General features: G+C 42.0%; 6 protein-coding genes and 1 non-coding gene across 13 annotated transcripts; 3 read left to right on the plus strand and 4 right to left on the minus strand.

Moving 5' to 3' along the window:
* Positions 1–42,906: 42,906 nt before the first annotated feature.
* Positions 42,907–51,094, minus strand: SOD2 (superoxide dismutase 2). Of its 3 annotated transcripts, none has more exons than XM_088052823.1 (5): positions 51,012–51,094; positions 49,265–49,467; positions 45,564–45,680; positions 44,793–44,972; positions 42,907–43,420 (listed from the first exon to the last, which is right to left on the minus strand). In XM_088052823.1, exons 1-5 carry the CDS (start codon positions 51,041–51,043, stop codon positions 43,275–43,277), a joined length of 678 nt encoding a protein of 225 aa, XP_087908949.1. In that variant the 5' UTR covers positions 51,044–51,094; the 3' UTR covers positions 42,907–43,274. The 3 variants fall into 3 exon arrangements, with proteins under 3 accessions (XP_087908949.1, XP_005518446.1, XP_087908950.1); XM_005518389.3 differs by lacking the exon at positions 51,012–51,094 and adding an exon at positions 50,614–50,700; XM_088052824.1 differs by lacking the exon at positions 51,012–51,094 and adding an exon at positions 50,614–50,680 and having other exon boundaries at positions 49,265–49,464.
* Positions 51,095–53,814: 2,720 nt separating this feature from the next.
* Positions 53,815–79,347, minus strand: WTAP (WT1 associated protein). Its single transcript, XM_005518387.3, has 8 exons — positions 79,204–79,347; positions 74,994–75,031; positions 74,851–74,906; positions 70,051–70,109; positions 68,187–68,314; positions 61,770–61,948; positions 56,859–57,013; positions 53,815–55,040 (listed from the first exon to the last, which is right to left on the minus strand). The coding sequence occupies exons 2-8, from the start codon at positions 75,021–75,023 to the stop codon at positions 54,457–54,459; spliced, it is 1,191 nt and encodes a 396-aa protein (XP_005518444.1). The 5' UTR covers positions 75,024–75,031; positions 79,204–79,347; the 3' UTR covers positions 53,815–54,456.
* Positions 79,348–86,788: 7,441 nt separating this feature from the next.
* On the plus strand, positions 86,789–95,318 carry ACAT2 (acetyl-CoA acetyltransferase 2). Its single transcript, XM_005518386.3, has 9 exons — positions 86,789–86,932; positions 87,034–87,168; positions 88,321–88,502; positions 89,352–89,469; positions 90,237–90,380; positions 91,417–91,539; positions 92,195–92,349; positions 94,405–94,515; positions 95,077–95,318. Exons 1-9 carry the CDS (start codon positions 86,884–86,886, stop codon positions 95,242–95,244), a joined length of 1,185 nt encoding a protein of 394 aa, XP_005518443.1. The 5' UTR covers positions 86,789–86,883; the 3' UTR covers positions 95,245–95,318.
* A 200-nt stretch (positions 95,319–95,518) lies between these two features.
* TCP1 (t-complex 1) lies at positions 95,519–104,142 on the minus strand. Of its 2 annotated transcripts, none has more exons than XM_005518384.3 (12): positions 103,955–104,142; positions 102,383–102,468; positions 101,512–101,640; positions 101,027–101,124; positions 100,615–100,725; positions 99,738–99,919; positions 99,015–99,141; positions 98,507–98,682; positions 97,659–97,782; positions 96,528–96,720; positions 96,050–96,213; positions 95,519–95,812 (listed from the first exon to the last, which is right to left on the minus strand). In XM_005518384.3, exons 1-12 carry the CDS (start codon positions 104,025–104,027, stop codon positions 95,596–95,598), a joined length of 1,680 nt encoding a protein of 559 aa, XP_005518441.1. In that variant the 5' UTR covers positions 104,028–104,142; the 3' UTR covers positions 95,519–95,595. The 2 variants fall into 2 exon arrangements, with proteins under 2 accessions (XP_005518441.1, XP_087908719.1); XM_088052593.1 differs by lacking the exon at positions 103,955–104,142 and adding an exon at positions 103,655–103,847.
* On the minus strand, positions 103,008–103,143 carry LOC148184656 (small nucleolar RNA SNORA29). The gene has a single exon (XR_015772347.1). It is a non-coding gene; the product is annotated as a small nucleolar RNA SNORA29 (small nucleolar RNA).
* A 485-nt stretch (positions 104,143–104,627) lies between the features above and the next one.
* MRPL18 (mitochondrial ribosomal protein L18) lies at positions 104,628–108,444 on the plus strand. Its single transcript, XM_088053274.1, has 4 exons — positions 104,628–104,688; positions 106,117–106,297; positions 107,713–107,947; positions 108,237–108,444. The coding sequence occupies exons 1-4, from the start codon at positions 104,643–104,645 to the stop codon at positions 108,306–108,308; spliced, it is 534 nt and encodes a 177-aa protein (XP_087909400.1). The 5' UTR covers positions 104,628–104,642; the 3' UTR covers positions 108,309–108,444.
* A 997-nt stretch (positions 108,445–109,441) lies between these two features.
* On the plus strand, positions 109,442–120,728 carry PNLDC1 (PARN like ribonuclease domain containing exonuclease 1). 4 transcript variants are annotated; one of them, XR_015772166.1, is made up of 19 exons: positions 109,442–109,547; positions 110,011–110,062; positions 110,184–110,257; positions 111,179–111,212; positions 111,337–111,460; positions 112,063–112,151; positions 112,428–112,534; positions 113,886–113,965; positions 114,911–115,048; positions 115,615–115,684; positions 115,937–116,022; positions 116,250–116,305; positions 117,335–117,402; positions 118,237–118,290; positions 118,505–118,547; positions 119,074–119,173; positions 119,621–119,796; positions 119,962–120,197; positions 120,651–120,728. XR_015772166.1 is itself a non-coding variant. In XM_005518383.3 (19 exons), exons 1-19 carry the CDS (start codon positions 109,472–109,474, stop codon positions 120,715–120,717), a joined length of 1,593 nt encoding a protein of 530 aa, XP_005518440.2. In that variant the 5' UTR covers positions 109,442–109,471; the 3' UTR covers positions 120,718–120,726. The 4 variants fall into 4 exon arrangements, 3 of the variants coding, with proteins under 3 accessions (XP_005518440.2, XP_014118867.1, XP_087909128.1); XM_005518383.3 differs by having other exon boundaries at positions 119,962–120,060; positions 120,651–120,726; XM_014263392.2 differs by having other exon boundaries at positions 117,338–117,402; positions 119,962–120,060; positions 120,651–120,726.
* Positions 120,729–132,216: the final 11,488 nt, after the last annotated feature.

The raw sequence follows: 132,216 nt of genomic DNA on the forward strand, positions 1-132,216 counted from the left end.
AAAATCTTTGTCGTTTATTAAGCTAATCCTGCACTTGCTCGCCAAAGGTTGGACAGGGAATGTCCCTTCCAGTCAATCACCAAAATTAGCAGTTCTCCCCATCATCCCTTTGCCACACCCTGCGTCAGTGGAGACATCTCCACCCCACTGAGAAACGATCCATCTCCTCCAGACAGCAACATGATGTATGCTAGGGAAATCAGCTGGTCTTTGGCAACTGCAAATTTTCTGGGCACATCAATCACAATGCAACACGCTCTTGGTGTAAGTGGGGGGGTGGTGATAATTCCTCCTTATCTGACAGGATTATCATGGAATTACTCTATTTATGTTTGTAAGAAAGTCTGATGTTATGTGCAGTCTGAAGGAGAAGAAACTGACAAAAACCAGGGATGTAGGTCTGCGGAGGATGCAGGGAACTGCCTGGGAAGGGGGATGAATTGGTCCAGCAGAAAGGACATACCAGTGGGATACGAGGGTTCAGGAGAAAGTCAACATTCCATGGACTAATTTTTCTGCGAGCTGATGGAAAACTAACAAAAAACCCCCTCCAACCCCTCACCAAACCACCTCCCCCAGCCAACAAACAAACCAAAACCAACAACGACCACAAAACCAAACAAAAAACACAAGTAAAAAAACCCCGAACCCCCAAACCAACAAAAACCAACTTGTTCATCCTGTTACTACAGGAGAACACCAACTAATAGTGACAAACTGACTGATTGGACTGGCCAACACTGTAACATCATATTTTCCAAGGAGGTTATGTCAGAAAACAAATGTGCACACCGGGGGCAGTCTTCTGGGATTGTCTGTACCGGCACAGCGCCTTTGAAGAGAAACCACAAGTGTCACACAGCTCCAGGACCTCTTTGGCATGTGACAAACATAAATGGGCAGAAAAAGGGCTCTTCCTGCTCCTTCCCTTCAGAGAGGCCTTTCCAGGTTTCTCTGTCCCTGAAGGAGAAATAATGCAGTATAGCTTTGGTGGAAAGCATGTAAACAGATGTAATATCAAATACTCATTTAGCCAAGAACTGAATTTTCCCTGGCACACATTACTACACAGTTGCAAAATTTCTTAGGAGTCTGTTGAAGAGATTCCTGTACTGCATGATCAGAGACAAAATTCCCACCCACTTCAGCAGGGCTGGAGTATAACTCAGTCTCTCATTCCCTCATGCCTTTTTCTGTCTGGAGGGGAAAGCTTGCACTAATCTTTCATATCATGGGCTGATTAACATATACACTGAGTTACACCAAGCCACAGCTTGGCTGTGCACCATCCTTCCAGTGCAGCTCCCACCTTTATGCCCTTACACAGAACAGCAGCCAGAGCTGAAGGAGAATCCTATTGCTTTCAATAAAAACACTCCTGTAGCCTTTGGATTTTTCAGTTTTGTTATTCCAAGTGAGTCACTTTAATTTTGTGTTACTCAGCCTGTATTTCAAAGTACTTTGTCTACTGTGGGATCAGAAGTAAATTAAAAGTTATCATAAGCTAGAGGACTTATAAAAGAAAAAGTACATGCATTCTCTGAGCAAATATGCAGAAATCAAGTCAATTTGTGGGATTCTTACCTTACAGAAATCCCATCTCTGATGTGCAATAGATAACAAGGTTGCCTGCCAGACATTTATTCTTCTTTCTCCTCACCATGCACAGAAGAAATCAGGGGTTAAACCACAGTGATGCAAGATAAGGATAAAAGTGACAATTCAAACTACTGTAGCCAAAAGCTGGCAAGAGTGCCCATGATTTCCCACATCAAGGCAGTCTGGTGGAAGTCCTGTGACACCAGATCCCCCCTCTGCTGCCCAGCACAGGGAGTTGAATGAGCTAGAGAAGAGCCCTGCTGGATGCAGGCCCTACAGTGGGGCAGCCCATGGGACTGCTGCATCTCATTCCACTGCTGGGAATGGGAGGGAGTGCCCGTTCCCACAGATGCTGGCTGGGGTGCCACTGAGGCCAGCCAGCAGGGAAAACCACCAGTAAAGCTGCTGCAACATCCCAGAGAGCAGGAGGAGTTCCCCTTCCAGCCCAAAGCACCCTATGGTCACAGTGAGGCACCCAGCCCCTCCAAAGTGCTGACACCAGCAAAGCCTTTTGCTGCTGGAGGTCTGATCCAGGTGTGCCCACCACTACTGCAGAGCATGTTCCTGGCGGAGTCACATCCTCCTGCCTGTGGGAACCATCACCCTGCACCCCTGCTCAGAACCCCCTCCTGGTCCTGGGCCCACCTCCTCAATACCATCCCAGAGATGTGCCAGAGAGGGTTCTGCCTCCACTCACACCGGCCACTGAAGCTGCTCACCAGACTTGACAAGGGCGTGAAGTCCAGAATGAATGCATCTTTAATATGTTTTCCTTAGGAGGGAAAAAAATACCACAGCAAGAGAGAAGTTGTGTGAAAATTGAACAGACACATGCAATGGTTTGCAAAGGAGGTTTGACTTTAAGATTAGATCATTTTAATAAGCAGCAATAGCAGTGTCTGCCAAAATACTTGCCGTGTTAAGTCTCTATCAAAGGACCCAGCAGTGAAACCTGCATGCTGTATGGCAACCCTAATTACCTTCTATAAAATCACATTTATCTCCATACTTTACTTATAAATGGTCAGCTGATCAATTCAATTAAGCTGCACTTAACTGATGTTTATTGCATTTTCATGTCAGTATTACTCTAAGAAACCAGCCAAAACTGGTGTGAAGAACAGTGAAAACCTCAAACCACAAAAAAGGGTGAAGACTAGTTTTTACAAAATGAAGTAAAATGAAAAATATTCTAGGCATAAGTTTAAAAGTTTTTTGACACAGGTACAAAAACTACTCTCACACTGTGTTTTAAATAAAAAAATATTATATAGAAAAACTGCGTATCTAACTGAATAAAATGCTAGCACAAAAATTAGTATTACCATAAAAAAGGTAAGTACAAACAAGCACATTCTGTAGAGCATGGGAAAGATTAATTAGTCAGTAGATAAGCTTATGGTTTAAAGTTCAGGAAGTATAAGCATAGAAATTAAAAAGGCAAGTAGTTGTCAAGAAATTAAATATTTTTTTCTGCAATGTATAGAAGATAGGAGGACTGAAAAATGTGGCTGATGTGCAAAATGGAGAAGGCTGAAATGAGGGATAATCTAGACAAGTCCTACAACCTGTGTTTTGAAAAAAGATGCTGATCTTGAACACAGGAACAAAGATGTAGTGGTTGGCACTAGCTGGAGAGAGCGGGTTCCCAAAACTAGTATGTAAGTAAATTTGAAAGAAGATAATGCATGAAACGTCAATGGCACATACATTCCCCATAAGCCTGGAGAACCTACAACTGGAAAAGGGTGAAGCCATGGTAACTAATAACACTGTGACAAGCAGAAAAGGCAATGATTTTTGGGGTACAGGACAACTGCTTTCTGGAAGAAGAAAATGCAAAAGACCTGTTCTTTTTGACCTTAAGTAAAACATTTCCCACTGCATTTCTTGTGGGGATAGCAGACTAAAAGCAGAGAACAGACTGTGTTGGAAGGGATGGGTGAAGTTCATCCAGTGGGAAGTATTGGATCTCACAGCAACACTCTCAGAAATGACCCAAATGACCTGTTACAGTTTTTCATGTGTTAATGAAATTTTTGCTAATGCAACATAGAAAGGAACTGCCAAGAGGCAAGGACTGCCATGTCATTCGGGAAAAAACTGGATGACCTTGAAGTCTGGAACAGTAGAAATTAAATTAAAAGTACAAAGTCACATACTTAATGTCTAGTAGGAAGGATCTCTGCTATATCCCAGGAGTTTGTTTGTGAGAGATGATGGAGGAGACAGACTGAAGTGTGTTACGGTGATGTCAAGCCAAAAATGTGGTGCATCCATAAGAACAGCAGATGTGATCACAAGATGAAAACAGATATTTTGAATATGAGGACTCATGAGTCAGTGAGATTACACAAAGTTCTTGTGACACCTAATTTGTACTGCTGTGCACAATTTTTTTGTAAAGAGTAAATTAAATTGTAGTAGTGCTAAGTACCCAGTAAGGTTACTGGGGGGATCAACTGATCAGAGAAGTTATTCTACACCAGAAGAACAGAAAAACAAGGTTGAATATGTGCAATTGGTCTCTAAAGCTGTATCAGATAAAACACACCAGGGATGGAAAATAGCTTTTTTTAAAAGAAAGGTTAATGACTGCACAAAACCCCAGGTCAGTAAAAATGGTCTTTGAGTGAAAGGACTGCCTTCCATCACCTCTGAAAAAAGGTTTGGGACATGTATGTAGGCTTAAAGCAAAACCTGATCCACTTATTCTACTTATTCAGTAGGCGTAGATGGAGAGGAGAGGGAGAGGGAGAGGGAGAGGGAGAGGAGATTAAGATGCAGTAGGAAAAAAGTTACCTCTGAACTGCAGCTCTTACTTCACTGTAAGGGTCATTGGGTTCCAACCCCACCCAAGGCAGCTGTGCTCGAGTTTTTCAAACCAAGCCCAAAGCCTGTGACTTTGTTTTTGGCTGAAAGAGAGAAGATTGCTTGAAAAGAATTCTTGGAAGGAAGAGGGAGGGTGGAAGAAGAAAGCTGCACATGATGTGCTGGTCAGGGAGGATGCAAAGGGGCATCTCAGAGGTGGAATAATGGAGATCCAGCAGTGGCTAGAAATACCTGAAAATCAAATGGATAAATTAAGGGTAGCCAATATGCAGCATAAGGGCATGCAACAAGTGTGTCTGACACAAATAGCAGAGGCAGCCCTGAATACCTCTTCAAAGGCTTTCTAATAGAAATGAAATTTATGATTCATCTGGGATTCATTTCAATTTTATTTTATTTTGTAAGGAAATGCTCTACATTTCATCTAATCATTTGCAAATGGATGGAAAAGGTAGGATGTGTTTAGGAATCCCCAATACATGTTTTACAAACAATCCTGCAACTCACTTCCATCATCATTCCTCTGCTCCGGGTGAGTCGCCAGCAGACATAAAAAACAAGGAAGGAAGCACTGGGGTTAATGAAAAACAGCCTGCTTGCAGACTTAATTCTTATGTTAACAATCAAAGAAAACAGAAGATACAGTATTCCTCCCATAGCAAAAACACTCCCTTTGTTCAAAGCAAGCCAAAACCGAAACAGGAATAATCTATTCCTCACGGTGTTGCATACGAAGAAAAATATAGAATGAATACACTATGCATAGGAAAAGCCCTGAAATTTCTGTAGCACTGTCAGTGGTAGCAGGAGCTGTATATGTGGGTAAGGGAAGCAGCTCCCAGCCATGGTTAGTCGTTGAGTGGGTCTCCATATGCACAAGCCATGGTCACTGGGTGGCCTTGCAGATTTTCTCAATATCCAGCAGTGATGGTGAGTGTCCCACACAGAGGATATTCATTGGATACTGCTATCAGCATTCCCATTTGAGCTGCCCTTTTAATTTATTAGGGTACTTCATTTCAGAGACCTTTTTTTCCTAGTTTGCCTACATCTTGTCACCCAGTAATTGTGGGCATACTGGGAAACACAGAAGCTGGAAAAAGGAGACCCTACAGAGGCAAAGGCAATGAAGCCTGACCAGTTAACAAGAGCTACCACATCCTGTGGCCCATATTCTCATCACAGTATGTAAATCAGTACTTGTATCCTTTCCTCTGAACTCCTCCTCAGAAGACTTATTTAGTCAGAGGGTCCTAGATAATTTCAGCAGCATAAAGAATTGCCTGTTCCAAATAGACCTGCCCTGGGAATGTATGCCACTGCAAGGATGTCAGGTGCTGCTGATGCAAGTACAATGCTACCAGTTGTTGGGACAGCTGGACCCTGCTCCCTGGATGGAGCACTGGGCTGCCTTGGTGGCACTCTACTGGCATGGTCAGCACTGCTGCCTTAAACTATTGCTGCATGGTGTGCTCTTTCCTCAGAATCCCCAGAAGTGGCTGTGCAGGCAGAGCTCTTCTGTGCAGAAACCTGAGCTTAACATCCCATCCTGTCACATTCCCTACACCAGTCAGAACAGGATTTCATGCAGAAGAATAGGTCCAATATCCTGGGGCATCTCTTTCTAAATAAATCCACAGATCCTGTCTGCAAACAATATCTTGTGTATCTATAGCAAGATAAAGAAGTCAATGAATCAATCAAGCAAGCAAGCAATCAGCACCTCCCATCCTTTATCAGCTGCTCAAATGATCAAATATTCACCTGCAGACAGGTCATTAAAGTTCTCTACTTCAAGCCTACATCAGACTCACACCTCTGGATCTACCACCACTATTGTGCTTCTACCACATCTGGCCAAGTGTGACTATTCTGTCAGAAAACATTGCTGCTAACTAGGAAAGAGGCTCCTTCAGATGAAAGACAGGAATTCAGCTGCCAAAGGAATGATGCCTAGAGAAATTTCCCCAGAAAGTGTATTTCTTAGCCCTCATGACATATTATTTGAAAACTTGAAATTTATATAATCTTCAGAAATGGATAAAAGTGTGTCCTTTCCTAAATGGCAAGTTACTTCAGGGACAAGTAGAGAGTTAACTTTCTGTGGTGCAAGTTGCTTCTACTCCTAAAGTCCTCAAACATGGGGTTTTGCACCCAGTATCTATTTCATTTACTGGCTCAAAGGTCTTCATTGTCTTTTAGAAAGACCTGCAGCTTGCTGAAATTATACTGCCTCATTGTTGCTAGTAAATTCCTTGTGCCTTCCTTTGGCAATCAGTCAAATAAGGAAATGTGGGAATAAAAACCTTTTCCTTCTTAACAAGAAATCTTATAAACAATAGAAAAACAAATTACGTCTTTACAAGTACCAGATACATAAAACTAAATCTAAAAAAACCTGTACTGTCTGTAGGAAATGTTATGAGCTGTTTACCCTGATAGACAATTGAGAGCATTGACTCGTAAGTGTTTCAATTAGAGTAGCAGCATGGAAAAAAGTTGCAGCAGTGGAAACTATTTCAAGACACTTCTGCAATGTGCATCAGGCTCGTTTAAGCATAACCCACCCTAGAGATTAATACAAAAATCCAGGCAATGAACATCTCTGCCCATTCTGCTCTGTGTCTGTCCATAGGACAGAGCAGGTTCTCTCCTGTGAACAAAGTTTTTAAGTGAGATGAAACCACTAAGCCTTTAGACAATGATTAGTTCTCTTTTCTTTCACACATAACTGTGACCAAGCATCCACACCATGGCTGGTGATGCTGTTTGGATCTGGTGATTCTCCAATCTTTAAGTCCCTTTTCTGAAGGAATATGAGGCTTGGAAACAGTATGGGATGGGCAAACCTTCCTCTACAGAGGTGGCTGCAACCCTGGTAGGGCAGGACATGTTCTGTCCTGACCTTCCTCTCTCACACCAGCTTCCACTCCATTATGCTCAGGCATCCTGGGATGGAGAAGTGGTGCCAGCCATTGGTGTGGGAATGGGAGCAAAGCCACCCCTGCAAAGGAGGGCAGGTGTACAGGTGCCACCACCACAGCTGCAGAGAGGTGGACCAGGTGAGGATACATTTGTGATGAGTGAGGTTCACCAAGTCATTTCCATAAGGTGGAAGAAGAAACACTTCTAGAAGAAACACCTGAGAAGGTGCTGTGAGACATGGTACAGCTCACCCCCTGACATACCTCCACTAAGATCCCAGCAGCTCTGTGATGCTCATAGAGAAGATGCTGAAAGTGATGCTGTGATGCTGAAAGGCTGGCACTTTTGTTTTGTCTCTGAAGCAACTCTAAATCAGAGTGATCAAAAACATTGACAGACAAAGCCTGCATGTCCTTTTTTAGGGTAATGTTGATATTTTTGATATGTCACGCTGATATATCAATATCTGACTGGAGACTTCTCATCTAGCCCTGTTGATATTATAAATGTTCTGCAAGAGGACAAAGTTCACCACTTTTGCCTCAAAAAGATAAAAGCAGACATAAATACATAGCAGAGAAGGGATCCACCCTGAAGTCTGTTTCCTTTATAAGTGCTAAAAATATTTGAATAGGTCTTGATGCAGTGTCACAGATTTAAGTCATTATATTCTATTGACTTTGATGTAATAAATTTACCATTATCTACTGACACGTGTTATGATAGTTTCATACCCTGATTGACATAAACCACTACAAAACCTCATATCTGAACTCAGATCAAAAGAGATTGTGCACTAGCTCAGACAGATGCTTTTTATTCAGTTCTCTCAGAAATGCCTGGAATTTCTATGGCAAGCCTTCTTGGGACTTTCTGCAGATAGCTGGTCATCCACCGAGCAGTCTGCAGATTTACAAAGGTTGCTGCAGAACTTATGAGAGCTGGAAGGAAACTCATTTTCCATAGCTCAGGCCACATTTTTCTCTTGGAGAGCCCTGCATTCCATGGGTTTCACTGTCTGAGTTTAATATATATGACATTCAAGTTTCTAAATGTGTTCTCTGTGAGACTTTTTTTTTTTTCCCTTCTACCACAAATATTTTAAAGCAGGCATCATGATAGGAAAAACACTGAAAGAGGAGAAGTGTTAGATGATAGAAGAGTGAAGTAACAGTATCATCATTTCCCAAAGGCTGATACACTCAAAGAAATCTGCACAAGCTGGCCATTAATTTAGAAAGGAGGGTTAATAGGAGCTGACTGGCAATTTTTTTTTTGCTGGAGCCTGAAAGTCCCAATCCCTAGTGACCACCAGCTACCCCTGGTTTCAAGGCTTCTCGAGGTGGACAAGCTTTGTGTGTCACCAGAAACACCCTCTGTCAGGAGAGCAGACATGGAGTTTCTGAGCATATTGACAGTTTTTACATTTTCTGACAATATTAACAGTGACAGGAGGAGTTTCTTGTGAGCACAAGCAACAATTGCTCTATGTCATAAGCCTGTCACACAGAATTATTTAGATCAAAATATGATCTTGACACACATCCCCCACTACATACCAGTAGAGCTGGGGCTGAGAGCTGGGACTCTGCAGTGACTCGCTTGACTTGTGCTCCACAATCTCTATGGTTGCTTGTAAAAGCCTATTACTACCTGCTTATCAGTGCAAGTGTTAGTGAGATCTGGCAGGAAGAAACTGATAAATGCACAATGACAGTGCAAGACAAGGACTTGTTTCCTGTGCAATGCATGCCACTAAGTTGATGCCACCCTTGGCGACAGGGGCCCTGCTATGGCAGTTCTGTGTGCAAAGCTTTGTGGCCTTGCTGTGCCCCTGCAAAGCCTTGCTGCGAGCTCCAAGAGCAGCAGAAGAGCCTTTCTTCTCCCTCCTCCTCCTTCACACCTTGGTCACCTTGACCCTCTCAGCCAGCCAAAGGCAAACTCACAATCCTGGAGAGATCCCAGTGCTACTCACTGTGTTCACAAACACCCTTAAGTCACTGGCCACATCAGCAAAGCTGGAAGGCGAAGCCCAGCTGTAGGAAGATTTACTAGAACTTGGCAAGTACTAGGTGACAGCTATCTCAGCAAACCTGAGCTCCTTCCCAAACACTGTCAGCTTATAGATGGAGGAGTGGCCATCCAGGATGTCCCCTACCAGCATGGAGGGAAAAGCTGTGCACTGGGGGAATAAGGTGATCCAAGGCTTGGATTTGGTTGTGATCCATCCTCTCCTTTGATGCAGGCAAGGGCACTGAAATAGGCAGAAGAGCAGTTCTTCCTAAAACACACTTCTTTACAAAGAGCAGTGACATGGAGAGCAGTCCAGAAGCATGATGTCATCCTTTTTATCATCCATAAATCTCCTGCTTTCTGTACTCCTAGCCAACTCTACGATGTGGGTCAAAGTTTTCTGGAGAAGGAATAGGAGCCCACTTGTTATTTCTTATGAAATACCCTGTGGATCTGCTACAAAGGGATATCAAACACTGTTTATCCAAATCTATAAATCTTGTAAGACTTAACATAGGGGTTAGGATGTAGTTTCAGTGCAACTCCATTACATATGCTGTAAGAGAAATAACATTACCCTGAAGGGATGGCGCTTGCAAATTTTGAGAAACCAGTGCCATAGAACATCTCCTTTGCTTCACACAAATACTCTCTGTGAGACTAAAGTCTTGAGCCTTTAGCTATGATGAAACCATCAGACAGATAAGAGCCCCTTTTATCCATGGGGGAGGAAGTGTTGCCCTGAATTTTAGGACTGGTTTCATGTAAATGCAACACTGTAGATCAGATTGAAATAGAATGATTCAGGAGACATGTAGGAAGATAAGGTATGTCCCCAAATAAGTATATTTTTATATAAGTATCTTTTTATCTAAGATACTGCTGTCAGTATATAAGTCTATAAGTCTATAAGTATATAAGTATATAAGTATATAAGTATATATGTATATAAGTATATAAGTATATAAGTATTTAAATCTCATAGGACATAGCAAAAATCCATGTTTAGCCAATGTCAAAGAGCAGGTGACCACTACATGAAAAAGGAACACTCAAGAACATGTTCATCACTGTTGCAATATATTACCTCAGTTTGCTTGGCAAATTAAAAGAAACATTCTACTTGCAATGTGAGTGCAAAAATGTTGGTGAGCTGAGAACCCACAAATGCTCCACAGCAAATGTGACAACCCCTGTCAGCAGTCCTAGCATAATGCATCCAGCCCAAGGGGACTGTCCTAGGGAGAAGATGCTTATTTGAGGCAGAGCCTGGATCTATAGTCTCCAGCAATCTCTAAATTATCTTCATATAGAAAAACCACTGTGGGGACCCAATGTTAGTGCCCCAATCCCACCTCTATTCCTGTGGTACCTTGTGTTTGTGACTTTGGCACATTTACAAAGAGTTTGTTAAAAGCAGTTTGCTGGGCAGTTGTAGCTGTGGGTGTGATGTGAGGTTGATGTCTGCCAAGTGTGGGGCAGGAGGAATGAGTGTTCTACAGCCCATTCCAGACTGAAGCTTGATCCCTACTGCTGGTCTTGTGGCCTGGGCTCACCCCACCACATTTACACCTGCACTCACCAAATAAAGAATAAATTCAGGTTTATCATTCTTCTTCACAGTATATCTGAACTCAGCCTAACAGAAAGGTGACAAAGGACCTGAGCCTCAAGGTGCTTTTGTGTGTTTCAGAAATCCTTGAAGAACTGATCATATTTATAAAACTTAATACCCTTAAGGGGCTGCCAAAGTTATGGTTATCAACAAAATAAATGGCAGATGGATAAAAGAAATGTGACTTTGCACAGACTGGCTGCCAGAACTAACTCCTGAAAGCATTTTCTGACTCATTGGGTAGCCTCACCCTTGCCTGTCACTGTTGACAGGCACAGCACATAACCAGCTTTCCACCCTGCAAAATCAGCAACGTAACAAGAGCACAGATGAGGCAAACATTGGAAAGAACAGGTGTATTGTTTGGCTCTTGCTGGGTTGCTGACATCCATCCTCAGCTGGACTCTCATATACATAAACATGATTGCCTTTGAGCCAAGAGATCTGTACTTTGGTATGGACTGACTAAGTTCAGCTTAGTCATCTTGCCTTCATTCAGACACAGATAGCTTTGATTCCTGTTGTGTTTAAAATCAGCAGGAAAATCTATAGTGTTCATTCAGTCTTTGCAGGAAAGGCATTTAGGTATTTTTTTTTCTGAAGATCTGTGCAGAACATTTTGCAATAAAACAAAGGCAAAGATTATCCTCCAGTTCCCCACATGATCTCACAGCAGTTCTGCCTCTTGAACACTAAAACCAGGCTTTTCTTTGAAAAGTAACATACCATGAACAACTCAGTCCTCAACAGGATGTGTGTATCAACCTTTCTTTTCCTGCAGAAAGGATGGAATAGGAGATACCTGTGTTGTTGCATGAAAAGGAAAATTCCATTTCCCTGCAGGGAAAACACCTAAGATTAAACCTGAGTATTCTGTGATCCACCAGCATGCCCATTCCTGATGTATCCTGCCTGCACACAGTCCTTACCAGTATGTGTAAAGTAATTCTAAAGGGAGACTATTTTGTGGAGGAAGAGCTACAGCACTGTGCCACCACGGGCAGGACATGAATCTGGTCAGAGCTCAGTGAGCATGTTACAAAGGTGCTGTCTTGTGGGGACGTGGAGCAGGAGATGCCTTGTGTCCTGCAGCCACTAGCACAAAAATTAGTATTACCATAAAAAAGGGTAAGCACAAACAAGCACATTCTGTAGAGCATGGGAAAGATGAATTAGTCAGTAGAGAAGCTTATGGTTTAAAGTTCAGGAAATATAAGTATAGAAATTAAAAAGGCAATAATTAAATACAGCACTGATGTAAGAGAAGGGCACAACCATGCAGGTTGGATGCAGGTGCTGACACTGCTTGGACCTTTACTTGTGTTTGGTCACAGCACCCTCTTCCCCTGTACCTCACCCTTTATCTCACCTAGCATCAGGGGCTATCCAGAGCCGTGTTCTCAGTAAGCAAATGTCATTTAAAATCTGCATCACAGAAGCTGTAACCATTTAGGGTGTTACTTGTTGATATTTCTTAAACAGTGTATCTGGCTAATTCTCACAGCTTGGGAGGCTGGAACTCTTCTGTTTCTTACTTAGGCTGTTTACAGGAACATCAAACTTACTTTTTGAGAAGTATAGATTATTCATATTTATTTATATCAAGGAAGTGCCTAGAAATTCTAGGCATGGACCAATGCACAGCTTTAGGGAGTTATTCAAACATAGAACAAAATGATTCTCCACCCCACTTCAAGCCCATGATCAAAACAAAAGAGAAAAACAGAGCAGGCACACATGGAGCATAAGGAAGGAACATCTGTTTATGACAAATGTTTATTGTACAACTTGTTTGGTTTGATTGATTAAAGACTGTGAATGTAATTTTGACTGAAACATCAGAATTAAGAATGGTTGTGCTGGGTCAATGTAGGCTGATGAGCTCCTTCTCAGTTCCCTTCTCACCATTATGCATGATCTCCTTGCTTTTCCAAGTCCAGGGCTGACACTTTTGCTGCACTTCTCTGTGGCAATGGCTGTTCATGCAAGAATGACAGCACATCTCCATCTATCTTCCTTGCCTAGAGCTCCACATGCAGAAAAAGTGCATTGGGACTTACACACAAATCCCAGAGGTAGTTCAGATCTATACACAGCTCCCAGCTCAGGAATTTCCTCTGACCTAGGTGACTGCAACAAAGCCCATGTTTGGCCAGTGTACTTTATATAAGCTGTACATCACAGTCAGGTGATGATGGCTTAAAACACTCTCAGAGGAATGCAGAGCTATAATGATTTACACAGCTGCTCTGAAGAAAAATCCTTCCTTCCTTCCTTCCTTCCTTCCTTCCTTCCTTCCTTCCTTCCTTCCTTCCTTCCTTCCTTCCTTCCTTCCTTCCTTCCTTCCTTCCTTCCTTCCTTCCTTCCTTCCTTCCTTCCTTCCTTCCTTCCTTCCTTCCTTCCTTCCTTCCTTCCTTCCTTCCTTCCTTCCTTCCTTCCTCCCTCCCTCCCTCCCTCCCTCCCTCTTTTGGCTCATTAACTTCAATGAGAATATTTAAATGTAGTAGAAGAAAAGCAATTTCTGTAACACTGCTTCACCTCCAGAAAGATACTCATGAAAATGAGATGCAGGTGTGCATTTCTGATGTGCCTACACATCAGCTACTCTTTCAAAGATGAATCCAACCTTTATTCTTAGTTTTCCATTACTATTTCTTGCCCTCCCAAGGGGTTTCAAAAGTTAATAGAGCTTCTTCAAAACGACGATAGTGTTCCCTTTTCTTGAATAACAGGAAAATCTGATACTCACAGTAATGATTTATTTGAAAAATCTTTCCACTCACCTGCAGTTTTGAGTAATACTAAAACATACTGTAGGATCATCAGTCTGAGACATCTGAGTGAAAATGTTCTTCTTTCTATGATATTTCACAATCCAACTAATGAGGCTAATGGGATTTAATAAAGACATTTATACAAAGTGAGCAGTATTGTAGGAGAGTGTAAGAGCACTTTACAGGTGCAAAATATCTGTCACCTGGTCACCCTTTCAGCAGATGCAGGTGGGTGGCTCCAGGGATGGAAATGCTTGTGAATACAGCACTCTCATTTCCTGAGAGTCAGAAAAAAGTAGGGGTCCTTTGCCTTCCTCTCAGGCATTTTTCTTGTAGTTGTTAATTTCCTTTTTTTTCTTGCGAGTTATTGAAATAACACATTTAATCTGGAGTCAGAAGGGGTATTTCCTGCCAAACTATGGAGGCTTAGTTTGATTCTGCTTCACTGGGTGAGAAACCAGACTTCCTTTTTCACACTAATTCAGTCCAAAGCCAAATCATTTTTTCCCTTCATCTGGGAAATCTTGACATAGCCTCATGAAGAACAAAAAGCCCAGCCATGTCCCACACCACCAACAGTTCAAGTGCAAGGGGAGAGGCAGGAGATGAGCACAACCCTCTTGACTCCTCCTGTCTTTGAAGAAGTGACAAGAGTAGACAAGTCTGTCCTAGTCCCCAAATTTATGGCAAGGGCTGCTGTTCCAAATGCTGCTTGCCTTGGGCTTATCTCATCCTTTATTCTATGATGAACCTTTGTGTAGTGTCTGACATCTCACGGGCACCTGGGATGAGACCATTCCTTTTCAGATATGCCAGAGACCAAAACAAAACTGGAATACTGACTGAAATAAAGAGGAGCTTGGTAGTAGTTACCAAGTTTCTTACATCTCAGATAGCTGTCCTCCATCATCACAGTGGCAGCATCCTCCTGCCAACCCCGTTCTTCATTCCAATTAGCTTGTGGATGTGTCTGCCCTGGCACAGGTACCCTGGTGTGGGCAGAAAGGAGAGAAACTTCCCCCCAGGGGTAAAACAGCAGCTTCCTCTCTTGTGCTGCACATCTGGAAGCATCACTACAACCACCCCAGCTGGCACTGCAATCTCCTCCAGGCTGCTCAGGAGCAACATAGCCTTGTAGCCTGTGCTTAACTGCAGGCATATCATATAGGGCAAAAACAATTTCCATGACAGTAGCCAGTCTTTTCTCTCCAGGGGAAATCTCCCCAAAATGCCTGTCTCAGGGTCTGAGTGCTTGGGATTTTGGTAGAGGGTGTGTAATTGATACTGAAGAGGTACAGCCAGTGAATCAAACGCTTGTGGCTAGAAGGGCAAATGGTTTGGCTGAGGCAATCCCCAGTAATTATAGAGATCACTGTAATTAGGAGGTTAATTCTGTCCCTGGAGCCTGGAAAGGGAGCTGTCTTCCTGTAAGGATCAGCAAAGAATTTCCCCTGCCATTCCTCACCATGCAGCATTGCTTTGTTCAGGGTATGTCCTGACAGACATCCTAGCCTCCAGTCTGGGAATCTGGAAATTCACAAATTTCACATGAAATTCACAATTTTCACATGAAAAACAGCAAATGACCAGTGCTGAGCTCCAGCCCTCAATGGGAGCACCACAAACTTGAGACATTTCCATGGAAATGAGCCATGGAAAACATTTGTCTTACACTAGAAACCACAGCCATGCCATTACAGAGCATTATCTGGGCTGTTCCAGCAGTGACCATCCCAGCATCCTGCTGTGGCTGCCACATGGATCAGCATTGCTTGGCTTGTGGTGCATCAGTGCCCCAATCCTCTTTGCAAAGTCACTCTGATTTACCCAAACAGCAATTCCAAAATCCTCCTCTCCTTCTCTTCCTCTGGCCCTGCAGCAAGGCAGCATTTGGGGAAAGTGCAGCTGAGGCAGGAGATGTTTGTCCTACAGCTGCACAGGTTGGACTCAATGATCTTGAAGGTTTCTTCCAAGCTGGTCATTCTGTGATTCTGTGACAGGCTCAGGCAACAAAGACAGACCTGAAGACACAGGTCTTGTTCATGGCTCTCCAGCTTACCAAGAGCTGTTTTTGGGGTGGGAGATGACAGTGAGAAGGATAGCATGAGTTATCTGCAGGACTTCCTAGTCAAGTATAGAGCTATAAGCATGGGCAGATATGCTTGCTTATACAGAAATCATATATGTGTATATATAAATATATCTATATGTAAGTAAATATATCCGTGTGTATGTAGAAGACATCTCTATACATGGCAAATCCATCAGTGAGAACTTCCACTGTTTGAGCATGCTAAGACCTTGGCTCAGATCACATTATCTATAAAGAAGTAGAACATTATTTTTCCAACCTGTAGGCTGAGGTGACAGGCTGGGTTTTCCTCCTTCAGTTGAAAAATACTGAAATATTCACCCTTCACGTGAAGGGTAAATGTGCTGATTCCATTAACTTCCTCAATCATTGTCACAGCATCACCATGAAAAGACATTTGTTCAGAGGTGAATTTTTCCCTAATGGGATAAACAGAAGTGTCTGTAAGAAGTATTGTGCCCCTTGCTCCCCACACAGAAAGCTACCTGAGAGACCAGCAAGGATGGGAATATAATGAATCCAAAAGAGCCCAGTAACGAAAGCAAAAGTGGTGCTGGTGGCCCGGACCCAGTCAAAACCTTCCAGCTGTTCAGTTTATTTTCAGCAAGCACAAAACTGGCAGGTAAAAACAGAGAAACGTCTTGGGAGTTGTTGCTTCGAGTTCAGGTCTTCCCTTCCTCATGCACCACATTCCTTGGGGGGCACACCAACAGAGCTTTTGCTTTTTCCTTTTGCTTTTTCTTGCTTTCTGCAAGCCACCATCAGGCTCCATGGATAGGAGACAGCAGCCAGCTCTCTGATTTAAAATGACAGGGCAGAGGCTTCCAACCATGCTCCTAAATGCCCTTTTTTCAGTGCAATTCCTTCAATTCCTCTTATTAAATTATCTGTCTGTTGCAGCTAATCAAACAGAATAATGTTTTCTCTGTGAGTCAGGGAAGAGTTTGGTTTTGGTAACAATGGAAGATAACAAACCCACATTTTGCCTTTGGTAATTCAAGATGATACAGCCCAGAGCACCAGTGAAATTTTTAACCTGCCTGACAGTTACAGTCCAAATCTTCAACTGGGACTCTTAAAAAATGTGGGGACAAAATTCCCTTCAGAAAACATCATCCCACACTGTGAGATTGCTGCAGTATAACTCTCTAAACAGAAAATGAAAAAAAAAACCCCACAAGCTGAAGTTGCTGAGAACCAATGGACACATGGTGAGATTTTACCAGAAAAGATCTGAGGGATAAATACAGAGGGATGAAGAGAACCTGCTTCAGGAGTAGCAGACGTACCACAGAGGCGCATGTTAAATGAAAATAAGTTGCAGGGTGAACAGCAGTGGAAAAGACAGCACACAGTCTCCAAGGGGAGGCAGGTGGAACAGGACTTCAAAATATCCATATCAGGGCTTAATGATATTCGTATTTCTGAATTCCTGTTTCAGACACTGAGCATAGTTGTAAAATGTCTGTCAGCACATGCTCTAAGTCAAAAATTACATCTCATTCCAACACTTTGGCAGCACCTTACAAACAAGTTTGTTGTGTCAATGACACACATTCATGTTCAAATGTTTTATTTAATCTAAAGTTCACTTTTTACCCTCAAACAGGGATTAGAGTTTGAGCACTTTTAAACCTCTATAATAAAACCTTTTCCTAGAAACATATAAGTCCGTTGCCCGACTGAACTTTCAGCTAAGCCTCAGCCAACCCAAAAAAAGAAGTTATTGGCCAGTCACTAACGTTGATAGGAAATGTTTCAGGCAAAGCAGGTACCATTGATGATTTTGCAAAGAGAAAGCCCTAGAAATCCAATTGCTTGCTGAGGTGTTCTCACCCCCATGCTGCTGTGTCTCCAAAGAGGACATCGTCTCTGCAGAAGTGCCACGTTTTCAGAAATACAGCTAAGAAACTTCTTGGGCTTTCCTAAGTCTCTTATGTTTTGAACCAACAGGAATAATTTTTCTTGGCAAGCATTCTGTCCAAAATGTGCAGATAGTTCCTATACAGTAAAAATGAAAGATAAAATTGCACTGTACAAGAGGAAAACTTATAAAACAGACTTTCCTGAGAGAAGCCAAACTAAATGTATCTAGCAGTCTTCAGGAACCTGCTCTGCTTCAGCTCCTGTTGCCCAAACCACAGGGCTTGGCAAGTGCTGGGCTTGGCAAAACCCCAAATGCTTATGCTGTTTACCTGGGGATCCTAGGAGTCTGCACTCCCTCCAGATGCACTTGGAAGCCAGCACCATCCTCTTTTCTGTGACAGGACCAGAGGCTGCCCCCATCACACAGATTTGCTTGTAGAGCAGCACTTCTGTACATCTCCAGGCTCATAATCTTTGTTTATTTCTAAAGTATCTCATGTCCTTTCTCTGAACAATTTATTCTCTTCCCTATCGTCCTTAGGGGTCTTCAGATAAAAAAAAAAAATCTTCAAGCTTATCCTCCTTCCTGCTTCTCCAGTGAGTCTATGCCTTGTCTCTTTCCTTCTTTCACAGGCCTCCTGCCCACTGTGCCTGTGACTGTATGAGCTCAAACACTGCCCAGGTCTTAGCTGCTCCATCAAAAAACTTCATTATGCACAATCCCTTGTCTGGCTACTGGCAAGCTTATTCCTGTTCTTTTAACTGTGTGGCACATGTCAAATCTGCCAAGGTGCATCTGCTTTCATGAACCAGCTGAAACTGCAAGTTTTTCATCATTTTCTCATGCAACCAGCATCAATTTCTCTCACAACAAGGCTTAAATTTATCCTAGGTATTCAAAGCAGAGCCTTTTAAAGAGTGAAGAGTGTGAGGTCACATCAAAAGAAGTGTGACCACCAGAGCAAGGGACAGCATTCTTCACCTGTACTCTGCTCTAGTCAGACCCCATCTGCAGTGTTGTATCCAGCTCTGGAGTCTCCACCACTGGAAGGAGATGGATCTATTGGAATGAGTCCAGAGGAGGGCCATGAAGATGATTAGAGGCCTGGACCACCTCTCCTTTGAAGACAGGCTGACAGATTTGAGATTGTTCATTCTGGAGAAGAAAAGGCTCTAGGGTGACTCTTGAGCAGCCTTCCTGTACTTGAAGGGGGCTTACAGGAGAGCTGGAGAGGGACTGTTTACAAGGGTGTGTAGTGACAGGACAAGGGGAATAGCTTTGAACTGAAAACAGGCAGGTTTACATCTGATATAGGCAAGAAATTCTCTCCTGTGAGGGTGGTGAGGCACTGGGTTAGGTTGCCCAGTGGAGTTGCAGATGGTCTATTCCTTGAAGTCTTGGGGAGGTCAGGCTGGATAGGACTTCAAGCAACCTGGACTAGAGAAAGGGGTCCCTGCCCATGGCAGGGGATTGGAACCAGATGATCCTTAAGGTTCTTTCCAACCCAAACCGTTCTATGATTCTGTGAGTCCCATGGCCAGATGTTTCCACTGTTGTAAAGAGGATGGAGGATACACAGCTTGTTGCACAGCTGCAGCTCCATTGAGGCCTGACCCACCTGCTGCTGCACTTTGTGTTAGCAGTCATTGCTGAGTTAATTTGAACCATCTGGCTGCTGCCATCCTCAAACAGCCACACATTTTCTGCATATTTTCTTGTCATTGCACTGCTGTGTTCCGGTGTCTTGAACAAAACATCTGCCCTGAGGATTCCCCTTTTATAATATCTTTAAAATATGTCACCATCTGCTCACTCTTAAAATCTCTTCCTTTATCCCCCCACAAGTAACTGGCCCCTCAGTGACCTCCCATTTCATAGCAAGGTGCTTGTGCAGGAACATTCATTTCTTTTATTCACAACGTGCAATACTCTCTGTCAGGTTTTGATCCATTGGTTTGTTCAGTGTATAGCACAGAAATCACTCTGCCTTAGCAAACATAGCTTCTCTTGACTGTTGTAGGCGTCTCTGCTTCTTGGCATTGGTGCAATGTCAGAAAGAAGACCTCCACCCCATCTCCCCCTGAAGCGGTCCAACTCCAGGCAGAAATTCCTTTGGTTCTTGTGTTGTAACAAGCCATTTTTTCCACTGCCCCAAAACCCATCTGCACCACACAGCAGATACAACCACTCCAGAATCTTCACTGCTTGTTCTTCCCTTTGTCACCTTGTTTCCCCTCTGCTGTGTAGATACCACAACCTTGCTGCTCTCTCTAACAGCCCACCATGTGCTGTGTCCATTTGCTTTACCTGTTTTCATTTTTCTCAAAGAGTAAAATCCAAAATGCACTGCATGTCATGTCCTCTGGACACATAACAGAATGGCTGATTCTTTACACACCCCAGCTGAGTGAGCAGAGTAATTCTTCAATTTCCAATTCTGAAGAGAAAAAAATTATGAAAATTGATTATGATGGCCCAAAAGCTGTTTTCTCATGCCCAGTGGGCTTGGTTCCCCATGTAACTGCTATTTTACAGCCAGTTCCTGATAAAAGCAGCTAATATCTGCTTTAAGATGAAAAAATTATCCCCAGGTCTTCTCCACAGTTCAGCTTTTAGCTGGAATTTTGTAATATTGCACAAAGCAAGCCACCAGGATGGTCACAACTGCTAGGCAAATTGCTAGTATTTTAGCTCCAGACTATCCGTATAAAGAAACACAACCTCTTTTTCCATAGATTTGAGAGGCATGAAAATCTATCTTGCTAATCTGTCTTGAAACAGAGAATAAGGAGTAAACCTTCCCTTGCATCTGTCAAAACACATACTTTAAAAAGTGCTAAATGATATGGTTTGCATGAAAATACAGGAAGATCAGAAAAACAGACTTTGATTTCCTCAAGCAAGTTTATATACTAAAGGCAATTGACTTAGCTAATTTGAAAATGTGAAGTATGGAAAGGGTAAAACAGTTCTGTAAGAACATATCCTGGGCAAAAAACAGGGAAGAAGAACTGCCCAAAGAGAAGGATGTCATTGACACCAGCAAAAGGGTGTCAAACTGGATTTAGTACAATTAGCTTGCAAACTGGGAGAAATCCCTGGACTGGAGTCCAATGAGGTTGAAGGACAGCCCCTAGACCCTGCTGGGACAAGCAGCTGAAACGCAGAGAAGAATCTCCCCGGCTCCCCAAAGGGGTCTGCTCTGGCAGCTGTGACTACACAGCCTCTCTGGCACCCCTCAGCAGAACCTGCAGCTAATTTGTGGCAGGTGCTGTCTTTCTGCATCTGAGAGCTGAGCCCTACCCCAGCAATCCAGCTGGTCCCGGTTAACCAGAACACTGCAGAATGTGAGACAGAAATTCTAGCATCTCAGAGACCCAGAGGACGTCACTGCTGTCATTGGACATTATTTTTGTTTGTTTGAATGCAGCAATCTCGACCATTATCTGTGTTACTGTGAGGATCTGAAACTGGAATCTTTGAGATGAAAAGAAGAAATTGGTTGATTCTTTTCCTTCCCTTTTTTTTTTTTTTTCCATTTGCTTTTAATTTATTAAAATACTTGTGAATTTTCCTGGAGATTCACCAGGAATAATTCCAGAGGGACTAATACTCATCATAATTCTGGATCCAATTAAATCTAACATCCACTGCCCTCATCACTAACATATGTTCAACAGAGCTAAATATTTCATCCTATTGTAAATAGCATATAATTTGGCTTCTTTGTTTTTCTTTTGTGGGCACTGATAGCTGTTTTCTGCTCTGAATTTGTCATCAGTAAACCAGAACTCATCCAGAGAGAGCAGTTTACTGCTTGTGTAAAGTAATCTATCAGAGGTTCCCAAAGAATGTTTGTAATGGACATTACAGAGAGCTACAACCATTTCTAAAATGGGGAAAATTTTGCAGTTCCTGCCACTGTTCATTGCACAACTTGTCTTCTAAAAACACTGGCAAACAGAAATACAACACTGCCAACTTTTGCAATTGTATCATAGTTCCTAATACTGAACTTTTTTATGAAATCCCTTCCTCTGAAAGCATCTGGATTAGATGAAAATCTAAACTTTCATTTGTTACAAACACACTGTCTTTCTAAAACACACGGTTAGAAAAGCTTGGCAAAACATGGGTGTCATCTCATCTGGATATACTGTCTGTAACTTAAGACACCTCCTCCACTCTACAGTCCGTGAAAGAGGCTGGTACCTGCACAGATCATCCTGCCCTCTCTACTCACTGACAGCTCAAAGTGAGCCTGAGCTCAAGGAGGTGGAAAGCACAGGGCTGCTGCCCCTCCCCTGTGCTCACTGCCCTGCACTGACCCCCCAGCAACATGATTCAGCCCCCAGTAACTTGATTTCAAAGGAAATGCAGCAGTGGAAACAAGAAACAAATCCAGGTGGCTGTGTGGCCCCACCATCGCCAGCATTCCCTCTCCAAATGGTGGTCTTGGCCTGAACCTGAGAATGGTGCTGGGTGTTGCCTGAGCCACAAAAACTATCAGCTGCCCTGGCAGAAAACTGAAAGAAAATAGAGGCGATGGAGCTGTGAGCCAAACTGGTCCCATGGGTGCCAAGTCATATAGAAGACAAGAACCACAGAAGGTGACTTGGGAGATTTTTCATAATATTAGGAAAAATGTTTTCCTCAGGAGGCAGCGCTGTGCTGGAGCAAGTCCCAGGTACACAGTGTGCTTCCCTACCTTGGGGGTTTCACAAGGACTATCCTAGTCTGCTGTTAGTACAGAGTCGGGCTGAACTAGCGATCTTTAGGGTTTCTCTCCTGCCTGGGTCAGGAGATGTCATGATATCCTCACCCTGAAAGAAGTGGATTTCCTGGGAGTGATTATGCCAGCCCTCCCTAGAGAGAACTTCTGACACACTCCTCAGGTGCTGCTGGGAGTCAGCAGAGAGCCCGTTTTGAGATGCATGAATTGTGCTCCATGTGCTGGAACATGCTCTCTTTTAATTTTTAATGCTCTCCTTTCATCTTCACTTTCTTAGAACAGCTGGGAAATGAGACATAATGTTTTAAGAGCTCCCTTCAAAAGATGGTTGTGGCACTCTCCTCTCCTCCCCTCTCCTCCCCTCCTGAATGTTTTATAGCCCCAGAAGGCTTGTTTGAGAGTTGGGGATGTTTGATGATGACTGGAAATATTGTGTTAATAGAAGAAAATGCAAGTTCTGTGATGAAAAGTATCATGTGCTATGCAAATTTAGTAAAAGACTATTTGAAAGACAGTTTATCATAGGTAAAAATTATTTTGAAAGAAGTGATGTTTAAGAAAACCTAGCACTTGCTCTCACTTTCTAAGGAAGATTCAAAATTTTTAAAAAGCCCACCAGACAAGCTGGAAAACAAGATGTTTTTCTATGTAAGATATAGCTAGACATGGAAGTTCCTTAAGTATGCTACTGAAAGAGCAGGAAATGCCATGGGAGGAAGAACAGAGTAATTTCACAGTAATTTGAGTTTGAAGTTCAAAAGCTTGTCAGCATGGGGAATGCCTCCCCATAGACCAAAAAAATCACTGTATTTCTGCTTCATGAAAATCCTAGATGCTCAAAATACTGTATTTAAAGAAAACCTTGGGAACAAGAAAAATGTCATCACAACACAAGTAGCAGGCATGTCTGGACCCCAGAAGTAGAAAGCAAACCAAGTTCTTTTGGGGGTTGGAAGACCAGCTGCACTGGTTTTGGGGTGCAGCATCTGAAACACCATTAACGATCTGCTGCAGAAACCGTGCAAGGCTAGGAATACAAGGAAGACTTTTTTTTCCAAGTCAAAAATTGGTACCAAAAAAGCAAACACAACCCTGCCCCAGTGGAGCAACAGCCTATCATTGTATGGTCTTACCTCTCACTTGGCATCTCACAGCAGCATTACCTCATCTTGGCTACTTTGGCTGTAGAAGAGCAGAGGCAGAAACATGCTCCTAAGGTCACATGCAGACTTAGAGGTTACATTACAGAGTACCTGCATTGCAGCCAGCAGTAAACAATCTCTGTCCATGTAAGCTTGCTTTCAAGTTGCCATGTGTCCAGCACATGGGGAATGCCCTGGGGGAATCAACACACTTATTGGCAGAATGTGCAGGAACACACACAAGGGAGAAGTGTCAAGAGCAGTGAAAAATTCCCCCTTAATCATCTGTGGTTTTTCCACAGGCTTGAAACAGGGTTTGTGAACCCAGAGCTCCAACACCCCAGCTGTAGCAGGGTCTTGGTGGGACATCCTCCCTCTGAAGGACAGCTTCAGAGTGCTGCTGACTTCCTCCCTGCCCACGTCTGTTTGGCCTTGACTAAAATGGCTGGCTCAGTGTTAGCCCATGCTGCCCTGCATGACCAGGCTTTTCCATCTGTGGAAAGGTCACGAACCAAAATGATGACAGGACTTTTCCACTCCCAGGTTCCTTACAACACTGCTAACTACAAGACCTGAACTCAGCAGAGAGCAGCACAGGGCAAACACATCCTGGGGCAGCAGGGGATGGTGCCCAGGTTGATGGCTGGGCAGGAAATTAGTTCAGCCTTTCATTCCTGAAGCCACAGCATTCACATTTGCTCAGGAAAAATTGCCAATGGGATCCAAAAGCCCTTCAGTGGTTCTCATGGTCAGCCAGGACTTGTGACTAGGAAACAGTAATGCTATCCATCTTCAACCACAAAAGAGAGAGCTGCTGCAGCTTTGGGGGTTATTCTCCCCTTCTCAGAGGGATGGGGCAGAGACACCCTCAGGATACTCACATGGATTTTCAGTGAGGAGCAAAGAGGAGGTCAAGCCACTGCTGGACAATGAGCAAAGTGAAGACCGCTTTGAAGGGTAGCTTTGTAATGTTTTTTGCATTACTTTGCTGGCTGGACAGCAGCATGGAGCATCTGTTTCCAGCTACAGAACTGCTCATGGAAAATACTCTGGTGATGGCAAAGACTCCCTTCCCTCTCCCCAGAGTCTCCCCCCAAACCGCACAGGGCTGGATTGCAGGCCTCAGCACTCAGGGCATTTTGCCTGTAATCACTGGCAGTAGATTTAGACATGTAGTCCAATTACGTCCCAAAATTTGTGATTATAACAGAGTGATTAATGCTGCAAATGAGAGAGCTAATGGGTCACAAGACTTGTCTTCTATTGTGTTTCTATTTGTTTCCCTAATGTATTTTTTTTTTTTTTTCCTCTTTCACTTTTGGAGAGCTGGAGTTTGGGTTTTGCTGCTGGTTTGGGCTTTTTCCTGCCAGAGGAGCTGTCTCCTCATGGCTTGACTGTACCAGGCAAGAGAGAGGAGACATGCCAGCAGGAAGCAGTGACTCGACATGTCTTGTACAGTTAATTGGTTTTAATTTATGAGCTGCAGGCAGATGGTGGCTGCAGCACATTAAAGCTTCTTCGGGAAATGACACATAGATTTTTCCCTCCGGTGCCTTTAAATTTTGCATCCTGAATAAAAAGTTTGAGACTACACAGCCCAGCATCAGCAGTGTGATAGCACCTGTGTACAGCTGATGAGTCTTAGGCTCCGTTGTTTTCCAGGGCTTTTGTTGCATGAAGGCAGCTAAAGAAAAGCACCAGAGCTCAAACAAAATCAGAAAAGCTGATGACAACAGATGCTTGCTCCCTCTCACCCTGTGCAACACTGTCTTCGTATCTATTTATCTTCCCTGAACTGGTGAGAAACCTCAAAGGGAAAAGAACAAAGTAAAAGCAAACAGAATCTTGGAAGAGAAGAAGAGCTGCTGCTATTAATAAAGGATGCCAGATGGGAAAGAAATGCAGCATGAATCACCACAGAAAGAAATATGGCTCTTCTGGCATACCTGGACCACTGAAGGCAGACGTAGTTGCAGACACCGTGTGTCAGAAGCTTGGCATATACTATTACTATTACTAAATATTTCATCACAGGTCACTTGGAACATCTGGTTATAGAAAATGTTTGCAAGAAGACTGAGCAGCCCTCTGCATCTCACAGCTGACAACTGTAGAAAGGCAGGTAAAACCTTTAATTCTGCTCATGACATGAGGACTCTGCCATCAATATCTTTTCACCCCAAACAAACTTAGCATGGGATTGCTGCAGGTAGGAAAGTCTACTCGGGTTCAAGTGACAACTTTACACATTCATGAGCCAGAAATACATCAAGAGCTATTACATACTCACTTCTAGCTTATACACAAATTTCTGGAGGATAGAGAAGCATCCCTGTGCATTTGCCCCAGTCTTACACCATTCCCTGGCTTTGAGTGTGAGTAATGGCAGGGCTCATCTTGCTAGGCTGGGTGAACCTCTGTTCTGACCGCTTGGTTGGTCTTACGCTCCTGTAAGATGCATTTTATGGCAAGTCTGGCCAATTATTGGCAGATCATTTCCACCTCTGCTGTAAGATCTTCCTTCCATGAAAGAGCATGTTACCTGCACAGTAGTTTCCATCGGTGTGGTAGCTATTAAGTGTTTTAATGAGTCTGACTGAGCCAATGAAAGCTTATACACAGGCACTAAGTACTGTAATACTCTAACTTTGAACTTTTTTCTTTTTAATTATTTTCATCAAATGAACAGAAATCAGAATAAGCCATTCCTTACCCCAGTAGCCTACACCTGTGCTGTCCTATACAGCTACATCAGCTAAAATATTCAATGTTAATTAATCCCTGATATTTTGCATGGAGAACAGGCCTTTCTTGCAGTTCCTTTGTTCAGCACCATGAATTTGGACATGAATTTTTGAGAGAACATGCAGAGGTGGCACAATGTTAGGGTCTGTCTGGAATGTCACTTTGCATGCCACAGGGTTCCAGCAAACCCCTCCCTGGTTGTTGGGGATTGAAATACTGCAACATCGACACTCTGCACTTATGCCCCAGATTTGAGGAGGTGGAGAGACATCTTTTCTCTGGAAAGGCTGCTTGGAGTAACAGAATGCCTTCAAGGCATCCAGTCCCCATATGGGATGAGCACTTTGTTCCACTGCAGTGAGGAGAGCAAACCTAACTTGGATTTTGGACTGTTTTAGAATACAAGTATAAATAGGAATTATACCCAACACATACTTCACTCCTTGTAGTGACAGAATGTGCTTAAAATTGTTCTTTCCATTTGTCTGTCCCTGCTTCCAGTAAAATGATTCAAGCTTACACACCATTCAGAGCTTGAACCTTGTGGGGGTTATTTTACGTGCACGTGTTTGCAGAGATGAGAAACTCTTCTGGCCATAGGGCCTTACTTCATGTTTGAAACAAAATCATATGGAAAATATATTGCAAAGAACCATATTGGAAATCTTAAAGCTTAAAAAATACAGTATTTAAAGCAGCTGACTGCTATTGAAGGACAGTGCAGAAGAAGTTGGTAAAGACTGGTGTCCCAGACAAATCTGCAAACAGAAGACAACTCCCTTCATAATCCCAGGTTGGTGTTAACCAGACTCCTAACACTACCAGCAATATGTAACCTATGGTCAAAGCAACCAATTTAACAGGTCAACAAGTTCAAGCTGCCCTTGTGCTCAAGAAAAGAAAGCATTGAAAGTCTCCTGGGCTCATCATAAAGAGCAGGACTGTGCCAATCCACACCATCAACGAAATGGAGCAAGAGCACAGTTTTTGTTGGCACCACTTTGTGTAACTCACAGCTCAGTGCCTGCTGCTCCAGAGCACGAGCACAGCCTCTGCGGGCAGGCTGCTGGGAGCCCGCTGGTGCCGAGGGGTGGTGCTTCTACCCACTGGCAGCATAGATCCATCCATGTCCTTGTCACCTGCCGGTGGCACAGCGGCCTTGGCCTCCCCCAGGCCGCAGCTCTAGAGCAGTGGGGCAGAAGCTGGTGGAGGCTGAGCCGTGTCCCTGCCCTGGGCACAGGGAGAGGGGAGCAGAGCCTGGGAGTCCCTTTCCCACAGGCTGGGTTCCCGGGAGCAGTGCGGTCCCCATCCAGTGGCTCCTGCCAGCACCGCTGTTTTCTCTCTGGGCTCCTCTTGGATTCGTCCTGTGCAGCTGCACTCTCCACATCAGAAGGGACTTTTCACAGAAAAGGGAAATTAGCAAAAATAAAGATAGTTGAATGCATTTTGTTTCACCAGAGAGACTGTTTGTGGTTAGCAAATAGACATGAAATGTTATAACATAATTTCTAACAGTACCCTATAGAGATGACTTGTCTGTTAAACATGAAATAGAACTGGCAGGAAACCACCATATTGACTTAATAAGGCATAACACTAACTGACACCAAAAAGCAACTTAGTTAAGAACTAGAAAACTTTACAACCTCAGTTATTTGAAAAATACAGAGGTAGCCCAGCAATTAAATTGAAAGTGATCATTAGGGTAATTTGCACTATTCAGTACACTGCAATTAAATATGATGCCATGAATGCAGTGGGTTGCATTCTTTGACTCCATTATTCTTCTGACTAGTCCTGATCAAAAAAAATATTAAAATACTAACTGCCAGTTGAAAACCATACATTGTTTGGCAATATTCATTTAGAGATATTTCTAGCTGAGCCAGTTAAGGCTTCAGAGTTTATGAAGCACATATCTTCCCAGTCCATAATGGTACATACATTCTTGACATACTCTGTGGCTGACACTGGGTAACTAGAGGTACTGCCTGGGTCTAAGTGAGGCCCTGGAAGCAAGTATTGTTAATCCTTTCTGTCTTTTAACTGGGATTTTGCAGGAACATTTGTGCCCTAAAGAAAGTGAGAAAATATATTAAGATGCTAAGCTAGAAGATAGATTCTAGTTCATACCTATGCTTCTGTACTGTGTTCACCCTGATCCTGATTTAACTCCTTGTGCCATGGGGCCCAGAAGAGCCTCACATCCTCTGCTGTTCTGCCTGTCATGAGTAGCTTCTTGTAAAATCACACAATGCTCAAACGGTTGGTGAGGTGGGATCAGTGTGAAATCACAGAGGTGAACACCACTTGTTCATGCTGCGAGCAAGCCCTTGTGACAGTGCAGCTGTTACTATTTTAATTGCAATACCACAGTCCCAATTCCTGATTGTTTTGGGAATCTAGGGTACCATATCATCTCCTGATAACTGTCAGCAAAGGGCTGGTATAATTTGACCTTGAGGCGGTACATAGTCTCAAAGTATACCATAAGGGCCTATCCTATAAATGGATGGGCCCTGACCCTATTCCTCTCTATCCTCCCCACTGTCTGAGGTGTCTCCTTTTTATCACGTCTCCTCTAATAGCACAGTCATTTGTTCACTTTTAGATGTACAGCTTCCCTGAGACAGTCAGCAATTACCCCTTTTGTTTGCTAAAGACAAGCACAACCCATGTTGGGGTGTCAGGGTTGCTTCCAGCTGCCTTGTTGCAGGGCTGATGCAATAATTCAAACACCCCTGGTGTGAAACAAGAAATACAGCTACAGTAAACATTTTCCCAGTACCTAGACAGCCACAAAAAGAGAGAAAGGTGGGAGTATTTTGGTAGCTGTGTGTGCTTATAGAGTGTCTAGTACCATGGATTATAGCAAGTACCTAAGTGGTACTTCCTAAGTGGTAAAATATTATAAGGAGATTAATTAGGAGAGCAAAGGAATTAAGGAAGGGAATAAATGTGTAAGAGCAATTGATTCAGCTTTCCTCCTTAAACTCTAGACTTGTGGTGCCACTTGTCTAAAGATAGAAGACTTCAAATGCCAACACGCAAAGTTTTAATATGCTTTTCCCCTAAGGCTAAACTAAAGAAAAATTGGCTGTGCTTTCCTGGAGTTAACAGGTCACATTTATCATGCTGCCACTTATGTTCAAGAACTAGCAACTTAATTGTTCCTAACTGGCTTGGTTCAGCCCTCCTGAAACTGGAGATGGGCTGAAGTTTTCATGCAATCTTATCTGCTGGAAGTGACTAATATTAGAATAACACAGGACTACAATCTTGGCATGCTGGAAAACTGGTGAGATCCTATCCCAAAATTCTCCTTAAATACTGCTGCTAATTTCAGCAGAGTTTGTGTTATTACTATGATTTATATATATATATATATATATAGGTCCCAGATAAGTTAACCACAAAGGAAAAGATAATTGAGAAATTCTCCACTAGTCTTCTGAGTTGTTTTTTCCTCTGCTAGGATCAAAATTTCTTTAGAAAAAAGATGATTATTCTCTCCCCGCAGCTATAAATTCCTCAGCCAGTTCCTCTGTTACCATGCAGTCTGCTGGGCATATTCCAGAATTATTTCTCAAGTTTTCTCAAACTTCCATATAAGTCCAAAAATTCCATAGTCCTGCTCCATGCCAGCATGACAGTCGACCCTCACTGCTTGGTATAAATTCTTGAAACACTCAGTTCCACTGATGCGGAGCAGCCAGTTAAATTAAGGACACAAAATCCACATAGCACTTTGGGAAAGTGCTGCCACAATAATCACATCCATCTCTCCAGAAGCTTCAGTTCTTTGTTGCAAACCAACCTGCCTTAGAAACCATGGGGGCAGAAAGCATCCAGCCATCACCACACAGTCTAACACCAATCACAGCCAGAGGGAGAGGTGTTGGGGAACATTTATAAAAAGGAGTGAGGGAAGACGCCCGATATCCGTGCAAAAATACACAAGTAGTACAGAACAAAATAACACTTCTCCAGTGGAGGCAAACAAATCACACCCAGGCTACGAGTCAGGCATGACTTGAAGCACTTTATGAAAATAGATGCAGCATTCTCAGCATGGTGGCATCCACAGTGAGGGCTTCCTACCAGAGCCTGGTGTCTCAGGCATGGTGTAGCTCCCACGCCTACCACAGGCTGGATGTGCAAGGCCAGTGTCTGCTCATGGCCTGTGCATCCCTGTTCCCTGCTAAAAGAGCAAGTTAGCCAACAATAACAGTGTTTGTTTTGTTGCCATCTCAGTAGACGCTCTAATAGAGCTAATAGGAAAAAGAAACCTCACCAGAGAAGGGAAAGGTCAGAAGGCTAATAAAATAAATGCAGCTATTGTGCGATCCCTTGGCAATTCATAAGGGAGTGTAATTTTCTCTTTTTTTAATCCTCAGCAGCATGAGAATCTTCTAATGAATCCAAAATGAAATTTCAGCTTTCATGCAACGTTTAAGACAGACAGTCACACCATTGCAGAATTAGGAATATTAGAGATTTAGGTTTATACTTGTTAGATTATCCCCTCATTGAGTTTTTCTTCCAGTCAGCTTTGGCTATCAAAGAGAAGTACTGTCACACATGGCAAAATGTTGGCCAAAAAGGTTATTTTAGCAAGAGTCCTGTGTTGTCCTCGAAGGGCACAGCTGGCCAGCTGCTGCCCTTTTAATAGAACTCCTCATCTAGGTAATTCATGTTTGGTTGCTCTTTAATCTACCGAGTGTAACTCTGTTTATAATCAAATACCAGCTGAAGTGTTTGGCTGTTCTAGGGCTTTGAGTCAACAAAATACAGTTTGATAAATGGTTTTCTTCCAAGCACACTCATCTCTGGCACTATGTTGCCACCACAGCACTGCTGGATTCAGGGATTGCCATTCCTGAGTGTCTAAGTGTACATACACACCTATGTCCTGTGTCCCTGAGAGTCACAAGCGACACACACAGCTGGAATTTGAACCTCACAGCAGTAGCAAAACCACTATGGTGCTAGAAAAGATGTCCCCGTGGATAAGGGATTTAAATGCAGCTGCTGCCCCTTCTCTAGGAAGGATGGCCCTGTGCTCCTCTGCCTTCCAAGAGGAATCAGCAACAGCAGCCTGGGGCTATGGATGAGTGGGCACCTAGAGAAGGTCTAACTGGTACCCCAGTGCCTGCCCTGCATCCAGGCAGGACACATAACCAAGGCAACAAATCCTGCAGCACTGCCAGCCTTTGGCTTGCATCATACCCTGTGGAGAGGGACAGACTTTGAAGCAAGGCAGCTGCTGTAAGGGATCTGAACACAGGCCGTGGTATTAGAAATAACAGCACAAGCTCAGGGAGAAAGTAGCCTGAAAGGTTGTAAAATAATTTGCATGGCCTCACTGAAGGAGGTTTGTTCCCAGGAACCACAAGAGGAGGCCACCTGCTGCAATGAAACTCTCACAGATCTGCAGAGGGATGCACTCAGGCCAGCCCTCTTCCCTGCTATGGCCTCCTACAGAGCCATCAGCTGAATCAGAAGCATCTGCAACTTCCCTAACAGCCCAAAGACATTGCCTAGTTTAAAAACCTATCAAACACAGGAGAAGGCTATGTCCTGGCTTCTTGTATGGCAAGCTGATGCAAGAAAACACCCAGGCCCCATGACCTGGGGTGGAAGGAGGGTAGTTTTTTGGTGGGATACAATTCCCTTGCCAGCATACTAGAGGAGAAATTCACTGTGCTAGAGAGGAAAATACACCTGTCATTTCAGCCATCCCTCTACAGCAGTGAGGCTTTTTCCTAGGCAATGTTTGTTACTTTAAAGGGTCCACTTCATGGCTTTTCACATCAATCATCACTGAAGTTATGCCAAGATCACAAAAAAACTACATTTGTATTCTCATCTGGTATGTATGCTTCACAGGTAACAATATATCCTGCCTCAACTTAACTTTACTTCTTTTGTCTATAAAAACAGTAGTCTGAGATTCTCCACAGAGCTAATGGGATGCTCTGATAAATTAACAGGATATTAAGCATCACTCAGAAGTGCATTTACCCTCTGCACACAGCTCTGGTGAAGGCAGGACAAGGAGAGATGTAAAGCAGAAGGCTGATAACCATTCATTCAAAGGGATGCTGAAAATAAAGCAGGTTCATAGGTCTGCTACAAGAAAAATCTCATCTTTGGTTGGAGTCCATGTTCATTCAATTGGTGACAGAACGTGAAGAGAGCTCAGTTTAACAAAGCAAAGCATGGGAACACAAAACTGGTTTGTGAACATTTTAAGTTTTAGTCCACATAAAAACCTATTGCTCATCATGTATAACCTATCCTCTTGGTAATCCAGGTCTTTTGCCTACATTAGTAGTACAGCTCCTTAGTTCTCCCTGAAAGTTTCCTAGCCAAACTCTTTCTTCTATGGAAAAAAATAAATTCTATTACATCAATGTGATTGAGAGGGAGATTGGTTATTGCTGCCTCTAAAACAAGAGAACATAATTTCTTTTTGAGGCTCTCTTGTATCACACAGAATTGGCTGGCCTTGGAAAACCTGATTATTCCATACACTTAGTGCAGAGGCTCAGACTAGCCACAGACATCCTACTCTACCAGGTTACACACAAGTTACTACAGAGGAAGGCAAGGATTTGATCAAAGCTTTCTGCAAGGAGAAAGAACTCAACTTCTCATCAAGGAGAAAACCAGTAAGAGTAAACAAATGATGTAGGAAATGAGAAAGGGAAGAAAAATACTGAATTTACAGGCTTTAAAACACAAAGAGACACTGTGATCATCCATTTTGCATAAATTCCTGCATAAGCCAGGCCACAACACAATTGACTATCTCCAAACAAATAGGTGGTTAGTTCCTCTACAGCTGCAATTACAGGTGTTCTCAAAAGAAAAAAACCACTTACTTGTATGCTAATATAGAAATATTTTACCAGCATCACCCATTCACATTTTGGGAATATATTCCTATATCCTGTTCCAGATGCTGGATGTGAACTTATGCAAAAATACCTCAATTATGATTAATACATTCACTAGGGAATCTCAGAAGAGTATGGGATTTCCCAAACCTCTTTGTTAGAGAACATATATTGTTATTCAAACTTCTTCTGAGTCAGCATCCCTCTGAGGAAGAACTGTCTCAGATTTTTCTTCAGACTCTCATTATCACAGCAATATTTATGGCTGTGCCTCAGGGCAGCAAGCAGACAGCTTCATCCATCCCACACACAGCCAGCAGTTCCTGGACCCTACTACCCTACTTACACAGAGGATTCTTTTAATACTAATTTTATCTCACGCCAAGGGTTCAGGCAATGACCTTCTAGACACCACCACAACCCCAGCAATAATTGCTTGGACTGTTATGCCACATTAAATTCCAAAACCTTAATTTTCTGAGTGGTACTGAAAGAAGAGTGAGAAGCCACAAGGTCACAGCTGTTCTAATCGAGCGTTATCAATCAGACATTCACAGACCATTGTCATGCTGCTGGGGGTCCTAAGGACTCCATCAGTTCCCAACAAAAAATTACAAAACACTTCTCAAAATACTCAAGCCTTCTCCAAATACAATCTGATGTGTTTTCAGAAAGCAGCAGCATTTTTTCTGGTCTCTGCTGCTTACGTTCCTTGTGAAATGTATTGATGTCCTATGTCTTAAGGAAATTGCAATTGGAGTTCCCTGTAGGACTTGTTAAGAATTAAAATTTTATGGGCTGAGAATGCAGGATGAGACCAGCAGGCATGACCTCAAGGACTTCTGCAGCTTTAGAGATGTGTTGAAACTTGCCTGATAGAGAGGTCCCTGAAATGCAGCAGGCTTGTTATTCCATGGCATTCTTGGCTATGAACACCACATGTGAACAATTTAACATAAATCAGAAAGGAATATATTTGCTCAGAATTTAGACCTCTACACACTGACATATGAGAGACCACAAGAAGCAGATGGGGTTACCATTGTCTGTTCTCTCTTTTGCCACATGGCAAAGAAAGTGACATAAAATGAATTATTTTGTTTCTATGGAAATAAATATCATCTCCTGCTGGAAGTGCTCTTCTCTGCCTGTGTAGATCATGGATTAACATACAGTTGTCTGATGGATTCATCCAGATGCCTGTTCTGCTTGAGACATGAGGATCTGGGCTGTGTGAGTGCTGTCACTCAGGAAAGGTGGATGTTGGAAGCTGGAATGTCGACACATCAGACAATAAACCCCACAAGCAGCTACATGCTCTTCTGGGAGCTTTTCCTTTGGTGATAAGGAGATAAAGAGAGCAGAGGAAATTAGGCATTAATGCTGCCTAATTTCATGTTAGTTCAATTTGAGAGTGAAAAAAATGTGACAATAGGATATCCTGTGGTCTAAGTGGGGCCTCTCTGTTATTTGACATATTTTTCTTAAAGATTATTTCTGACAGGGCTGGGGCATGCTTGATGATCCTTAACTGCAACCTGAGAATTTGACACATGATGGCAATGGAGGTGATGGGTTGTTTTGAGTGGATGGTGGCGATACTACTAACTTCTGTGGGCAGCTTTAAATCTTCACCAAAAATATCCTGCAACAGATAACCAACTATCTGGCTTTCTACAAGCACCATTTTTTTTTCTTTTTTGGGTTTTGTTGTTTTCCAGCTATATTATTTTTCTGATTCCTTCATTTGGGCTTTTTTTCTCAGAAGAGTTTTACAGATTTTTCACCATTGTCAAGAACTTTGCAAATTAGCACATAAGACAAAAACAGAGCCTTCTTCCTCTCCCTGTCTCTTCCACTGCATTTATTTTTGTGGTCAAGGTGAAGGATAAAACCTGATTGTTTCTCCAACAGAAGGTGAGGTTATGTGGCTTCAAAAAAGAAAATTATTATCACAGTTTTCAGGCTACAGGTTTGAAAAAATCCCCAAACTATAAAAAAGCTAGTGTTGGGACTTTCCAATAATTTTCTCCCTTTGATCTGCAGTCTGACAGGTAGCTCTTTCTTCTCTTTCACTTATTTTTCATGTCACTGGTTTCTACTTTCTGCTAAATTTAATTTTGCACTATATTTAATTTTGTTCTCATTAACATAACCCAAATGTCACTGCCAACTGCCACCAAGGCAGTCATTTTGACTTGAGATGAACAAATTCGTTATGAATTCCTTTGGAAAAAAAAAAAAACCATTCCACAGCCTGAATGTCTATGGAAGATGGAGCCTAAATTTAATCATGACAAAAATCGGTAAATCAGAGTTCTTGTTTAGCTGCTGTTACGTGTTCTCTGACTCAGTCAACAAATTTATTTCATTCCTCTTCCCCTTTCAAGCCAATAGAAAATAGTTTCATGCAACTGAAAAATGCTTTGGGCAAGACTGGGAAAGCAAATAACTTATTTACTGAATATGGGGTGTTGACTGATTCAAAATGTCTCGCCAATTCATCCGAAGTCGCCAAATGCTTGGACTGGAAAGAGGATGTAGGGCTCAGTTCGTGGAACGAGATCATGCTGAGGGCAGATGGCTCCCCTTGAGCAGTCAGGATACTGCCCACAGTATTTTTTTGATGTCCAGATTCTCCTCACTGCGGGAGTACCTTTGGCACTGGTCTGGAGGGGGTCACATTTGCCTGACTACCTCAGCTTACAAGCATTTCAGTCATTTTGGCTGCAGGAATTCAAAATACCTCACCTCTGAAATGCTCCTGCCATGGCAGACAGGGCACACCAGTGGGAGATGGTCAGCAGTGAATTCCATGCTGCTCTCCTGAATTTTGGAGTGTCTGAAGTGCTTACCCAGACAGCAGAGGCAACACTCCAGCACTTACATCCTCCTTCTTTGCATGAACTGCAGTCATCCTATCTTTTTCATTCATCCACAAATAAATTGAAGATGCAAGAAACAAGGTGTCATTTCCCTGCATGTTTGTGTGTGTGTGGTGTGTAAGGAAAGCGAAGTGTATTTTTCCTGAATTTCAGTTCAGAGGTTAACCAGAAGCATTCACTTTATTCACTTTATTCACTTTATTCACTTTATTCACTTTATTCACTTTATTCACTCATAGTGCAAGACTGACATTTCACCCCTACAATATATATGGGCAACTGCAAGCACAGCTCCAGCCCAAGCAAGAGCTTTTTAAGGCCAAGGTTTTAGTGATGAAGCACTGTGAGAACCATGCACATATACTGCCACTTGGATTACCCTGGAAACACTTCCATGTTAACAAAGTCTAATGGTGGATACCTTCTGTCCTTCCAACACATTGTCAGATCACACTTTGCCACGAGGGACGAGTTCCTCTGCAGCACTCAGTGGTAGTGAGGAATCAAAGTATGGAAACCACATGAGCAGAGATTACACAGCCTCTCAAGTCTGGCAGCCAGATGTTGGCTTGCAAGAGTGAGTGCAACCAGATGGTTTTTCTGCCATTTTTTTCTTCAAACATTCAGAAGAGGTCAACAGAATGACACACACAGAGATAAGTTTATTATCATATTTGTATATTTAGACACATACACATATTAGCCCCCTAAAACTATAATCCCTAAGGATTACAGGCAGGACTAGGATTTTCAGATGCCAGGTCCAGCTCAGACTCAACAAGAAGCTCCAAGTGAGTAACAGCCAGACTAGGACTTCTCCATGTTGCTGCCCTGATGTCAGGATCAGCCCAAGGGTGTAATCCAGAGAATCCCTTTGCAACCACTTAAAAAGCATGCTCCTGGATGCAGTACACAGGGACAGCTCATCAACTGGACATGGGCAGCTTTGCTTTTTTCTACCCATGCAAAACTGCTTTACAGTGAACTTCTAGGGATTTGGAATGAAAAAATACAGCAGGAAGATCACTGCATTGTTGTGACATACTGGCTGCTGATGCAAAATGCTCAGGCAAAGGCAAGAAGGCTTTGATGTGATAGTCCTAAATCCCAACATGATCTAGCTGTTGGATACTTCTCTGGGACCATAGAAACATGCTACTTTCTAATGAAGCTGACATCAGAGCTCACTGGAGAGAAATTTGGGCAGGTCAGCTCAGAATCAGCAGATGCAGATGTTAATTTCAAGGATCAGTTCAAGGCTGAGCCCTCATCACTAGCCCACACCTCTATCCGTTCCACAGTGTCTGTGCCAGACAGCCACATCTGAAACAAAAACATTTTGTTCCACTTAATATCCTGTGCTTTTCCCTATACAAGACATGGGTTTGCCACTCACATACTCCATGTGCACTGCACAGTCTCACACAAGCTGGAGAAAATGCATTTGGGACAGCAAGGACCATCAGCAGATGGACAACAACCAACACTTAACTGCTATGACTTACATTCTAATAAAACAAAATCCAGGAACAAGGGATTAGTTCCCAGCTAGGTAACACAGAAAAGCAGCAATTCTGGCCCTGAGCTGCTTGTAACTGAGCTCGACCTCATGAAGGCAAGTGAAAACTCCCATTGGAGCATTTGACCCTCAGACAGGCTAATTCCAGTTGATTGTTCCAATTTTATTTAGCTATGCAAACAAGCACCAAGTCCTACACTTAAGCTCTTATAAATAATATCCCTTCATCCCAAAAAAAGCCCAGGTGAGAGCTTTAGTTTTGCGACCCTTATTCTTTCATAAGAAAAATAAATAAGCAGAAATCCATGAATACATTTCCTTGTAAATACCAGTAGAAGCTATTGCAAATAAACCCAGGAAGAGGTGGGGGAGCCCAGATGGAACAAAGTTCAAGTCCTTCTGTAGCAAGCTCCTCTCAGTGACTTGGGAAACAAAGACTGCATTTCCTCTCCTCCCTACAGCCTCTTAACACTTTTCTGCTAGAGGGGTAAGAGTGGCTGGAAATACCCCAGTGAAGCATTTAGTCAGAAGACAGACACATAGAGAGACAGAGAGCTTTCTTAAACAATACCTTTATGTGCCTAAAGTGTTTTGTTTGAAACAGCTGTATGTGAATGACATTTGGAGAAGCCTGGGGCTTGAAGCCCACAACAGCTGCCCTGACAGACAAGACACCAGACTTCCCTGACAGCTGTAGGGCCTGGGGAGCTTCTGGATTCCTGGAAACACTGACAAGTTGTCAATTCAATCCAGTTTTGACCACAGCCAAATTTCAAAATTCCTGAAAACTGGGAGCCCTTGCTTTTAGCTACCTCAGGTCTGAATTTCTAGAGGCAAAACAAGGGTTGCAACATCACTATTTCCTGTTAAGTTCAAGTATTGAAAAGTACAAATTAGTCCTTCTCAGAATTGTGAGATTACCTCCAAATCTTGACACTTGAATGAACAGATGTTCTTTGCTCTTGCCTTCTCATTTGCAGACCTCTGATGTGTTGGTGGTATTTTTTTTTGTGGTAACTGCATAAAAAAATTTTAACTTTCACTTAAAAAAACAAGGCAAAACTGAAATTCCTGTCCAGTAATCTTCTGAGTGTTGCAAATGTTGTGGATAAAAGTAGCTGTGTTACCATGCTACTTGCTTCTAGATCTGACCTTTTAGAGCTACAGCCTAGTGCCAGTACCATAAAGGACAAACCCTTAAGATGCAGCAGTATGGAGCAGCTGATGAGAAGGAACACAGCTGCGAGGAACAGAACTGCAGAGCACACTCCAAAGGAAGTGGAACTCGGTAAGGGACCTCAGGAGAGGTAGGGAGAAGCCAGGGAAGTACAGACTTGGTTCCTCCTCAGAAAAAAATGTGATAAAAACAAGAAAGGACTAAGGAATCGTAATCTAAATGAAGACAGACCTGAACTTTTCAAAGTTTTTACTTTTCCAACTGGGACAAAACACCCTCACAGGAAGCCAAATTCTGAAAGCCTCCAACCTGTCTGCAAATACCACATGCAATAACCAGCAACTTTTGTATGCTTCCACAGAAATGAGTATTTTCAGAAAACTCTCATTTCCTCTTCGAATTCATATGCAACAGGAGCCCACAACTATGGGGATTGCCAGTCACTTCACATATCCCTAATGTCAAGACTTCCCAAGTACTGTGCTGTAGGGAGTTCTCTGAACTCCAGGGATTTCCCATCAGTCCAGACATGTGTTACAACACTGCAGTAGGACACATGTCAAAGCTGCTTCTGTGGTGTCACAAGGCTGTGTGGGCCCACCACCAGCTCCAGCAGGTCCAGGCAGCAGGTTTACCAATTTGTGCTAATTGGTCTATCCATCTCTTTAGGTGAGAAGATCCAGTGAAAAGCTGCTATAAAGCAGCACAGTTGTAACTGCAAAGCTCCGTGCCTCAGGTTGTGTGCTCACTGCAAACTTGGCTTAATTACAGCAACGTGACAGTCTTCACCCCCTACAGTTAAATCTGTGGTCTCTGGACTTGAAAGACCATTCAGGATGTCACATACAGCATGTTCCTACACAGACACACTTAGGACTCAATGAGGCAGATGGAAGCCCTAGAAGCATCTTCATTTTAGGTAGAAATACCTCCCTCTAGCCTCTGCCTGCTGGTTCTAGTTACAGTAAATTCTGTATTTGACTGAATGTATTACTATAAACTGCCTTCTCCACAGCAGCATTGTCTCCTCCCCACACATACTGTTCACTGAAGAGGGTCACCTTAATTATTTAGAAAGTGGAAATCCAAACAGATCCCCTCCTGAGTAGTGAGAACATCCAGCCAGGTTCCTAACCTGACCCTTGGAAATTCAGCTCAGAAGCCCCAAGTCAACAGAGTAAGACAGACAGACACTCCCACCTAGTGGGGAAGGCACAGCTCTGAGTCTCTGGGACTGGAGCTGCTCCAGCTCTGCAGGCTCACACACTCCTCCTACAGAACCCTTTGCTTTTTGAATCAACAAGAGTAACAGCTATGACAAAACCCGAGAGCATTACTTTTAATTATTAAGCAGAAGAAAAAGGCAGGTTAAGCCTACCAGGTTACCAGTATTTTTATCTCCTCGGTATTAGACATGACTGCGAATACAACTCTTTCACTTTACAGGAGTGTAATGATTAACTGCTGCAAGGTCAATGCAACAGGCATGTAAAATATTAGCAGAATGGCACAGTGGCATTTTAAACCTACTTTGCTACAGTAGAGAGAACTAAATTCTTGAATGCAAAATAAAGACAAGTCACTCATCAGTAAATAAAGAGGCTTTAATATCTAGGAGAGCATACCAGCTCATAAGCTGTGTCACTGTACCTTCTGGAGACAGCTCAGGGCTTTACTACTTTGTGGGTTCTTTAATACATGCTGTAGATAAAGGTAAAATAAAAAATTGTGAAGTGGCAATTAGAAGCTGGAGAGAAAAAGCCTCTTTGATCTATTTCCATTTCTGCATGCTCAGTAAAGACATCCACAGACCCCTCATTCCCCAGCAGGATGAAGGTGCCATCCTGAGGGTTCACTGGGGCATCACCTGCCATGGGGATGGTAGAAAGGCTGCAAGAGCTCCGTTTGGCTGGCCTCAAATTACTTTAATCTGTTCTGGAACAGAATGAGATACACAGACTTTATGATTCATATTAGCCTTCAAATGTCTTTTTATGGGTCAGCAAAAAGTCACAAACGTGCACTTGCATTTCCTAGCAGCGTATTGCCCTTTTGGAACCACTTGCATGTTTCTAAAAAACATTCAGTCACCACAATCTGCAGTATGCAGACACAAAGTCACTGTGAGCAGCAGCTTTGTCACCTGAAAGTATTTACGATGGGGTCACCCTGATGCACCCTATTCTTTCAGCCCATGACACACTATCATTTCCCAGGTTTTGGGTTAGGTACTGCACTTTGTTCCCCTCTTAAAAATTATTCCAAGATTTTATTTTAGCACAGTGTGGCCTACATACATTTTAACACAATAAACTGTGTCTACAAATGGCATCTTCATCAGCGACATGGCTAAGCCCCGGGGTCTGTCAGGATGCAGTTTTGCAATTCTTCTGTTTAGTCCAGGTCAAAGACTAATCCAGCACTGAAATTTGCCAACTCATTGCTCCTGTCATGCAGATCAAGTCTGCAAGTAATTCCATGCTCATTGATGACACTCTGTACAGATTAGGTTGGAGATGACTTTACACAAATATTTTTACCACTGGATTTAGGAAGGTCTAGGCAGAACAAATTGTTAATTTCATGTTTGAATAACGGGTCTCACATTTATCCAGACCGGGCATTTGATATCAGCTGTAAGGTTTTCCCTTCCTGCTTCTCAATTCATGTAGGAAGAGACTGACCTGCCCATCTCCACAGCAACCCCTGTAACATGAAGTGCTAGTTCTCAGCAGCAATTCTGTTTACTGTGTAACACAATTAGTAAGAGGTTTACACACTTTCACTGCCCAGTCAACAGCTTTGCTAGCACACTTGCTAAATTACAGGCACATACCCCATCTCATAGTGCCACAAGAACCACCTTTTCCAGATTGCACAGCAGTACAGAATTAGACAGCTTAACCAAGCCCTAACTTCAAATGAATCACAAAGAAACCTTTGTCCTTTACAGCTGTCCACCAGAACAAGCATTAAATAATTTTCACTGCTTCACTGTCCCTATTTGCCTTCAACAGCTGGTAAGTTCTCATCTTCCTATTCCACAGGCATTGCTTTTTGTATAGAGCTGAGGACTTTCCACATTCAGACCCAGACAGGACACAAGGTAGCAGGACTCACCAGCTGACTGAAAGCAGGACACCAGTGGAACTTTTTCTTAACCTCCTGCACAGCAGAAACTGAGCCTTACCAGCACTGCTGGGTCTCACACTACTGCCTTTAGAGCCTCAGCAAATGTTGGCTGTGCCTGAGGAGCTCTCCATGGTTTAAAGCCTCACCACCTGGAGCTAACTCAAGCTTCCTCCATAGCTTAAGCACTCCTTTCCAGAGCTCCAGTCTACAGGCGTATTTACCTCCTGTTCCTTTGGTGTGGAGTACCAGGATGTCTGGCACACACATTACAGCACTCACCAACAAATCCCTGCCTCAGCAGTCACTCATATCCAGGAGCACTCCACCAGTTTGTTTTTCATCTCTGCTATGTGGTATCTCAGCATACATAATAAAGAACAGAAAAAACCTCCAGTTTCTTCACCTTCAAGCAGACACCAAGCACAACATGCCAACCATTTATTTTTCAAGACCACGGGCATGCTCTGTTACATCACACAGGTCACTTCGTCCCTGCTTCAAGCACCAAGTTTAATTTGTTACTACTGCTTCACCAACATGGCTGTGCAGAGACTGGTATGTGCATGGAATCAGTCCTTTTAGTTTGAGCATGGTCTAAGACATACCTGAACAGTTAGTATGAAATGAGTGTCACATGCTGACATTCAGGCCCTAGATGAACAACCTGCCTGAGCCAGTACTGTAATCTCTTGCCCAAAGTAATGCTTCCAACACGCATCAGTGTGATACACAAAGTTCTCATGTAAGAGATGCAGGAAGGGATAGGGATGACTGAAAACAATCAATTCAGGCAGGCAGAGCAGCACCTATTTCCCCTTCCATTTATCTTTTCAAACTTCATGAAACCTCTGCAGCCTGTAATACAACAAATTACAAGAGGCATTTTTCTCTTCCAATTGCTTCAAAATCAAGTAACTAGACCAGGTATTTCTAAAAATTAGTCTCTTGTAGACAGTTATAGAAGATTCTTCTTTTGAGTTTTATTTGTTTATAGCAACAATAGCACATATTTCCACTTAGGTATTTTAGTGCAACAAGGAAATCCATTAAGCTTCAGCAAGGTGACCTATGTTTCTATATGCAATGGAACAGATTAAAGTGTCTCCCTTTGTTGCACAACAGTTTAAAGCTTCAGAACTCTAAGTAAATACCTTTCACAGAATTAAACAAGCAGACACTTTGCTTGATTATGAAATGCTTTTGTTGGATGAGTGAAGTGCTTTCTGCAGTAGAACAATTCATTTGTAAGCCACAAGCACTACTACAAGAGTGGTATCAGAGTAGAACTGGTGACATTTTAGTAGTCTGTGCAAGAATTCCACTCTACTTTTTGGAAGCTGCATATCTTGAAGATACATTCTCCCAGTTGATCACATTCCAGATGGCTTTCAAATAATCAGGTCGAACATTTTTATATTGAAGATAATAAGCATGTTCCCATACGTCAATGCCTAGCAAAGGAATGAGACCTGTGAAAAAAGAGGATAAACTCTGTAAATGTATGAAAACACACCTTACATGTAAAGTTTTCTACTGCATCCCCAAGTTGTACCCAGTTTCGGAGTCTTAATCTGCAGGAAGACAAAGAGCTCTGCAGTATACTGGTGCTTACTGCGGTATTTTACAAAACAGTGCTCACACTCACACACACACACACACACACACACACACACACACACACAGAGAGAGCATAAACTCAAAGAGCTGATTTGGGTAAACACATCTATAAATATTCTGGAACTGCCTTGAAGACATGACCAAAACCAGATTAAGTCATTTTTGAAAGGTTTCTATCTTTTGCACAGTTATGCAAGCACTTCCATGAAAAATTACATTATAAAGGTTTCTTGCTATGCCAGCTTGTTTCCAATACTTTAATTACAGTCAATTTATTAAGAGCCTAATTACCTCCTTGTTTTTGTGCTAAAATACCCTTGTCACTGAATTTTTAATGGTAAATTTTCACAGAAGGGAGGGTGAAATTTACCCCCATTATACTCTATGTCCCTATACTAAATCAGTAATCTCATTTCATCCTACTGATAGGCAATAAACAGACTGCTGGCAATACATGAAATTCCTTGCCATTCTCTATGAATTCTGCAGAACATGTTTTTAATGTATCTGCAAAATGCTTTGGACAAACTGACAGTGCAGGCAAATTCTCACTGGTCATGACCTTCTCTCTGTGAAGGGTGTCCAGCCTGCCATTAACACTTCTGTGTCTCTCTAAGGAAGAATATCTTGGAAAAAGATCACTGCCAGTACTATGCTGCTTATCCAGCTGTAACATTTAACCACATCATAGTGGTTAATAGTTTGGTTAATACTCATTACTCTTTGTCAATATAAAGGAAGCAAATTATAAGGCTCCATTTTAAACCTAGTCTAGGTAGGAACAATAATTACTACATTCATCTTCCTGTTGTCTGGCCTCCGCTGAGAGTGCTGTGAATAGCTCCTCTGCCAGAGAAAAAAGATCTGAAGTCAAGAGGCTTAACGTTGCTTGCTAAGTGCAAGTTACTCCAGTTACTCAAAAAATCCAAGGAAGCTGAAGCTAAAATATTCAAAATATGCAAAAAGAACTATCACAATATGGCCTATCTATTTTCCCTTGGACTAGAAGGACACTTAATCCTTCTGCTCTTCACGGTTTTTAAGTCCTGCTTTACAAATGCTGCTCTAAAAACTGCGTTTTCACTTCTCCTAGAAGAGACATTTGGTTCTTCTGATCTATTTATCTATCAGTTTCTTCTCAACACTGTCCATAAACCACTTTTCAGATGTCATACACCTGCCTATCAAATCTACAGAAGCAGAGGGTAAGGAAAGAAACCTGACCTGTTGTTCCTTGCAAAGGGTCTTGATTTGCACAAGCTGCTATCTGTAGGCGCCCCTGCTCCTTGTTATAGCCAAGCCACCCCCAGCCTGATCCTTGAACACCAACTGATACAGCTGTCAGCTTCTCCTTGAAGTTTGCAAAGGAACCAAAGTCACGCTTGATGGCTTCCATCAATTCTCCTTTAACAAAAAAAAAGCACAGAAATTTCACAGGCATATAAATCTCAATCAAAACCTCTCAAGTTTATCACAACAGCTTTTGTGAGATCTGTACTAAAGGGCCTTTACATTTAATTGCAGGTCACTTTAGGTAATCAGTACTCTATCCTCCCCAGGGGGATGTCTTCCTTTAGGCTTTAACTGCTAAACTATCCCTATCCAAACTGGAGCATAACTCCAGCCACTAGACTGGATAGATCTGCAGCACATTTCTTCCATTTCTGTGAACCGAGTACATATGGCAATTTAATTAGCACATCTTTGTATAACTATTTTCTCTTATGAAGGTGGAAAGGATATACACAGCAGTTGCCAGGTATTTTGCATAATCAGCTTTATAAATTAAAAATACTTTGTACATGTAGTTTTTTATACTTATGGCTTACATCCAAAAACCCCCTGAATACCTCAGAATTTTGGAAACTGTCACATAGAAAGGTGAATTAACTCTGAAAAATAAAGATCCTTTAGACTCCTTCAAAGAGAAAAAAGATCATCAATTCTACCTGTTAATTAATACTGATGTAATAAACCAATGCAGCACGCACTAACCTTTAGGCTCTCCTCCTCCATTGGGGGAAAGGTTTGTCCAGAAGATGGTGTGATTGATATGACCCCCACCATTGAACTTCAGTGCAGGTTGAAGTGACACCTGAGTTGTAACATCACCTAAGGATACAGAAAATAAAAATACATAAAAACATTATCATCAACACAACAGGCAGTAAGTTTCTACTAGGCCTCCACTGATCTCCCAAATCTTTCTACAAGCATCTAACTTATTAATGGAAAACGTCAGGTTTGTACTGTTATCCATGTTTTAGACAGTCACAGACAAACTCTATTAAAGATTTATTATCTTTGACCCTTTTTTATGCTGTAGTAAGTGATATGCAATATTGCAACTATCAGGTAGCCCACATAAGACCTACAGCCATTCTACAGCAGAATAAAACAATGAGCACAGCCAGAACTCTTTGAGGACCCAGCATTTGTAAATTCTTCGGTATCATCACTACAAGGAAAGAATATTACTCACCCATTAGCTCACTGATTCACAAACTAAGCCTTTTTAAAGTTCTTAAAACAATTTACAGGGCTAACAGCTTGTGCTTGAGAAAAGTCATTAAGCACACCGAGCACATATGCAAAATGTTCTTCTTCCTATCTTTTGTTTCATTTGGGGTTTTTTGGAGGGAGGTACTCACAGAAGAAAAGTGACCCAAATAATTTTACCATACATGACAGAATCCTGCATCTGAAATCAAGATCAAAGAACTCTGTACTTCCTCTCCCTCCACAAAATTCTGTATTCCTTGAAGAATAATTCACTGGTGGCCTTGTGTCTCTGAGCAGTGTTGCACCACTTCAATAGAAGGATTTTCATTACTATTTTGGCTTTTAAAAACACTGAAGCATTTCAAAGGTTTTTAAAGCTTTTTTCCACCAGTCCAGTACATTTTTTAGAAAGGAATCAGTGGGGGAGCTGTGTCCTCCACACTCAGGACTAAGTGGTAGAAATTTTCTGAGTCACCTCAACAACAAAGACATGAAGACAAGCCTCAAAGCAGAAGTACATCTTTTACTCAGGCTTTAACTCAGGATTCTATGCTCTCAGCATTTCCTCACAACCTTTACAGAGAAGGACAGCACTGAAACAAAGCATCCAATGCAGTGTGTAAAAACATTATTTGCTGGATTTAGAGGTATCAGGTTAAGGATAAGTCTCTCTTTGCCACTTAGATGGCATCTTTGGGACATTTTTCCTGAATTTTGCATGCCTTAATGATACTTTCAAGTTCATCCAGAGCATACTTGCTATAACACATAGCAAGCCAGAAATCAAAAAGTAACTTAGAATGCCTATAATGTGTTCATCACTTTTTATTCTACATTTCTTAGAAGAACCCACTCCTCATGACCACGAGGAACCAGAAATGGCATTTCACTGTTGTCCTTAAAAAAATAGTATTTGTGCTGCTGAGTTCTGCACTGGGGAGAAAAAAAAAAAAAAGAAAAAAAAAGCAACTGAAAAGGGGTAACTGGCCCTTAAGTTACAGCAGAAGTATACTGGAATTTATTGGTACAGAATCCGTGGAAAATTCAGTAAACCAAGACAAGAAGTTCAAAAGCACTCAAGAGAGTAGTCAGCTCAGTTTTTCAGCCTAAGTCATTTATTTCCTTGTAAGAGTGCAATCACAGGTAGCATGATGGTCAAAGAAGAGCAGGGAAAACTACGGTAGGAGCAAGTTTCCAATGAAAATAAGGTTCAAGTTAATATCCTTCAATTAGCAAATCTGACACATTTTGATGGGCCAGCAGTCAGGACCAGTTTATGTTGAAACAAAGTCCTGTGCTGTCACAGAAGTGCACATTCATTTTTAAGTGAACTGACAACATAAGCCAACAGGATGGCTTTGAGTTTTCTACACAGATATAGATAAATGAAGAACACGTCAAAGATAATCTGAAGAGAATACTTTACTTTCTATTGCTGAGTAAGAGAGACTGACAAGGTTCTGCTGTCCAGAAAAATTATTAGATAGTGATCAGATGTGCTATGTAACCCAACACTGATACATAGCCCAGAAACATTTTTGACTGTGCTCAGTTTTAACATGAAAAAATAATGACAATATTGACAGAATGAGATAGCAGTTCAGATTTTGCCCCAGTCTTAGAATTTTTCCTAATGAGGGTCAAAATACTGCACATGGTATACTGAGATACCAACTAGGAAAAAAACTAACTAACAAACTGCACAATCACAAATATCCTGAGTAATTATTTGTCTGCTTTGGTGTGCATCACCACAACCAATATATAATCCATTTGGAAAATAATCTCTGCAGAATCCTTAAGGAAAAAATAATTTCCACCTCTAAGTAAAACATTTCAACAGCAAGTGATGAGATGCTATCAAAAGCTGTAATTTCTAAAAAAATAACTCAAAGGATCCACAACACTGCAGATGCTTCTGATAACCAGAAATTCTGCCTCCAGTAGTGGCTGAAGCTTTTGTCATTTAACAGCACCAGTAACAGCAGCAGCAGACACACTGTCTTCTTACACTTCAGGCTCCCTCCCCAATTGTGTTTGCACTAATTACATCTCCAGAATCCACCTTTCTTGGATCTGCCACTGGCAGGGCGAGGCAGCAGTCAGTCTTGATCACCTGATTCTTAATCAAATCTCATTAGTTCATTAATTCAGACTGTACAAGTTATTTTTAGGCTCACTTAGGTACTTGAAAAGCCCCATTCTCTATTCAAATACACTGGTAATTAATTATCAAGGGATGCATGGTTCATGTTTACTCAGGTATCAGCAATTCTCACTTTCACCCAAGTCCAAGCAGTTAAATTCCACTGTGAAGCCACCTAGCAAGCAGACAGAAGTGAGTTTATACGGTAATCATTTATTTGAGGTAAATTGATACCTTTTAAGAAGATAATCACAACTGCAAAAAAAAACCCAGAAAATATTCCACCTTCTTAAAAAGGTATACCTGTTATTTCACACACTTTCATCAGTCCAACTGAAAGATTCAAAGTCTAGAAAAAATGCATCTCATGTTTTAGTATAGCTCTGATCCACTTGTGAAGTTTTCACAAAAGGCAGTGTTATCTCAAATTTTGAGACTGTAACAAAAAATTACATCATGGGATGGTTTCCTGCATATTTTGGTGTCTCACATGGGCTTGTGACCTACACAACTCCTTAATTTGACCCAGTGATGTAACTGACACCCAAATCCAGGTCTCTTCATTGCCTGTTGTATGTATTAACTGTATGTTTGTCCCACCTCCACTTGTAGGCAACTGACATTATTTACCAAGACTGAGCAGAGCATCTGATGTGGAAACTATCAAGGCAGACAAACTTCCCTTTGTCTAACTTTGCTACTAACCTTTTATTGCAAAGTACTTTTTCAGCAGAATGACTGCAATTTCCTACTGACTCAGTGTTTGTTCAGTTCAAGTTACTAATGGAGTATGGACTAAACCCACAACAATCAATACATTTTCTAGTTTTACAGCACTACAGAGAACAGAATTCATGCTTTTTACTTACATTTGATTTCCAATTATCAGTACTACTGAAGCTACAATAAAAGATTTTCCCCTAACAATACTGCAATGACATAATCCAGAACTTTTAGAAGAAAATATTTCCCTTTTTTTTTTTTTGTTCTCCTGTATCATCTACAGCAATAACCTTCCATCTCACCTGTTGACTGTGAATATACAAACCTTTTGCCAGTGCCTCTTTGTACTTCTCCTCAGCAACGTTCAGGTTGTTCACGTAGGTGGCATGATGCTTGCTGTGGTGCAGCTGCATGATCTCTGCATTAATATGAGGCTCCAGTGCAGCATAGTCATATGGTAAGTCAGGAAGAGTGTGCTTTTGCCTAGAAACCAAGCACCCCAAGGGTGCTACCAACTTGGCACTGCTTCTAGGGAAGAAAAAAACAAAACAGAAGGAAGTAGTCTTATTCAGTAAAACTTAGGTTTTGTCAGTGAAATAGACTGAATACACTGTTATTGATCAGCTGCTTTAAGTACCTGGGGTGATATCTTAGCCAAAGAAACCAAATTTCCATTTCTCAAGAGTTTAAAGCAAGCATACCTTGCAGCTTAACTGCAAAGATGAATTCACACAAAGGTCACATACACAGGGCTTTGCACTTTGAAGACACTGCTTCTCAAACCGAGCCTCCAGGCCACGGCAAAGACTCATGTACCCTCCCAAGTATGCACGTGATGGAAATGCAGGGATAGCAATAAAAAGCCAGTAGCAACCTGACGACATTCAATGCTTCACCTAATCTTTATTTATTAAAAATAGAAGCAAAGATGTCGCCGAAACGTCCTTCCCTCGCTATCCATAAGGTCCGTGTACTGGGAAGTAAAAACGCTAAAAAAACCTGCAGACCCCGTGTTCCCAGGACTGAATCTCTCCAGCATTCACACAGACACGAGTTTCCCTGTCCCCACAGGGGTACCGGGACACCACACGGGGCGTCACGGCCGCGATGCCCGGCACAGACACGGCGCAGGCTGTGCTACCCTTCCCCAATTTAACACCTCGCACTTGTCATGCGACATGACAAGGGCCACGACGAGAAAAGAATGGCGGGGCCGGCAGGACGGTCAGTTCTGAGGCCCGCCGCCGTATCGCTGGTGACCTTGACACAAGCCAGGGACACACCGCGAGCAAAGCCCTCGGGACCCTGAAGAGCGGCCGAGTGCGACGACCCCGGCCAGCAAAACCGGGAGAGTCTGGCAGCACCGTGTCAGGCCGCCAGAGCTCCTCGGCGGACGGCGCGGGCAGAACCTGAGAGGCTCAAGGACGAGCGCCAGCAGCCCCCGCCCGGGCCGGCGCCGAGCCGGCGGGGCAGCCGGCAGCAGCGCGACCTCCCTGCGCGCGAAATGGCGGGGGCACACCGAGGGGCGAGAAGACGACCCTCCCGCCGCCTCCTCCCCCGCTGCCGCCCTCCCGTCCCCGGTTCGGCGGCGGAGGCGAGGGCGGTGCGGCCGCCGCCTCCCGGCGCGGGGCTCTGCCCAGCCCCGCGCTTTCCCCGGCGCGGCGCGGCTCTCACCTGCCCGCGGCGGCGAAGCGGCGCAACATGGCGGCGTTCTGGGGCCCGGCGCGACTGTCACGGCGCAGCCGCGGCCCGCCCGTCCTCCGCCCCAGCCGCGGGGGCTGAGCTCGGCCGAGCCGCAGGTGACACACCCCGCGGCCACCCCCGTCCTTTGAATTCGGGCAAATAGCATTTCTTAGCAATGAGAGTAGCTCGTCGTTACGAACGGAACCGCTCCTAGACTCGTTATCTTAAACCTCAGGCCCGATAAAATGCAGCCCGGTGCCTGTGGCCCCGGGAGGATAGAGCAGCACAGCGCTTTGCAAACCTACCGCGCCAAGACGTGGTTCCGGCAGGTTAGTGACGGCACCGGCAGCGCGAACGCTACCGTTTCGGCTTTTTTGTCTACGACTTACTTTTGTTGGGTCACTTCTGTTCTTTTACCCATTTTTTGGGTATCTTGTTTTCACCAACAGCTGCTTTCCTGCACGCAGCAATTCAGCGGCCTGTGGTGCTCCTGAAAATCCTTTACCCAATTACCTTAACCCCGCCCCCGCCCAGCTAAAATAATGGGTAATGCTTATGCAGACGAGTCCAAAGTTAAAAACTGGCTCTCAACCGAGGTCAGGGAGGAGAAGCTCATCCCTCAGAGTTAGAAGGCAGTCTGCAGACAAGACAAACGTTAGGTAAAATTAAAATTGTACGGAATTAGTCTCTGCTACCGCAAAACCTTCGATCTTTGTATTTTGTCTTTTTAAATAAATACATATAACGTTAAAATCCTACAGCACCCACATTTGCCAGACTATAAAAACTCAAATTACAAAAATGCAGTGGGGGCTAAGCCTGAACAATTTTGTTGAGAATAAATAACCTCATCTTGCCAGTCGCAAAGAAATCCACCTGGAACGACCCACAGAGGCAATCCCAGCCCAATGGAAGACAGAGAGCTTCCATCCCTCACTTCTCGAGGCATCCTAGAAAAGGACAGTAATTCAGTTTCTCTTAGTTTAATTTGTGCATTTACCCGTTAGGTACTTCAAGCTTTTGGGTTGTTTTTTGGGTTTTTTTGTAATCGTTATTAAAGTGCTCTTGGGGGAATCTGAGCAGTGAAAATAGCTGCTTTCACGGTAGATATAAGGCAAATTGTCCAAAATCAGCAAGCTGTTTCTTGGTCCCTGACTACTGAAAATACATGCAGTAAGATACAGGTTCGATCTAATTTTAAAGAGGAATATGTTGTGTTTATTGGATCAATAAAATGTCATTTTTTGTTAAAATGAACCAACTACATTCAGGATTATTAAATGTCGTAATGCAGGCACCAATAGCCAGGCAAAACCATGAATATTACAGGCTTTAGCATTCATATATGTAGTAATTACACTGCAGTTCACTAATGCTTGTAGCAAGTGTTCCATGAAAGCAAGTCAATTATGTAACTACATTATTAATTTTATTATTAACTGGCACAGTTGCTGGGTTGCTTGCATTTTGGAAAAACATCACACAAAGAACCCCAGCCTGCTTATTTAGAAGATACCTTCTAAGCAGAGGATGACAAAGGGAATGGCTTGTCTTACACAACTTTTTTTTCAACAAGTTAACTTGAAGTCTAATGGTATAATTTGTATTTCTGATTTTTTTTAACATTTATTATTACTATTTGTTACTCTTGAGAAAATAAAAACCTCCTATAAAGATGATTTTAAAGTCATGAATGTCCTGTAATACCTGACTGATTTAAATAAATTCATCACCACCTGAGAGCTATGCCCTTTTTTTTAACCACAGATTTCCTCACAAGGCTCTTTACCATCTGATCACATAAAGCCCGATTACTATATTGTGTTATGAGCATTTGAAGCTTCTTACAAGTATTGCATTTTACCATGTACAGGACCCAGGATGTACATATATACATATGCTACATGAGCAAGCAGTATGATGCCAAGATCAAATAAAATTCATCATCAGGGACCTCTGTCATCTAAAAATTCTTTTGGGTGCCAAATGGCAGTACCATTTTTGTATAGATATTTGTTGCTTCCCTTTCATGCATTTACTGTTATTTTTCAGGCAATCAGGCCTGAAGCAACATTCAAAAAGCAACGAGGTATCAGCAGTGGAATTTATACTTCCAGTGACTGCTACCCAAGTGATTTAGAACATTGATGTGAACCCTATGAAATTAAAATAGCATTGGTGGGCTGCTATGGACTAGCATGTTTTTGATAGAGACAAGTGTAGCTGGGTAGCAATTTAATTACATCCATTTGTCTTGGACTGCAAGACACTAATTTACACAACTTAAAAATGCTACCACAGACATCTTTCTATAACCTAAGAATTTACTGCAACTATGAATTTCAACAGAGTGTGCTCTAGAACTTTTGAGAAATACTTCTTTCAAAAAAGTCTTGTTTCCACAGTGAATTGCAAAACAGTAAAGCTATTTCTTATTTAGTAGCTACATATGCATTCATTTTATTAGTTATCTGGTAATTACAAGACTCACAGGTAGAAAAAAGGTTGAAACTACACTTAACCCCACCCTAAAATAAACCACTAAGTACTTCTGTCTTACCTTGAACAGTGCATTTTCATCTTCTTGCTCATGTGCTACCAACACTAAACTAATAGATGGAAAATGAACACCAGAAATCCAGGTTCTGAAATTCATAGCTCATTGCTGAGCAATAGAAGTATACTAGAGCAATACTGAGCAATAAAAGTATGTTTAATTAAAGGGAATTCTGTCATTCTCTGCACCTGTTAAGAAATCAGTTTCCTCAGGCAGGCATTTGAAAACAAAATTATCTAGTTCAAAAGGCTGAATTGCTAATTCCTTAATTTTTTCTAGTTTAATTTGTGCTGTTAGGTACTACAAGCTTTTGCGTTTGGGTTGTTTTTTGGTTTTTTTTATAATCGTTAATAAAACCAGGTTCAAACTCTAAGGTTTACTTTCATTAACTTCTCCTTTCCACCTCCCCACCACCCCCACCCTTTTTCTGCCAGTAAGGACAAAACCTGTGGAACAAGCAGTATCAGGCTGTCCGAAATTAGCACTAGTACACACCTAAAGCTTCATGTATCTGGCATACACTGTATCAGATATGATTGACACAGATACAAATTCAAAATTCAATTCAAAAGCAAGGACTATAGAAACACCGCATACAAGTAAACCACGTAAGCGAATGCAGAACCATGAGGAAATTACATTATTAAAAGTTTTTATTTAGGTTTGGTCAGTACAGGTAAGATAATATTGGAGTCACAGAGCAATATGCATCAACAGGATACAACAGTTCTTTAAAACTGAGTAACTATGCACACAATTCATAAACATTCGGTCACCTAAGGAGAAAATGCACAGATGTATGGTGGGAAAAACTGTAATTAACACTGAAACTACTACAGGACTCCTTCAGTAAGTCCATCTTTTTAGTGATAAAACTACTGTACTGGGCAAACTTGGCAGTCATAAACCCACAGCTATTATGACAAATCTTGAAGGTGGTGTTAAGTATAACAGTATGAGTAAGAATGCCCTTACACAGCACAGGTTCTAGATATACACAGATTTGTACAGACATCATTTATGTTATACTTTATGGAAATAATTTCCATTTCAACTTCACATTAACTCATATAAAAATAACTTGAGCTACACAAACGTCCTTTTAGCAACATTCAACGTAATTAACTGTTAAAATTTCCAAAGTGGCAGAGGTATTGAAGCAAAAAGAAACCCACAAAAAGGCAAAATTGTGACAAGTATGCACTAATTTAAACGGCTCCTGGACAGTATCCTCTCCCAATTTCAATGACACTGTATAAAAATTTTGCAGAAAAATGTTACAAAACTGAACCCTGCACATTTACACTGGAGTCCAAACCATTCTGGACATGACGAGAACCCACAGTTCTGTTACCTTTCATGCTCACTGTTTTCTCCTCTTGAGGATCATGATTGGAGTCTGTGTCATTTGAGTGGTGAGTGAGAGAGTTTTCACTGCCAGTGGGAGAGTCTACACTTTCATACCCAGTACTGAGCTGGTTTATGTAGCTACCACTTCCTCTACCAGTTCTATCTTCAGAGTGGTTGGACAGCTTATTACCATTCCCTGGAGAAGCTGGGAAGTCATCCTCTGTGCCGCTACCCTCCCTATAAAATCCAGGCCCAGACGTCCGCTGATGGGAGGAGCTGCCATTGCTTGGTCCGTTTGCCAGGCGGCTGCAGTCTTTGCCCACGGCCTCTCCCTGCTCCGTGGGCTCAGAGGATGGAGTCCTGCTGGTACCTGGGTTGGATGCCTGGGACTGCTGCTGCTGGTACTGTGCCAACTGCTGGCGAGTCTCCTTCAACTGCTGCTGAAGAACTAGAATGGTACTCTGCATACCCTCTACCTCCTCATCAAGCTGGATGATGAAGTCATTCAATTCTATGTAAAGAAAACACATTTGTTGCAAACACTTAATAGCCCATATACAGCTTGAATCTCAGACAAAAAATTAAAATCCCATAACTCAACATTTTATGCTGAAATTTTTCAATGAACTATTTCTCAGCCATCAGGTATGCACTGGTTTTGATACTCTGCCTCTGAAGGAGAAAATGCTTAACAACTGTGGTATCTACTTATTTTCTATACTGCTATTGAAAATATGTGAGAAAAATTTAATTTCTGGGCAAGAAAGCAAGATATTCAGAAAAAAGCTCAATGAAAACAATATTTTGCAAGCAGATACTAATGTGTCTACTTTTATTCAAGTATAAATCCCCAGCAGAAATACTATAAAAGTGACCATGAACCATATCTATACATAACAGATCTGATTAACTACAAAATCCTACTCAGTAGCCATAAGCATTATTTTCTCATCATATTTCAAGGAAGTTTCAATTCTTACTGTGTTTGATCCTTTAAATCCTTCAAGAGAGGACGCAAAAAGACCTTCTTACCAACAAGAGTGTTAACTAATTACACGAGGTGTTTTAATATTTATGTACCAGAAAAAGGTTTTTACAATTAGTACTGCATTCTGGAACAAAACAAATTTGACCTCTTAACAGTGTAAGAAACACTGACTCAGTCTTCAATTCAACTGCAACATCAGTATGACAGAGAAAATAAAATGCAAAGTGCTTACTATTGTAAAAATAATTAAAAACAAGTGTTCTTGCTGCTATGGAGAACAATCATTAAGAAAACTGTTATTGCAGGAATATCATCTTGATTCATCTACGGGGAAGAAGCAACTCAATGCTGGTAATTACCACATTCAAAAGCAGCAGTCTTCAAAGAATGTCTACACTTGCTTCAATTATGTACTTGGTAAATTTTGTTGAAGTGTGTTATCAAAACAGTAGTTACTACTCCCAGAAAATGACATTATACAATCATTTACCTTAAGAGTTCTAGTTATTTTATACTGCTATTTTCTCCAAGAGATTAAAATATGATTGGGGCAAGATCTAGCCTTAAAAATGCAGGACATCTGAGACTTAGATGTGATGCCATATCAAGTTACTGGTATCTTACAATCTTCAGATGTTAAACAAACAAAAAAGATACTCAGGTCTATGTGCTGTCTAGATAGGTTATATCCCCAAACTTCAGAAAACCTAATTTAACATTCTGTGAAGAGCCACTGACACTACACAGAATGCAAGACTGAAGACCTTTAAACCTGCATTTTCTCCTCCGTTTAAATTATGCAAGAGGTCAGAGTTTTTAGATAATTTCAATTTAGGTTTTCAGTGTCGCAAAATTTAGACTTTAAACATGATGAGACATTTTCATTCATCTGAGTTAAAGGAAAAAAAAAAATATCAGTTTTTCACATTCTTAGATATCGTTGAAAAGTTGGTGATCTTTTAAAATAAATTCCAAATGAGTCAGTTAACAAAAAGCTGTTCTCAGTGCATGCCTAGGCCTCATGTAATGTTAACAGCTTTCATCTTGCCAATTCACCAGTAGTGTGCAGTCTAAACATTCCCTATTAAGTAGCAAGACTTATAGTAAATATCTCTATTTCAAACATTGCATTACTAGAGCTGAGGATCCCACCAGTTCCCCCAAACTTAAGGATTTTGTTTGTTTTTAACTAAGACTACCAGTTAATACTTACAACTGTCATATTTTGCTCAGTACAGCCCTTTCATTCTAACAAAGATGGTTTTGTATTATGTATATCATCACAAAATTAAACTTGCAGAAGTGCAAAGCAACTTCTATTTTTGTTAAAAAATCCCTTACCATCCTGACTGCTTTTAAGTTCCTCACTATATTTCTTCTGTAAAGCCAATTCTGCCTCAAGCTGTGCAATACGGCCTTGGGACAGCTGCCTTCCAAGCTCTTGATTCTCCTGGATAAGCATTCGACACTTCGCCATTAACTTTTTCCCTGTTTGGCTGCAAAGGAAAGAGCCATCTATCACAAAATGAATATAAAACCTTTAGTTATCTTCCTCAGTCACAATTACAGACAAAAAGGAGATGCAATTTCTGCATGTCACAATTCAAGGAACATTATGCCTCAACATAATTGTCATAGCAGAAAGTCTCCCTATAGTTACCACATGCTGTTCCAACGCCAGTTGATCTTCAGTCGCTGTCCCACAAAGTGGAAGGCAAGTTTTATTACTGAAAATATGAATAAGCATATTGTACTTTTTTGATACCAACATCTGGATTATCAGTATGCACAATCTTGCATGTGCCAATTCTTAACGGAGTTAAATATTTGATTAAAGATGTGTTTTGCAATTCAAAAGATCAAGGACTACACAAGAAACTACATGAAACTACAAGAAACTACATGAGCAAATTATAAGCACAATCATTCCCCATCTGTTGCACTAATGAAATGCAATAGCTGAATTTGGGTGAAGGAAGTTGCTTGGGGGAAATAATAAATCTCATGTTCATTTTTCATATTGACAACCATTTTTCCTTAAAAGGTTTAACCTTTCTTTTGAATGCTGTACAGGTACTCTTGTTTAAAAAATGAGGTGTCTATTTTTCAATGCTACTTGTATGTTTGACAGTCACATGCAGAGTCTGCTTCATGATTTCTATGGTCAGCATCTCTTAAGTACATCTTGTATGAAGAGGAATGCAAGTGTAGCTGAACACTGGAAGGACATCAAGGAAGAGGTATATTATTTACTTCCTTTAAAATGACAGATTTCAGATTGTAAATAATGATCATCAGGACATTCAATTTCTAAAAGAAATGTGAAACAGGTAGGAACTGACAAGATTTTCTTTACTAAATTGGTAACATTACACATCTTTAATCTTCATTATAAAAATCTCATTGTAAAGCATTATAGGAAGTAGTATGCAAATTAATATATAGGCAATACAGCTGACTCCATGAAAGAAAAATTAAAGTCCTTTAGGACTCTTAGTCTGCCAGGTCAGGATAGCATCCCCAAACAGTTCTTTTAATAGGCTCAGCACCATAATAAAGCTGTCTTCTTTTCTATAGAAGTATAAGCTCTGCCAAAACCCCCAAACTTAAACAGTTTTATTGTGAATTCAATAGCAAGACTTGCGTTACTTTTCAAGACCAAGAAGGTCATTTAATTTTTTATATGCTTTTAAACAAGTGACAAATACTGAAAAGAAATTGAGGATTAAAAAAATAGAACAGGAAATTTCTGCTACAATCACAGCCACAGTTCTCTCCTGCAACCAAAATACCCAACCAGAAGAATTTAAAACAGCAATTTCCTTATCAACTACCTTCTGAGCACTCAAGTCTTAGAACAACTTTTAAGTTCTCTGCCAACTCTGCCCCATTTAACATTTTTCAACTGACTTTCCCAAATCTTTCAGATGGGCTGCTCCAGAAGGAATCTGGCTGTGTAAAGTCCTGGAGGCCTGAAAATCTGCTAAAGGCAGCAGCCTGTTTTCTTTCTTGATGTGATGTCCAATGCCAGGTCCTTGAAGTTTAAATTGTGCCGACCTAATACAGTCCAAGTCGCACATTTAAGATGCAAGTTTCCTTAGAGATGTTCATTCTGTGCAAAGCAGGACCACTTTGGAGATAACCAATGTGACAGATCCCAAAAGTTATTAGGCAGACATGATTTTTAGCCATTGGCAAATTCCTGTTACTGTATTCATCATTACTGCAAGTAGAAAAAGTTTACAATGCTTAAGTCATTTAATGTTTTTCTCTTCACAAACCAACATCAACTGCAGAATCAGGAAGTACCAGTTACCTTGGAATTGGGACAAATTTAGAATCCCATTAATATCTTCAGGTTAACTCCTGCCAAAATGTAAAATATTTATTACCTGTATAGAAATTTGCATAGTTACCTATAATGCTATTTCTTCCCATCAGAATTTTTCCAGATGTTCTGAACTAGCAGAGAATAACCCTTGCAATTTACAAAAAGGACAATATATTCAAGAACATTAAATCCATTAACTATTAAAATAATTCCTATGAACTGTAAAACTAAGTTCAGCATTGTTTTCACAAATCCTCTTGAATATACATGCAACAAAACCTGTAAGAATATAAGTGGTTAAATTTCAGAAGACTAAAGTTTGTTGTACCTAGGCTTACTGCAAAATGACATTTCAACTAATTTTTTTCCATATCTATACTCTGCTTAATGGTGGTTAAAATGGCTTAGCATAACCATTCCTTTGATTACATGCCCTTTCATTTCCCCCTTCAGACATCAGCAACGTTTATGCTGCACAGCCTTATCTACAACTAAGGTCCGGAACTAACTCTGCTTAGGGCTGCAGTTAACATGTTATCCACCCCAAGGACATCAGTTTAGGATCTGAATAGGGCCATTGCCTCTCCCAAAAACTAGGCCAGATGCCATGAAATTAATAGCTGCGTACAAGGATGGACAATTAAAGCAATTAAGGGGGAGAGGGGCAAGATGCAAAGAGAATAAAAAAACCCTACTAATATTTTACATGAGCCTATTACTTTACCTTTCAAGAAATGAAAAGCAGTAAAATCTTAACCCATTTAACAAAGCCTCAATAGTTTACCAGGAAATAACTATAACTTTCTATATTTCAGCCACTGCATGTATGAATTATGCACATTCACACCACTGACTTAAAATTGTATAATGTAAATTAGGGTATGTTGCAGCTACAGAAATAACATTTTCTTTTGACACTTGAGTTTGAAAGGAAGTAGCAAGTTACTCATCTCTCCTCAGCTGTACTCACACATTCAGAGCCTGAGGACTTTAGAAAACCATCAACCTGTATCTAAATGTATTAAATCATTTTCTGAACTCCAAGTTAGAAATAAGCAATCTGCATGGCATGCCTCTTTCAACACATTATAGCAAGCTTTACAAATGCCTTGGTAACACATTAACGATTTATTAATATAAGTCTTACCTCTGTTTTGATGCTAGATCAATAAAATCTTAGATACTGCTATAGCAAAATCATTCCGGATGTATCACTTTTAAAAAGGTAAAATTTTTCTGTGGATTTTTCTTTTTGCTGTTAAGTCATTACTCATGCAAAAGAAAATAAACCTGCATAAGTATACTACTCTTTGATCCCGTATTAATCACCTGAAGCACAAACAGTTAAAGATACTTCCAAATCAAAATTATGTTACGGCATCTTAATAAAAGTCACCAAAACAGTTAGAATACATCACCTTCTGTGACAGCTGAATGTCTTTTTAATTTAAAAATTAATTTTTTTAAACTGAGTCATAAAACGTTGCCCAACTGTTTTGAAAAAATAAAACCTCAGATTACTAAATAGACCTCTATTTGCTGCGGGAGAAAACAAACACACAAATGCTACACCAAATCTACATTTTGCTTTACAGACCTCAGAGGTGCACTCCCAACTGTCCCAGATTGCTACTCTTACAAGTAACTTGGGACAACAGAACAGAGGCATCAATAGAGCAGCAAAAACTCCTTCACTGAATCCACCAACAAAAATGCATGCATTTAAGGTTTTTTTGGTTTGTTAAAATACTGACTTCGTTTGCAGCGAACGAGACAATGCAGAAATAACAACCTGTTCAATTCTCGTTCATCCCAGGAGTTTCACGATACAACAGTATATCCAGAAGTGTTCCTTGAACTACGTATTACAACTATTTCAAGGCACATTTTATAGAGAAGCACAATACAAAAAAACCCAGGTGTACAACGGAATAAAAACACCCCACCAACACTGAAGACAGTTGCCATCTTGTGCCTTCTGTATTAAGCATTTGAGATCAGTTCTTAGTATGAAGATCGAAAAATTCTCATTTCTGCATGAAAACATGCAGTGAAATTCTTATCACAACCAGTTTTTCTTATACATGCTAGTTGTGATCAAATATATGTTGCTTCAGACAATTTTAAACCTGCATTTAGATGGAACGTACATTTTTGTACAGTTCTAATTTTGAGGCATCCACAATATTACCAACCATCCAGAAAACAGTTCATTATTTAGCAACAGTGACTTAAGGCTGCATCAAGTGCTAGAGCCCAAAGGCTAAACAGTCAAATGTGTACACTACCACTGTTGTGATATCAAATAGCACTCTTGTGGCTATTCAAAACTGGTTAGCAAGTAAACTCTTTAATGCAAAATTCACCTCATTGAGTTTTGACCCAGCAGTTCAGTGAACAAGCAGGAAGTCCACAGTCTTATTGGCAAAACTGACTTACAGTGTCTCTAAGTCACTAGGCTCAAGGTTAAGAGCGAAGCATATTCCACTTCTACATTTTACGGGAATTTTACATGTTCAATTCATGATTTATAATCTCTAGGTTCTCTCTCCTCCAAACTGTCTGTAGACACAGTGTGCCACAGACTTAAGACTTCTGTTTCTCCCTCTATTTTCTTCAAATAGAACAATTTTGCAAATGTCTACATGTTCTAGAAAAGATTTTTTTCGAAGATGGCCATTTCTTCAGAATAGTCCGACGCTGTCAGGCCTCTGAAGCAAAGGGGAGAAAAAAGCTGAAACACAAGGTTCACCTGGTAAGTTTTACATTAAGCATTACAAGCTGGACAGTATAAGAATGTGGCTTTTGCCTCAAAACGTCTGAGTCTTGGTGTGGAAACGAGTACTTGGCTGTCCCACCATAGCATTCTCGTAGTGGGACTGTCAGGGAAGTCTTGACTGGGGAGTATTTGTTTTGTTTACCTATCAGGCGTAAATTTCCAGGCACTCAGTTCATTTTGGGCTTGTTCCAGTTTGTCTTTAGTCTGTTCCAGTTCACCTTTCATTTTTAGGAAAAACAAGTTGATGGCTGGGTCCACCATTGTTGATCGCAGTTGGGCAACACTAGGCTGCTGGACTTGCTTGAGGTACTGAATCTGATTCTGCATAAAATAAGAAAAAAATACTGTTATTCATACAATATTAAAGAAGAACTGCAAGTCATTTCAATACAAATCATTACCCCAAAGTTATCAAGGTAGCTTGCCTTCTTTCATGCTGCAACCCAAAAAACACAGGATAAAAAAAATCACCTGTGCATGCCTCAAACCCTTGTCCATGTGTTTGCTCACCCCTAAGCACCTGCCATGCTTTACCTTTCACAGCAGATTTCCCTCCAGACCCCAATTATTGTCTACATGTCAATTTACATTAGTCAGAGCAGTATCTGGATTAGAAGCAATTAGAATGCTCCCTTTCTTTTGTATCTGCCTGCACTCCTTCTGGGGAGCAAAGAGCATATGGAAATAATTATCTGCTTTAAACAGACAGTTAACTCCCACTTCAATGGAAGTTATTAAGGAACATTACAGTTTGACAAGAAATATTTACAAGCAAATAATAAAAAGGTTTTTAGAAACTTCTGAAGTTTTTGCAACTGCAATAGTCACGATGCAAGATTGTGTTTTTTTAAACAAAATAATTTAGAAATATTAACAGCAATTAAAACAGATTTTGGTTGGATTTTATTCCCTTGCATGGACCACAAGCCAAAGGAGATACAAGTTAGTATGTTCAGAACACTTGTAATAGTGAAAATTTCAGAAGTAACAGAAAACAGAGGTTTTCTTTTAAATACAACATTTATTATTAAAAATGAATGTAAATAAATTACTAACTTTATTAACTTTTTTATTAACTTTTTATTAACTTAAGATTAATAGTTTCTTCAATTTTAATCCCATCACTTAAATGATACTAAAAGTACGTGTCTAGAACCCTGCTAATCACCAATACCACATCAGCCTGCACAGAATGTGTTGATTCTTAAATTCAATTTATTATGCTCCCTGTATCACACACATTTCTTCATGAGCAAGAGGTGAACAGACTCACACAATGTTAAAAGACATTAATTGGAAGTCAGATGGTTTGTTTCCATGCAAGCAGTCCTGCAATCAGACTTGAGAGCAGAGAGTTTCACTGACAAACCCTAAAGGGCAAGAGTCTCCCTGCACTCTTGCTTCCTTGGGACACACCATGTTCCTGTACATGCAGTTACTCTCTCATGGGGTCTTTACACAGCAGTGGTGAAGAGGAAGCACAGAAGTCCTATGTACATTCAGTGTGCAGGAGCAACCTCAGTCACTTCTAATTGAGTATAATATGGTTTAATTTACATATAGTTAAGTAGCAAAAACTCCTGGATTTTATTTCAAGTGGTTTCAAAGGTACTAGAATAACTGAAGTATTGCCTTTGTCACATTAATTTGATATTATAAAAATACTTAGCTACTTAAAAAACTGAAATCATCATACTTGAAATTTTAAATAGACAAAGTTCTACGTATGCAAAAATAAATATAAAGGGAATAAAGCACTACATATAAATATTTTCAAGAATTAAAGCACTCAAGAACCCACATACAAACACTACCTAGAAACAGGAAATACAGATTAAGATAATGCTAACAATTCTTGGATGGCATTTTACCTCTCGGTTCCTTTGCCTCACTGAATGCACAATACATTGCTCACTGAGTAAGGATCAATTTTATTCATTGTTATTGATGTGTATTTGATGTTCTTGTCTTCCTAAGGCCCACATTCCTCCCTCTTCCACTAAATCTAAAAATTGTAACAGATTCCTTGGATCACTAGCACACAGAATTGCTGCCACTGCTCCTCAGTCACACCAGAAATACACTTTAACACTCTGGAGGACCCAGCCAACGCTGTGCAGTGCCAGTTATTTGACAATCTCATGGGTGTCTCTCCAGCTCGCACTCTTGAGCCCAGCAGATGGCACCTGTACAGGACTTCAGCTCATCGTTTCTAAAGCAATTGTGTAGAAAGAACTTATTTAAGCTTAACAACCCTTGCTCATTCCCTCCCCAAACTTAAAACAACAACAACATTCTCTTCCTCTATACTTTTTTCAACTCAAATTTTCTTAATCCCTCCACGAAAGTGCTTTCTCCAGTAGTTAACTCCAGAGTTCCCACCTGCCAGGCTCTTCATCCATGAAGACCTAGCAACCTCCTCCCAGTATGACCTGCTCCCAAAGCAAGCCCAAATGTCTTTCCTTGTCTGCCGATTTCCTAATTTTGTCGTCCTGCTTAGCCAGTCCAAACCTCACATTCTTGCTCCCTCTAACCACTTTCTAGTATGAGTCACCTCCCATTGATATTCCAGGTGGTAAGGGTTAGGGAGCAGGAGAGTTTGTTTGCCTGTTGCCTTCAGGCTACAGCAGAACATACAGGAATAGTCATGTCCAATGCTAAACCCCAGGGAATGCTCACTCTAACACCTGAAATGCCTACAGACTGTTCATATTCCCAGACATGAAAGCATACACTAGCTAGTATTTTTCAAAAGCCCATCAGATAGATAAGTAGAGGTAATTTTCACAAATACAAAAATCTTGCTATCAGCTTTCTCTGTGTTTCAACCCAATGCAGGAGAGCACTGAAAGCAGTCTATTTAGAGGACATCAGGCTGTGTGAGGTTTTGTTTATGTGCATTTTTATCTTTTAGTTAAAGACAGACAATAACATTTTCAATCCCTCTAGTTCTCACATTCTTGGAAACAGTTGCATGCCTTCAGCTGCAATCATCATCCAAAAACAGCTACAAAGAACAGACTCTAAACATGAAGAATTTACAAAACAGATTACAGGTGCCTGAGACAAAGTGTAAGCAATCTAAGTCAGATCAACATTATATCCTTCTTACAAGGAAGGAGTAGGAAGGAATGAAGTGCACAACTAAGAGAAAAAACACAACAGAGCTGTAACCTAAGCCACAGGAGTAATGACTATCTAGTGCTACAGTCCAACTGCACCAACAGAAAGTTCCACCCATTGTCATCTCTTGCAGATCTTTTCCATGAAAAACATATTTGAGCAGCAAGTATTTCCAAATTTCTGCCCAATTACTGACTCTCAGTAACTGTGCAGTAGCCTGGAATGAGGTTAAGGCCCTTGCCTGAAGTAGCATTAACTTTACTACCACCTCTGCCAGAAATAAAGCTTTATTGTAGAAACCATAGCCAATATCTTACCCACACTTCCCTAAAAGGAGCAACCTCTTCTAGGGGGTTGTTCCTGCTGGGGGAAAGGTAGCTTGAGTCTGCTGCTGAAAACAAGGCACACAAGATGTTAAACACCTGAACTTCTAGGTAGCCTTTAGTCACCCTAAAACCACAGAGAAACACTGCAGTACCTGTCACAGACTTTTACTAAGCTGATGGCTCTGAAGAAATCCATATATTCTCTTGCTAGACTCAGCACAGAGCACTAGAGAGAATGGAGTTATACACTCCCCTCGCATCTTGTCTCTTCAAAAACAGCACCAACACAGAGTAAGGGCAATGATTCCGCTACTGCTACTCTGACATGCACACCTACACTTTAAAGATGACAGCTGGTGACTCTCATAAACTGAAAGCACACTAAAATGCTACTATTTTAAAAAAGGGTGAAAACTGAAACACCAAAATAGAGTTCATCACACCCTATTTTAAAACAGAGCTAGTGTACTTTAGTAAGCAAGGTGTTCTAACACTAGTAATCAGAAAACTCAGTATTTTCCAACTACTACCAGCTGAATGTGGTACAATATTAAGTTTTTAACCATTTAAATTTGAAAGCGGTAAATTTGAAAGAAAATGTCCCAAAAACACATCTGTAGTTTTCAAGAAACTAGACACCATAAATGCTCAGTCCTTCTGAGCAAAATGTGACAGGGAACATTGAAGGCTTACATATAAATGTTACTGATGTACTTTACATGTAAGTGTGAACTATAAAAAAACCTAACTAATAAAAATATGGAAAAATTATTTTATGGATTAAAATCAGCATGTCAAATATTCATCATCACATGATGAATAGTTTACTACATGATTAAGCAACCCGTATCTTAGCTTTGCATCTTATCCAACATGATGTATTTTTCTACTGTTACTATAGTGGAAAAAACACTCTCTAGTAAAGCCTAGTCCTTCACACCTTCTTAAAACTATATGCACTTTTAAACTTCAAAATATATAAAGGTAAAAATGTCTCAATTATACACCTCCAGTGTATCCATTTTACACCTCTTTTTCAAGGATCTTCCTACCTCCATATACTATGGAGATTACATCCTTGGTGTAATTCTTGAGTCAGGAGCAGGAGAAATCTAAGCCACATCAGTGTGTGGGCACTTGTCTATTTTTTGTTTCTTTCTGGCAGGTTGTTACCCACCCTTTTTTCTTTTTTAAAGTACACTCAAAATCAAAGCTCTTCAGAAGTTCTTCTAAACCAATATTCTGGAAAGATTATGCAGCTATGAACATCTAACAAAGTGCAGCCAAAAACCCCTATAGTTCTCATGATATTGTCAAATTCAAAGCATTAAATACTTGAAGTTTATGACTTCAAGGGAGGAAGAAAGGAAAATACAGTACACACAAATTTGGTTTTGGTGAAAAACTTATATTTGTTTTTATTTATTTATTTTTAGTACTTACTGCTTTAGGTATATGCTTAGAAGTTCAAAAGAAAAAAAAAAACAACCTGTTATTACTGCTGTTCCACATAGCAGAATTTATCAGTAAAACTTCACAATTGGAGCAGGACCAATACACAACTAGGGAAGTGTTGCAGTACAGATCTTCACTGGCATCCTGGGCCACATTAACAGGAGTGCTGCCAAGGCTGAGGGAGGAGATCCTTCCTCTTACTTAGCACTGGTGAGGTATCTGGGGTACTAAGGCCCTACCTGGACACCCCCGCACAAGAAAGACACAGATATATGAGGGTGAGGCCAGTGAAGGGCCATGAGGCTGATTAAGGGGTTGGAGCATGTGACACACAAGCAGAGGCTGAGTGTTAGGGCTGCTCAATCTGGAGAAGAGAAGGCTTGGAGGATGTTAGGGATGTGCATAAATACCTGATAGGGAGTAAAGCAAGCAAAGCCAGTGGTGCCCAGTGAAAGCACAGAAGGTGATGGGCATAAACTGAAGCACAGGAAATTCCACTTAAACATAGGGGAACACATTCTACTGCGTCAGCAATTCAACACTGGCACAGGTCACCAAAGAATTTTTGAGTCTCCATTTTAGGAGATGCTTAAAAGCCAATAGTGCACAGTCCTGAGTAACCTGGTCCAACAGACCTTGCTGTGAACACGCAGGCTGGACTAGAAACTGCAAGTCTCTGCCAACCTCAGTGATTCTGGGCTTCATCTTTTGCCACTGCAAAGTAAGCATAATCCCCTTTATTTTTTTCCTGTTTATAATACTATTTACTGTGAACTAAAGTGATCTTATGGTCTTATGAACAGTGAAAATACTGTGTACCGAGCTCAGTCATACTACTATACCTACACCTGACAGCTCTGAAAAACTCCAGGTAAAAAAGAAAGGAAGACTTAAAAAGCAAAAGAAAGCTACAACACTAGTTATTAGTTCTGCACAGAGCCTGTATTTTTCATAAGAGAAGCTCTGAAGAGTATATTACCAAAACTAGCAATAAGCTTTTTACAATCCTCTCAGAAACTGTCAGATTCTAGCAGAATGAAAATTACATTAAGGTAATCCAAAATGAGACCGTTTCCAAGAAACCAAAACTAAATACAGATGTAGAAGTCACAAAAAACAGCCAGAAATAAAGAATAAATAAAGATCAACAAAATACGTAACCAGAACACTACAAATTAGGCAGAACTGCCAAAGTTCAAAAGTAGCAACTTCACCTATCCAGCCAGCTTACAAATACCTTGTTATCCAAAGGCAATGTAAGTATCAGCCTGAAACCTCCTAAATGAAACCAAGTAAACTCAGTCATATCCTTACATTTTTATTTGTTCCTGACTCTATAAGGACACTCAGAAGTAACATTTTTGTAGATATATACCGCAGATAAATGCTAAAAGAGAATATATGCAAGAATTAGCTTGAAGTAAAAGCCCTTCCAATCACAACTGCTACTGAAAATCAACAGAAGTAACTATTAAAAAATCCCCAAACTTGAAGAAGTGATCTTTATTAATTCAATGGAAGCTAAAGTACCCTGCCATGTCTTTAAACAGAAATGTAATGGTGTAGATAAAAAAAACCACAGCACATCGACCCTGGCTCAACAGCTGATATTGCTGCAACTGTCTGAACACACTTATCCCTTTCTAAATACTTACAGTACACTCTTGCATCTCCTGTTCCTTAGTTGCCAGCCTCATCACCAGAATATTTTCTCTTCGGGCAGACTCTTGCTGTTGCTGTTTCAACTTCTCTTCAGATTCTCTCAGCCCCGTCACATCATTAGCTAACACGTGCAAGAACATATAGAAAGTATGTTTTAGCGTACCCTTTTATAGGAAGCTTTTAAAAGATAGCAAAAAGAATCTAAAAACCAAACTCATAAACAGAAGTCAAACAGCTACACCTTTTACAGTCATGTCTATAACCATCATAAACAAAACAAAATATCATTAAGTATTAGAAAAGCTTGACAACAAGTGGCTTTAAATCCATATTCCTGGTCCTTCTTTAAGACTTACTAAAATTTTGAAGATCGTTATATAGGAAATCACTTTTAAACTGCTTGCTTAACCAAATATTATTACAACCTGCAGTCTGAAACTTGGGAAGCTGGAACTGCCCAGATACACATAAGAAAAGCTGAGGCCAGGGTGGTGGAAGAATAAAGTCTGTACTCTCACAAAAACCAATCTGCAGTCTGTAAAACAGTGCTGTTTATAGCAATTCTCAAACTGGTCTCAACACTCCATGAGCAAACAGTAATACATTTGAGAACATTCTGTCACAACTAGAATTCTGATCCATGGACATTTATGAAAGTTTATATATGAAATACAAGAGAAGGCAGCACATTTCCAAATTACTTAAACAAAAACACATGCAAGTAACCTTATACTAACTGTATACATTCACTCTGCTACTTGTCACATGGAAAACAATGAAAAATTTTAATAACATAGATTTTCTTTTTTTTTTCTAATTTCTTGAGAATAATCAGACGTGAATATAACCTGAACATCACAAATTGCTTCAGGACAATGGTTTCTAAATAAATCTTTGTAGATAATTCATTAACACTGATTACTACAGCCTGTACTGGATCCAAGATCAAGAAACTAGGAATGTTGAAACAACTTATTTATCCATGTTTAGACAGTCTGAGATGTGAACGGAATCACCTGTTTCCACATTTGCTATATTTTAGTCTCTCCAAAACCCAAAACATTGAGACAGCAGTAGAAGGATGTAACAACAGCAAAAGAGAAGACATCCATTTGGACTGACAGAAAAATACCCTTCAAACTCAGTGGTACTATATCTCTAAATATTTAGACTGTGTCTTGGTCCTCAGGACAGACTGAAAAGGTGAAAACAGGAAATATACCATCTCTAGCTGCCAACATAACTTTTAAAAGTGACTTAGGATGGGCTGTTCAGTCACTCACAGAATGTATTCATATTTTCTCATTTCAGAGTAATGTATCTTCCCCATGTTATCTTCCAAAAGTTCAAATTTTAATGACCATATAAGAAGGACAATCAAATTTGCCTGATCAGATCAAATAATCCTTGGGGACTCATTTTACACATTTACCTCTAAGCACTATTTCCCCTCCCAGTCTTATAGTCCTGGAATATTATCAAAGGCACAGACATTCCTGGAGTATTCCAGTAGATAAAGTTTCCTTTTCTAATGGTCAAGTTCTGAAAGTACACCTATTTATGGGGTTATGCTTTGAAGCTTTCCCTTGCCCACAGTCTGTGTCCTATAGATGCAAAAATAAAGACTTTTTAGATGGTGGAATAAATTTGCAACTGCAAAAGAAGTTGGTAAGAAAGCTGGGAGAGACTGAAAACTTAGAAATCTAGAAAAAACAGGGTCTCTTTTCCTGACAAGTAACTGACATAACAGATCATTATCTCTCATTTCTAGGACCTTTAGAAAGCACATATATTACTTGATCACTCTGCTTTATACATTCTGATAATTTGCACCACTTTGAAACCCAGCTAACTTACAATTAAGGTCTGTGTACTTGCCCTCCAGAGCTTGCACGTATGCTTCATATTGTTTCCACCTGTTGCAGATACAAAGAGAAAAAAAAAAGAATTTTCTGAAGTTCTGTTTACTAAATCAAGGCATCTCATTCCTAAGCTTTCAGAGCTCACACTGATACCATAATCAGAAAATGTCAGGATGGAATTACACAACTGCACAAAAGAGAATTCCAGTTTTAAAAAAAGAGCTTTTAATGGTGGAAATAGTTCAATCTGCTTTGCATCTCAGAGGAATAAAATGGTAGCTGTGCATTACAACACATGAAATTGACATCTTAAAAATCACTATTTTACACAAATACTAGGATCAAACACTACTTATTTTGTGATCCTTGTGAAGTACCCTATATACATCTTATTCTCATAGAGCAATTCAAACAAAATTCTATAACAAACTGTGATACAAATACAACATTAAGTATGTTACCAAGTGAACAGGACAAGCAAAAGTGTATTATAACACCAGAAATAGCAGCCTAGGTTAAGCGTTGTATCAGCTCATTCAGGTTAAGACCACTCCGTGATTATATTCATATCCATAAGCCAAACAGTTTAATAACTCTTTGAAAACATGTTATTTAGGCAATTCATCCACAGTCAAAAAACATCACTTAAAAACAGCACTGAATTTTATACAAACTACCAAATCAGTAGCAAATATCCCAATGATTTACAGCTGTAAAGTTTAGCATGAAATGCTTTACGAAAAGAAGTTCACAGCAGTGTTTTGGGATTTTAAAGCAGCACTTTGTACCTAACTGTGTGTTCCCCATGATGGTACAACTGCACATTTTAAAGAAAATTAATCTAACAGCTTATCACTACAGAAAAAGGTGTTTGTTCCCTCCTCCCAATTACCCTCTCTCCCTGAGATGTATTTTATGCCAGATTCATCACAACTGCTCTATTTGAACTCTGTAACCTATACTTCTACTTTAACTGAAACTATAAAATCTACCTCAAGGTAATTTGGACCATGTAGTGAATTCAAACAGCACATTAAAGGACCTAAAAAGCATCAGGGATCTGTAACAGCAAGCAAGATTACATTATGGAAAAAGAAGTATGAAACCTCTTCCTTCAAGCAACAACAAAACTTTTACAACACTTCAGCTAAACATGGCAACAGCATGAACAAACACTCAAAACTCTGTAAAAGAGAGCAGTAGTATTTATACTTAACCCTTAAATTTGACCATTAAAAATTCTATGTTAGTTCAGGAGATTTCATCTCCCAGAAGTAAAACTGAAATGGTCTACTGAACAGCTAATCTAGAAAGAGATAACCTAATTTTACATTAGAAAATTACATGCAGTAAACAGTTGGTCTTCAAATATACAGGACTACTTGACTTTTAAGTTACAGCTCACAGCCCAAACCCAGTAATTCTATCAAAATCATGACACCCTCACACTTCCTCAACAGGAGCACTACACAAAGGAAGCGTATTGAGGACATGAAACACAAGTAGATGTGCCAGACCATTAACTGAAAAAAAACCAAAACAAAAAAAAAAACCAAAATAACCACCCACAAGCAAACCACGTAGCCCATGGTCACCAAGAATGTTGTAGACCTCTAAGTCACCTCTCAACAACTGCTACTACTTAGGCAAGAACTAAACTCCTGGAAAAGAAAACCTAGATGGCACTAGGCCATGTCATGGATTTCAAGTTTTATGCCTACCAACACTTCTAGAAAACGTAACTATTCAGATCTGGCATTTTGTCAAAAACCTGGTAACCCTTGCAGTTGAAGCAACTTGTACTGGGTCTGGCAGAGACAATTTTCCCCACAGCAGCCCTTGTAGTGCTATGCTTTGCACTCATAGCTAGAATGGTGTTGGTAACACACCAGTCTCAGCCACTGCTAGAATTGCTCATGCATTATCAAGGCACATTTTGTAGCATTCCCCCCTCACCAGTAGGCCAGGAATGGGTAAGATCTTGGGAGGGAACATAACCTGATCCTTGACTTCCTTGCCCCAGATCATGCCTTCCAGCATACCCGTAGCAGACTAAAGCAGCTCATCAGTGAATATGAGTGGCAGAAGAATGACAAAGGCTAAAAACTAGATTTTTTTCTCCCATCAGTTTGCTTCCCACTCAATATGGTAGTTTATGTTCATAATCTGATGGTTCAAAATTAATAACCTGAAGAGTTTCATTGAAGTTCTACTTGGAAAGGCATTCAAAAACAGACAGGAGAACTACGAAAATACTTTTGAACCTGTTCTGCATTCAAGGGATCACTTACAGTCTCACAAGAACTGGAAGGTAACTGAGCAGCATTGTCAGTTACTTAATTCCCTTCATTCTCTAAAAATACTAAGCAGTCTTTATAGAAGTAATTTGAAGTGACAAAGTCCTAAATACTTTTTTCTTGAAGCACCCATATTTTATGCTGAGCTTTGGGGTTTGCAGCAAATAAGCAATTAGGGGTTAAGACACACACTGTACCCAGGCCATTCCAAAAATGACTGACTCTAAGTCCCAGTTGACTGAAGTTCAGTAAAAGCACTGTATTTCCTCAGAAATGCTTGTGTATATTGGAGTGCTTCAGTGTTTTACCAGCTAATTGCTCAGCTAAATGATCAGGGCAATACTGATCAGATTTTTAGCTATGATCCACAGAGTATTTCTTTACCATGCTCCTGGCTCTTCTTTCTCTCAGAAGCTCCTGCAGTCATGCTAAGTAACTGCTGCATTAGAGTGGGGAAAGTTTAAGATGAGTCCACAGCAGTAAGTCATGAGACAAGCAGAAATTCAAGGTCAGATCTAAAGCCTCTGTGTTAGTCCTGCTCATATTTTGTCAACAAAAGTTAAGATGAGCAAACCTGAATTATGTATTTCTCAGAAAAGAACAGTAAAATTTGGACTCGTGGCACAGAAACTGACAAAAAAAGAGAATAATCTTTTCTACCTATGTATTTCATCACTGTAACTGTACAGCAATGGTGATTTACTACCTAAAAGATCATTACATGTCTGTCTCAAAAAGCATTTGCCTCACCGAGGCACGGACCAAAAAAATACATTCCAATCTTAAGACAATCTAGAGGTCAACACATGCTTTTCTATGTCTCAAAGTAATAGAAATGACATTCACTAAAATATGTGTAGTAATAATATTTCATTCCAGCCTACAAATGAAGCCAGCAGTTAGTGTAATAATTGTTAGTTTTATGTGAAATCACAATTAGAGGTGAACTTACTAGAAATCCATCAATCTGCCCCCATACAAAAAAAGTGTTTGAAAGACTGATCAATGCAAACTAGTAAAATGGACATGACCAAAATGCAATTTAAATTTCCCTTTCTGGGTATATTGAAGTTATTCTCCTTAAATACATCAAGTGCTCTTTTTGAGAGCATGTCAGTTTTTATACACACTAAGATGATTATTCAATAGCAACACAGCTGTCATTAGCAAATTCCCTTCTTCCTCCTCATTAACACAGGTGAGCTGCTGGCATACTTTATCTCCTTGAGTGTATTACACCCCATTCTCTCCTGAATATGTGCTGGAAATTCATCTCTTCTATGGTAGCAACTAATCATTGAAAGTTACAGAAACTGATTACAACTGACAGACATTTTTTGCTTTCACATTATCAGTTAGAAAGCGTCACAGAATCTACGCTTTGGTATTTTCACATGAATTTTACTGCAGGAAGTAAGGGCATAGCTTTGGAGACTTAGGAGTTTACTACTGCCAAATTTTGAGTATAGAAACTTTTATAAAAAGGATCACAAGGCCAAAACCACTTATGAAAGAAGCACATTTTCTGTTTAAATACTTTTTTCTTTACAACCTAAAAGTCTGGATACTCAGAGGCAGACAGAAACCAGTTTTAAACATATGGAGACAGACTGCGTTTACTCCCTGGAAAAGACTGTCAACCCAAAAGTAGCTGGCAGGATAGCGTGTCCAGAAGGGAGGGTAGCTGATCACCACATATACAAGGTGCTGTATATGCAACCCTGTGTTGCTACACAGTTTAGACTTTGTTCTATGAAACAGCAAAATTTACCTCGAAACCCTAATAAATGCTAATAACTCGGTGTACAAGAAGCCAAAAACTCATGTTTACCAAAATGCACATACTACTCCAGCAGATAAACAAATGCCCCACAGATGGCTCATTTGGATAGCTCCTGGTTTACAAATCTGGAAATTCAGGCACACAGAGACAAGTGGATTGGGGTGGTTTCTTTAAGCAGGTGGTCTGTGCAACAGAATTCCCTGCAATTGTTTCCACGGTTACACTGAAGCTTTCTAAAGTGAAAAGATGGCCACGTTCTTCCTTATCAAAGTTCTAGGTGATGAAAACTTCAGTTACATTTTTCTGTTAATATCTAAATATGCTGAGAAGACAACTGCATGGACTGATTAAATGGAAAAAGTACTGGAGAATAAAGAGTTGACATTTTTCAGATGTTTAAAATAACTTGCTATCTATCAAGGAATGTAAGCAATTGTATCTTCTATAGTTATGAGTGAATAAAAAAACCCACTCACACTCATGTTTTACAAACTACCAGTAAAGATTTTGTCTCTTGTGAAAAAGTGTTCCCTCCCAAACTACAAATAAAAATACTTGAAACAAGAGGAGAACTTTACAGAAGAGATGCATCATGAAACAAGTAAAACTGTTTTTCAGAACAAGGATGTTAAAAGACAATGGAAGAGTAAATTCACACATCTTCCACTGGAAGTTCACTAAAATGTTGAGATAGAAAAAACACTTTTTACATTACCTTAGGATAAGCTCATCTCTAGGTAAAACCTTAAAATCTGCTTCACTAAGGCGAACCTATGACACAAAAAGAAAAGCGTAACTTATCAAGCTGTCCCGATAACCAGGAAGAGTGAAGCCACAAGTAATTTTAAAAACACATACCTTCTTTGGGAGAGGTTCTTCATTCGTCATTGTGAACTCTGAAGGGAGAGGAAAAAACAAGTTTTATTTAGTGTAGTTTCTAGTGTAAAAGAAACACTGAACAAGTCAGAAACTTGTACTTCTAGCCTTAATTGTTTTAATTTGCAATATTACACCACTGAAATATTGGTTCCACACAATGCAGCACCAGAGTACAAAACAACACTATGACATGTTTGCTCCTGTAATCTAGATATAGTCAGATGCATTTTTCTAAAAGCTACCTCAAACTTTCTACTTATGTCTAAAAAGCCAACCTGTAATCAATTCTTCCTATTTAACTAATCAAAACCATCCAACTTTGTATCAAACTGACATTTAGTATCTGTCTACATCTACGGAATGTTGTATTTTATGAGGTAAAGGATAATCAGGGTCTGAGGAAAGCAATTTATACTACTGTGCCTCCCCTTTGGAATAAAAGAGGATAATTTGTGAACATTACAACATGTTCTTGCAAGTACTTACTCTCGTAAGATTCCAATAAACAGGAAGTACTGTTATTTTAAAACCCATGTGAATATTTTCAGGAAAAGTAAGATGCAAAATAAATGGCTTTGATAGACCATCAAACTGAATTCCTTTAGTGCATACAGAGCATTAAGAGTACTGTATTTTGCTATTTTAAATACTCACACCGCCCTGACTTACAGGACATGCTTCCTTATCTCAAAAGAGTAATACACAGTATTTTCTACAACTATGATTATGTAAAAAATACTGAGTTCCTAAATCTTACAGGCATTCAAAGTAACAATACATGCAAGGTTTGCTGGAGGCATGTATATTTGCAGTATGCTTTCCACTGTAAAAGTTGCATATAATATTAAGAGTTGACAAGCTTGTAAAACTGCTACCATACATATACCAGGAAAAGGATGTGTCAACTCTTTGGTTGTGAACACTTTAGCTTTAAAGAAACAATGCTCTTAGGGAGAAGATATTTTATTTTCCCAATGATTTTTATGGATTACCTTAGTATTTTCACAATGACACACAATGAACCAATTTAACTTTTCCAAATCCCAAACTGTTGGTTAGTAAGTACTAATACAAGTAGTTAATACAAGTTAGTAAGTACTAATACAAGCAAATACTTTCCAACAAAGCTGAGTCTTTTCAACCTGCACTAACACCATTGACAACTACACAGCACCCTACCAAACAAGGTCCTGGTTAACAACATGCAAAACAATCAACACTCACACTCCCTTCCTATAATAAATACTGACATTAGAACCCACAGAAAGAAAACATTCAGAAGAGGCATCTCACTAACGAATGGCAGCTTCCTGTTGCTAGGCTTAGTAACGCACAGGCACATATGTGCTTCCCTAAACTAGGAGGTCCCCTCCACTCCCACCCCCTTCTACTTCCACTCACAAGAAGTTATTCAAGCACTTTGCTTGACCTTCTGCATGCAGCTCCTTATTTGAGACTGTTTTACCAGAAACATATCTTAAATATAAAATACAAGCGTAAGAGGCAACCGATAGAAATTGCCAGTGCCCAACTCAGTCATTCAGAGTAACTTGAGATTAGAGAGGGAACGCTTGTGACCCCTGTGTTTAGGCTGCCTACCTTCCCCACTGTAATTTTTCCCAAGATTTTTAGATTTTTTAACTCCTTTGGAATCTGGAAGTAGTCTTGAAGATCTCAGCTGGTGTTAAGCTCCTGACAGAGAGAAAGATGCTTTTCAGATGTCACACAACTACAGCTAACACTGACTAAATGGTGCACACATGTCAAGTCATTACATGTGTGCTCCTCAAGAAAGTACCAGAAGCACACAAATACCAAAAAATGTGAATTTTCCCCAAAAACCTGGCCTGTAACCCCTGCTGCAGCATACAGCAATTATAAACATGTGATTGCTGTCACAGCCATGACTACAAGAAAGCAAAGGTTGATCCTCCATCCAAAGGTAGTGAACACTGCATCTCCAGACTTCACACAAAATTCCAGCACCAGACCAGTCTACTCTAACCTCTACACCCAGCACATCACCATTTACAAAACCACCTCCTGCTTTCAGACAAGAGCACAAAAGACTGAAGTAATGGGCCACTGCATCACAGAAGTTACTGCCTTACTGCCACTTATTATTACTTGCCACGACAGAACCACACACTATAAAATAAAAACACATTAGCTAAAAATATTCTGTAGGTTACTCTGGAAAAGTTAGGTTGATAATATCTATAGATCAACACTTAGTGCTCTTCCCACACGTACGAATTCCACCTTGCAACAGATTTTTGAGAAGCCAGAGTAACTTAACAGAAGCTTACACATTTATTACTGTTGTATACTGCTATCATTGTGCTCAGAAACCACTCCGTTTCTCAAAGATATCAGCAGTGCCAGGCTGGCTACAGCAACTGTCACAGTGATTTGCCTTAATTTTCTGTTAATGAGCAGGTCAATCTGTATGCTACAGAAAGCAACTGCAACTGAAACGTTCATTCTTTTAATCTAATACAGTAACTTCTCCAGCACTGTGCATTAAGAGATGCTTCTTATCACTTGGAACTCCTCTAAGAGATCATCTCTCTCCTAACCCTATCAGAAGTATCTTGCAAGACCATGATGAAGTGTCACTTTTTACAATAAAAAGAATCAATGTAAACAACATTCCTGCATAGCTGACTGGAATTAACACGATTGTATTTTGTGAATTATATTATGAACAGCTTAACTGTACTATCCTAACTAAGCACTTTCATGATTTTGCAGAAACAGTGGCCGCCACACTCCTGCATATCTGCTCCTGGCAGCAAGCAATATAAAACCATATTCCATACTTAGAATAACACTGCCACAGGCACCAAAAGAATTTTTAGGAAAACTCTAGGTTTTAGGTTTCTACGGCAGTTTCAATTAAAAGAGATGTGAAATGGGGAAAGCATATTTTTATTTTAGTAACTCTGGAAGAAGCCCACACACCTTTTTCTAGAAAGTTTATAAAACACAGGATTTAAAAACTTTTTAAAGAAACCTCAATGAACAAAAGTAATTGAATCAGGTATGCAGCTTTACTTGTTACACCCGAATCAAGTTATTTTAATGATATGAAGAATGAGTTCCATGGGGAAAACCCCAGTATGGGCTCCCAGCTCCCAAAGCATGTATATATGTTTGCATATATATACAAACATATAATTTACAGAATCACAGAATCGTTAAGGTTGGAAGGAACCTCTGGGGATTATAAAGACCACCCCCACTTCACTACCAAGGCAAGTTCACCTAGAGCAGATAACACAGGAACGTGTCCAGGTGGGTTCTGAACGTCTCCAGAAAGAGAGACTCCATGACCTGCCTGGGCAGATGTCCTGAATGAGTGTACCTGAGATTGCTCAAAAATTTCTCAGATCACACTGCAGCCTAGAAAGGAGTTAAGGGGGAATGCACCATCACAGCAGTCTGTTCCAGTGCTCTGCTGCCCTCAACGTAAACAAGTTCTTCCTCATGTTGAGGTGAAAACTTCTTGTTTTATTAGTTTAGGGCCATTGACCCTCGTCCCGCCGCTGGGTACCACTGAAAGATTCTGGCACCTTTCACTTTATGATAGCACCCGCCTTTAGGATATTTGTATGTATCGATGAAAGCCTCTTCTCTTTTTAGAGCAAACAGGCCCAGTTCACGCAGTCTCTCCTCACAACAGAAATATTCCAGACCCCGTATCATCTTTGCGGCCCTCCCCTGGACCCCCTCCAGCAACTCCTCTTTCTCGTATTGAGGAGCCTTTTAATGTTTAAAAAGAAAAGCCTCACAGTTGCGCCGTAACCGGTCAGCCCTCACGCTCGCCTCAGCAACCGCGGGGGTCCCGCCCCCCGCCCCGCAGCCGCAGGTGTTTGACAGACCCAGCTGCTGCGGCCGCCCCCCAGCCCAAGCAGTGCCCGCCCCGCCGCCCTCGCTCCTCTTCCACAAGGGAAGCGACAAACACGGCTCCCGCAGCCGGGGCGCGGCGGCAGCTCAAGGCTGGGGGAGGAAGATCCCGGCCGCGCAGCCAGGCCGGGCTTCGGAGCCTCGAACAAAATGGCTCTAAGTGCTTCCGCTCCTCCCCCCCGCGCCTGAGGTGAGGGATGAAGACGCCGCTGAGGGTCGGCACCCCGGGCTGCCCTGTCCGTCCGTCCCGCCGGGGCGGAGCGCTCGCACGGCCACTCACCTCCCGCCCGCGGCGCGGAGGCCCCGCGCCCCTCGCACGCCGCTTGCCTGGGCCGCGCTCCGCCTCACATCGAGCGGGGCCGAAACGCCGCCACCTCCGCGCCTGCCGCCACCAGCTCCGCGGGCGCCGCCGCCCCCAGCTCCACGGCCGGGACCGCCGCGTCCCCCCCCCCGCCCGAGCTCCCCCGCGCGCCGCTCCCGCCCGCTCTTTATTTGCGGGTTGTCTGCGCTACAAAATGGCGCCCAGGGAGGAAATGAGCGCCCGCCCCGCCCCGCGGGCGGCGGCTGCGCGCGCACCCGGCGCGGGGCGGCGGCGACGGCGGGAGGCGCCGCACCGGTGCCGGGCCGCAGCGCGGGTCCCTCGGCCCGGTACGTCGGACCCCTTATGGGGTGGCCGCCGCGGGGGATCGCTGCTCGCCCCGCCGGGAAGCGGCGGCTCCCGCGGGTTGTTAGAGCGCCGATTTGAAGCCCATCGGCCGAACGGGCCGCGCAGCGCTCGTATCCGTGGGGTGCCGCGCGGCCTCCTGCCGGCGGGGGGCGCCGCTGCCTGGCGGGATGGGGCGAGCGGCGCCCGTCTCCCGCCAAACCGGCTGAGGGGAGCAGGACCCGGCGCCTCCTGGGAAAGGCGCTTGGCGCCTTCCCGGAAGGCTGGCGGGGAAGATGGGATATCTGGGAAGGAAAACTGCACGCAGCAGTAAATAAAGTGCAAGATGGGCGCCCGGCTTCTCGGCGTGACTGCCGGGGCTGCCTTCCCACCGGCCGCCGCTCGGCGGCCTCGGTGTGAGCCAGTGTCCTCTGCAAGTAATGAAAGATAAAGGACTTCCAGCCGCTTCCGAAGAAGTTAAACATCAGTTCCCGCGTCTGAGAATAAAAACCAATAAAGTGAAGTTTGCCCTTCATTACGGTCTAGCACCGAGTTGGTGCTTTTGAATGAAGTTTATATGTCTTACTATCCGTGATTTCGCGCTGTGATGTTGGGCAAATGCTTTTGCTGGCAAAGTCGTAAAACTGCTGCGGGCTAAATTAGTCTGTCACCTAGGTTGCGCTAATGAAATCGATTGGCACTCGCTACGTCAGGGCTGAAGGTGCTCCAGAAATCTCCCCTGGCTCTTACTGGTAGCAGAAAGAATAAAATCGCTACAGAATAGAACGCAATGCACGTGGTCCCACATCTATATATGTGTATGAATACAAAGATTTTTCAGTGAGAGCTTAAAATGTTTAAAAACCACGCTGCAAGTGATTTGACGTAGCTACCCGAGGTAGGGTAGTAAGGTGACTGCAAGGAGAAAGGACCTGAATAAATGCCTTTGAAACCTTATTTAAAAGTGAAAAGAGATATGCTGTGATTACTGTACAGTTTCCTGCTTCTGCTTTTCTTGCAGATGTTTTAAGCATTCAAGATACAAATTAACAGATGAAGCCATCCCAGGATATGGCAGCATGGAAGATGCACTGAAATATTAGAGTAGGCCTTAATAAGAACATTAATGCAGCAAGTTTACTTGATTTCCTTGTGTACAAATGTAAACATTACAATACTAAAAATGTATATAAACCAAGAAGGAGAATAAATTGAAACTTTTTCTACATAAAATAGATGCAGATGTACACTCAGGGCAGCTTCTATTCTGTGTATAACATGCCTAACATTTTCTGTGTATCTGTGGTGATTTAAACTCAAGACCTTCCAGTACTTTGTCTAGAGTTTGGCTACTTTTTGTTATGTTCAGAAACCAAACCTCCTTTGTGTCTTCTAAGTACAGATAAAGGTCTAGCTCAGATCCACTCTAAGGTGTGGGCTGGTAAACCTTCCACAATTGTTTGTGTTCATGAGCATGTCAAAAGTATTCCTGCATTTTTTACCCCTTGTCAGCACCTAGTTTTTTTAAAATTATCTTTACAAGTGTAGATTACATTTGTGGGAAATATGCTAGCTGAGCAAGAGGCAGGCAGCCAGGGACATGTAGAGATAAGTGGAATCAGCCTGCAGAGCTTAATATTCTGGAATGCCTTCCTTCTTTTTTTTTTTTTTTTTTAGTTTTTTGAGTTAGTACTTTTGAGTTAGTAAGTGTATAATCAGGCTGCACCTATAATTTTTCTTTAGGGAAATAAGGGCAACAATTTAGTAACCAGTCCTCTGATACCTTTGAGAAGAGGACATTTAACTGAAATACTCTTTTGTTGTGTTTGCACATCACATTACAGAGTGAGAACTAACCTGGGATTTTTTAGTGCTGCTGGAACAAACATGTCGACACCCACCTTGGGTTGTGTTCACAGTGTTGTAACTGGAGTAAATTTGATTTTCAAGTAATAGGTGGTATCATAACCCCCAGCAGCAGAATTGGTCTTTGGATGAGAGAGCACATCATGACCTGTCCAAGCACCAGCACAAAAGCCAATTTCATATATTGATTCACCTATGAGAAAATGGAATAGGAACCAGATCATGAATGTGTGGGAAGCACAGCTCACCAGGTTTTAGGTTCCTTGAATGATGCTGTGTTACTCATTAACTTAATTATCCATTAACTGGATAACTCCTCCTTGGTTTTACCAGCACAGTTCTGGGTTTCTGTTCCACCCCTCGGTTTCAGATGGAAGCCCTCTGGACCAACACAAATATCACAATGTTCCCGAGATCCGGGGGATGCTATTTGTCCCTGGGGAAGGCAGGCTCTGAGGGAAAATGCTTCCTAGTGTAAAACACTCATAAAAAAAATTTAGTCTGCAGGTCAGGAAAATGAGAAATTAGGGGGAAAATTACATAAAGCCTTTTTCAAAAGTTAAAAAAAAAAAAAAGAAAAAGAAAAAAAGAAAAAGTTTTGGCGTACCGTACATACTCTTGGCATTTTAAAGGACCTTGAAATATGACGAACTAAAGAAAGGCCAATTGGCTCTTGCAAAGGCTGTCCTTGACTTGACAGGACAGGAGATGGAGCAAGGCGAACCCGTGGTACATCTGCAGCAGAGAATGAGCTCTCAGGCACACTGGAAAAAGCTGCTGCTCCCACAGGTGTGAGAGAGAGATAAAATCTATGGATTGCACTGAGAGAAAAAGTGATACACAGAGGTCCTTCAGGTAACCACTAGGTAAAGATCTGGGCTGCAGAAAGTCCAATTTTGACATCAGAGAACTCTCTCTTTTAGAGAAGCTTCCTGAATACTAGGCTGCAGGCTTAATGCTGTCTTTATACCCCCTACTAACATGCTTTTATGGGTCTTAGTGGAATTATCACATATTTTTCTTTCTTGTTTATAGCAATAAGTAACTAAACTTTTTCAGAAAGCTCTTGCATTAATTACTTTTTAATTAACAGTAATTTTAATCAATTTCTATATATATATATAAAAATATGTATATAGTGAGTTAACTTCAGAGCCTGTCCTGAAGACATCCCCTGACCGATAATCCATCCACATACAATTACAACCAGATGGTGACTCAAGTTACGTTCATTTTTTGAGGATGCTTGATAAATACTACAAGCTTGCATTTGGAGTACAGGTCTACATATAGTTGCTAAGGATATAAGCCCAGGTGTTTACTGTACTTTTTCTTAAACCATAGAAAGTCCAAGATAGTTTTAATAGTACAAATGTTTTCCTGTCTGAGTGGAAGACAACATTTTTTAATTAAACACCAATTAGATTATGATTCCCTTACAAAGATGGACTCAAGGAAAACACAGATTGCTCTTAACACAGCCAAGGATATTTCATTGCCTTGATTTCCAAGACAGTTGGACTTCCTGTCAGTCAGGTGGGAGATTGAGAAATTTTAGAAAATGTAGCTCTTTACCTCACTGGGAAAACAGTATGTCTGTTTTTAAAACATTACTTATCTGTTGAACCTACTCATAGACAACTGAATACCAGTCTACTGCTAAAAAAAAAGTGGAAAAAGAATGCACAGTCTTTCTACACATGAAAAGAGGCCTTAAGGTACTCAAGGCGTCCAGGAAACCTGAATGTCCTAAGCAGATATTAGCAGCAATATTTGTGTATAAGACTTTGTAGACTAGAGAATTTGCTGTCACAGGAGAGTTGTGAAATCTAGTTTTTAAAAAATTAGAAATATATCATAGTAAGATTTATTAATTTAAAGTAATTGGATTTTGTTTGCTTGTTTTTTCTTTAAGAGGTGCAGCTTAGTTTTTATTAAAATCACATTCCCAACAAACCTGGTTTTGCAAATATTCATTGACCAAGTGTCAGATTTAAGAAGAAAAATAAAGCAAGAGCTTCACATCTTGGTAACAATACTGATCTTTTAAAAGGTCAGATTTAGAAAAAAGTTATTTAGCAGGAGAGTAAATCAGTGAACACTGAAATCCTCTAACTTTTTGTCTGAATGAAAATGCAAAAATCTTTGTGCCTTGAGTATTTAATGGAAGGCGCATGTCCATTTGATTGTGTTCATAGCAAAGTAGTAAATAAACTTTGTGCAACTGATAGCAAGTAAGATTTCTGTTCTGAACTGATGACTTCATTTCCCAGAGTTTAGATTTCCAAGAAATGGTAAAATGTGCCAGCATAGGGCAGTAGTTTGCTACTGAGTATTATGCTGCTCATTAACTATTGAATTTAAAAGCACACTGCCTACTCCCATTCAGTAGTGTTTTTTTCTGCATTTAAATAACTAAACTTTGATCTGTACTATGCATGTTTCATAATTATTTGCCTTTGTGCGATTGCTACATTATTTTGCTATGTTACATGTCCCTTTTGTCCATATGGATCTCAATCCTGGACACCAGCCAGGCAGAGTTAAATAGAATACTGTAGATCTGATAGACATACCAAAATAAAATTAATCTCTGTTGTTTTTGGGTGGCCCAACCTCACAGACTGGTTTGTCACTAATGTTGAGCTGCAAAACTGTTCTGCTGGTTGGAGCTGAGAGCTAAGCTGACAGTAGGTCAGCTCACTGGGTTGAGCTAGCCTGAAGTCCCTAAGGCTGCTTCATATTTGAAGTTTCTCTGTCTGCTAGTTAACTGTAGGGAGGAAAGGGGCTGAAGCCTTGCTTTATGTTCAATTCAATATTTGTGGTGATATTTGTAAAATTTTAAATTCAAGAGAATCCTGTTCATAAGGCTTACTGCAGGTGTAGTGTCAGTTGTGGACTTTGAACACCTGCTGACATTTAATCTGAGCTCATCTCACATTACTGACTTTGTATTTCCATCAATGGCCGTAAGCTGTAATCAGTCAAAATTTCCATTAAGAATGACATATTGGTATATGGAACTGTTGAAAAACAAGGTTACTGCCCTTGTATATCTGTGTTACTCTCTACTGAATTTTGAAAATATGCAGGGACTACATTCAGTCATACAGGGTTGCTCAGGAACTGTACAATATTTTTCTAAAACAATCACTGTATTGCTTAAAATAATACATTCCTGAGTTTTGCTTGTATGTTAGTTCTACTACTTGCTTACTGATAGCCTTTTGAAAAGACACAAACCATGGTTTTCCCCTCCAGATTTAATCTTACATGTTTGTCAATGTTATCAGCTGCTCTGAGTGCACAGCATCATTAAAGAAAAGCAGTGGTGCCTGCATGTTGCACATTAATGCATCATTTAATGCATTTCCTTGGGAGACTGGTACATCAGTCTGCCTAAACGTTTGGCTGCTTGCAGGAGTTCCCAGAGATTTCCTTTCCTGAAAATATCTGAGGGAAGTCTTCTCTTGCTGAAAGCCAAAGTCACTGAAGAAATGTTATGACACATGGTTTTCTGCTTTGGTCTTATCCTTCACAAAGACCAAAATATCTAAAAGGAGGAATGCATTTTGAGTGTTGGAGTCCTGCACCGTGATTTAGCAGAGTTACTGATACAATCTAAGCCAATCTTTCTCTCCATAGTTGAAGTAGGATTTTTTTCCCTATCTAGTAATGCTGTAACTTTTTAAATTGTAAAGCAAGAATAGAGGCTGATAGGAGTCAGAAGAATCCAGCTCAGGTATTGTACTGCTCCTGTTACTCATTGTGCCCACACAGAACGTTCAGATGCATTTTGTGGATGCAGATTTAATGCTGCCAAGTTCAGATTAACCAACATGCAGGATGCAGCCAGAGGTGTACTGGTGCATTCACTGCATATATAACCACATTTATGTTTGTCAGTGTTTGTCATCACATGCTGTGTGCTTTTTAGGACTTAATTTGTACTTCTGTTCTCTCTGTGAAAACCTACAGAATTCTACCACCTGGATGGAAAAAAAATCTCCCAACTTTAGAGCTAAAGTAGGAAAAACAGCACATTTTCTAACCATTTTCTTGGCCTTCAGATGCAAGCTCAATGCAGTGCTTTGGCTGGCATGCCCCTTAGGCCAGATATCCCTGAATGAGGAAGAAAGGAGTAGGGACTGAAGATCAAGGCTGTGCAATACACCAGTTATTTCAGCCTGTGTAATTTTTTTTAACTGTTGTTTGTAGCTTTGACTTACTTTCTTGGTTCCTCCCATTATTCTGTCCCTTCTTCCTACAGATATCTTAATATTGTTGCTTCCAACCTTGCATCTCTAGGCTTCCCACCTACATTTCCCTGCAGTGAAACATTCCTGCCTGCCTGCCCTGCTGTGGGTTGCAGCCACTGTTGCAGCTGCCTCCTGTCCTTCCAGGAGCTCCTGCAGCCAGCGCCTTCCAGGCCACCTCACCTTTCCCCTTGCAGCATCGCTTCCCATGGAAGCAGCCTGGACACAGCCCCTTGCTTGCCTCTTTCATCAGGTCAGACAGGAGCAGCTTTTGGGCCAGCGGCAGAGCACTGCCTATACTAATACACATACATACATACATATATATATATATATATATATACACACTAGTATATATATATGCATGTATGTGTGTGTATGTATGTATGTATATGTGTATATACATATGCACACTAATATATATACTAATATATAAATATATATACTAATATATAATAATATATAAATATATATACGAATATATATATATATATGTTAATTTCTGCTGAAATTAAGAAAAAAAATAAAATTAAAAGACCGAGTTGGGTGTTGGTAATCTCTGGGCATCAGTTGCTGAGCAGATCAAACCAGCGATAGGCAGTTTGGTATAGTTTTATTCAAATTACTTTTCTTTCTCTCTGCTCACGCAAATCCTAAGAAATGCCGTGATGAAATAAACAAACTGTCCTTAAAGCCACAATATGACAAGAGAGCACTTGACGCGCGCGCTTTATTTTGTAAATTAACGATCCAGACGGAGCGGGCAGCCGGCGCTGTGTGCGAGCGGGGGGCACGGGGAAGTGACCGACCCCGCCGGGCCGGCGGAGCCGCTCCTCTCTCCGCCCCCGCTGGGAAGGGGCCGGAAAGGAGCTGGCCAAGGCCACCCTCGCCCCATCGATCGCCCCAGGGGCGGCCCGGCCACGCCACCGCCCGCCCGGCCCCGGCGCTGTCCTCGGGTGCCCGGCGACGAATCCCCTGCTCGGGCTCCGTCCTCCCGCCCCGCCCGGCGGCGGGCGAGGGGCGGGATCGGCGCCGACTCCGCTTTCGCTCCGGCCGCGGCCGCCGCTCCGCTCGGGCTCCCGCCGCTCCCGCCGCTCCCACCGCCGCTGCCGCCGCTCCCACCGCCGCTCCCGCCGCCGCCCCCGCCGCTCCCACCGCCGTTCCCGCCGCCCCCGCCGCTCCCCCCCCCGCCGCCATGAACGCAGACCCCGTCGTCTTCGTGTCCGCCGCCAGGACCGCCGTGGGTGAGAGGCGGCGGCGGGCGCGCTGGGCGGCGGGTGCTCCCGCCGGGGCCGGGCGGGTGTCCGGGTGCTGAGCGCGCTCCCTCTGTGTCCCCCCCTGCCAGGGTCCTTCAACGGAGGGCTGTCGTCGCTCCCCGCACACGAGCTGGGCGCCGCCGCCATCCGGGAGGTTCTGCGCCGGGCCGGGCTGGCCCCCGAGGAGGTGTCGGAGGTGATCCTGGGGCAGGTCCTCACCGCAGGTACGGGCCGGGCGCTCCCCCTCCGCGGCCGCATCTCTTCGGGGTTGTCCCATTGAAACGGTTCAGGTTTCACCTTCCAGGACCTTGTTCCTTGCCACTGCGAACACGGTTCCTTAACAAAGGGCTTCAGAGGCATCGTGGCTGCTTCTCCATACGTTGTGGGTGACCAAAAGGATGGGTTTTTGGAAAGGATATTGTGGGGGATAGTTTGGGTGTTTTTTTTAAATCCATGAAGCAGCCAACAGTGTATATGTGAATGTCAATTTCTTTTCTTTGTTACAGCATCCTTCTCACCTTGGTCATCTCAGGTCCTAAATTTAACATCCTAAATAATGGTAACTGAGATTTTAAGAGCTAGGCTTGCGTTTGTGTTTATCTTCAGGACTGACCTGCAAGATATATGATGCCACTTGTTTGGAGACAAATACTTTTATTTAATGAATAGCTGGCAGGGAATTGTTTGTTTTGATCTTGCTCCTGCTTTTTCCAGGGTAATGTTTAATCAGTAGCATCATAGGCAGGTTTGTATTTTAAACGTGGAGGAAGGAAATATGTATTTTTATGTTAAAGATGACTCCGATTCCTCTGTATTTTTAGCTTGCTGAATGGTGTCCTTGTCCTTTTTTTTTTGTGTACAAAGAGCTTTGGCCTTGGGAGATGCAGATGAAGACTGTTTTCTTTGAATATAGTGCTTCTATTATCTCCATCAGGATCTCAACAGAGACTGGAAGCTTTCAGGTCCATCTGCGCATAGTTGTGCTTTTGGTTTCGATATGAACTCTCAGGGAAAGTTAACTGCTGGTGATGGACAGAAGATGTCAAAAAGAACCTCTTCAGCAAGTAGCAATTTAAATGATTTCTCATCTTACACATACAACAGGCTAGGGCTGATCTGAAGTAGTGTTTTCTCTGACCTGGCATCAAAAGCAGAGTTGTAGCTATAAAACTATCAGTAGCAGGTATTTATTGATCAATATAAATGAGAGAGGTTTTCTGTGTATAGATTACTGCTGGGCACTTCTCTACCCACCAGCTAAAAGCAGGAGTGAGGTCTAAGTTTTTGTGGAATTGGGGTATTGTTGTGAACAGTGACAAGGTGGATATTTTTTTTTTTAAGAGCAGCCAAAAGCAAAATGCTGCCTGTTCCCACAGGTGCTGGCCAGAACCCCGTCCGGCAGGCCAGTGTGGCTGCGGGAATCCCGTACTCCGTGCCCGCCTGGAGCTGCCAGATGATCTGTGGGTCGGGCTTGAAGGCGGTGTGTCTGGCTGCTCAGTCCATACTGACAGGAGACTCCAGCATCGTGGTTGCAGGGGGCATGGAAAGTATGAGCAAGGTAAAGCAGAGGATTGGACTCACATTGCGCTGATGTACCAGGAGCAAGAGCCCGATGTTGAAACCCTGTGTTTCCAGGCTGGCACCTGGAGGCAAATCAAAAGGGTCGCTGTGCTTGTGAATGAATTCACACATGCAGCAGTTGACTTGAGTAGCACACTTCTTTTAAAAAAGGAAAAGACTTCATACTGCAGCTGCTAAAAAGGTGCCCTGCAGACACACACTGTGTTTAAAATTCCATTTTCATTTCCATCTAGCCCTGTTGTGCTGAACGATTTGCCTGTGACAGATTGCAGTAGATGGGATTTTTGTATTGCAAGAAGCCTAGAGAAGGAATAACTGAAAATGTTATTGCTCACCAAGCAATTAGAGCTTGGAATGAAAGCAAAGCAGTTTTATTTTGAGGTGTTTTATTTACAAGGCTGTATTCAGGAATGGGTCTGAGCGGTGATACAATGCCCAACAAACAGATGGCCTCTTCTGCCAGGGCTCAGCTGCCTGTGCTGAGAGTGATGCTGACATTCCATGACAGCAGAGTGCAATTGGGAACTACCTGCAGCAGGCTAGTAGGATGGAAGAGCCACAGCCATGTGGCCCCAGAAATTATAGATTTGGTCTGTGGAGGGAACAGCACTTGCAGTTTCCCCTTGCTGCCAGGGGAATGCACAGGCCAAATGGCACGCCAGCTGGCAGGCTCTGGAGGGACAGGCAGAGCGGGCAGCCAGAAAGACTGCCAGGATTTGGGATGGGTACCTCCAGCCACCGGGCAGGGGTCTGTCTCTTCAATGGTTGTCTGAATTGTGTAGTGGAGATGTAAACATCTCACTCCTTTCAAAATACGCTTTTGCAGGCTCCTCATGTCATTCATATGCGAGCTGGGGTGAAAATGGGAGAGGCTTCCTTGCAGGACACTATAATCCTTGATGGCCTTACAGATGCTTTTTATCAGTATCACATGGGCATAACAGGTAAGTGGTGACAGTCCATAAAATGAAATGGTCAACTGAAAGAATTCACTGACAGGAAATTTCAGAAATATAAGGTTACAGATAATGTGTTTCAAGCTGTCCTTATGTTGTAGTCTTGAAAAAGAAAGAAAGAAATATGTAATAATGAAAGGCATTGAAGGCATTTTCCATTTTGTTTGTAAAGCTACTGCTCTGGGTTTTTCTTCTGTCTGAGCTAATCTTTCTGCATCTCTTCTACATCTGAGAAATCTAATTTCAGAAAAAAATATAAATAAAATAATCCCTGTATGTAACTGGAGCGTTCAGCAGCACAGATTCACAGTGTGGTGGAGTTACGTAAAGTGTCCTGTGGATATGCGTGGTTCTGCAGCTTCAGGTTATTGCACCCTGGATGGGTCAGCCAACTGCTTTTCCAGACCCTGCTTATGAAACAGAGTGACTTCAGAACTGCTCCTTTCCCTGAAGCGGCTGTAGAGAGATCTGAGCATTGTAATTCAGAGAAGCAATAAACTACAAAAGCTTGTTTGCATTTCTCTTTACTTTGATAATATGATCTGGGAGGAGATTCCACACAGAAATTTTCACCCTCAAGTGAAAATACAGTAGAAAATCATGAGTAAACAAAATGAGGAAATCGAAATGAAAACAGTTCAACAAACTCAGCTGCTTGCTACTGCAAACATTAATGACTACATTTGTGCTTACAATTTTGCAATTTAAAATTTTGGCATTTCCTGACATCAGTTTGCATTTTGTTCCTGTTTCAGCTGAAAATGTGGCCAATAAGTGGCAAGTCAGCAGAGGGGAGCAAGACCAACTTGCTGTGCAGTCACAAAACAGGGCAGAGGCAGCACAGAAAGCTGGCTATTTTACAAAAGAAATTGTTCCTGTTCTTGTACCTTCTAAGAAAGGTAGGTGTGAATGGATAATGAGAGCTGATTTTAAGGAAAAAATCTGTTTTCTGCTATGTCTCCTGTAATCAGTGGATGGTTTCCCACTTACACAGCCTTTTTGTAAGCATGTAGCCTGTTGCTCTCTTTTTCAGCTTTCAGTGGTTATATTTTAAATAAGAGAGAAGCAGTGTAAATGTGGAATATTTCAGTATAGCTTTCTGCAAATATTAATAGTGTGTTTTACTTCAGAGATAATAACAACCTAGATAAAACACTGACTTAACACAGGTTTAGATATGGTACCAAAATCAGTATTTTTCATTTTCTTAAGACTCCTGCTGCACCAAACTTAAAACAGTCATATTGATCTGTCAAACCCACCTAGTAAAATACAGAGTGACATTAATTAGGGTTTCTAGTTAATTATGTAGTCAGGTTACATATAATGGGTATGCTTCTCTTTACATCTGTGAGGGATATAAACAGACCTATTACAATACTTGAGCCAAAAGTCTGTTTCAAGAGCAGGGGAATTCCCCAGCTCCTTGTGAGGTAGATGCAAGAACTGAATTTTCCAAAAAGAAATCATGAATCAGTTCTTCAACAATTTCATTGAACAGACCCTGCTGAAAAAGTCCTGGCATTGGGCCAGCTACAAAGTATTTAATGATACCAGTTTAGATGATAATTTTTAATGACACTTGACTGCTCTTTGTAACAAGATTACTAGAAATATCATTTGAAATATGGCCTCCTGCTGAAAGAGAAGCTGTTGGGTTAGGAACAGCAAGAACAATACTGACTTTTGCACAACCAGACAGTATTTTAGCTGCTTGTGCTTGTCTTAGGAAACCTGAATTGTCTGCCCTGCTAGAAAGAGGGTTACAGCCATTTGCTGCCTTGACTTGGCAGCTGTCTCAGGCATAAGAATGCCTTTTTGGTTGAAAGGAATCCGGTGTATATTCCCACTCAGCGTGTTGTTTTTGCTGTCTTTCTGTTTGAGATGCGTTTGTGTGATTAGACACTCCTGTAAGCATAATGCTCTCTTTTGCAGGTCCAATAGAAGTTAAAACAGATGAACACCCTCGACATGGGAGCAACTTAGAAACAATGTCAAAGTTAAAACCCTGTTTCCTGACAGACGGAACTGGGACAGTAACAGCAGCTAATGCTTCAGGTTGGTCCTTGTGGCTCAAGTTAGGGTCTCTGTGAGGGGTGTGGCTGCTGCGTGTTTACTGCTTTGCAGGAAATGGCAATGTGTTTGACAACTTAGGTAGAACTCCATTTTAGATGTGGTGGAGGATTTCTTTACAGAGTTGTCTTTTGTTTCCTTGTTTTCTATAAAATAATACAAAGGTTTGGACAATAACAGCAATATTTGATAGGCTGGAGAGAATATTTCCTTTTAAACTGTCTAAGGCTTTCTGACACTGCAGGTCTGGACAATGGAAAACTTAATGATTCATTGTTTGAAAATGTTACTCCTGTGGGACTGCCACAAGCAGCTTTGAAACATCTTGCTGTGTCCTTATGCTGCCCCTTCCAAAGCCTGCCTAACAAATCTGATGTGCTTCTTTTTCAGACTGTACTTTGATTCTTCCACCTGCTGCTTTCCAAATAGAATCACAAATGTGTCTCATTTACAGCAATATAGTTTCAAGTGTTTGTGGCAGAGAACAGACTTGGCTGATAAGAGAAATACTGACCTAAACCAATAAATGTTTTGTGATTTTTGTTTTGTCCAGATTGTCATTTTATGCTAGCTGGAGAAGATGGTACAGTGAAAGCCATAAAGTCCAACAAATACATACAAGCTGTTTTTTATTCCACAGGTTTAAATGACGGAGCTGCAGCTGTTCTTCTAATGAAGAAATCAGAAGCTGCTAGGAGAGGTCTTATGCCTTTGGCTCGGATTGTATCTTGGGCTCAGACAGGTATAGATCCATCTATTATGGGAGTAGGGCCCATTTCAGCAATAAGGAAAGCTGTAAGTAATCACTTATCTATGTATCTATTATGTTAAAACTCTTGCTTTTAATTGCTTCTTGTTTCCTGGCCATGTTTTGGTTTTGCCTTGTTCTAAAGAAAGCTTAGTAGGAAAAAAAGAAAACTATGTGAAAAACACTCAAAATAGTGTAGTATATATTAGGAATCCTAGTGCTACTAGGCTAGTACCTGCTTGTTGGAAAAAGAAAAACCAAGTGCATATGTGTATAAATGGACTTTAGAGCATAAACTAGTCAGGTTTGTGGAAGGATACCTAGATAACCTAGGAGGCTAAAGATCAAATTTCAGGGATGTGTGTAACTAACCTAATTCAGTGATTCTGATGCTGTGTCTGGTTAATTTTCAGATCATTGCCTGATCATATTTGCTATAGTACAACAATGAGGGAAGGGCCACTGAGTGCCACCTGCATTAGCAAAGGGGATGGTGCCCTTTGTGTTTCAGTTTGGCCTGCAAAAAGCTTGGAGCTTACAAACTGGATTCCTTTCAGGTGTAACTAAACAGAAAGGTGCATTCCAAAACCACATGTAACGTGCTCAGAACATTACTGCACCCACTGATGTGCTCAGTGTTCAGTCCACAGGATAAGATTCTCAGTGCCTCAGTGAGCAGCCCTGCTGGTACCATACTGCTTGCTAATACACAGAAAACCCATGGCAGCCCCAGCTGATTACTGGTTAAAGCTTAGCTAGGGAATTGAGCATGGAAAGAGTTAAGAACAGATTTGATTTAATGTTCCTTATTACTTTAATGCTGTATAAAGGCCTTATTTTGTTCACCTCTGAAATGTCCTGGCGATGTGGAGGTCTAACTTGAAGTCACCCAAGCTCAGTGGCTTTTGATACCAGTGTCATAAAGTCACCCCAGGACAGGCAAGAAAATCAGAACTGTAATGCTGAAGCTTTTTCTTACCAGATGTCAAACTGTTCTTTTAAAGGAAGACTGCATATACAATACAGTTTTACTTTAAACTGTGGGACAGACAAGCTGTACCTTTAACTGTATACATAGTGTGAGAAAGGGCACACCACTTCATAGAGTGTGGTCTTAATAACACTGAAGTTAAGGCTTCGATCCCTTTATGGCCCATTTACTTAAGAGTTGGACTCGATGATCCTCCTGGGTCCCTTCCAACTCAGAATATTCTGTGATTCTGTGATTAAACTTCGTAATTAATATGTGTTATCAAATGTTCACATGCTCCATGTTTTGTTTATCACTTCAGAAATTTAGAGTAGCACTTTATAGTGACCGAATGACCATGTTATAGATTAAGTGTTACAATAACATAGTGTATCTTAAGCTTTCCCCAGAAGATTGGGATACTCCATACTGTGTATTTTGTACAAAAAGACTCTCCTCTTCAGAGGTGCACCACTCTGGCTCGCCTAGGTTGTGAAACATCATTGTTGATGATTCTGATAAAGTATTGCTGTTAGAAACAAAGTGTACATATGTGAAACATGCCTAAGCTTGTACTAGAGTAGGCAATTGCATCACAAGTTTCTCAAATGAAAACACAAGCCAAAGCATATTCCAAAATTGTCACCTGTGAAAAGCTTAAAGTGGCAGCTTTCAATGTAAAGGCAGGAGAGTGGACAAATCAGATCACTAATGGTTGACATCTCACTATTTCCTGTGTAAGAGTCTCTAAGTAAAGACTCCCTAATGGAATCAGACTATGTCCTAAAAAAATTGCTCTGAATTTGCTGAAGCCTGTTTTTGAATCCAGTGCTTTTCTAGTAAGGACACCAGGTACAGTTTGATTCTCACAATTGCACCACCACCATCACTTGTGTAAAATTAGTCAAGATTTTTATGAGCAGCCAGCATTATTACAGCTCATTGTACTGACTTGTCTGACACTGAAGTCTTCAAGAATTCTGTCATCAACCCTGGCTATAAAAAATTGTTTTCCTTCAACTTTTTTGCAGTGGTAGCTTCAAATAATCCGATTTCTGTTTTAGGAAAAGTTTCCTGTGGTGCTGAGGAAGACCTAAAAGATAATAAGGTCCTATTTGTATTGTTTTCTCAGACTGACAAAGCTGGCTGGACTCTAGAACAAGTCGACCTGTTTGAAATTAATGAAGCCTTTGCATCACTATCTGTTGCAATAGCAAAAGAACTGAAAGTAAATCCAGAAAAGGTAATGGTTTGTAGGCTGGCATTAGTTTGCCTTCTGTAATTCAAACTTATCCCATTCTGTGCATGTGGATTTTAAGGATGAGCACAGCTCTCTTGCAATCCCTTTGGTGTAAGCAAATAGGGTGGGAGCCCCAGCAGGCATTTCCTCACACTGCTGTCCACTGGCTTTGCTAGCAGTTTCCCAGCTGAACAAGTTCCATTGTTGTTGCAGTGGATTTTTATGCAAATCTAGGCAACTGCTCAAGCATACTTAATTCAGAATTTGAAATTGTTGCTGCAAGTATATTTGCCACAGTGTTCTTTCAGTGATGGCTAAAAGCATGGGTATTATTCTCCTCTCCCTAAATTCACCTGTTCACAGAGTGAAGATAGCACCCTTGCAGAAGAAAATACTAATTATTAGCAGCTGTTGCACTCATATGCCCTTTCTTGTGTTAAGTGATATTTGGGGTTTCAAGCTCACAAATAATCAAGTGCTAGATTCCAAGAGAGTTATTCATGTTGAAAGTCAGCTAAGCCAGTTAAATGTTCTTGACTGACTGTATGTTTGGGTTTCTTTTAGATCAATATACAAGGTGGAGCTATTGCTCTTGGCCACCCTCTGGGTGCCTCTGGTTGTCGCATCCTTGTAACTCTTCTATATGCACTGGAACGAACTGGTGGAAAACGTGGTGTTGCTGCTCTCTGTATAGGAGGAGGAATGGGAATAGCCATGTGTGTTGAGAGATAAACGTGCGGGAATGAACAAACAGCTAGTGTGAACTAGCTTTCAAACATTTTACTAATAAACTTCTAATAACAGAACTCACATTTTGTTTGTTTTGCCTAAAAGTAGATAAGCTTACACCATTACTTTTTGACACTCAATCATTGATATGACGAAGAGGTCAGTGGTTACTGCAGGCATGCTGGTTGTTAACACACACTAGAGCCTAAATTCTCACTGCAAAGGACCAAGCTTGCTTTCAGAAATTAAGTTTGTTCACAAGAAAATAGCAGCAACATTCAACCACTTATTTTATTAACATTTTAGTTATAAGAGTGGGAAGTGTAAGTGAAACAAACATAAATAAAGCCTAAGTTATTCTTCAAGTGCTCCAGACTGAACTGCATCCTCATAGCACCCTCCTCTCTCTTCTTTAGTTTCAGGGTGCAGTTTAATAAGGTCATCAATTCGAAGAATAGTAATTGCAGCTTCTGTTGCAAACTTGAGGCTCTTAGTTTTGACCATGGTTGGTTCAAAGACACCGGCTTGCTTGTTATCACGAGGTTTTCCATTGATCAAGTCAAGACCAATCCTGCAAAGAAGGAATGCTGTCAGATGGAGAGAAACAGCTGGGAGTATGCTCTGTAGCTACTACTTTGTTACAACAGTACATACATGCGACTCAAGGGCAGGGGCAGAGGAGTTCACTGGTAACATACATTTTTTTTAACTTTGCAAATCACAGTTCAGTAAACCGGGAGAACAATTTTCCATCTAGGTCACCAACCCACATCACTTTTACTAGCCTTCTAACAGACAAGATACTTGCCATTTCAGATTTTTGCGATCTGGGTTAACTTGAGCCTCATTGTGGAATGCTCTCAACTTTGCAACAAGATCTGTGGCATCCTGAGCTGCATTTACTGCCAATGTATTTGGAATTACTAAGAGGGATCTTGCAAATTCTGCTATTGCAAGCTGTTCACGTGATCCCTAGAAAGAAGAAAAAATGTTTTTAAATCAATAGCCAAAACAAGAGAAGAAAAAATACAGCCATGATGAAGAACAGCACTAATAGGTAGGGGTTTTCACATGCAAAACCGGTGCTTGGGTCAAAGAACCATAGAGTCTAATCAGAAAAAGAATTAACTCATATCCTCAATTTTAAAGAATCATATTAGATTCTGTAAGGTGATTAGGTTTTCATGAACCACAGAAATGACTTCTAATAGATGGAAATAAATGCTTGGAGATTCACTGTGCAAGTCTAATGCATACACACCATTGCTTCTTTGTGCAAGACTTACCATGCTGGTTGCATAATTTTCAAGATATATTGAAAGTGCTGCCTCTACAGCACCACCACCTGGGACAACAGACTTGGATTCCAAAACCCTTTTGACAACACACAGGGCATCATGTATAGATCGTTCCATTTCATCACACATGAAGTCATTGGCTCCTCGTAAGATAATTGACGCTGAAGTACGAGCCTTGGTGCTAAGGAAAAAAGGAATCAGAAGTCAGCTGTGTTGGATGAAATCTGTATTAAAATTCTTCTTGATAAATTTTTTCTTCTAAAGCAGAGTTCAGTTGAGCCTCACTATTTCAACATTTAAAAGAAAATCTTAATATTGTTATGTCCCCTTGCAGGATACATACATTGTAATGTAGTCACTGTTTTAATTTCTAACATGCAAGCATCTAGTTTGAATTCTAGTCTTCTAAAGAAAGCTACCTGTCAAAGTGTGATGACGAGATATTTTCCCTTCAAAGAGGGGAAAGTGTACTTAGTAAGAAAGACCCCTTTTGCACAGCCCTCAAGTAAGCTAATGACTGCCAATGTTATAGAAAAGGCTGTCACCATGTAGCTGACACACAAGTGCCATAGGCAGAGCATTTCATTCACACTTCAATGACACCACACAACATGGACACCCAGGAAGGATAGATACTGAAGCAGTGGAAAACTTATTTTTCAAAGTATGTTCTCGTTAAATGAATTGATATTTAAGTCTTCAGGTACCAGACAGCAGTGACAGCAGCACAAGTGAACACTGCCTTTCACTACAAATGGAAAGATTTAGCTCACACCTCGTTATTCAGATGAAATTACTCAGATGATACCTATTTCCCTTTACCATCTCTAAAGGGAAGCCAATTTACAAACACTTGTTTATAAACAAAAATTTAAGTAAAAACTGTCTAGCAATCTGTTTTTCTCATATACTGCAGTTCACAAAATGTATCCAGCTCCAGCAATAGAAATTAAATACCAATATTTTCACCTCTAATTTGCACTTTGTATTTGTGTATAACTGCTTTCCCATGTGTGTAACTACTCCAACCACTTAGATAGCATGAAGTAAATAAATGGAAATTTATCTCAAACTTAGTAGAGAACATACACAAAACAGTATTTTTAAAAGGATCCTTACTTCTTGATTAAAATCAGCTCGTCATCACAGATTCTTTCTTGAATCACCTCTTCTGCCTGTCCCAGCATTAATGCCTCAAAACTCTCCTCACCTTCAAGGTTTGCAAGGGTTGAACATATGGTTGCTTTAACAAACAAACAAAAAAGTGAAGTTAACATTCAATTCCTGCACATCATCCTTTGCCCACTTCCCAGAATAGGTGAACAGAAAGAAAAACAGAAATAAAAGCTGTGTTAAATAAGAGTTTTCTTAAACCAGACTTCTAGTTCTCAGGTAGCAATTCAATATTTCAGCTTGTAACTGGTAAACTGACTGCTCCTTTTGTTCAGCTTTTACAGCACTTCTCTTTTCATAGCCAGTACAGGTTCCCATGTTTTACCACAATGAAAATATTTTCTTCCAAATTTAAGAACTGACAGATAAAAATATGTACAGGATCAGTATGTATTTAGTGACTTAGAAGTTCTTTACTCTTCTTGAACTATCTAAACAATGTACTTAACTGTCTAAACAGAGGCTTATGAATGCATGCATAATAAAGACTTCTAAATAAACACAGATTATGGCTACTACTTCCCCAAGAGGCCAATCTTCACAGTGCAAGGCAGCTTTTTCTCCTCCCACTGTAAATCTTCAATAATCAAGACTTACAGTACTATTATACTTCGACAAAGGTCACTTTAAAAGCAACAGTAAAGCAGTAAAGCTAAAAAGAAGCGGCTCAGCTTTACTCATCCTGACCTTGAATGTTAAGAAGCTGTATTTTAAAAATCAGTAACAAATACCCTAATAACAACTTCTACTTTTAAGAATAAATTTATAAACCAGTTATTCTTATATAGACATACCTCCCGATGCCTTAGCAATCCGCTTAAGGTCCTTTTTTACAACTCTTCGTACTGCCATAGCTCCAGCATCAACAAAGTATTTCAGACACATATCATCAATACCTCCAGTGGTGAGAATAACATTGGCACCAGTGGCCAGAATCTTCTGGATTCTTTCTTTGGTGATATCTGACTCTCTGCAAAGATTAATGTCAAAGTTATAAAAAGGTATTAAAAAATAGACTATCACATCCTGTCAGCCAATTTCCTGAAACCTTAAGGCAGAGCTCTTCAAGAACGGACCACTGCACAAACATGCTTGCATTTCATGAAAACTGACTTAATACTAGTTCTGCCTCCAGAAGTGAAGGCTTTCTCCATTACTATTTGGTATAGCTGGGAAATATTAACATTCAAAATATTTTTTACCTCTTGCATTAAGCCAAAATCACATTGAGCCACCTCAACTGAAGAGACCAAATCAAGCCTGTGAAACCCCACTGCCTCAGTTATTTAAGCTTCCACACACCTCTGCCTGATCTGGTCCAGCTTCTCAGGGTCTGAGATAACAACCTGAACACCAAGCTTCATTTTTGCTTTCTGCAGGCTGAAGTCAAGGCATGCAATCTTTGCATTAACTATTCTCTTGATCATACCTGATGAGGAAAAATAAGCAAGAAGGATTTTGTCAAGTCAATTTAACAGAATATCAAGTCAGCATTAGAAATTAAAATTAATGTTACTTTCACATTTCAGATTTCTACTGTTTGCTTCTTCACCTCCAGTTCTGCCCTACTGCAGAAAAACACCAATCAAGACCTTCCCGTGTTACCTTTTTACATACCCTGTCCCCAAAATGTGAATGACCATGACAATCTGACCTATCAGTCTCACATCCTCTAAATCACTGAATCACAGCACAACTCTGCTAAATAGAACAGTTCTCCACAAACCTGGCACTGGCTCTCCTCCCCACAAGGGAAGCCTTTAAGTTCTACCAGACCACAATGCTACCTTGCTGACACTGAGCTAGGGAAACTATAGCAACTCACCAACACTTTGTGGATCCCTGCTAGCTGGCAGGCTCTAGTCTAACACAGATGAAGTGCAGTATTTCATGTTCATGATTAATTGTCCTAGAACTGAAAACCCATGTGATTTGCAACGAACGCAGCCAGTAAGAAGAGTGATGCAGAAAGACGAAGAGGACTGAGGTGACACAGAAGATTTCTGAAATACAGCCTGTTCTTACCCTGTGAGCCCACCACACAGTTCAGAGCGTAACCGTTCACAAGAATGCTCTCTTTCTGGCTGCGGCCGTGCGCCTTCAGAACATTAACCGAGTTGATGGGGTACCGAGCCTGACCCTTCTGGTCTGTGTATTTAACTGCCAGTGCAGCATCCACCACCATGTTAGCAAAGAAATCACCATCACTGAAAGGCTGTTAAGGTTAAAACTGAAGACAGACACTAGTATTACGCTTAAGGAAAAACAAAAAACTCAAACAAACCATGAACAGAAATAACTGTCAGTGCCCAAAATACATGTCCAATAAAGACCTCCAGAAAGGCACAGAAGTTCTAGCTCTCCTTACCAATGTCTTAAAGAATGAGTCATTCTAGAAGCTGAAACACTGGTAAGAAAATTATGACAGACTAGTATGAAACCTGCATTTTACATATCTTTGTTGCTAAAGAAAAACACATATCCTATATTCAGTCTGCACAAAAACTAAAAATGCAGGTTTTTCTGTGCCCATGGAGTAAAATTCGACTTTCTTCCCTCTAGATTCACTCCCTAGGTACTTCTGTAACACATTCTTCCATTCACACAACTCTTTATCTAGTGTCCCTAACAAGCAAAACAATTGTTAGGAAACAATACCCTTTAAAAGCTATCATGATGTGCCAACCCAGATTTAAATAAATTGGGAAGAGTTTGAACATGGTTCCCCCCATGCCAGGTCACAGTATCTGTAAAATTCCTGTTATAAACACAACAGCTTCAATATATATAACAATACTGTGTCATGTTCATAAAAACTGCTGCCAAGGATACTCTAGCCTAGCTACTGAAGCTCTCTAATTAAGCACTCTCACTTCACTCACTTGATCAAGTTAAAGGATACACTCCTATAATTTTTGAGGACATTGATGTTTTAGCAGCATTAATCAGGCAGTCCCTGCCCAACTCATCTGTGTTAATAACAAGATTTTCATTGATGTAGCGAACAGCTTCCCTGTAAAATAAAGACAAATAAACTGGTAAAGAACCACCCCCACAAAAAGACAAAAATTTACATGATTTCAGCTCTTCTAAATGTTACCTCAAAGAACAAAAGGAAAAACTCAATTGCTCTCCAAGGACAGTAATCTGTCATTCCATTATGGGATTACAGAAATACAATTTAAAAAAAAGAAAACCCAAACCAACAAAAACCCCACCACCCCTACAACATAGCACCACATTCTAAGTGATGCCTGAAAGTCTTTATTAATCCAGTCACAAAATGCAGAAATTCAACTGTATCAGCTTCTTACTTGCAGGCAAGTCGGTATCCACCGATAATGGAGGTAGGATGAATTTTCTGTTTTACCAGCTCATCTGCATTTTTGAGAAGTTCCGCAGCAATAATTACCTGTTTGAAATACAGACACTAAACACAGGCGTTCGACATAAGCAAAATAACTGCCCTGTGCAATGCAGAACTAAAAACAGTTTCTGTTGTGAGGTGAGAGCTACCTAATTCCAACCCCCAGTCTCTGTAGTATCTGAAGTCTCAGGTGAGTTTGCAACACTCAGTACCCTTTTCGGTACTTCACTTCTTGCAGTCATTAAAAATTAATAAACCTAAATTCATACTCTATCACCAACATTCAAGACAGGAAAAAAATCAATAATGAAACAGAAGTAAGAAAATTCCCTTCCGGAGCACCACTTTGCATACGGAAACTAGCATCTATGGAAAATACCAAATCCAAACACTGATTTTTGATGTATCTGCCTTGTAAAACTTGCTACATACCACTGAGGTGGTCCCATCACCAACTTCTTTGTCTTGCAGGTCTGCCAGCTCACAAAGGACTTTTGCAGCAGGATGTTCCACTTCTAGCAGTTTCAGAATGGTCGCACCATCATTAGTAATGGTCACATCCTAATTTTCAAAATCGAATGTGCATATGAGATATATTTCTATTGCAATTTCAGTCTTGCATTTCATAATGTTCATACAAAAAGAAATTAAAAGAAATTTGCAATTGCCCACAAAATAACTATACCAGAACCTTCCTGCTTCTTTTTAATGAGGAGTACCATTCTAACAACAGAAATGTTACCAGTGCAGAATCTGTAATTTCTTTTGATCAGAAAAGCCTTTATGTTTAAGAAACCCATCAACAATTTTGCAAATAATGGATCACCAGTCATGCAATGACCTCCCTCCAACACGGTATTTTATTACATCAGCCTAGAAAATGACAACCTTTCTTCAATTGCTTGAAATATTTTAAAATACCAACTATTGCTTAAAAATTTGTTATCAATTACTTGATTTTTTTTTTCTTCTAATGTGGAGACCAGGATATATACAAGTCAAAACTTTAAACCTGAAACATGGTGAAACAGTTCTTGCAATCTGATCCGTATGTTAAGCGGTTACAAGAACTTACCTAGAAAAATGAAATAACTGTACCACATAAATTACCACCACCATAGATGGAAATAAACCGATGCAACACACATTAGACAATGCTCAATTTTACCACAGTTCTCCTACCCCTCTCAGAACCACAGAAAAAACAGGCATATGCACATTACGCCTATGAAGCACACTAAATGGAAGCACTTTTACGCAGAATACAAGGCCTCCTGACACTCCTTAAAGAAACATTACTCACCCCAATATCATCCACCAACATCTTATCCAGACCAACTGGTCCAAGAGAACTCTTCACAATATTGGCAATAGCAGATGCAGCAGTAACTGAATAAATGAAAGAAGTATGAAAAATAAAGTTTTATCTTCCCAGCTTTAGAATGATTCCCAGGTTTATAAGAAATAGTGCCAAGAACCAACAAATCAGGAACTTGACAACAAGTGATCTAATCTAGTATCACATTTTAGCCTATCTAACCTGCAGCTTTACCTCACTTTGCTAGGCTTGCTGCTACTAAAAAAATACAATCTGCGGCAAACTTCACTCTTCCCTCCCAGCTGGTTTAGCTAGCTAACCGGGCAAAACTGAGTGACCAGAAAAAGAATGCTTTCTCTGCTGTCTGGGTAAGATGGAGGGCAGGGCTGAGGTCAGAGGAGCAGTGCTGTTTGACTAAGAGGGGTTGGTAGCATTGTTGCTTTTGACTGCAAGAGTTCACTTTCATTTAATCCTCAGTTCTGGGCAGACAGAGAACGACAGAATCATCACACATCACCTAGTAAAACATCACTGACTTCTGAAACTAAGTCACCGAAAAGTGACCTTCGAGTCACTATTGAAACTACACAAAGCCTCTAAAACACTCATTTAAAGTTTGTTCTGCCATCTTCATATAGGAAAAAGATACAATCAACCTTTTCCTTCAGACCATGGCAAGTTTTTCTCTATCCCACAAGCATAGCCACTTAATCTAGAAATTGAAAAAGTGGTAGTTAAATGGGAACGGTTATAACTCAGACCCCTTCAAACGACACAACAACTTGTTTTGCTAATGACGATTAATGGCAGCTTTCTGGAAGAAACAGCGTTGTACCAAAGCTGACATTAACACGTGGAATCTCATTCGTGAATTAAGGGAAGGCTAGTGAATTTAAAGTGGTCTGCCTAAAGTATCAGAGCTACAGGAATGAATCTCAGTCTGATCAGGAAGCAAGTCTTTGGATACTTCCTTTGTCTTTTGTCCACTCAGAATCTGAGATCGGTATCGGAACTTGCAGCCTTCCCCCAGGACTTGGGATACAATCCCGAGCAGTGAGTGTTTGAGAACCTGTTACAGACAGGCATCTCCAGAGCTGTCCCCGTTCTCCGAAGCAGTTTATTCGCTGTGCTGGGCAGCGGGGACCTTTCCCTGCACAATTCCCCGCAGGCCTTGCAGGCTCAGGCCCCACGCGGTCGGGATGGGGCAAAGCGACCTCCGAGCAGCAGCAGCAGCCCCGTCCCGGTGTTTGCTCCTACCAAGGTAAGGAGGGCGGGGGACGCGGGATCGCGTCGCCACTCAGACTCCTGGAAGCGGCGCGGGATGGCGTATCCTTCTCGTCCACCTGCCTCCCTCCCTCCTTCCTTCCTTTATTTCCTCCTTGCAGGCAGCAGCGGCCCGGAGCGGAAGGGATCGGTTGTGAGGAGCTGCAGTTCCCGGGCAGACCGAGGCGACTGAGCACATGGCAAGGGTGCCCATGGCCGCGCCATGTTCGCTCCTTCCTGCCCCTCCCTTCCCCCGCCCCCACCCCGCTCTCCCGGCCCTTGCCTCGCCGTTACCGTTTTGCGTGCGGACCGTGTCACCACTGGTCCGCTCGCCGAACACGGCCAGGGGCCCCTCCATCGCCGACATCTTCCCGCCCGGGCGCGGCGCCACACGCACAGGGAATCAGGGAAGGGACGGGAGGGCGCGGAGCGGCGGGATGGCCGGGGCGCGAGGCACGCTGGGAACGCGCCCCCTGCGCGAGGGGGCGGTGGGGCGGGGCACGCCCCTCGGGGGCGGGGCCGCTCTCCGAGCCTGCCCAATCCCGGGGCGCGGCGCCCCCCGGCCTCGAGCCGCGATTGGCGGGCGCAGCTGAACAAAGGCGCCGAGAAACGGGGCGGGGCCAGGGGCGCTTCCACGAGCTTCTAGAAGCTGTCGCGGGCCTCGGCGCGCAGGCGCGTGGGATCCCGCCCGTGGCGGGGCAAGGAACGGGTGCGGGAATGGTGCCCGCTGCCCCGCACCGGGAAATAGCCTGCTTCCCACAGAGGGGACCTCGGCATGCGTGGCTGTAATTGCCCTTCTGAAACACGTTACCCATTGCTCGGGATTCTACCCCGAGTCTTGGGGGAGGGCTGCAAATTCCGAGACTGATCTCAGGTTCTGAGATGGCAAAAGATGAAGGAGCTGAATACCTGCTTCCTGGAGAAACTGAGATTCAAGCTGATGCTTTAGGCAAAACACTTTTCATGACAATTACCTTAAGTCATGGCTGCGATTGCACTTGGTGATGGCGCCATTGTATCATTGGAAGGTCTCTGAGCTGTAACTGTTCCCATTACCCTACCACTTTTCCATGTCTAGGTTAAATGGCAATGCTTGTAGGATAGGGAAGGATGTGCCACAGTCTTGAGGAAAAGGTCTCAGGGAGTGGCGGGAGATGGGGAACGGGCAAGGCTCAGTTTGGGCATGTAATGGGTGCAAGATTCGTAGGGCACGGTGTGAACAGGCTTCTTGTATTTTGACAATCGGGTACATTGTGGGGCCAGGCGTGACCTCCAGAGCCACAGTTGTGCCTGCCTCCTGCGGCAGTGTCCAGACTTAATCTGTCAGGTGGTGCCAGGGTCTCACCCGGCCTTCAGCCTCCTTTCAACACAGTTGGCTCTTAGATATCTCATTAAATGCATTTTCAGGACTACAGCAGTTAAGTACAGCCCTACAGTAGGATTCCTGCATGATCAGGCTTGCAGGAGAGAGCTTTGAGAAGGCAGAGAAGCTCTGCTGTACCTGTGTGCTGCAGGAAAGAAGGCTAAAACAGGATGATAGTAGTTCCCGAAGCACCCATTGTTGCTCTTACCCACTCCCCTCTTCCTTACACCCGTTTCAGGAAAAGCCGACCCAGTCTCCGGAGGCCGGCATTTCCTAAACCCCTTTTTCCACGGGGAGAAGTTAAAGGATGATCCCCGGAGTCGGGCCAGTGTTTCTTGCTCTGTTTTGTGAGACGCGCGTACCGCAAAGGCGCCCTTCCCCGGGGAGCTGGCGGCGGGGCAGCTCAGGCGGCGGGGCGGGAGCGGCGCTTCCGCCTGACCCCGCCGGCGGCGGGCGGAATTCCCGTGGCCGCTTCCGAGGGAAGCGCCGCCCCTCGCGCATGGCGGCGCCCGGGTGTCCCTGAGCGGAGGGAGGGGAGTGGCGGCCGCCCAGGGCTGTGGCGGGCCCAGCTCCCCCTGGCGCTGAGCAGCCGCCTGCTGCTGGCGGCCGGCGGGCTCCGTGCAGCGGGTAAGCCCAGGGCTCGCCCTGCCCGCCTTTCCCGGCGGCGGCTCCGCGGCCCCCGTGCTCCCGGGGCCATCCGGCGGCCGGGTGTCTTGGCGGTGCTGCTGTGCCAAGGATGAAGGGTTTATACCTTATTATTTGGTAGCGCTGTCTCTCGTTCCGTGTGTACTTCGCTTTCAGTGTTTTGTAAAGCTTTGGTCCTAGGGATCTCCTAGTCACACGTGAGTTTATATACGAGGTTAGAAACGTGTAAGTTTCTAACTGCTAGTGTACTTGCAGTTCAGCTCATAAACTGGGGAAGCAGGTTGATGTCTTGTCATTCATCTGTTAAGTGCTTAAAACATAAAAGCAAGATCATTTTGCCCTGCTGACTTGTATAAGCTGTGTCATTCTGTACTATATCCATTCTACTGTCTGCACTACGTGGTTTTTTTAAACTTCGGTGTTTTTTTAATCTGCTCTCCCCGCCAAGGTCTTCGTTTTGCATCAACTACAGCCAGTCTCAAAACTGAGACTGAAGTGGACACAAGTGAAAATGAGGTTGTTTCCCCAAACTTCACTAACAGAAATCCTCGGAACTTGGAGCAGATGGCCCTGGCTAGGAAGGAGCGTGGCTGGAAGACAACGTGGCCAAAACGTGAGTTCTGGCACAGGTGAGTCAGACAGTTACTAGCAGAAATGAAGACTGCAAAAGAAGAAACAAAACAACAAAAAAAACCCAAGAAACCCGCATACACAATGTGAATTTTGGGTTGCTGAATCAGTTAGCACTTTAGTGTTTCTCAATCAGCAGGCATCTTCTGTGTTCAGAAAAGAGCAGACTAGTAGCACATGAAAGCATATGTGGTCAAATTTTTTCCATCTATTGTTAAGGCAACAGTAATGTTGCCTAAGCAACAGCTTTTTAACTCAGGATTCTCTCACTCCTGTGCTTACCATGCTTCTTGGTTTTATTTGAGACATCATAATAGTCTGTTTGGAGTTGTTTTATGTTTGTGGGGTTTTTTTAAATTTTTTAATTTAATGTGTTCTCTGGGAAATAAGTTTATTTTAAGCTGGCATTTCAAAGTCCTTATTTTTTTCTTGTGGGGAGAGCCCCATCCAGTTTGTTCATAGCAGGAAAGCTGACACTGTCTCAGTGCAATAAGAAATAATTGCTCCTAATAAATATTCTACTGTTTTGTATGGAGGCTGATGAGGTACTTTCTGACCACTTGTATATCTCAATAAGTTGTTACTTGCTGTGTCAACTCAAGCTTTTAAGGGACTGCATAGTGACCCTAAAGTTCCATTTCTGTTGGAGCAGTTCCCCTCATATATATCTGTTCCACACTGTGCAGGTGTACAGTGCTTGGAGTGGGTGCTGGTCTGAGGCAACGTAGGACTGTGACCCTGAGTAACTGATGAAAAGTTGCTCTTGTAATTTCGGTCTTCTGAGCTAGTAATAGGAGTTGTGTGAGTTGACACAGGCAGGCAGCTTGAACAGCCACAGAACTGTAGCTGAAATGCAAAGAGTGCACTTATTCCATTGCCTTGCTTACTGGAGGATCTCAAAGCAACACCCAGGTGGAGGAAACATGCAGACCTAGTCTGTGCAGGTGGTGAGCCTGCTGTTGGCACCCATTTATTAAGGGCATTTAGGTTTACCATCGTGCTGTGGTGTCCCCTGTGCCTTTTATGATCTCTGAGCTTTGATCTTCTGTCTGTCCAAACAGAGAGCTCAAGCACATCCATGAGAGAGGCTTCAAGGCTCTTGAAACACCTATGCTACCTCTACACAGAGATTCTACTTCTCAAAACAGAGGATAAGCAGTAGTCATAATCCATAACAATGTTATTCTCCAGGCCTTGGCATTCCCAGCTGCAAGGTCACTTAAGCAAATCCTCCTCACCATTCTTCCGCTTTTAACCCTTTCCTCCCAACATGAGTCCTATTTTGTGTCTTAATAAGCAAAAATATTAGTATAATAATACATTCAATTTTATTTCATAAAGGGTGTAATTTAAGCATTTGACTGTTCTCTGGGAAAGACATTACAATCCTTTGTTACTTCTTTCTTGCACTCAGGTTACGGCTTGAGCGGACACAGCATTACGTAGAAGCCTTTGTCGAGCGCTCCAACGGGGAAGTTGTGGTGTCTGCCTCTACCCGAGAGTGGGCCATAAAGAGACACTTGTACAGTCCCAAGGGAGTAGCCGCATGCAAAAACCTTGGCCGTGTAATGGCACAGCGCTGTTTGGAAGCAGGAATCAACTTTGTGAACTTTAAAGCCATTATCCCCTGGGAACACCATTGTGACTCGGCAAGTACCCATCTCCTTATTCCTTTGGCCCTTTTTTCCTTTTTGGGCATTAATTTTACATTAATTTTACTTCTCTTCACCATTAATTTTAGTCCCTCCTTTCAACACTCAGAAGGGCAGCTTTGACAAGCTGCAGTTCCTGGCATTATGCTTCCATGAGCATGAGGCTGTTAACTTCTACCCCTCCATATAGCATGTCCCCACTGAAATCAAAGTGCTGCTGGCTTTTTTTTTTTTTTAATTATTATTATTATTATTATTATTTGTTTGTGTCTATCTTTTAAACAAGATTCAGGAATTTGAGAAAGCTATGGAAGAAGGTGGTGTCATTCTACATGAGCCACGAAGAATCTACCGGTAAAATGAAGACTGTTGGGAAGACTTTTCAAGGAACAAGGATCACTTCTTTTGGTTTGTGTACTGGTAGAGGGAAGGTCCAGAGCTGGAAAATGTTGGAATGTGCCCTCTTATAATAAAATATTTTAAAATGGATAGAAGTGCATCATATTCTTTATTCTAAAATGATCAACATCTTTAATATAGAATAAATTTACCATAGTTCAGCTTGACAGAATTTATTAATAATTCAACGTTTTAAAAATATATTTTATTTTTAATATTTGATTTTGTTTATTCCAGCCTGAACTCTGGGAGTGCTTTGATATTTGATCCCTGCACACTGCCAGTCTAACCTAGCAAAGTGTAGTCATTACATGAATGTATACAACTGTGATAAAATAATGCACAAATCTTGGTGAAAGGATTGAACTCCCCCAACTCATCTTTGCACTTTTCTTGCAATCCTGAGATTCTAACTGCTTAACCACGCGGATGGGTCGAGGAGGGAAGCTGTACAAATGCGTACTGTAAGGAATAAGAAGCTCCATTCTCCCCTCGTGTGTCTGCCTGCTGCTTGGCACAGGCTGGTGCTGTCAGCGTTTCTGCCTGATGGCTCGGCAGAGTACGACCAGGCTGTGAAATCCCCACAGTAAAGTGTGTTGGAAGCCCTCTGACAGGAAAGTTCAGGGCGGCCAGCCTGGTTCGTGCACCTCCTGTACCTGTGTCCCGGTGCTGTACTCGTGTTTGGGGCAAGAGAAGGGAACGCCAAGGGTGTGTGCCGGGCTTTAGCAGCGTGCGGCTGAGCTCGGCCCACTTCTGGCGTCTGTACGAAATCCTCAGTGTTCGACGGACATAATGAAAAAAAAACCACTGTTTTACTGGATTTTTACCTAGTTGTTGGTTCGTAATAGTGACGGCCTCTGTGCGACCTGCATTTTCGGCAGACGCGCAGTAGGAGCTGCCCCTGCGCTCCCCGTGAGCGCGGGCTGTGGCGGGCGCTTTCTCAGCCTCTCCAGTTTTCAGCCTAAACCTCCCCGTCCTTTGTTCCCGCCGCTCGGGTCACGCTCGAAGCTCCCGCGGCGCTGCCTTTCCCATCCCTTACTGCGGATCGGGCCCGCCCCGCGGGGCAGCGCCGGGCACGCAGGCGCGCCGGGCCGGCCCGGGCCGGGCCTCGGGAGGGCGGTGATGGAGGTGGGCGCGGAGGGCTTTGCCCGGCACCTGCCGCGCCTCAGGCGCCTCATCCTCCGCGCCGCCTTCGTGGGTGAGCGTCCGGGGCGTCTCGTCCGGCCCCAGTGCTGACCTCGGCCCCTGCCCGACGTAGGGTCCCGGGCACTGAGGGGTACTGCAGCCGATAATGGCGCTGCTGCGCCCAGAACAGCGAGCTCTGAGGCGCGGGGATTCAAACAGGCAGCCTAGGCTGGAAAGGGAACCGCGGCTGCGGTGCTGGCTTCGGCTCGGCGTGCTGGGGGCCGGGGGTGTTAAGGGTTCGGGGTGGGGCACGAACACTGCACAGGGTGAGGCAGGCCCCTCTGAGGGGCGTGGGGGAGGTGTCCCTGCCTCAGGAACGAGGCGGCTGGAGGTGTAAGTCCCGCTGCTCTTGAGCCTGCTTCCTGTGGTTTGACAAACATTACGGTGAAGAGAAGCGTTTGAGAGCCGCCGTCCTGGTGCTGGTGAAGCGCATGCCTCAAATTTCAGATTCTTTTGTGTTCTTTCCACCTCAACAGCCCTTGATATGGAGTTTACTGGTTTGCATTCTCTACAAAACAACGAGCCCAGGTAAAGGTGTTGGACTTGAAGTGTGAGAGAAACTTGTTGCTCTAGCCCTGTGAGAACAACCTGTGTGTAGCAACCCTTCATGTGTCTGCTCTCGTTTCCCCAATTCTGGTTTTGTTCCTAGCCTGTTTGACTCCCCTGCGGAGCGGTATGTGAAGGCCAGGCAGAGTGTTCAGCGCTTCACTCTTGCTCAGCTTGGTAAGTGCTGCTCCGACATGGAAAGTGATCTCCCGAGGTCGTACTGGTAACTGGCCTTTTGCTAACAGGTCGTCATGCAGGTGACTCTGGTCTTAATTCACTCATTCGAGAGACATTTGCTTGTTGGGGTTTTTTTTTCCCCCTCTGATGTTTATCAGCTTTTTAATAAATCATATAAAATCAGGTGGGCTATATAGTTTTTACTGGTCTAAAGTTGACCATATTTAAAGGTCACAGTTATAAATACAAGGCTTTTAAATCAGAGGATGTGAGCAAGAAGCATATGACGGCAGTTCCTGTTCAAAGCTGTCTCATTTGATACAGTGCGTTATGAGTAAGGGGACTCTGAGGATAATGAAGGCTGCTATTTTTGTTACTCCTAAAATAACATCAGCATGAGAAAGGGCCTGCGGAGGAGGGCTATTGACAGTTAAGAAAGGAGTCAAGAAGCTGGCTCGAAAACAGTTTGAAATACTGTTCAAAGTCTTGGGGTATGTAAGATCTTAATGTGCCTTTTAGGGATTAGCAGAATTAAAAAGAACCTGAGAAGTAAAACCCATGTTTCAGTCTTCTGTGGTGCCTAGCTTGTTCCACTTACTGTGGTATAGTTGAATCTGCATACTCATCTGTGTATGCACAGTCAAAGGCTCATCACCATCTCACCTCTTGCCCATTGCTCAGTCTGTTTGTTATTTAATTCAGATTTGACTCAATTTCCCACATAGCAGTGAAAGGTTGTCCCCTTCAGCTCTCAGGAAACCAGGGAGTGGCCTGGCAGTTGCTGCAAGGATTGGCACAGTGACATTCGTGAATGGAAAACATGTATTTCTTGAAGGGTTCCCCACATCCCCTATCTAATTTGCATGCAATCTAGACAGACAGCTAAACGTTGCCATCTCAATAGAGGTTTCTTTCTTTTAGGGCTGGCAATATTCTCAGCAGAAAATTCAGACAAGTAAGTAAAAAAGCAGTTTTATGTTACAATGAGGGTAGTGCAGTAGAGATTTTTTCCATAATTCCCTTTGGGTGGAGTTATGTCTTGTAATTATCTTCTAGAGATATTTTTCTTTTCATTTTAGGTATGTGGTGCATTCATATAACTTTTTTCTCTTTCCCTCAACACTGGGAATAAGGGATGTCGAATTTGCCCTCTCTGCATCTAGTATTCAGTTCCTGTCTCATTATGGCTTTGACTACAACAAGGTATGTAATATGCTAGAAATGCAGAACAGAGGAAATCTGTGCAACTGCAGAAGAAATCAGATTAGTATCCCTAAATGTTATGTTTCTGGGGTAAATAGAAGCTTCCTAAAGTATGGATGCATCATGCAGTTGATTATGAACAGGGGTAGTGAGTGCTGAACTAATGTAAAGGCAATAACCACATCCTCGGCAGTCTCAGACAGGCAGCCTTCCTCAAAAAAAACTCCAAAAACCTATCTCTGGTGAGCTAAGGATTTACTAAACACTGGTGGGTGTCTTTACTATCCATGAAGGTGCAGAAGTATCTGTTTACCAGCATCCTATATATTGCCACATTTCCTGTGAAATAGAGACTCTGTCATCCTGTAAGAGTACTGTTTTGCAAGGAGGTGTCTGAGTTCTTGACTCTTGGAAGCATCTTATTAAAGGAAAGGTAAAAGAAGAGCAAAAAAATTGATTACAGTTGACAGATATCCTTTTCTTTCCTCCATACCTGTTGTATTGCTTACAGTTTGTTTGTCCTGACTAACTTGCCAATTCTCTAATGTGCTGTGAGAAAATCCAGGGGAATGTAACAAAGCTGGCATTTCCTCTCCCCTCAGTTTCTCAAAGATGGAATCCCATACATGAATGAGGTACAGGAGAAGATCCTTAGGCAGCACCTCTTAGCAGGTACCTGGAAAGTCTGCAGGTGAGCACTTCTCAGAGACGTGTCTCCTCAGTACTGAGTTCATGGCTCAGCTTCACTCAGATCACTTTGCATAGAAATACTGAAACCTGCTGGTCTGAACACCTCGCTTCCAGCTGTTCCAGCATGCTGTGGTGTCTGAAGGAAGATTGAGATCTCAGGATGTTATGTGGAGAATTGGGTGCATGTTGGGAAATGAAGCTTTTGCATTCCTACAGCAAGGCACAAGGCTTCACCTGTAAAGAGCATTTCTCACATTGCCTCTTTCCCCTCATCCAGTGCTAATAATGCAAACAGGGATGTCCTGAAGAAAGCTATTGATGAAGTGACCTCTTGGATAGCTGCAGCAAAAGAAGAGGATACTATGATTCTGCAGGATCTGAATGGTATGAAACAGTGCCTGTCTTAGACACCTGTGGGCTCTGAGTGGCTTCATCATTTCTTGTGAACTTCTGCGGCTATAACTGTCCTTTCTTCTGTTAAATTGCTCTACTGAGAGGGAAAGCACCAGTGCCCATCCTGCCTTTACAACTCCAGTTTATACTTGGGCTCTGCTTTTCTGCTCTGTTGGGGTGGTGGGTCTTTCTGAAGCAGAAGTGGATGTTTGGATGCTTGGAGCATGCTTTGTGATAATTGACTTCCATTTTGTGCTTCTTCTGAGCAGCAGATGGGGAATTTGTAGTTACTCTGAATTGGGATAAGGTTTTACATGTTTTAAATCCTGGGTGATCTGGCATTTTGTTGATTTTCTTCCTCTCCTTTCAGAGCTTAGTCCCTGTCATGTGGAACAACAGGGAGCCCCATGGAGACACATACATGCCAGTGGGAATAAACAGGCTATTTACCCCCTGTGTTAGGTTTTGGGAGCACTGTAGCAGAGCTGAGCAACTTCTGTGCTGGCTTGAAGAACAGGGAATTTTTGCAGGGAATAATTTGTAGGTTTATTCACAGAACCCACAGCTTAATCTTCTAGGTCAGGGAATAAAATATAGAAAAAATTAGGAAAACCAGAGTATTCAAGGCTTTGTATGTTGACTTTTTTTGCAGAGTATGCAATAAGAGGGGTGGAGACTGTGCTGTGCTTTTTATCTGCTTTGTCAGCTGGATATGATACTGATGTTTTAATAGAGTCTGGCACTGGTGAGCACCTGTGATAAGAAAGACGTTTATTTAAGTAAGCAAGAAGACTGATTCAGGTGTCTCTTTTAATGCTATTCAGAAGAGGACAGGGTTAATTCCTTATCAGCTGTGGGGGAAAATGCATTGGTACCCTTTGTGTGCTTGGCTTCTGGGTCTGTTGCTCTGAAACTGTCCAGAACAGAGAGCATCTTTTTCAGTGCAGTAGCCTTCTTCCCTCTTCAGTTAGTCTTTTCCTTTCCTCCATGTCCTTACAAAAGCTCATTTGCCTGAAATTTTCACTGTGATTTTTAGATTTTGGGTTTTTTTTTGTTTATTTCTGTGGGTTTGTGGTTGTTGTTTTGGGTTTCTTATGTGTGTGTGTGTGTGTCTATATTTTTTTTTTGTTTTGTTTCTGTCATTGTGTATGGTAATGTACCAGGATCATCTATTGAAGAATATTTCGTATACGTTGGGGGGAGAAGCACATGGTCAGTCTGTCTCTCTAGAGGAATGATGTGTTTTCCTTAATAGGCTTGTCTGCACCTCCGAAGCTCTTACTGCCTTTTTTTTTTTTCTTCTTTTTTTTTTTTTTGGTTTTTTTTTTTTTTTGTGTCATAGGCTATCATATGCTTGAAGTTCAGCTGGTTCTGAGGCAGGCTCTTGAAAATGTTTGGACAGAACCTCTTGGAGACAAGAAGGTGAGATGGAGATGTGGACGTTTTGAAAAGAGGATTTCTCTCTGCACAGATAGGGTCAAGGAGGAGGTGAAAATAATGACAAAGGAAATGTTGATTGTGGGATCCTAAGAAAAGGGATACAGAAAACTGAGCAGCTCTGGTTTCTGTTTGTCCTGTAGCCCCAAAATCCCTTTAAGTGGAAGTGCTTGTCCTTGGAGCTCTTCTGGAGGCATCCTGTCTGTGTCTTCAGACTTAATATAAAAGTCCCTCTTTCAGTACCTCCGCAAGAGTGTACAGTTTTAGCCTTTTTTGTGGTTTTCTTTTGTTGACTTCTGCCACGAAGTTGGAGACTTTTACTCTGTGTTATTTGCTGTTTTGCTATTCACTACTGGTATTTTACATTTGGTGCAATATTTTCTGTATTAAAACTATGGCTGTGAACATCTCAAACATGGTTACGAGTATGATATCAATCAGTTTCTTAGATTTAGCTTACAGAATTCTTTTTTTTCGCATTAGTCCTACTTTGGTCTGTTAGCCAGTGTCCTTGGAATGTTACATTTACACAACCTTCTCATCTAAAGCATTGACTTTGGGGACTCAGCTTCTATGATTGCTGTTTGTTTCTGGGTTTTTGGTACCATGAACTTTACCATGTTAGTATGAAGTTAAATGGAATTAGGTTCATTAATTAGGTGCTCAAAAAACCGTGATACCTTCCTTTGGTAGGAATCATCCTTTTAAGCAGAGAAGCACAATTAACACTCACTTTGAGCGGGCCTGTTTAGTTACTGGAGCACTGATCTCCATATGGAAGTGACACAGTCCCAAAGTCCCAGGCGATGCAGTTTTTCTGTCCTTAAGTGCCTTGAAGCTGAACTTGACCTCAGCATTACTGAACCCCAGTAAGCAATGTACATACAACTAACATGGGAGGCTGAGATCGTCACTGACTCTTCTTTCCAGGTAATGGTGAAAAAAGTGAGTCCAAAGCATCGTCAGCTTCTGGAGAACTCTTCTTATGACCACTGTCAGAAAAAGCTCATTCTCCTGTCTGCTCGGGGCTTCACCAACGTCTTCCATATACTTGTTAAAGCCAAGAAGGTAAAATGCCTTAACCCTACTCTAATTTTGATGTGTTAAATGCAATATTAAAAATCCTGGTGTTAAAGTTTGAGTCACCATCTAAGAAAGCTGAGCAGATTCTTGCCTTTTGGGCAAGATGTGCTTTTCAGCATGTGACAGACCATTTTATTGGAGCATGTGGATTGCTGGTCTTTGTGTGGAAATTCCTACATTCTGTATGCAGCTTATCAAATGGATTTTAGAGCAGCATGTGCAGCAAAGACCATCCCTGCCCTTGTGAGTGAGCATATAAATGTGATGGCTGCAATCCTGTTCAGCTGAACTGAGAATCTGCTTAGCCCTTTAGGTCCACTGGAAATGGAATGCTGCTGAGACAATACCCTCCCACAAAGTCCACAAGTCTGATTTCCTGCAGGCTGTAGTCCTGTGAGCCTTGCAGCCTGAATGACTCCTGTGCGAGCGTGTGTGGATGTCGTCTGCTGGAGGAAAGGGTTACAGCTGTTGAGTGTGCCTGTGTTGTTTATCTCTGAGCTCTCTTCAGAAATGTGCTCCAATGGGCTGCTATGTTTATATTCCTCCTGTAGCCCCTGGTGGGACACAACATGCTCATGGACCTTATGCATCTTCACGACAAGTTCTACAGGCCTCTCCCAGGTACTGCTGTGTGTAGCTGCTGTCCCGGGCTCCTGCCTTTGCACTGGGGGTGGAACAAGAGGCACAGTGGCCATTTGCCACCACAGACACCTGCAGGGCTTAGCAAGCAGCAGGGCTGGTTGCCTTTTCTGAATTCTAAATGCTGGAGGGGGTATCGTTGCCTGCTGTCATTTCTCTTTCCTATTACTTTGTGATTCCATTGGATTTTCCCCAGTGTCCTGATGCCTTTCTCCACATGTGCTTTGCTTTCAGAGAGCTATGAGGAGTTTAAAAGGAACATTCACACCCTGTTTCCCATCATCATAGACACCAAGACTGTAACAAAGTCTGTGCAGAAGGTGAGATGCACAGTTTTTTTCGTTTGGAGTTCAAACTTGTGTTTCACTCAAGAGAAAGAAGATACCTTTCCTCAGTGCCCTGTGATGCTAACAAAACTGCAACCATTTCTCAGTGTTACCTTGAGAAGTTCTAATTTTAGATCTCATTTAACAAATTGCCAATGCAAGTAATTGAATTCACCATAAGTTCTGTCATGGTTGGTTTTCTAATACAGTCTTTTTTATAGAAATGTCTCTTTCCTCGAGTATCCAGTCTTTCGGAGGCATATGCAGTTTTGTGCAGGTAAGCAGTGGCCAGTAGAGCTTTCAGCAATCCCTCTGTCTTCTTTGGAAAGATATTTCACATTCAGCCGTTTCCCGTGTTCATACTTTCCTCCTCCAAATGTTTTTCAATTGGATCCTTGTCTTTCTAAATTTAAGAGCAAAGGATTTGCACATCTTTCTTATAAAGGAATTGTGTAGTAAATTATTTGCTCTGAGTCACTTCTTGCATTGAATCACCATTTTATTGGTCACGAATTTGGTTTGCATATAGCTGTATACGCAACTTGAGAAACATTTTCCTTATGTCATGTTCTGAAATGAGTGAGATTCAGCTCTTGGTGAAAATACATCCTAATTTCAAATGCCTGTCCTAAGTGAGGGCTGCACTGAGCCCAAAGCAGTAACTAAAGACAATGTTCAAATGGAGCACATGAGTAGATGTTGTGTCTCCTGAGCTTAGTCATGATGTGGTAGGAGATTTATTTCACACTTCTTTCGTGAATTAGTTTTTTCCACATCAGTTTTGCTAAGGAAAGGAAAATTTTGCCTGTTCCCCATTACCTCCTAGTCCCAAGAAGAAGATGCAAAATTATTATTTTTTTTAAAAAACAGTACTGGGAATCTGAGGGTTTGTTTATTAGCAATTTCAGACTGCATATTCTGCTTGATTGTTCTTTCTTTTATTTCAGTCATTCCAGTGGTATCTGTTTATCCTCTAGGGTTCACCATTCAAATAGAACCATATAGTCAACCTCTTCCCCTTCAATTTTGCTCACTTTTTTTTTTTTTGGTATGCAGTTAGAACAGATTTGCTGCTTACAATTTTGAGTGAGGGAAGAAACTAAGGAAGTATTTAGGGGTTAATTTTCAGGAAGAAAACTGGTAGATATTACTCAAGGAAGTATTTTGGTATTTTCCTAGAGGCCTATCAAAGTTCATTTTAAAGTCTCCAGTAGCTTTTTTTGAAATGACAGGTCACTAGACAACAGTAACTTTTCTCTGACATACTGAGGAAAGACAAAAATCTCATACATCCACTTGTCTTCAGCAGCAACCTAAATCCCAAAGGTCCACCGTGCCCTGTTATAGCTCTTGCAAGTGGCTGCTCAAGATACGGTATGTTCTTAAGCAAATCTTCACAGTCAGATAGATCAAAAGAGGTTTGTTGTACTCCATGAATGACCACATGTCGAGCATGATGGAATGCCAGTGGATCTGCTGAATTTGCCCAGAGTTGCTGATACACATTTTTGTCCAGACCCAAAGCCTGGGCTCCTAAGACGTGTATTTTGCACATCGCTGGTGGCTGCTGAGGGTAGTGCAGGGCAGGTTTGCCTCATGCTGCTGGTACAGACACCATTTACACTACGCTGGGCTGATCTGAATCTGACTTGGGCTGTGAAGAGTCAGGAGCCCTTGGAAAGGGCGAGGGGAGGTGGGAAACAGCTGTCTTAGAAGGGAAAGTAAAAGGAGCTAATGGCAAAGGAGCAGGAGTTTGGTGGCTGGTGTGCAGAGTTAGTGATGCCTATGCAGGAAGTTGTGTCCAGGACGTGGTGTGATATTGGCTGTGAGGCAGATGTTTTCTGGCTTCTCCTGGCAGCATCGTGTCCTGCAGCACAGGGCCTCCTGTGTTTTGAAATGGTCCCCATGCCATCAATAACATAGATGACACAGTTTGGTTTAGACTTTCATGAAAGTTAAAATTTTTTAATGTGCATCCTGCTAAGCTTTTCAGACATTCATGTAACTGCTGCGTCTTTTTTGGTGCTGTTTTAAAACGCATGTTAGAAGCACAGACTTTTTAATGAGTGTAAAGTTTTCAGGGTGAGGAAGGAAACGGAGCTGAGGGGAGGGGGAAAATAACCTTATGAATTAGGATTCTGCAGTGTAGTAGTTTTCACAGCATGCTGGATGTGTTTATTTCTTACTGATTTTGTTGGACACTTACAGCTGAGAAGAAATGTCCTCATGAGGCAGGCTATGATGCATTTCTCTGTGGTTCAGGTAAAGTGCTTCTTAAAAACTCCTCAGATACTGTGTTGGGATTTGGCAATCTTTTCCTTCTCTTTAGATCTATTTGATGCTAAGAAATATTTGTTTGTATACAGTCTGTTGCTGTTAGTAACTTAGCTGCACTTCAACGCATTTTTGCTTTCTATGTATTTAGCTGTGTTTCTCTAGGTTTTTTCTAATTCTACCTCATTATTCCTTTCTCTAGTTCTTCTGATGTCAGCTCATTTGCTACTGTGCAGATCCACAGAGTGAGTAATGCTTAAGTGTTGACTGAAAATTGCATTACATGGGATGTTTTCCTATGGAAAAGAGTCTTCCGTTTGCTCTGGCTGACTTTTTGTTTCACAGGCTGGCCTTCCTTTTGGACAAAAGAAAGTGTCATTGGAAATATCATGTTCTAATTAGATTTTTATTTTATAAATCTGAAAGTAGTAGTTTTATGTCAAAGCTGACATTTTAAAAATGAAATCAGGGCCATGTGATCAGGGCTCAGAGGTTGGGAAATGACATTGTGACTTCTTTATTCTTGAACGAGCTCTCTCAAGTTCAGTTCACTTGGGTAAGGGTCAAATAATTTTCCATTAGTTTCCATTTTTAAAATCTCTGTGAATCAGTGCCTTCAGTTAAATTCTCTTTTCTTGTAGCTTTTTGACTTCTGTAGGAAGCTACTAAGATCTGAAATATCTGTTCTGTCACAAATTGAAGAGCTTGACACTATGTAGCAGTGCAGCACTGGAGAAGCAAAACTTTGTTCTCTTTTGTTTTCTGATTCAGTGATACAGTGGAGGCTGATCCTTCTTTCTCGCAGTATCTCACCGTGTTAGCTGAGCATGTGAACAAAGTGAATTTCATCCGAGGTGGTGTTTCAAGCATTGTGCGTATGAATTGCAGGTCTGTGACCTGTTTGTGGGGTGCATAGGTCAGTAGCCTACTTGATAGCTTCCTTAGAGGAGAGGAATCCACTGCTGCTGGGGCCCACCTTGGCAGAAATTGTCATCATACAAGTGATGCAGTGGACCTTTTAAAACGGCCAGTGAGTTGAATTTCTGCTTTGCAAAATGTATTCATGATGTTATTCTGTAAGATGGCATTAGCCAGTGTACATTGCTGTTTCTCAGGTAGTTTCTCCTAGGTAGGTGTGACAGTTTGCTTTTATGATGATATTAAATGAATCTTGGGGCAAAAAAACCCCAACTTTTACACTAACAGCAGTATTATACTGTCATTTATTTGTCATGTTCTGCATATTTTCTGATTATATTAATAATGCCTCTGTAGTATTTCCAAATTCAGGTATGTCTCAATATTGCACATTTTCCAGAATTTGTCTGGGGAAGATGCTCCTTGCCGTCATCCCCCTGCCTTGGTTGTTCATGTCCGAGGCTGGCCAGGGCTGACCGAGGGACAGATTTACCAAGAGTTTAAAGCTCGCTGTCGCTTTGATGTCAGACGGCTTTCAAAGAACCAGTTTGTTCTGCTCTCCCAGAAATACAAGCAGTAAGTGATCAGAAAGTCTTAATTTTCAGTCCTTTCTTCCTCTCATCCAGGCCTTTTGTCCTTAGCTCTCTCTGCAGTGACAGCTCTTGGATAGAAATTTCTGTCTGAGCTGTGGGGTGCTGTAAGCAGCCTTTGGGCTGAGCTCAAGCTATGCTTTCATTGCAGCGTCAGGCTCATCCTGCGGGACTACAGGCACCATCCTCACCTGCAGGTCTCCATCTATCGCCACTGGAGGCACTCGCCGAGCGTGAACTGCCTGCTGCAGTGAGTTGCAGGAGCACGGGAATGGAGTAGGGGGAAGCATTCTTTTCAGGTCCGAGGCCCTGGCACAGCAGCAGCCTGCCACGTGTTTGCAGTGTCCTCCTGCCAGCCCCTCGGAGAAACAGGGGACTCAGAAGCAGGTTTGCTTGCCGACATTACAGAATAAGCAGGGAGACACACTGGTGGCTGCTTGTGAGCTTTCAGCCATGGGTGACTGGACTTTAGTCTCACTCGTGATTAACCCAGGAATGTTACCCTTTGGATAGCACAAAATTATGTTTGTGCTGTCACAGCAGAGAAATGGTAATCTTATGAGCTGTAGCCAGCTCTAATAAGCTTGGTGAGAGGGAGGCAGAATCTCAGGTGTGGGATGGATGTGGGGTTTTTTTTTGCTACAGCTGAGTTGAAAGCTTGATAGTGGAAGAGAATTCCAGATTCAAACTGCACCCCTCTTGTGAGGTGGTGACTGATGTTCATGGAAGGTGAATTTCTGCCTTGACATGGTTTGGAAAGGAATCTAAGCGCTTAATAAACATAAAATTAAGCTGTAAATATAAGTAGCCTAACAGCATTTTATTATTCTTGACTCTTAGAATCTCTGGTGTTGTGGCACTGTGGTCTCTGTTGGCCTTTGTGCTCGGAGGAGCTCGTAGCTGTTGACGCTAAAGGACTGCTGTAGAGATGAGATGTGAAGAACACTGATCTTATTTCTTGTGTTTGTTTTGTTTTGTTTTGTTTCATTCAATAAAATATGAGAAAAAATTGAACAAAAAAAACCCCCAAAACTATGATTACTGTTTGAATTATTTTCTTGGAAATGTGTATTTTAAAGGGGGTGTGTTGGTTTGCAATTTGTGGTATTCTGTAATCTGCTCAAAACATCATCTCCTGAAGGGGGAGATGAGTGCTTCAATGCCTAATTTACTTTGGTCCTGTACAGGTTCTTCACAGCTATTCAGACCTTCAGTTTGTTCCCAGTGGCAGTGTTCGCTGCATAAAACACATTTCTGATAAAAGTTCGGGAAGTCATGAAATGAAAGATGCTGGTTTTAGTTTCAGTAGTAAAACAGGGAAATATCACTGTTTACCAAATGAAAACGGGCAGAGTTGATGGAGAAACCACTCTTGTGGCTCATGACAGATTCTGGGGAGAATAGTAAATAATTTGCAGTGCTGTCAGTGTAGTATCATGCACTGGTATTTTCAGTGGCAGTGTAATTGAAGTTTGACACAGATAAGTGGAATTTATCAGGTTCCAATTTGTGGAGTATGCAGAGATCAGGTGAGTCAGCACACATTTCTGTTTGCTTCTAGAGCAGAGTATGTGAGCAGTCCTTTATCCAAAATAGCATGAGACATGCTTTGTGCATCAGTTTCTCTTGATATACCAGGAGTGTTTGTCAGTCCAGGGAATTTGGTCTTCTGAGATTTTTCTTATTAATCTCTTCTCTTCTTAAAAATAACTTGTTGATCCAGGGTTTCCATATAATGATTCCTAGATGTCATTAGTCAGACTTAATTGGATGGGGCCTGTGCTCACCTAAAAAGCAGGATCTGCCTTTAATTGACTGTAATGAGGTGGGAGTTGCTGCAGGGGGCCTTAAGCACAGCTCTACGGTGTGCCTGAGGGTCACATGCTCTCTGCTGCTGAGGGCCTGCTGCTCTGCTGCTCTTGAGAGGAGAAGGGCAGCGCATCTTCAGATGTGGTTCTTGAGTTCTGCACAGCTTGTGGTTTACAGCTCTTGTCTCATAAGCAAGCTCCCCCAAGACAAGTAACTGACTTCTTGATGACCTTTTTATAACTCTTCAGTGATGGGGTTCTCTGTCACAGTGCTCCTTTGAGTACCAGTGTGTCTCCCTGCTTATTCTGTAATGTTAGTTTGCCTTGTAGCATCATTAGACATCCCCCTTGTGTCAAGGAGGGCACAGGCTCTTTATGTTGTGTAGGTTTAGGAAGATTTTCTCTGGGATGTGTTTTCACATAAGAACATTTCTTGGCTTATGATCTGGGAAACATAATACTCTTGTTCTCTGGGGTTTGGATTCAGCTAGCCATTTAAATGATGACAAAAGACAAAGCCTCCCTTGCATCTAATCTTTACAATCTGGGGATCATGAAGATACAGGTGCTGTTGCCTATGAGAAGCTCAGCAGTTTTCAAGGGAGCATGCACTTCGAAGTAACAAATGGTTCTGTCTAAATTTTGTTCCATTTTCTTCTCAGAGTGTGTAGTGGTTAGATTTGCTAGTTTCGTTTTCCCGGCTTTAAAGCCCTGGCTTTGCATCTTAAGGTGGTGTTCACAAGTTGATCTCACTTCTCAATGGTTAAAACCTCTGCCAGTTCTCAGAAATGACCGATAATTGGTCAGGAGAAAAGACACCCATCAGCCTCCAGCAGCTTCAACTTCCTTAGCTCCTGAAGCTATCTTAAAGGTAAAGTCACCCCATGACAGAATGGCACACAAATAATGACTCAGTTCCCTGCAGTGTTGTTCTCTCTCTTGTTTCATGCTCTAGAGAAGCACACTTCCCTATGAACAAAAGTAGAGATCCTCTCACCCTTTTTGGAGAAATAGTCTATGGGTCTGACCACGTGTTTTCTATTTCCAAGAGTCAAACACACCTCATGTAGCAACGTGGTGTAGTGAATCAGGAGACTTGATTTTCCTGCTTTAGAGATGGGAGAAGGAAGTGGCAATTGCTGTAGAACTACTAGATATTCCTAGTATAAATCAGTTAAGTTTATGTGCAGGGTAAAAACATGAAGAGATCAGAGTGAGTTGACTATGTTCTGATCTTCCAAGGAAAGACTTCAGAGAAACAAGTTGCCTTCTCTGATAATCAAGGGTCACTTGCTGCTCAGAGCCTCTTAAAGAGCTTACTGAAATCTACTGGCAGTCAGTTCCTATGAAATGTGTTAGCTAGGGGCTAGTCAAACAAATCACAGCAGAGACATTTGGCCCTGGGAACAGAGCTACAAGTTTTTCTGACCAGCTGTTCATCAAGACACAATCTTCCTGAACATGTCAGTCTGGCCATTCCAACCTCAGCCATTGTTTTTGCTCCAGACTAGGGGGTTCTTACTAATTGGACTTGGATGTACCCAAAGTATTTCAGGTTATGCCTGTTCCTGCCTGTCTCCTGAAAGGAATAGGAGACAGTTTAGAATCTTGTGAGGCCAATTCATGGTGGTGCAACCTGACTTGTAACTCTGGCCCTGAAGAGATGCATGTCAGAGCTTCTGAGTTGTTCTGAGGGCTGGCAGTTCAGAAAATCAAACCTGTCTCCTTTAGACAGTGGTAAAACCACAGCAGAGTCCCTAGCAGCAGTTACAGCACACCTGCTTCTTAGCACTGTGAGAAATTTGTGCTTTAGCTGAAAGGCTTAAAAGGATAATTCCAACCCTCAATTAAAAAAATGTTAAAATTCAAGTTGTGAAGGTGTACGCTAAAAATATAGCGCTGCAAATGGAACACTGCAGATCAAAAGATATTTATTTACAAGAACAATTTGATTTTTGATATACTGACTTTTTTAATGTGTTCAAGATTAAACATGTGGGTTTTGATATAATATCTCTACTTCAATGAGAAGACATGGAAGAGGCAGAACTATCTCTAAATATTCCTCTGTTCTGCTGCTGCTCATAGCTTCAGTGGTAATAGGCCAGATTCCTGCTGGCACTGGAGGACAGGAGAGCAGGATTTACCTCTCTGAAAAGATACATTTTTCATATAAAAGAAAATATTGTATAGTTCTTGTCGCTAAAGGACATGAAATTATTCACACGAATGTCTCTCAGTGTTAGAACAGGAAAAGGCCACTTTATTCTCTGACGCTAGTATTTATAAATTCTCAACAGTGACCAGGGATTGGACAATCAAATTACCACCTTCTCAAGCACACTGGTCATGAGAAATATCCATCAAAGATGTTTCTTAGAAGGAATGGGATGAACAACCCATGTTTATAGAACTTTCATGGGAAAGTAACTAAAACTATGAAAACATTATCAGAAGGCTTTAAGTCACAGGGTGGCAAGTTCTATGCTTTCAAATGGTGTGAATCAACAGTTCTTCTTGACAATATGTTTTCATTCAAAAGACATCATGGCAGAAAACCTTGGAACAGTGAAGTTGCAGATGTCTTGCTGGATGAATGAAGTGCAACAGCCTGGTGCCAAGTGCCAGCAGTGCTCAGCCCCTTGGCGGGAGGTTCTCTCAGAAGCCAGAATGGCTTTGGCTGTGTTGCAGCACCACAGCTGGGTCAGAACTTTGTGTGCTGATGAAGTGACTGACAAGGTTTCCATATGCCTTAGACATGGGAAGATCCTGCTGTGCAACTGCTCTGTTAACACATTTTTGTGGTGTTCTTTTATATGCAGCAGCAAATCTGATTTTTATTTTCTGTTTTTTATCTCCCTTTTTCCCATGGCTTTTCCCAACAGCCCCAGTGGAGACTGGTTGCTGTAGTCTCCAGCACTGGAGAATCCCCCAGGAAGGCTGAGTGAAGGGGTAGTGCATGAAATGCCATGGGTGTATTCACATTTAACAACCCTTATGCTTAAGGAAGAGGGGGCGATTGTAGCCAGTCTGACACAAGGGACCCTTGGAAGGAGAGTGTTGCATCAGCCCAGTGCCATCTGAAAGGCATCTCTGTAAAGGCTGTACAGACCAGCAATGCTGGGGAGAGCCCAGATCTCTGATCCCTTGGTTTCCTGGAGATGTGGCATGGCTGACTCGTGTGTTGGCTGTCCTGCAGAGCTGTTGCCATACATCCCAAGGAGTGCTGGTGGAGAGCGACCCACACGAGTGTGTGTCAGTGCTGTGTTAGAAAAACTGTGGCTGAGCAGCAGGGAGGGAAGCAGGACCTGTGCCCCCAGAGACAGGTGGAGCTCACGGCACAGAAGGTGGCAAAGGATTGCTGTGATGCACAGACTGGAAGGAGAACTTATGTGGGCAGAAGCCATGATAAGATTTTTTTCCAGAGGCCCCTGAGGAGCTGTGAGTTTGCTGCAAGGCAGGAGGCCATGAAAAGTGGAGAAGAGTTGTAGTAGTCAGCATGCATGGAGGATGAGGGAGAGTTTCTGCCTAATGTCTCACCTCATGCTTTCTCTTGCTGCAGAAACTACCTAGTTCAAGCTTGTGGTTTTAACTAGTTTTAACAAAACCAGTGCTTCAGTATTATGGGAGTGCCTTTGGGCTTCCCTTCTGGGAAGGATCTTGGAATAGTCCCATCTCTGGGGGGTACCTGGGCTGGAGTTGCTCCCTTTTAAGCACAGACAATATGCAGGAACACTGCCACCTGACATTCAGACTGCTGCCCTGCAGCTTGGGCAGGGGGATGAAACTCATATTGTCAGAGAAAGTGGATTCAAATCCCATCAGCATGCTAACAAGTAGGTGAGTAGTTGAATCCTCTTGGACTTTCTCCCCAGCCAAATGAGCATATAAACAGACAGATGTTTCACCAAAGGTAAGATGATGATGGGGCTCCTGCACCACTTCCTCCCTGTGTAGGACAGCCTAGGACACTCTGCAGACACATACTGGCACTCATTCTCCTGTTTCTGGAGATGGCTATGTTAATCCATTGATCTTCCTCAGCCAAGATTTAAAAGAAAATGGCAACAGCAAGTGTGTTGGCAAAGAGCCTCCTGTCAGTGATGTAAGTAAGTTAGGCTGGCTTTTAAAATACCTGTGTGATGGAAATCTGTGAAAGGTAATAGCTGCTATGCAGGGGAAACACATCCAGTTAAAAAGGAAAATAAAAAAGAGTGGTATTTAGAACTTAAAGACATCTTATTAAACATCACCTAGGTGCACACAAATTAAGGAAATCCTAAAGTACTTCTAAGTTTGAACCTGGTCCACCCATGAACACTCCTGGAGTTTACCTGTGTTTATAAGCAGTGGAAGAGTAATCTGCAATCCTCATTTTGAATTTTGAAGAAATACAAACCATTTTACTTGCCCCATGAAACTTGGCACTAGTGTTTGGACAGATCTGTCACATGTTCTGACCTAGCTTGAAAAGTTGCTGCTAGAAATTCCTGCTTTGCCTCCAGCTTTTGGTTAACAAAGGTACAGCTGTCTTAATTTCTTACCCTTTAACAAGATGCTTGCTCATAAGAACAGCCAGCCTAACCAAAACAGGCAGTCATTCACTTACTCTGGAACTCATCTGTCCTGTGCATGAAACATGTACAATTGACTTTGTTGTTCCTACATAAATGTGAGGATTTGAAAACCCACAGGCTCCCACAGCTGCCTGCAGTGCTCAAAATTTGCCCCCTCCCCTGGGATGCAGGACAGAAGCAGCTTGATGTAATTGTTCCACAGGGCCACTGGGTCATGGGAAGCAGTGCCACAGGAGACATGCTGGGCTCCTGGGCCTCCCTTGGGGTCCTGCAGCCTCCAGAAGCTGGGCAGTCTCCAGGGGCTGGACTGGGTCTGGCTGCTCAGTGAGGGGTGTCTGGGGGCTCTCTGCAGCCAGAGGCACCCCTGTGAGGGGGCATGGCTCCATGGCTTGCATTGATCCATGTCCTAAACGTGCCGTAACTTAACACAAGAGTAGTGCACGGTGATGGGGGAGCAGAACTGCAACCAGAGCCCTTCCCAGTTCCACAGGCACCTGGCACCATCTTTAGACTCCCAAGTACTTGTATGTTTGGCAGGCACCTCTGAGTCTACATCCGCTTCCTGCTGAACTTACCCTCCTTTACCTGCATGCTTCCAGTGGTGTCACTGCTGAAGGAGGCACCTGAAGGAACAAGCAGTGCCTGTCAGCAGCTGCTGCCTCATGGTGGGCTCGAATTGAGCAGGAGGCAGGGCTGTGGCTTCACAAAGCACCACCCCATCCCCTTGCTGTGGGCAGTTCCCAAGGAAGATGTGCTTGCCTGTCAGCTATTTCTATGAGTATTTGTGCTAGAGCAGTGGCCACGAGCTCCTGGCACACATGCTGGGATTAACAGCCTCATTGCTGGTAGGGCAAGAGGACCCTGACCCTGAGATTGGCTCAGCTGGTGACAGCATGGTACTGATAACGTGCAGGCTGTGGGTTCAGTCTCTGTATGGGGTATCTGCTTGAGAGTGGGACTCAGTGGTCCCTGTGGGTCCCTTCCAACTCAGAATATTCTGTGAATCTGTGAACCCTGGTCCCCCTTTTCTTCCAGTTTTTGGCCCCCACCACATCCCTGGAGCAGCAAGCACAGGAGAGAGATGGACTTTGTCCTTAACAGGGAAGAAGACTTGGAGAAAAAGTTGGATTTGGAGAGAATGGGCAGGAATAGGTGACAAGGAGCTGGAGGTGATGTGAAAGGGTTTGCTGATGATGATCTGCAGGGGGAAAACTGTCTTTAGACAGGAGATTTTGGAACTTCAGCTGCACAGGAGTTTCTTCTTGCTGAAGGTTACCACTTCTCTCAGGGTTTTGCACATTCACTCTCTAATTTGCCACATTCACCACAAATCCCACCAGAGTCAGGCAAGGGGGCTGGAGCAGCTGACATGGACCCAGCAACCTTCAGTAAGGGTCAGTGTTTCTTTCCTACTACTCTCCTCCCACAACTCTGAAGTTCAGAGATGAACACAGCTTCCTCTGTAAGTATGGATTTCCCCTGACACCAACATTTTTCTACTGTGGGGATGGCACTGGCTCTGTGTTCACAAGGTCTTATTGTCAGGCAGGTGTCCTGGGAAGCTGAATACAACCATGGTTGTCCTACTCTGCACCCAGCTCACCACAGGCACAGGAACCAGCCCAGACTGCTCTGTGCTGGAGCTGGCTTCTCTGCCCCTTTTAGCCTGCTCAGCTGGCTTGTTCATACTCTGTGTGGAAATTTCCCTTGAATCACTCTGGCAGGGATCCTGTGTGATTTTATTTTTTCTAGGGACAGGCTGCCTACCTGGTAGGGTGGATTGAGCGTTCCTTCCTTCACTCCTTATTCCTGCAATACCCAAGCATCCTGTTCTGTAGCTACTTGTGGTCCATTTTTTGAGATGTGAAATGCTGTATCTTATTAAAGTTTAGAAGATTTAGTGGGTTTTGGTGTTTTTCCAAGGAATCCCAAATTCACCGAGAAATGGAGTTTTCACCACAAAAACTGGGACTAGTAAAGTAAAGTTTACCTTTTTTCCCCTCAAAAACTTCTTTCCTTTGCCAATGACAAAATGCTTGATTTTGTCACACTGCAAATCTGATACCACCACCTGCCACTGGTTTCACCTCCCCCTCAAATCCACTTGTGCTGAAGACTGTGGCTCTTCTTGGGTAATATGTAGCAATTTGCTGTCTTTATAGTCTTCAAAAATCTGAAAAACTCATCCACCTGCAGAGTGCATCCCTTCAAGAGGGTGTAACTGAACTTCTGGGTTTCCAACTCATCCTGGCTCCCCCTATCCCATCCATTAAAACTTTCTGCAGGGCTCTCTGAATGGTTTCTCCAGTTATCTTCTTCTTTCATTCCCTGACACAGAAGGAGGCCAGGGGTTTTGCACTGCTGGTGGTGACACTGAATGAAGCAGAAATGTACACGAGCCTGAGTGCCAGCAATGCAGGAAGCCTTTGTTTCACAGTGGTTTGAGTCCGACTGCACAGCAAGGATGAGGAATGTCATGGCACTGACCACCATGGCGAAGTCAAGCCTTGTTTGGAGGCCTCTTTTAGACAGCGATGAACAAGATCAAACTGGGGAGAACTATGAGTGCGTTAAAAATGAGATAATTAATGACTGAAGATAATTATTGCATTGTTGCTCCCAGAGCCCTTAGCAAGCAGTTTGAGAGACTCAATTTCAGGAAATTTCATTTCCTGAAATCTTCCATCCCACTGAAACCAAAGTAATGAAAGATCCTTCTCCTCTTTTGATAAAGATCCAGGAAATATAACCATGTTGGCAAATTGCCTGAATTACAATGTGATTCATCAGCAACTAAGTACTTAACATGGAAACCAATCTGATAAAGTTGTCATTACCATCAAAGAAAAAAAATCAACATCTGGATAAAGTCTTGTTTATGTAACTGCAGTTTGTAATTTTATTAGAGAACAGTGATCTGTATCTCTCTGTGTCAAAATGGTAATTAATGCACTGTGTTAATAGATAAATATATGGTTATCTATAATATATCTAAAATATAAATTTACAAGTATAAATTTACAAGTAAAGATAGTTCATGGTATCATTCACAGATAGCCTTTTCTTATCTAGTGTAGTTTGCTCATATTTACATAGACTTGGAAAAGTACAAAGTACCCAGCATCTTTTACCCCGTTTATGGTAAAGCAGCTGATAATGTTCAAACTTTGGTGAGAATAGGTCCTACATTCCCACAAGTCATGGACTTTGTTGTAATTTGCCTCCAAGGATCCAGCTGGGGGTTCAGCACTGATGTCTCACCAGTTCAGCTCTGGTGGGCTGATTTCAATCGGTTCTCTATATCCATCAGAAAAGGGGAGAGCTTGGTTGTGTCCTGGTCTTGTGCTCCCTGAGGCTGTGTCTCAAGGCAAGGAGACTGAGCCTCAGTGCCTCTGTTGTGAGGAAGGGCTGAGTACCTGCCTCTGTCACTGTGACCTTCCCCAGTATGCCCCGGCTTATCTCCGTTCAACAAAGGCTAAGCACCACCTTATCAGTCTGCTTTTAGAGACCTAACAGTGAATGTGCAAGGGCATTTTTAGAGTATATAAGTAAGAATAAAACCCTACCATTGCTCTTTAAAATGGGACTATAAGGGTTATTATAAGGGTTATATAGTCCTAAACTATAAAAAAAAAGATTGGGATGAAATATTTATTTTGGTGCATTTGATCGCCAAGTTTTGAATGAAATGGCAGAAACTCTTTAGGCTGTTTAAATACTTATTTGTGTACTCTCTTAAAAAAGACACAGAAAAAATTGCTAGGTAGCATTGATTTAAAACCATAAGCCAACCAGTATTATAATTCAAATTATTTCTCCTCTCTTGTAAGTAAAGTGGCTCAGAGGCTTTTGGTAAGAGTCTTGCTTTATGCTCGGGGCGCCCACACCTCCCACCCCCTTGTCCTTCTTGGTGGGGCTGAATGTGAGCCTTGTGGCAGCCTCACGTGTTTTTTGTTTCCTGTGAAGGAGGAACTGTGGGCACAAAGGTGTAGTCTCGCTATTACCATTTTTTGAGGCTGCTCTGGTCTCCTGAGACTCGCAGGAGACAGCCACCTTCTTTCTCACACAACTCTTGCTTGCAAGACCTGAAAAGTGAAGCAAATGGGATGCTGAAGGCTCCACTGGTCATACAAGCGTGGAAAGTCACAGACATACTCATGAACTAGATTGAAGCCAAATAGGCAGAGATTATTAGTACCACTCCTGCACAAAAAGCACTTGAATCCAGAATTCCCAAAGGCAGAAAAGAAGCGAAGGAAAATTTGCTGACTTTTTTTTTGCACTACACTGAAGTTAGATCATTAATGTGCTCAAGAAGGAATGCAGGACTAGAAGAGATCTCTTACTTTGCAAAGCTGAATTTCTTTTTATTGCAATAAAAAAAAATAATTAAAAAATCCCATCTTTAAGCTGGTCATTTTCTTTCCTGAAGGTATTCAGGATTTTCTGCCTTTTCTTATTCCAGGCCGTCCAGAAGCCATAGTCCTCTGGCACCAGATCAGTTTCCAGCCTAGTTTCACTGTCATGCTAGAGGTGATACAATCTTGTCAGCCAGGCAATCACTCTGACACTTTTAGATAATGTCCAGCAGAAGTAATCATATCATTTCCTAACTGGAGGAAAAAGTGTGCTTCACAGGCAGTTTCCCTTAATTTTTCAGAACAAAAAGCGTAAGTCAACATTCAAGCAGATCAGGTCGGATCCTGATCCCAGTGAAGCCAAGGAATGAGCTTTGCTGGAGGTTTCAGTGGGAGCTGCTGTGGTAATTAAAATGTTTAAGATATGTGTTAGACATAATTATTTTTATCTTAAAAAATGCCAGCATGCTACTTTTTGCAGATAATGAGTACTTGTGCACGTGAAGAATTGCAGACATTCAGTGGCAGCCACTGTGCTTATGGTGAGGGGACCCCCAGCTGATCCAGCTCATGATTTCTTGGCCAAGTGTGTTAGTGGTGTTCCAAGTCTGTAGATGAGCCATAAGGGAGGAAAGTGAAAGATAAAGCTGAGGTAGTTCACCATATGCACTCAGACAAGCTCTGTGGCTGATGTAACTGGAGGGACAGCATAATGCCTCCAAAAAAAGGTAACATTTCTTCAATGCTTAGTGTATCTAAAGGGTTAAGGTGACAAAGGTTTTCTTTTCTGCCTAAATTAGGAAAGAGAATAAACTTCTGAGATTCTGTGTTTTGTCTGTATGTCTGTGTCCTGGAAGACCTCTACCAAATAAAGACTTTACATAAACAATTGGACAAAAATAAATTTTCTCCCTGAGGTAGAAGGAGCACATTGTAAGGGAGGCTGTAGGCAGCCCTCTGGAGCCAGCGGGTGAGTTTGAAATGAGCATGTAGACAAAGAAGAACTTTAATTGCTGGTGGTTTGACAGGAGAAGGGTCTGAAGCAGGTTATCATCAGACTAGTGGCTTGCTGAGTAGAAATGCAAAGAGGACATGGCAGGGAGATACTGAAGATGCCTGCACATTCCACTCTCCGTATTTGTTTTACTCATGCTTTGATGGCTCTGCACTGAAGTTAAGGAAAATGTCCCATGCCTCTTGGCTTGACAGTTTTTATCTTTGATTCATTCTTCTTTCCATATTTCCAGTCTCTCAAGTCTTATCTGGCACTTCAGGTGTTCAAAAGAAGAAAGTGAACATCTCAAGGGAGAGCTGCAGAAATGATGAGAGAAAGGACAGAGCAGGAAAAAATAACAAAAAAAAAGCCATAAAGAAGGAAGAAGGAAACAGAAACACCCAAAGCTGTGGACATTGGAGTAATATGGTGGACAAAGGAGGCAGAAGAGTCATTTCAGTACTGCTTATTTTGTTCCTTCTGCTTGGTCCAATTCAACACAGGGCTGAAAGTTTGCAGCCAATGCAGTGGCAGAAATGCTATTTTAAGGTCTATTTGTTTTCAAATCAGCTGTCAAACAGTAGATTCAGCAGCCCAGGCCTTTGCCTAGCCCCAGGAGGACATCTCTGGCTTCTACAGCCATCAGACTGTGCAGCTATCCAAAAGCAG

Source organism: Pseudopodoces humilis, chromosome 3 (genome assembly GCF_049639895.1).
Source record: "Pseudopodoces humilis isolate 2021_Gansu_Grassland_sample_001 chromosome 3, ASM4963989v1, whole genome shotgun sequence".
Classification (NCBI taxonomy): Eukaryota; Metazoa; Chordata; class Aves; order Passeriformes; family Paridae; genus Pseudopodoces; species Pseudopodoces humilis.

Coding starts and splice junctions, on each gene's coding strand:
- SOD2 (XM_088052823.1), bottom strand. CDS start 51,043: ATGGGTAAAAGAACAGAAGTGACCCAACAAAA. Junction 44,973..45,563: donor TGGAGGAGGAGAGCCTAAAG/GTTAGTGCGTGC, acceptor TTTTTGTTAAAG/GAGAATTGATGGAAGCCATC. Junction 43,421..44,792: donor CCCTTTGCAAGGAACAACAG/GTCAGGTTTCTT, acceptor CTTTTTTCACAG/GTCTCATTCCTTTGCTAGGC.
- WTAP (XM_005518387.3), bottom strand. CDS start 75,023: ATGACGAATGAAGAACCTCTCCCAAAGAAG. Junction 68,315..70,050: donor CAAGTACACAGACCTTAATT/GTAAGTTAGCTG, acceptor TGCACGTGTTAG/CTAATGATGTGACGGGGCTG. Junction 55,041..56,858: donor ACTTAAAAGCAGTCAGGATG/GTAAGGGATTTT, acceptor TTCTTTACATAG/AATTGAATGACTTCATCATC.
- ACAT2 (XM_005518386.3), top strand. CDS start 86,884: ATGAACGCAGACCCCGTCGTCTTCGTGTCCGCCGCCAGGACCGCCGTG. Junction 86,933..87,033: donor CGCCGCCAGGACCGCCGTGG/GTGAGAGGCGGC, acceptor CCCCCCTGCCAG/GGTCCTTCAACGGAGGGCTG. Junction 92,350..94,404: donor TTTCAGCAATAAGGAAAGCT/GTAAGTAATCAC, acceptor TTGTTTTCTCAG/ACTGACAAAGCTGGCTGGAC.
- TCP1 (XM_005518384.3), bottom strand. CDS start 104,027: ATGTCGGCGATGGAGGGGCCCCTGGCCGTGTTCGGCGAGCGGACCAGT. Junction 99,920..100,614: donor TCCTCAAAAATTATAGGAGT/GTATCCTTTAAC, acceptor ACAGCCTTTCAG/TGATGGTGATTTCTTTGCTA. Junction 96,721..97,658: donor GAGCTGATTTTAATCAAGAA/GTAAGGATCCTT, acceptor TTTTTTCCTTAG/CACCAAGGCTCGTACTTCAG.
- MRPL18 (XM_088053274.1), top strand. CDS start 104,643: ATGGCTGCGATTGCACTTGGTGATGGCGCCATTGTATCATTGGAAG. Junction 106,298..107,712: donor AAACGTGAGTTCTGGCACAG/GTGAGTCAGACA, acceptor TCTTGCACTCAG/GTTACGGCTTGAGCGGACAC. Junction 107,948..108,236: donor GGGAACACCATTGTGACTCG/GCAAGTACCCAT, acceptor CTTTTAAACAAG/ATTCAGGAATTTGAGAAAGC.
- PNLDC1 (XM_005518383.3), top strand. CDS start 109,472: ATGGAGGTGGGCGCGGAGGGCTTTGCCCGGCACCTGCCGCGCCTCAGG. Junction 109,548..110,010: donor CCTCCGCGCCGCCTTCGTGG/GTGAGCGTCCGG, acceptor CCACCTCAACAG/CCCTTGATATGGAGTTTACT. Junction 113,966..114,910: donor AACCTCTTGGAGACAAGAAG/GTGAGATGGAGA, acceptor TCTTCTTTCCAG/GTAATGGTGAAAAAAGTGAG.